Here is a 143552-nt window from a genome sequence, read left to right on the forward strand (position 1 = left end):
CTCGAAAAATCGAGCGAGCAACACCGATTTGTCACTCGATCGCCGATCCTCGATCGTCGATCCTCCGACGATCCCGCGGCGCACCGCGTTCGCCAGAGAGAAATCCGATTACAACGGAAGAACGCGGCGTAACAATAAGAATAAGTGCGCGCGACGATTATAGTAACAGTGTCCCGGTGGAACGTGATCAGCGACAGACCAAGCAGGAAAATATTTCGACCGACCCGCGGTTTTCCGTGTTGTTCTTGAAGTTTTCAAGGACCGTGATTGTTTCTGCAATTGTTGCTGCAATTCGGCGCGACGAGGCACGATCGTCCGCTTTCACAACTCGCGGAGCGGAGGACGTCGCGTGGCCGAGCACACGTCGCAACGTGGGACGATCGGGAACCGATTCGGAAATTCCGCTGACCAACAGCAACGACCATCCGCTATCGATCATTCTGCTGACCCGACGGAATCAGAAAGTTCGTCGAGTAACAATAAATAATCGCGTGATTCGCGTAGAACGCCGATAGGAAACCTTATCGCGTACTCGGTAAGCGATTTTATAATTTTTCGCTGGCTAGTTTAGAGAGAGAGTGTGTGTGTGTGTTCGGAGCAGATCGGTAACGGAGCGAGTGGACTGGAAAAATGATTGTTCTTTGTCCGCGTCGATCGCTGTTAGCTGAATATCAATGAAATTGCTTCAATCTTTTTGTCGTTCTTGATTGGATACGCTCATTTTGCACCGGTAAATACGCCAAGTCCACTAATTTTATTACGCTCGAACTTGTCCGAGTTGATCGCGAATTGAATGAAAATTTCTCTTTTGATCATCTTGACCATTCGCACTCGGCGCTATTTTCAATCCAAAACGAAATTTTTCTTCAGTCGTACAATACTTTGATCCGATCTCTACATATAATATCTAAATGTTTAGTAATCTATTGAATACAAATTTTGTAATGCAATCAATATTTCGTAATATATTTTGTAATTTCTTTGAAATAAAGCCACAACAATTTCTAGTGGTGCTTCAGAGTCACCACTCGGCCGCAAAGGGTTAAAATTCTCTCAACGTCCTCTCGCCTTTGTGTTAGACCAATTCTCGGTGAAAATGCATAAAAGTCTTTATTTCTCTCTGTTGTGGTAAACAACGCGTTCGTGAACAGTCGATAATTCCGATAACGATCCGGTCCCGCTAAAACGGCGCGCAATTAGCGCAGCGTGAAAACAAATAGACTAATTTCCGAAAGGCCTGAGCGTGCACGATACTCGGGCCGATAACGGAGCACGTTGCAGCCTGTTATCGGCGTTTCGCCGGAATTCCGTTCTCCGTATATGGCTGGAATTCGTTTTTGTTGGCAGAGCGGAGCCGAGCGGAGCCGAGCCGAGGGAAATCGGCGGACGATGCGCCGCTATAGCCTAGTCTTGCGGTTCGCCTAACGTCCGTTCGGATCCTCGATCCCGCAAACGACGATGATCGACTTTTCCGCCGCGAGATCTTGACGGTAACAGCAGCAACCAGAAGGAGAATGAGCCTGTTGCCGATCGCGAACAGAAGCTTCCTCCACGGGGACCGGAAGACCTTCCTCCCGACGGAGAAGATCGTCTACGCGACTCTCGACAGTTTGGCACTGAAAAGAGCCAGGCTGCCTCTGCAACTGCTTCCGGTCGATCCGAGCGATCCATCGAACGCCGATCTCGATGTCTCCGGAAAATCGTCCCCCGAGGGAAACGACGATCGAAAGGTTTGCGCGACACACAGTTGTTCTCTTCAGGTTTTACACTCGAATTCATCTCTAACGGCCCCTGCTTCTTCCTCCGCGAGAACAGCTCCTCGCCACGCCGTGACCAGCATACTAATTCTCTCGAAGGTCGTCGCGGGTTCAGGTCCTCCGATGTCCTACCTACGTGCTCCATGCTCGTCCTTTCTCGCGGGAATCCTCTCGGATCGATACCGTTACCCCGTCCAAGAGGAAAGATTCTAGAGCAATTGTTTCTCGGGAAAGTGCTCTGCGTGCCTCGCAAGTAGCCCTCTGACACAAATGCGGCTGTAAGCCAGCCGATTGGCTCGTTCCTCAGGAACTTTCGGTTCTAGCTGAATTATTAGTTAACCTGTGTGACGTCAAAGCCTAATCATTGGATCCGAGCGAGGACCCCTCTTGCTTCTGTCTCAAAGGACTTCTTGCGAGACTGGGACGGTACAGTGATTTCTCTATATATGTCGCCGAGGCCTGGATGATAAGCGTCGCGGAATTATCCCCACTACCGCGGGGTATGAAGAGTCGCGAAGCTCGAGAAGCCTCGGAAGCTGAGGAGTGACATAGGCTCTCGAAAATATTCGAACACCCTTTATAACTTTTTCTAAATTGGACCAAACGACCAGACTATTCTTGAAACAATTAGAAGAATTGGTTTGCCGAGTGACGTGTAAAGAAGACTTTTTGAAAAAATGCTCAGACCCAGGATCATCAACGAATCTTCTCGTAGAATTGATCACATCCCGTGATCCATGTCTCCATCTTGATCCGACCGACGCGGACTGGCAGACGAACGTTGGTCGTTCTGTTTGTTAAAAATCGGTCATTACTGCAGCATTTGCAGAAACATCAGGAATGCCGAGGAACGTCAACGTGTTCCCTTTCTCTTTGCGAAACCGCTACCGCAGCGGTGCCCGCTTAAATGGTCTCCTTCTCCAGCCGGCTAGCCCTGTGAATGGGCTTGGGAGATGGAATGACGATCATTGATCGCGTGCTTCTACCAGCTGAACGAGTAATCGCGCACACCTAAACCCCGCCTATGGCATCTCCGTGTGCGACTGCCATTTCTTCGGGAGACGTATCCGAGAACATATCAAACTGAAACCTACTTGCCGAAGACGGCACGTCACCGTTCCGCGTACTGATCGCACGATAATTTGGATCGAGGCGTCGACAACGGTCAACAACGCTCGCTCATCCGTTGACAAAGATTTCGTCAATCCTTAATCACACATCGAACGATCCTCACGAGCGCGTTTCCTCGACGGTCTCCGTACGCTTTCTTCTCGTTCTTCATTTTCCGAATAAACTGGAATCTGGATGGACCTATTGTTTCGTAGGTGGTCGTTTCCACTAGCAATTAATCCTTCGACGACTTAGCCTTGAGGTAAAAATAATATCAATCAAATCTTTGAACGCTCCTCGCGAGCGCGTTTCCTCGACGGTCTCCGTACGCTTTCTTCTCGTTCTTCATTTTCCGAATAAACTGGAATCTGGATGGACCTATTGTTTCGTAGTTGGTCGTTTCCACTAGCAATTAATCCTTCGACGACTTAGCCTTGAGGTAAAAATAATATCAATCAAATCTTTGAACGCTCCTCGCGAGCGCGTTTCCTCGACGGTCTCCGTACGCTTTCTTCTCGTTCTTCATTTTCCAAATAAACTGGAATCTGGATGGACCTATTGTTTCGTAGTTGGTCGTTTCCACTAGCAATTAATCCTTCGACGACTTAGCCTTGAGGTAAAAATAATATCAATCAAATCTTTGAACGCTCCTCGCGAGCGCGTTTCCTCGACGGTCCCCGTGCGCTTTCTTCGCGTCCTCCATTTTCCAAATAAACTGGAACCTCGATGGACCTATTCTTTCGTAGGTGGTCGTTTCCACTAGCAATTAATCCTTCGACGACTTATCCTTGAGATAAAAATAATATCAATCAAATCTTCGGCAAGCTTATTGTTAAAGAGATTCCACATGACAGAAGCCTATTATTTGTTACTTAATTTATCATCTGCATAAACCGAATGGTAGACACGTTCCTGATAATGTTTCTCGTTGACATTGAACCATGTATCCGTCACGTCGAAGGATTAACGGCTTTCTCGACTCGGTTAGCAAACCGAGCAACACCAAACGATTGCGACGCACCTTCCTTCCAGGCAGAGGAGACGAATCCTCCAAGTCCAAGGTCGACGCCATCGTCCGAGCCGGACCCGTCGACGGAAAAGCGACAGAGGGTCAGCGTGGCAAGGACAGACTTTATCGTCGGACAGATTGCGGAACGGAAGATCGGCTGTCATCGACGGCCCGATAACGATATCGATGATAAGAGCAGGACAAACTTCCCGGAAACCGAGCAGACCGGCCAGTGCGACGACGCGGAGCTGTCCGGCGAGGAGGATCGGACGAGATCGAACTCGAACGACTATGAGAGGATCGAGTTGCCGTGTCCCGTCGAGGAGACGCTTCGGGGTTCGGAGAACAGGGCCGACAGGACACTGTACACGAGCGTGATCGTGAAATCGGCTGGTGCGTGCAACGCCGAGGAGCCGACGAGCCCCGCGGAAGCGTCGAGAGACCGCGAGAGCGGAGTCGAGGACGAAACCGACACCGAGAAGACGAAGAAGAAGAAGAAGAAACGGTTCGCGAGGAATGTGCTTCACCTGGTGCCGGACTACCTGGCCAAGGGATCCAAGAGGGCCAAGAGGAAGAAGATCGCAGGTCTCAGCTTGTCGCTGAGCTCCCTGAAGCAGCCCAGCCTGGACCCGAGGGTCGGCAACAATCTGAACTCCAGGCTCAGGTCCAGGAGCCTCTCCAGGGAGGAGCTCAGGTTCCTCAAGATCTCCTCGCCGACGAACTTCGTGCACGTAGCGTCCGCGACCAGTCCCAGTCTTGTCCGCAACGAGAACCACAAGGACGAGTTCGGCTCGGAACCGGTGACGGTGATCACGCACGAGGAAAAGTGTGCCACGGTGCCTCTGCTCGTGCCCTCCTCGAGGAACCACCACGAAAACCACGTCGACAGGATGAACTCGGCTCCTGACGCATCGAAACGCGGTAAGGACGAACCGCCGTAAGTTCCCGTTATAAGTCAGCGAAAGCCTCGCGTTTAAAAGTCACTGGAACTACAACGGTACTGCTTCTCGTGTACGGACACTATTCTTTGCTCTCTTGCCGCCAGCGCCCGTAGAAAAGGGTAGCGAAACATTTTAGTTTTTAATCATATTTTATGGATCTTTTATCGATCTCGACATTTTCCTGACCGCAAACGCGACACTAATTCGATCAACTTCGAGACTGTATCGACCTCGATTGTCCGAACGGACAATACAGGACTTACTGGGTCCAATGCTGCGTATATGGCGGCAAAAATCAAATTAATTAATAATATAAATATTTAACTTGATAATATAAATATTTTCCTTTGTATACTTGATATGAAAATAGCTTGGATCTGGTGGGAAGTAAGCTTGAAATAATTCCGGACTGTTAAGGGTTAAATCGTTGCTCTGGATCATCCCCTCTGAGGGAAGATCATCGTAAATTGCTGTCAGGGGTGATGCAAAAGAAAGTCTCCGAGAGTTCAAAGAATAGAATCCACAAATGTGTTATCGGTCGCTGAGCTTGTTCATGCTCGAACGTAAACGGCGCCCTAACTTGGGAAAGTCTCGCGAAGAACGCTCGTCGAACGTACGATCGGAGGCAACAGGTTTTAACGCGTCGCGACGATTTTCTCCGACGCGAAACAGCAGGTGGTGACGCGGACGAAGGCGTGGACTTGAGGCACGAGTTTTTGCTGGAGCTGCGAGCACGATCGGCGGAGATATTGGAGCGCAGCCAGCTGGTGAAAACCGGAGGGAATCGGCCACCCGAAGGGAAAACAAACGAGACGGTGACGGAGGCACGCGTCAACCACAGTTTTCTCTGGAGCACTCGCGCCAAGAACCTTTTAAAGGAGAGGGACCATGAGCGCGAGGACGAGGCCGAGGATCGACCGTACGACGACGTGGGACCGCTCGATCCGATCGATCAGGTGTGACGCATGCTCTTTGTCCGTTTTCGACGCGTGCTCGATCGCCCTGCGCTGGTCGACCGATTCGCGATTCTAGACGAGCCTAATTTCTTCTTGCTTCTACTCGCTTAGGATCGCTAGACTACCGATTTTTATCCAGCGCGCGCTAGATTGAACCTTCCTCTTTCGAACGAGCCCTTTGCCAGCGAAAAATATTCTCATATAAGGATGAAAAGTTCGGGCACGTGAAACCATTTTTCGTCTATTTTTGTCGGTAACGTGGGCACTCTACCTTATCGCGAATCTACGGAGTCTTGGCTCTTAATTTTTGGCCTACTTCTATCGCTTATATTACCAAATCTCTGCATAATCTTGTCAGCTGATAACCAGCGCGCGCTAAATTGAACCTTCCTCTTTCGAACGAGCCCTTTACCAACGACAAAATGTTCTTGTATAAGGACGAAAAGTTCGGGCACGTAAAACCACTTTTCGCCCAATTTTGTCGGTAACGTGGGCACTCTACCTTATCGCGAATCTACGGAGTCTTAGCTTTTAATTTTTGGCCTACTTCTATCGCTTATATTACCAAATCTCTGCATAATCTCGTCAGCTGATGACTAGCGCGCGCTAGATTGAACCTTCCTCTTTCGAACGAGCCCTTTGCCAGCGAAAAATATTCTCGTATAAGGACGAAAAGTTCGGGCACGTGAAACCATTTTTCGCCCAATTTTGTCGATAACGTGGGCACTCTACCTTATCGCGAATCTACGGAGGTTACATTTTTTGAGATTTCAAGGCGTTCGAAGTTCTTTTTAACGGAACGATATATTTTTATTCTCGCTACATGATAGCCGAGGCCAAGACGAATCGAACGACCTGTAATGTCATGACCTTCGCGTGACCTTGAGTACGAAAAATTCATAAAAGTAGAACACTTGATGTAAAGAGTGAAATAACGGTGACATGGTCCCCCTAGGGTTTCAAGAAATGTTCTTGCACCTCGACCAACGACTGTAAACACGCTTACAATGAATTGTAAACACTGATACAAATTCTCCTTTCGGTGACACTAATTGGTACGTTTAAGAAATTTATCGGGATTTATTCGATTGTGTAGATTCATACATAAAATCTGCAGTCCAATGATCACTTTTACTCGCTCTTGCGAGCAAGCGAGAAGAAACGAGCTCGAGAAAGTCAGTTATATTTTATCCGAAGAAACAGAAAATTAATTTTGCACGCGTCATTATGAAGCATCACAACATCTATTACTCAACAATTCGTCCGCCGATACCTGTAACGCCGTGTACAATAAATTCAGACAGTTCGATCGATCGATTCGAGGCTACGCGGGCATCTCTGTGCGCTTCGGCGTTGTGTAAACTTATCTATCGATTTGCCCGATACGAGACGCAGACAGATCCGACTCCGTCGTTCTCTTTATCTTCAATTTCCAAGGAAGAAGAAATATTTACGATCAGCTCGCTCCGAGCCGAGCGTGATCTCTTGAGGTAGCAGGCTCGATCCCCGCGATTTAGGCCATGCGTTCGAGTGGGAATGTCGTGCGCGAGTCGAGGGACGAGTGAATCATTCTCTGTCATGCTCTATCCCAATTCTAATTCGCTGGTTCTTTCTGTCCGGTTATGATCGACGGATCAGGAAAATGAAGAGGAGGAGGAGGAGGAGCAGCAGGAGGAGGAGGAGGAGACCTACGACGACGTGGTTTCGGCATGGGGGAACTTGAAGGACCAAACGATCTCGGCGGACGTCGACGACGGCATCTACGACGACGTGATCTGCCCGAGAAATGTCACCAGTCCTGAAATAGAATCGGAGAAGAAGAACGAGGAGTTGACGAGCCGGGGGAACGACGACGATCATTACCTCTCGATCGCGAACGAATACTCCAGCGTGGAAGAGGAGGACCCCGACGAGATGCTGGATTACGAGCAGGGTGTATACGATGACGTCGGCCTGCCAACGGAGGAGCGGGTCAACAGCTTGTACGCTGGCTCCACGACGGGCTCGATTCTCGGCAAGGAATCCGAGTGGGAGGACCTGGAAGAGCCGACGACCTCGCCTCTTCGTCACGCGAACAGAGACAATGCCTGGCGGTATGTACATGTACCACTCTTGGCTCGATCTTGCGAGACAAGTTTCTCAGATCAGTGGATCAGCTTTGAAAAGAAAAACATCTACAAATCCATCTCTCCAGTTAATTAAGAGAACTCGGAAATCCGAATTTTTACAGGAGAAGCGCGGAGACCGGGCAGATCATCTCGAACAAGAAGAAGGCCGGACACAGGTGGTCGAGGAAGATCAGGCGCTCCAAGGTGTCCCGGAAGAGCGGCAAGACGTGCCCGGTCCGTGACACCATGGCCTACGGTCAGTGGCAAACACTCTAGTCTACTGTACACTGATTTCTCTGTATATGTCGTCAACGCCTGGATGATAAACGTCGCGGAGAGCTCGGGAGGCCTCGGACGCCGCGAAGTCTAAACATAACACGGCCAGCGACATATATCGTCGAGGAGATACTATTCTTTGATCCACGCTGAACGTCGTACCCCACCAGTATTATGTTTATACCTGACGGGGTATACCCCGCGGTGGGGATAGTTCTGCGACTTTTATCAGCGAGGTGTTTGCGGCATATATCGAGAAAAGATTGTGATTGAGAGCAGGGATTAAACGTTGATAGACGGTAGATCTTGATGCACCGTTGCGAACGGAATTGCAATCTTGATAAAACTCAAGTCGAACCGTTTTCTTTCCGGGGGAGCCGAGCTTCGATCCGGGTTCCAGCCGAGTTTCTCGGCTCTTCCTCGAGAAAGAAATTGATATTTCCATCACGGCGAACCATTCTTTTTCCGCCGTGAGAGAATCCGCGGAACAAAAACCGAGCTCGCGTTTTCTCACCGTTCTGGAACGGACGCTTTCGAAGACCGTACGACAAACGCTGCGCACCTTCAGCTATTACAACAGTCTGCGAGTCGTGGAAAATCGTGATCGAATCGTCATTCTTTACCGCCGAGATCTCTGCGCACGTAATCCTCCGATATTAGCCAATCGATCTTCCGAGCTAGAAGAGCGTAATCGGATTACGTCGAGTCGAGGCTCGCCGAAAAGACTGAAAAGAAGGACGGCCGCGCAGGGGAATTCCAGCGGATGCCGTTTACCTTTAAGAATTCGCGGATCGTAAGGAGGTCGAGCGCATGATGACGTGCATGCGTCTCCTAACCGAATGCTTCGATATCCGCGCGAGACCTGGTTGCGAAACGAAACGCACTCGAGAGACCTCGAGCCGTTGGAGAAGCCGGAAAATCGATATGATCGTATCGTAACCGTTATCGACGAGAGATGTTCATTTCGATCGCTCATCACGGTTGTCAATCAGAGAAATTTATTTCGATCGCTCATAACAGTTATCGAATTTCTCTTCACTTGTTCATAATAATTATTGACGAGAAAATTCATTTCAGTTGCTTATTTATTTAATTACTGAACTGTCGACTCTTTTTCAAGCCAGTGAAATTCGTTGAGAAGGTTTCGTACAGAAAGACGAATCGACAATAAGAACAGCAGAAAATCTGAAAAACATTTTTCAACATTTTTTCAACTGGGAAAATCGGAAATATAGACTCCCGTATTTATCAAAACCAGCGCGCATAATTCACGCTGTGCCCGCAACTCAGGTTAGCGTTCACCTTTTCTGCTCTAAAATTAACGTTAGATGATTTGCGGTGGAATTTGTCAGGAGAAAATTTGGAAAAACTCATGTTTGTCACATTGAATTTAGATTGTAGCAAATAATTTTATGAATCAAAAATTTATTAAATAGATGATTGTCTACCGTTTGAAAGTTGTACTATTTAATAATAACTATTAGAAATTTTCTTCATCAATAACTGTCATGAGCGATCGAAATTAACTTCTCTCATTGATAACTGTTATGAGCGATCGAAATGAATTTCTCTCATTGATAACTGTCATGAGCGATCGAAATAAATTTCTCTCATTGCTAACATTTACCAACAAGAAAACTTTTCGGTTACTTATAACCCCTGTTTGTAACAAATACGATTTCGGTCGATGAAATACTTGTTACGCCTCTCTTTCTTTTTTGTTGTAACAGTTATGGTCCCCGATTTGAAGCGCTCCAGGAGAAATTTCCGAGACCGAAGGTTTCAGAAACAGATCGAAGGTTCGGGTCGCTCTCTCTTTCTTAAAATCGTTAATCGTTTCGTAACGATACGACGACGCGGCGCGTGTCGCGAGCGATCGACCGCGAAAAGTAGGCGGATCGGACTCGAACGAAACCGATCGAGTGTCAAGGTTGCGCGCCTACTCTCGCAAGATCGCGAGCTTGCGTCAGGCGAAAAAGAAACGTGCGCTTTGTTCTTTTCGAGATCGTCGCAGCGGAACAGCTATACAGCGATTCGTCGCGCCGTGCATCGCATACTCGCGTCGAGTAAAAGTGTGCACCGCTCCGCTCCGCACCGCTCCGCGTGTTCCGCGTGTTTCTCTTTCGCGACGAGCGCGAGTTCTTCCTGGAATTTCCCAGTCTGTCGCAACGGTCAGCCGAGCTTCGCGAATTTCCTGAATTTCGCGAAGGACGACGCAGAGATGCATCGTTGCATCGAAACTCGACGGTCTTCAATTGAGGCGACCTCCTCGAGCCGTTACCAATTAACTTCTTGCCTTGCAATTACGCGGCACATTCGTTCTTCGTCGCTCATTCGATCAGAATAACTTCGTTCAAGTTGCGCCGAACGAGTTGCGATTTTTTGCAAGTGTTGGTTTACTGCTAGACGGTCTGTGACAAAAATTAAGGATAAATTGCATTCAGAATCGCTAAGAGCTGCGTCGAACGAGTTGCGATTTTTTTAGACGGTCTGTGACAAAAATTAAGTATAAATTGCATTCAGAATCACTAAGAGCTGCGCCGAACGAGTTGTGATTTTTTTAGACGGTCTGTGACAAAAATTGAGGATAAATTGCATTCAGAATCGCGAAGAGCTGCGCCGAACCAGTTGCGATTTTTTGCAAGTGTTGGTTTACTGCTAGACGGTCTGTGACAAAAATTAAGGATAAATTGCATTCAGAATCGCTAAGAGCTGCGCCGAACGAGTTGCGATTTTTTGCAAGTATTGGTTTACTAATAAACCATCTGTGACACAAATGAAGGATAAATTGCATTCAGAATCGCGAAGAGGATAGTCCTTCGGGGTCGTGTGCTACAATTTTCAAGGACACCAGGAAACGTTGCCCCGAGTGAAGTCGCTCTTTCATACTTCTTGAATGGAAGCAAGAGTTTGAGCACCTTCGAAAGGAAAAAGCAGTGGGTCATTTTGCGCAAAGCGATTTGCAAACGAACAGCCGTTGCGCGTTCACGAGGAGTATTTTTTCCGTGGGAAAATTGAGATCGGTCGGGCAGCTCGGAGGAGCCAGCAGATTTCCGGCTGACCATCGGAGCCGAGGCTGAAACACATCGGATCGGCAATCGGCTGGCAGAGGAACTTTCGATAGAAATGAGGTAGAGCGATGAAATTTTTTTAAAATTAAAGCTGAAACTTTGTAGAATATGGGAAAAATAGGCAGATTATTCCAATCATTTCAACGAAAAAATGACTTCTTTAGTTTTCGTCACAAAAGTCTATTTTTTGCAAAATCCTGAGGTCGTAGACAAATTTTGAGACCAGATTGGAAATCAGCGTGAAAAAATCTATGGGAAATGACGTACAGCATGTTAAAAAAAAAATTTTCCCGCGCGTGGTATTGGAAAAACAACAATTTTCTTGAAATTGTGCGCGTTTAACGAATTTTCTCAAGGTTAAAAAGCGTTCGTACCACAATCTCTCTATTTTTCCCATATTCTACAAAGTTGCAGCTTTCATTTCCAAAAAATTTCATCGCTCCACCTCGTTCCTATCGAAAGTTCCTTGATTTTGAATCCGATTTTGTCGAAATTGCCCACTGTGCGGCGTCTCGGGAACCGGACTCGAAGAGTTCTGGTCGAGGTGAAAGCGCGTGTTGCGCTTTGCGCTCGCTCGGTGTGTCAGTCACGGCCGAGCCGTTGCTCGGGTTGTACGGGCGTGCAGGATCGCGAGGACGAGAACAGGATCGAGATCGGTGGAACGGGCGAAAGAGAGGAGAAGAGGAGAGAAACGGGGAGTGTATAGTGTTCGTTGCTGGTCCGTCTCGCGGCGTTTTACAATCGGATCGGGACGGGAAAACGGTGCCGCGTCGGGACTCGCTCGCGACGAGTCGAAATGTCGTGGAAATGAGACAGACCTTGAAAACATTCCGACGACCGAATACGCAAGGTAAGTGGAGAAAACCAGTCTCTGTTCTCCTCGTCAGCCAGCTCTCCGCATCGTTCCTCCAGACCGTGGTCGCCGGAGCGAACGGGGAACGCGAAACTTTCCGTCTCGGGATCGTTCGAACGATCGCGGAAACCGTCGACGTAATCGAACGACGCGATTTCTCGAGCCGAAACGATACGAAACGAAACGAAACGAATGGGACGGCTCGTGGCTCGGGACGATTTCGCTTTCTTCGTTCGCTGACCGCCATGGATGGGCCTCCTCCTCCGCTTCGACCTCCCACCTCCTGAAAAAAAGATTCAGCCTTCGTCGGCTCGTCGAGCGACGCCCACGATCCTCTCCTCTCAGGCCTCTGACCGTGAACGATCGTTTCAAGTGTCCGTGAGCCTCGGCGGCGGATCGGTGTTGCTCGTTGGTCGCACCAAGATCGAGGAATGGACCGGCGAAGGATCCAACGATCGAACCCGGACGCAGCCGCAGCCGCAGCCGCAGCTCGCCTCCGCCAGGACCCAAGGCCTCGTACAGATGAGAGTGATCGACCTGGACGAGGACGTCGACACGCAGGAAGCCTCCTGCTACGTTTACGAAGGTTCCTCCCACGGAAAAATGCGAATCGCTTCTTTGCCCAGACTCCGTCCTGGCGAGCCCTGTAGATCTCTTCAAGATCGTCCCACGAACAACTGTTTTTCGTCCTGCCCTACCGTTGTTTCAGTGTTCAAGGTTCCATAAAACTCCAAAATCATGAAAATATACAATTTCGTTTGATATACATGGATGACCTTGAAATCTTGAAAACCGTGACCTCGATTTGTCTGCGAATTCTCGATATTTGTCAGCAACACGGGTCTTGCCAGCGTCATATTTAGCGTTATGTTTACACTCCTCGGCGTCCAAGGCCTCTCGAGCTTCGTGACTCCTCCTTCCCCCGCGGTAATGAACATAATTCCGCGACGTTTATCATCCAGCCCCCGGCGACGTATACAGAGAACTCACTGTAATCGCCTCGTCGGAAGAAAGAATTTCCTTCTTTGAATTCTTTCCCGTCGTCGAAGATGAAGCCGGTGCCACGTCGTTCACCTTGCGTATACCTACGGGTCCGAATAAAATAACAAAGAACACGGTTGCACGATCATTGCCCCCTGCCCCAACTTTGTCCTTGTCCGCTCGTCCACTGACGATCAAACAATTTGCAGACAACGCGTCCGACGACAGCACCTACGAGAGCCTGCGCTCCTTCCAGCCGGACGACTTCAGTTCGGACTCGGAACCGGAACCGGAAACGATCGAGACGAGGCCGGTGGAGAGGGGAACGGAGGTTAAAGTCCAGGAAGAAGCGTTGTTGACGCCGCCGACCAGGCCGAATCCTCCTCCGCCTCGCGAGGCCAGCTTGACGCAGACCCTCGGCAGAAGGATCAAGATGCTGCGGAGGACCTGGAGCATCACCAAGGGCAGCCTCGGACGGATGCGCAGGAGGACCTCGGCCGGGGACGAAAACGTAGCGCCAGCCTCGAGCCCGAATCCTGCCGAGGATCCCTCGAAGGAGTCCTGCAACGATCAGCAGTCCGGCTTGGACCCTGCGCGATACTTCGGCCTGGCGAGGCACTTCAAGAAGAGCGTCACCGGATTTTCGACGTTCTACTTGAACGGCGCCGTGTCGCCCGCGAACGGTAGCAACGGGCCGACGATCGGACCCGAAGAGGACCGCCTTGGACAAGAGCCGGTGTACAGTAACACCGTCGGTCAGCCAGGTGATTCCCTTAGCGGACGAGGATTTTTGAAAATGGTACTCCTCACCGGTCGGGGACCTTCCTCGAATCGTCTACCAGCTGCTGGAGCACGTTTAGGGTCGATGCATACCTCAGGCCGGCGGACAAAATGGACTGAATGCTAGATACAAAACCAGGATTGCAATATTTTGTCCGTCGGCTGGCCTACGAAGTCTGCATCGACCCTTATTCGTAAGGACCTAAGTCGTTTCACATAAAATAGAGCAACATTGGTGCTGCTCGATATGTCTTTTATGAGACAATAATCAAATTGTATACCTTGTATCTTTCGCACCGTTCGAAACAATCACCTATGCGTATATCGGCTTGTGAGGAGTAATAATTTGTCTGTCGTACTTGTCTTGAACTTTTTCTACCTGAACAGGCAACGCAATTTCCTTGATTGTCTGTTGCGCGAATGATATATAATTTTCCGTTCGGTCTATCATCCGGAGAAGATGTAGAAGGACACTCTCGCGGCTGTAGAGAATTACTTCTCGATCGGTGACGAGCCTCTTTCTCAGAGAAAGGAATATTGGGGAGAAACATTTCTGGACCACAGTTTCAATTCCAGATCCCTACAGCATCCTCGCCGATCAGGAACCTCTGTATCAATTCTACGCGGCGGCGGCAGCCAGGGCAGCGTTCGATTCCAACTCCGATTACTATGACGAGGTAACATTTAGATGATTTTCCTCTCTTCGAAGAGATTCGAGGCTCCTTGTTCTTTTAATAGAAGATTGAGATAAAAATGTTTGTGGGTCGTAGGTGGTGGGCACGGTGCCACAGTCAGCCACGGACCTGGTGAGGCCAGGACACAGGACGTTATGGCACCAGACGCCGCAGGTTACCGGCAGCGGTCTTCTACGTGAGTGATTCTGAAACGAAGGATGACCGATCCTAACGGGTTCCGCCCGTCTTGAACAGAAAATTCACGTTGCGTATTTTCAGAACGCTTGTCCACGGAGGAGAAGAAGATCCAGGAGGTGAAGTTCGAGATTCTGACCTCGGAAGCCTCGTACCTGAACTCGCTTCGCGTTCTAGAGAACGAGTTCATGAACGAAGCTTCGTTCAACGAATCGCTGGCGCCCGACGAGAAGGAGAAGCTGTTTGGGAGTATTCCAGGCGTGCAGCTCGCGTCCGAACGATTCCTCGCCGAGCTGGAAGCCGTGTGGAGGCAGGATCCGATGCTGCACGAGCTGCCGGACGTGCTGCTCAAGTACGCCGACAAGTGTTTGGACAGCTACGTGGCCTACTGCTCGAACCAAGTCAGCATAGACCACACTCTCAAGCAGTTGAGGTAAATCAAGCGAGAGCTCCCTACGAAACTTGCAAGGGTTCACCAGGGCTGAAACTGACGCTTCAATGTCGCAATGAGCGATTCAGATGTGGTCAATTTCGTTTCCTGAAAGTCCAATCTTGGACTGTATGGTCTCCGAAATGCATATTTCTACGTTACCGTGGAGTAATTTGTAATATTCGGTGGCATACTGCCTGACAGCGACAGTGGCGCTCGTAGCGAAAAATGTCGGAACCGCGAGGAGCAGTTTCAGACGCCTCGAAACAGGCAGTATGCCGCCGAATATTACAAATTACTCCATGATGACGTGCAAATAGGCATTTTCGAGACCATACAGTCCTAGATTGGACTTTTAGGAAACGAAATTGACCACTTCTGGATTGCTCATTGCAATATTGAAGCGTCAGTTTCAGCCCCCGTGTGTGGTTACACAGAGTCATCTTCATTGTTAAAATGTTTCCTTTATGAAATATTCGAGCAATTTAGTAGCAGTTTAGTCATGGATTCCTTGATCCATGGTGTGTCAAAAATTAGTTTAACTAAAAGGTATAGTGGCTTGGGTGAGCAAAGAGCAATTGTCCGACGTCGACACTTGTTGCAGGACACGGAAGGGTCAGAGATTCGTTGAGACCGTATCCCAAATAGAAGCGCGGCCCGCTTGCCACAGCCTATCGCTGCACTCCTTCCTGATGCTGCCGATGCAACGGATCACCAGGTGAGACTGATCGAAATCGATGCGGCTCGTTGATCACGCTGAATCGTCTGTTTGTTTACCAACGATACTTTGCCCAGGCTTCCGTTGCTGGCAGACGCTGTCCTTTCGAAGCTGCCGATCGAGCACCCTGACAGGCCTCGCTGGGAGACGGTGCTCTCGAGCCTCAGCTTCGTCGTCGCCGAGTGCAACGAAGGTGCTCGCGCCGCGGCGAAGGAGGTAGAAATGGAGAGCTTGGCCAGGTAACGTTGAGGGCAGGCGCTTGAGACAAGATGGTACAATAACCGATAACAGTTTTCGAAGAGTGCGGTGGTTGAAAAGCCTCGATAAGGTAAACGTGTAGAGTGAAGATAAACGAAAGGTTTCCTCGTCGACAGGAGACTGGAATACTCGTCGAAAGTGAAGCCGATTCCCTTGAACGGGAAGCACCTGGTGAAGAGCGGAGCGGTGGTGCAGTTGCTGACGAAGGCCGACGCGGAGTACAAGCTCACGTTCGGGAAGAAGTTCAACAAGACGCCGCTGTACCTTCTGCTGCTCACCGATTACCTTCTAGTCGCAAAATATAAATCCAGGTATGCGATGAAACCGGAGCTTCGACCGTTTCTATGTGTCTCGACGAGTGTTGAACATCTCCGACTGTTTTTGTTGCAGTACTACTCAGGAGGAGACGTACACCGTGATAGACATCTGCAAGAGGAGCCTGATCGCTCTGGAATCGGCTCCAGAGGATTCTCCGTTCGGAGGACGCAACGCGATGTTGCTCACTCTTTTGGAGAACCATTCCGGTCGTCAGGCAGAATACATTTTAACCTGCGATAGCGACACGGAGAGACAGAGGTGGCTGGAGGCCGTGTCGCCTTCGAAACGAGGTCTGGTCGGCGAAACCTTGTACGAGGTCTGGGACTGTCCCCAGGTTGTCGCCTTGTACAGCTACTCCCCGAATCAACCGGACGAACTGTCGTTGCACCCAGGTGATTTAGAAATTCGAATGTCCACGATGTACGCTTGCACGTGGGAAAGGTGGTTCTCGAATCGGTGTTTTCACTTTGCAGGAGATGTGATAAACGTACTCAGAAAAATGCCGGACGGCTGGTTCCACGGTGAGAAATTGTTGGACGGCGAACAGGGCTGGTTTCCTGGCAATTACACGAAGGAAGTCGCCTCCGAGCATGTTCGAGCGAGGAATCTGAAGCAACGGCACCGACTCCTCGCGCTGAACGGCAGCGCGTTGCAACGGAAAGCGAAACAACAGTCTACCTTCTACTGACCGAATGAAATGTAATTAAATTATGAACGATGATAGAATATACTTTTAATAAAATCAATTATACGTTAATAGCGTCAAACATTGCAAAGTCTGCACAGGCTACGCGCAGAAAAATCATTTCTACGCTACCCTCCGCTGAGAGCACTACTCGAAGTAACAGCTCGCAAGTTTTGATTTTCCGGTGAGTTGTCGTGATCGTTTATTAATCGCGTTCGATCAGTCGTAAAGTATGTTCATCCAGCTTTTATTTGAGCCCCCGAAATTTAAAAAATATCCACGGAAAAACATTAAAATTATTTTTTTAACCGAGAGCATATGATGTTTGCCGTTATTACCGTAAGGTGCAATGCAAATTCCGGCAACAATTATCTGCTGTCTGTAAACGTCCGTACAGCGCCAAAACATGCAGCGGCGAAACGCTCAAACTGTTAGCCAAATGTTACCGACAGAGCTGCGCGACAACAGTGGCGCCATCCGTGGCGAAATATTGAAGTTCGATTAGGTGTCCGTACAGCGCCAAAACATGCAGCGGCGAAACGCTCAAACTGTTAGCCAAATGTTACCGACATTAGTTCCAATGCGTACCGCTAGATGGCGATATTACCATTATACCAGCCGTCGGTAACGTTTGGCTAGAAGTTTCAGTGTTTGGCCGCTACATGTTTTGGCGCTGTACGGACGTTTGAACGGACCAAATGATTTTTGCCGGAATTTGTATTGTCTCTTATGGAAATAGTGGCAAGCATTATATGATCCTTGTTAAACAAATAATTTTAATGCTTTTCCGTGGATATTTTTTAACTATAGGGGGATCAAATTAAATCTGAAGGAATGCTCTTTATGATAGGTGCAATAAAGTTTAAAAATAATCATGGTATCATGTCGAAAATCGACCCGATTTTCAGACGATTCTTGCAATAAATTTCAAAATGTATTCCCGTAAGAATTTTTTAACATTTGCGAGCTTAAAACGGAGACCATTAAGAATAGCTTCGATAAAGGAGGGGAAGAACATAAATTATATAATCTCATAAGATTGCGTTGCAAAATTTCCCATATATTTGATCTCTCTGATGTATCAAAGTAAATCCAGCAAAACAATTTCAGTTTGTTTCATTTACAGATGAGACAATATTAAGTAACTGGAGAAACGATAACGCTTGGTGTACCGAATGGAGTCGGATCGGTGTTTTCCTCTTCGAAAAACTGAAAGAAAACACAGTCGATTATCGCAGCCCGCATTAATGCACTATGTAAATCGAATTTCTGCGTCTGCGCTCGCGATCTGCAATATGTTCCTTTCCAGTTAAACCCCGGGTATCGTTCAAGTCGATCATCCGTCGAGAGCCGAGGGCCAGCTTTCGATATTCTCATTAGCATCGCCAGCTATCAGTAGACACTTGTGCAACGCGGGATTATAACGCCTCTCTTCCTGCTGGACCGATCGCAGCCGAACAATTAAAAAATCGATGGCAAATTCGCGCGGCTTCTGACTTCTAAATTAAGTTCAACTGGTCTATTGAGTTTACAATCGGTTAAGAGATCGTTGCGCAGAGATCCAACAAAATGTGGACGTTGTTCCGCCTCGTCCTTCTGTAAGTAATAATCACTATCCATTCTAAACGGCAGTTCTTAAATCGTATTCGTTAAATTACAAAAATTTCTTTTAAAAATCATCGTTCCACCCGCATTTCAAGCCATGACTCGGTCTCTGCGAAGATAAGGCCAGTGTTTGCGCGAAATTCAGAATCAGTCGGGTAAATAATAGTTAGAGGCAGTCTCCGAACGCACAGGAAAAACAGTGATTTCTTTTCGTCCGCCTCACGGTCATTTCGCACCTATCGCGATTGTTTTCCCCGACGAGCACGAGATCTTCGGTAAAACAACAAAAATGAACTAAGCAAAATTGAGCGACGACGATTAGATAAGCAATAGAATTAGTTACTATTTGCTTAGGCTGTAAGACAATGCCGCGCAAGGAACTGCAAATGCTTCCGTGTTTGCGGAGGAATTAAGTTCCGAAAGATTAGATAGTATCCCGGTAATATTTCGGTGCCCCGATTCGAGACCGAAGATGCCAACTGAGAATAGAAATGACCAAAATGGCCAAGTTCTCCGGGTGCCGAGAGAAAGAAACGGGTTCTTGTTAACCGCGGTCTGCCGAACAGGACGACAATTTGGTTGGCAAACTCGAGCGTTTCTGCGAACGAAGAACATTGCAATTTGCGTCACCAGCGACCAAACGTAACCAGCGAGAAGTGCGAGTTCAAGGAACACGATGGACTGCTCGTTTGCTTTCACAGTCTCGACGACAGATGGAAATCCGGGTGATTATCGCGAGTTCACGTTGGCGAGTACAAATACGCAACAACAACCCCGTTCTATACTGAAATATCGATCCCTATTAGGAGCGAGAACGTGAAGACTTTGATCCTCTGCCACTGGTCCCTGGAGACATTCGACCCAGCGGTTGCATTGCACGGATTCTCTTCCTTGAGGAAATTGATCATCACGAATGGCAGCCTGGTTACTCTGTCTTCGGCGTTTCCGGCTGAGATTCGACATATAGAGGTAGGTTGATCCCCGTCGCTGCATCCTCGATACCTTCCACCCTCGGTGTTTTGCAGACCATCAAAGTCACTGGGACCAGGTTGGAAAAGTTGCCGGATCGTGCGTTCTCCGATCTGGAGAACCTGAAGCGGCTGGACCTGAGAAACAACAGCATCCAGGACGCCAACGTTACAGGACTCGGGCTTCCTTCGTTGCGTGAAGTTTATCTTTCAGGTAACGCAAGAAGAATTTGTCGCCAGAGTAAATCAAAAGATCACTAAAACGCCTAATCATCCGATCAAGGGAATCCTCTAAACTGCGCCGAGAGCACCAAGTGGATACTGGACGAGGGCGAGGACTCCCCCGGACGGAAAATCGCCGACAAGAAGAACCTTCGATGCGCCGCGCCCTTCGAGGGCAGACCGCTTTTTGAAGTCGTCGAAATAATCAAAGTCAGCGCCGCGTGTCATGCGATTGCTCGTTTATTCTTTCGGCTTGGCTTGCGAACGCTGCGTACCTAGGGGATTTGCTGTTTCAGACGCTTACAGAGGAGTGCAAGAAGACGGTGTGCGAGTGCGAGCTGGCGTACGTTGTCGGCGGAGGCAAGAAACACTTTCAGACGCAGCTGATGGCTTTCGTTTCGGTGAACTGCAGCGACCGTGGCTTGACAGAGATTCCCGACTTCCTGCCGGCGAACACGACCACCCTTCGTTTGACTGGAAACAAGGTTCGAGTTGAACAGACTCTCAACGAAAAAGAAAGTACGGTTAAATAAATTTTCCCGCAGATACATAATCTGAGGCCGCTCACGAGCAATCCTGCGTACAGAGGCGTGATAGATCTCTACCTGGACGACAATCGGATTGAGAGCATCGTTCAGTTGGAGGGTTCGAGCTGGCTGGATCGTTTCCGGTTGCTCAGTCTTCGCGGGAACGGACTCTCCGATGTTAGTGATTTTTCTGTCTCTCGTTTTACTGAAACGGAACGGCCGATTAGAAGAACTTTCTCTAGAAGTAGCTATACTCTAACGCGGTCTAAGACGCAACCCAGATCCAACGTAGATCTCTGTTTGTATCTGATTGCGACGTTACACGCATTAGTCTGCTGAACCGGGGGATTTACAGTGATTAACATGGTAATTAAAGCTGAAGAGGTGATCAGTCGTTGTTGCTACTGTTTCAGCTGCCTGCGTACGCTCTGGCAAACGTGTTGCAACAGAACAGGAACGCCGTGGGCCTGTATCTTGGGAACAATCCGTGGCGTTGCGATTGTCTTTTTACGCCCGGTTTTCAGGTAACGTTCGGAACGGTTTACTAGCTGTTCTACTCGACGGACGATGTGTATAAGGACATTGGTTTCAGGATCTTTTGATCAAGTACACGAACCTCGTGAAGGATGTCGACGACGTTAAGTGTTCGTCGACGGACGAAGACGAGAATCATGGTAAAATTGTAAGCAACTCGGTTATCGCTAACATGTGCGAGTCAAATAAACTTGAACGTTCTGTTTTATCGAAGATACGGGACTTGACGCGCACGGAGATCTGTATGCCACCGGATGTGGATCCTCTGTTACATCCCCTGGACGTTCTAAATATTATACTGGCGTTCCTGATACTCCTCATCATTGGCAAGGTGCTTTACGACTACTGGTCCTTCAGGACGACTGGAAAACTACCTTGGATCGTCACGAAGATACCGTAGAAAGACAATCGCGAACACCGGGGAACGTTGTTGTTTGGTTGCTTGAATAATTCTAACAGTTCTAATTTCTATCTGGAATTATTTAAGCCATCCTCTAGATTGTAAAGATTGTTACCTTCAGCGTGGATCTCTGGTCCTGACAGTAGCGGCGGTATAGATCGTTGGCTGCCTCCTTCTTCGCAGCGCATTCCCTCACACCTCGACCTGCGTCGAAAGACCGGAATAAGAACTTTGACAATTTTTTAATAACAATCGACAGATACCTTCGCCGGTGTAACCCAACGCGGAACAGGTCGCGATGTAAGTAATACCGTCGACAGAGTTTTCCACTTTTACCACGGAGTACGCCGGCACTTGGTGTCCCTGCTCAAGGCAGAGCCGGTAGAGTCTTCTGTGTGCCGCCGTTCTTGGGCTCTCCGCACCAAGATTCATGATCTCCAACATTCTAAGCGATCGATAGCTCCATTAACGAAGAGATCCTCGTTTCACGAGTTGCGGAACCTACTCGGAATTGGAGAAGTATGCGGGCAACGGTTTCTCGTCGTCCATCTGCCAGTTCGCGATCAGTTGCAGTAGTTTCACGGCTAGATTGTTTTTAGCAGACTCCTCGTTGTCACCTTGGGCAGATGCTGTTACCGTAAAACGTGGGTTAGTAGTTAGGAAGGCTTAACAAATTTCAAGCCGCGAATCATTTAGAAAGTAATTTTAATTCTTTCTACCTTGGAATCCACGGAGGCTACCGCGTACGACAAAGACTTTCGACTTGCGACGATTCGATCCACCGTCGTCGTACACGACCGTAGTGTTGCAGCGTTTCGCGTAATCCTCTAGGAGAGATAACGGAGTCCTTCTACCCGCTTTTTTCGGCGAACTTTCGTCGCCACTGCCCTAGAATCAATTTGAAATAATTGCGAAGAACATATGCGCGGAATTCGGTGTTTGAGGGCAGTTTACCTTAAACGAGTTAACCGCATTGTCATCGTTAATTTCGATCTGCTCTTGGTTTCGAATAGATTGTTCTGAATCGACGTGGGTCGTCGAATCGTGAAGGTGCATGGGCTTTCCTTGTTGATGAAGGATAACGCAAGCCTTCTCGTGCTCTAAACATATTTCGAAACAGTTGACAATCAAATAGGACGATTTCAATAAAAATTGATATAACATTCGAACCTATTCTGTTCTCCCTATGCTCCTTGCTCTTGGAACGCGTTCTGTTCTCGCCAACGTTGTCTTTGCACACGCGAATCTCCGCTGAAGATTTCAATAATGTAAGCTAAACGAATCTTAATCTTGAGAAGCTGAACGGTGACCCTAAAGTTTAAACGATAACATACTTAACGCATTATCATTATTCCCAATCGATGTCCTCATGGTGTTGCTCACTACTCGCTTCCATTCTTCTAAGCTGCGCGCCTCTTTCGCCCTCTGCTCGGCGTCTACGAGAGGACAGTTTTAAACTCGTTACAAAGGCTAAGGTAAACGTCCCAGTGGCTGACCATGTCCCGACATCCGGATATTAATACAACTCGGTATACAATTTGCTTTGAATTTTGCACCAAAAAAATTTCTCTCCAAATTCCTATCCATATGTTTCCGCATTAGGGTCGGTATTTGAGTGCAAAGTCTGCAGCCAACATTCCATGCCAAATTGAAGCCAAACCTTGGCTTCGTTCAGCTCCGTTATAGAGGGCAGATCGGTCGCACTAAGGGAGAACCTAACCTTGATCTGAAAGTAAATATCGAGCCAAATCGGAGTATAATACCAGAGAGGAAATGAAAGTGCTCCCGCCCGGGATTTTAGTGTCCCCGGTATAATGCTGCTCCGTAGTCTAATTTTTAGCCTGGACCAGAACATGCATCATCTTTTTAGCCTGGACCAGAACCTGCATCATTAGCAGCGGATTTCAAATAATTCCAAAATGGATGCTACTTCTATGTTAAAAGAGGGTCTTCTATGCAGGCTCTGATCCAGCCTAAAAGATGATACAAGTTCTAATACAGGCTAAAAAGATGATGCAGGTTCTGGTCCAGGCTAAAAAGTTGATGCAGGTTCTGTTCCAGGCTAAAAAGATGATGCAGAAAAGTGTGGACACTAAAACCCCGAGCGTGAGCACTCTCATGTGTCCTCTCTGATAATACATTTATACACATATTCTGTTTGTTATAAAAAACGGCGCTTTATCTTTCACGGCACTTTGTGGTGTTCACGCACCACTTTTGCGACCAAGGTTACGTCCGTTCTTAGTGCGACGGACCTGCCCTCTATAACGAGGGCTGAACGAAGCCAAGGTTTGGCTCCAATTTCGCATGGAATTTTGCCTGCCAAGCTTGCACTCAATTTGCGATCCATCTGTCTCCGAATTTGACTTAATTTCTTAAGCCTTTACTAAGAAGTCTCGCTAACTTATTAATCGTCCGGATACAGGGACGTTTACCTTACACGCTTGAATTATCAAATAGGAGTACACGAACGTGTGTTGCCCTTAGAGACGGCAGACTTTTCTGCAGCCAAACGTTTCCCCTCCGAAGGATGTTGCACCGCGAACGAATCGCTCGACTGGACCTCGACTTCCCTGCTTCTCGAATCCGAATTCCCACTTTGATGATTCGAATCCGAATTCCCGCTTTGATGATTCGAATCGATGTCTGCGTCGTAAACCTCCGAGTACTGTACACCGACGACCATTTTGCTACCGCTCTCTGCATTCTTCAATGAATAGTCTGTTTGATTACACTGTACAACAAATTTTCATTCTCTTCCTCTTTAAATACCCTTTACGTCTAGATAATACTTACGTCGTTGTCGACGGACAATGATTCCCTCGCCGACAATAATCCGCTCGAATCCTCCGAATCAAGAGTGTGAAAGGACGCGGAAGTTTCTAATACAGTAACGAGGATTCGGTGCAACAGAGCTACTTCTTTACCTAGTTGTTCGATTAGTGGATGAAGCCTACCAGTCTCGTGTTGGCACGGTGCTCGCAGTTGTTGAAGAAGGTCCTCGGCTCGATCGACCAACGCCTCCATGTCGCACAAGAGAGGCGCAGCGTTCGGAAACCTCTCGAGGATCATGTTCCAGATCAACTCGGCGTCCTCGGTACCTTGCAACGACTTCGGAAGAGCATGCTTCTGACACGCGGAATCCCGATGTCGCGACATTCATCAAACACGCGGCTAATGAGAAGGTTGTTTCAAAAAAAATCGCAAAAAGCAAGCTAAACGCTTGGGAGTAGAACAAGAAACGAAGCGGTTTCAAGCCGTTTCGCATTGGCTTGCAAAATTCTTGCGTTTCAACTATTTTCATCCATGTCGACGGTTTCACATACCAGACTGTACAATCAAATTCGATAGCAACCAAACCGTTTTGCATTAGACTCGAAAGCAACGCAACGTTGTTTTAATTCGACGCCTCAGAATGAAACTACTGTAAGCCAAGAAGTTCAAAATTGTCCGCAGCAACCATTGGCAATCAAGCGCAACTATTGACGCGATTCGATGAATTTCTAATTAAATATGATACGGAAGGGTAAACGTAAGCTCTATAAAGAACAGTAGACATAGGCTTGGCATGAATTTTTATTTGATAATAAGACCTCTTACCACTAAATTTATTACACGCGTAGAGTCCGTTTAAGGTACGTATGAAGACATCTTAGTTCTCTAAATGCGAGATGTGTGGTTTCGAATGAAGATGTGTAGAATTAAAATTAAGTGAAACCATATTGGTGGTAACCAAACTGGTTCGGTTAAGTAAACACGATGTACAATTTATTATTCTTAAGCCAATCATTAAATTATATACGTACATATTATGTTACTTGTCAAGTACGTCTCATTTCAATTATTGTTACATTTTATTTTTTTCGATCCACGGTTCTTCGTGTCAGAAATTTTGTTTATCGACAAGATGACGTTACCCGAGTCTCATGTATTTTAGCTACATGAACGACACACGTCACAGGTAATAAGATTTATTACTGTCAACCGTGTTACAAGAAGAATGGACGTCGTAAAACAAGGCATGAAATTGGCTTCTTGGATGTATTTGTAATGTAGAAAAAATAAAAGGAAACTAAAGAGATGAAACTGTTTCGAGTTTCTCTTCCGTAAATTCCTCCCCACTTCCCCCCGCTCCGGTCGCTCTTCCATCCTTGTCCTTTTGTCGTTCCCCATTCTCACTTTCTCTCTCTCTCTCTCTCTGGTCGTTTGTTGTTTTCCATTAATCAACTTTCTGCTTGTTACTTTCTGGCGATTTGTCTCCGTTCATCGGCGAACGTGAACGGCTGCGGCTTTTGCTATGTTTGCTGCCGGATCGGGATCTTGATCTGTCGCCCCTGGATCGTTCGCGACTAGATCTGTCTCTGGAAAACGGAACAACGATTTTAGAACCGACTGACACTACAGATTTGCTTGCACTTGCGCTAATTATATCGATTTCAACTCACTTCGAGGGAGACTTGGCTTTGGATTTGGACTGCGACCTGGACTTTGACCTCTCGGCCTTGGACCTAGAACGAGATCTGGATTTGGACTTTGACTTAGATTTCGACTTTGAGCGGTCTCTTGATCTGTAAAATTATAGTTCAAATGAAGAAGGAGACAGAAAAATTATACGACGTAAGCATAAACAATGAGAATTCGTTCGCAACTTTTTCTCCCGGTCGTGAGGATGCGGTGTGATTGTATTCGAACGAATAACAACAACAAAAAAACAAAAAGAACAGAAAAAATACGATGATCGCAAGAGAGAGAAACAAAATGGAAAAATAAACGTGAGAGAACAGAGAGACGTTTGTTTTTTTCTTCTTCTCAAAAACGAGCCCAAACACAAGGCCAAACGGTATAACATGGGACGTGAGACAACGTGTGACATGTGTGAATACGGTCGAATCGTTGATAAAATTGCGCAAGAAACAAAGCAAATAAATAAAATGCCAAAACAACACAGTCGTAATGAAACAATAAATCGATAATGAACTCGATTCTGAAATAGTATTATGGAGCAGGATACTCACTTGGATTTGGAACGGGAGCGGCTACGCTCGGGGGATTTGGATTTGGACTTTGATTTGGATTTCGAATGTGCCCTGGATTTCGAGCGACTGCTGCGACGGCTACGGCTACGAGAGCTGCGGCGACTCCTAATACAAAGAAAAACATTCCTTTAATGAAGCCGTTAATCCATTGTAATCACGGTTGTAAATAGATCACGGATCTTTATGCAACGTCAACAATTATTTCTGCATCGAGCGTTTCATTTCATTTTTAAATGAGTGAACAATTTGTTGCTCGAGTATCGAACTTGCTATTGCTAATTGAAATTGCTCTGAATTCTTCTGACGATGCTCATTTTAGGAATGCATAAAATCCGCAGTCTATTTAGAAGCGACACAGGTTCATTGAATCGAATGATTTTTGCCAGGAGCAGTGAATAGCAACTACGCAATCTAATTTCTCTTAATGCGATTCTGAAATTATACCATGCATGAAAAAAAAAAGCGAAATAATAAAAATGCAGATCGCGAGTCTGTATTTTGAAATGATATTTTGCACGGTCAATAAGAAACGCAAAAAATGATCTGAAACTGTCTTTTCCGACAGTACCTCCGGGATCGAGAACGACGAGTATACCTTGAGCGAGAGCGGGATCGGCGGCGTGATCGTGACCGTGATCGAGATCGTGATCTCGAGCTTGAGGATCTTGAGCGACGACCACGTCTTTTGTCTTCGATTAGTCTGATCCTGCGTCCGTTCAGTTCTGTGTCGTCCAATTTGTCGATGGCGTTCTTCAGGTCCGAGTACGTTGCGAATTCTACAACTCTGTAACAAGACGAAATGATTCGGGAGATGAGTGATTTTGATCTTGTCGCGATCTACGTTGAAATCTACGTCGAATCGATCAAAGGAGACTCACCCTTCGTTTCTGCGCTGCTTGTGTGCATCTGCGTATGTCACTTCCCCAGCCTGTCTCATATAATCCTTCAAATCCTGAGCACCACACAAGAAAACGAATTAGTAGATCGCAATGACATACGAAAGATCGCTTAACGATTAAAACATTATGATATACGATTAATATTCACGTTATGAATTAATACTAAGTTGTGTTCCTATTACTACTAAGATTAAACGCATAGGTTAAAAGGCAATTTATATGTATTTTTCCTGTGCACTCTTTTTTTTTTTTTTAGATCCACTGTACTTGTCCTACGTAATAGCTCCTTTCCTACTTGCAGACACGTATGCTCGAGAGACTGACTCTATTATCCTTACTGAAAAAAAGGAAAGCAATGTCCTGTCCCTGTTCCGAATCTTCAGTGTTGATTATTAGGTTGGAAATATGTGCTCGAATTTAGTATCTGCGATTGGCGCAACCTTTCTTTTTATGCAATTCAATCATTGAAACAAGTTTTGTGGTTCAGTCAATAGCTACACCTCCACCCTGCAGAAAAACCATGATGGAATCTATGAATTTTCCGTAACAGAGAATAAAATCGTTATGCGTCGGGCCAGCAACAATCATTTTCACGCGCACATATCTCAACAAACATTTCTGCAGAGTAGCTCACAATTACATCACTGCAATAGAGAGAGAGAGAGAGAGAGAGAGAGAGATCGCAAAACGTTGACAATCAACGTAACAAACATCTTGGTGAAAAGAAAAAATAAATAGTCTTCTGAATGAATCTCGTTCTATTTAAGCATACAAAAATAAACAAAGCTCTTACGGTTCGATCGGCAAACTACAAAGAAGACCGTTCAAAAGATGGAACTTGCATAGGGCATAGAGAATAGACAAAAGTAGTTGCTCGTTTCAAATCGACAATGAAGAATGACGTGTGATGCGAGATTCGAAAAAAAGGCTGCCCCCGTCTGGAAACTCTTTGTTATGAAAAGAATATGTAGTTTCAAGGCAGACAGAGACACACACGAGTAGATATGCTCTAGCCGAGAAAAATAAGAATTCTCTGGAATGATCGAACCAATGGCCGATAAACAAAAAAACAATGTTACAGAAATTTCGTAATCGTTGTCCTCGCTTCTCGCGACAAGTTGATCTAGGCTGGAAGAATGATTTTCTCCCCGACGTTGTCGCACAGTGCATAGGTTCAGAGAGTTGGCTCCTCTTGATGTCTTGTCCTTCTTCTAGTTTCCTCTAAGAACGTCGTGTGGTCGTGTACGTCTTCCCACGAATCTTTAGTAGTATCCATCTCTGTCTCTCACTGTGTGTGTGTGTGTGTGCGTGCGTGGTGTTTTGCGGTGTATCCTTTCGTTCATCGGCGGAACTTGTACTTGTGGGAACCAGGTACGGCTTTATGGTCGTGGACTCTGTTGCGAGGTGCGCGCGCGCGTCTTGTTATTCTCTCTATTTTCTCTTTCTTATTTTCTCTCTCGTTGTTCGATCTTCACGTCTCTTCGAGGTCTCCTCTGATCCGTGACACCCGGATGATGATATTCGTTCGGTGTCACACAAATCGTATCCAGATGATGAGCAAACTTGCTTATGAGCACACAGCTTGAACGATCCAACTGGAAAAACGCGTTACCGGGAGGGGGGTATACCGATAACTTCTCCTCCCTTGGTACTCTCTCACTGGACACCAAAAAACAATAGAAACAGAACATGACACGATGGAATTGCCTTGCATAAAGAAAAGTTGTTCTCTTTGACTTTGTTCCTACGTTTCTCCTGTTTCGAACACATGCGACGCGCTCGTGCTACCACGACTATTCGAAATTCACGCGTTTTTAGTCAATTCCTTATGTGTGGTAGAACTCTCCATTCATCTGAACTCAAATTCTGGAAAGATTGAAAAGTGAGACATAAATAAACTACTTGAAAGCACAGCAGGAAGCAAATTAAATTAATTTCCGATGTTGTACAATGTCATACTTTGTTCGATCTTTATAAAAGATTAATTTACCAGACTTTACTACTAAATCACTGTTTTCAGAAGTCATTCCCAAATTGATACTCATAATTCTCCTACTGTATGAACTGCTTGTGTGCCCCGACGAGTTCATATGAATGGAGCTTTACTGTACGCAAACACACACGATGAAGCAAACAAACGTGGATGCCTAATTTCGAGCACAATTATTATAACACTATTGTATTACTATACTGTGAAACTGGTCCCCCTCTGGTACTGGATTTACTCGTGTGTGCACGGTCTCCTCAAGCTCGTCGAATGATCTCAATAAATCTACATATATAAAGAACACCTGACCACTATGGTGCACAGTTATGTAACATATGTATATATAAGTATATATTTCAAGGAATGTAGAGAATACAGAGCGGGTCGTCGGAAGAACGCAACGCTCGAACGTTCCCGCTGGAATTCTGGATGAGAAAACGTCTCGAGGCAAAAGTTGTACTGCCCGACCCGGGCGAGCATGACAATGAATTTCTCGTGTGACTTTATTTCGAAGGTTATTCGAAGATATTTCGTCCTTGGAAATAAGGTCGCACGAAAAATTGGTTTACATCAACGCATGGCGCTGGCATCGAGCAGCACAACTTCCGCTTTGCACGTTTTCCTCCGCGTTCCATTGAAACGGTGACACGGTGTTCGTTCCGAGGGCGATTCGAAGATCTACTCCGAGAGTGAACAAATTTGATCACCGAAGGGTTCCATCTCTTCGGAGCAATGTATTCGTGAGATTTTTCTAGTTGAAACGAGGCCAAACTCGATGGAACTTTAATCATTAGACTACGGATGTTATGAGAAAAAGAAACAGATCAAATGTGAAACGGTAAGATCGTTTAAAAAATTTTAAAATACTGTCTCGCGCCGTTTTCAATTCTACAAAATTATTCGGACGAGAAATAAACGTCTGGCTCTCTCAGCTTGCAATTGATTTCTATTTTGTTGAGTCGTAATTACTCTTTAACATATTAGCGGCCAGGGTCACGTATGTGTGACAATCACGATTACGTATGCCACGCGGAGATCATCAAATGAATTCTGTCGCGCGTCGATTAATTCTAACGCCTAGCATGATAGTGACTTTGCTGTGACAATATCTTTTGTTCATATTTCACAAGAGGATAGATTATACTAATTTCAATCAGAAAAACGTCACGAATATAAGAAGCTATCTAGCTTTAAGCTGTGCCGGCAGTCTCAGCTGTATACATGGTAATCATCTTCAGGTTTGTTCACTCTCCTCGCGAACACCGTGGTCGAGCGTCCGGTATCTCCGCGACTCGGCCCTGTACAGCAACGATAAATGAGAACAAGGTTATCACAAATGTGTAAGTGTGTGTATGTGTATATATATATAATATATATGAAGATATACATAAATATATATATATACGTATATATATGTATAGAATAGATATAATGTATATATCTAAAAGAGTACACTCGGTTAAGGTGACGCATTTACCTTGGGCCCAGGCACCACCTTGCTTACGGACAGAGAGAAAGGCCAGACACAACGGCGCTTGGTCGGGTCGAACGGATCTGTGTGGCGTAGTCGCGGATGGTTCGGGTTTCGGCCCGTGTATGCCCTCATGGGTGGCCGCTGCCTGACTTACTAGATGGCTAAGTTGGTGGCGGTACCAGTAGCAGTAACAGTCGGTAGTGTAGTAGTAACAAATGTGATAGTACAGAGTTAGATGGGGATAGAGATGGGTGTACCTTTTTTTCTTTTCTTTTCTTTTTGGAACAGAAGGACAGTTGATAGGTGTGGTGACGATGATGATGTTGATGACCGTATTTTGGTAGGAGAAAGATTGATATACTCTGCTTTGGATGGTCATGAATCGTTGTGATTATCGGCCATGACAGAAGTCTTGCTTGAGGAGCGATGACTCGGTTGGATGTGGATGATGGGGAAAAAGGTATGTGTACGTTGAAGATGATAGGATATACCAAGGTTTGGCAGGGCGGGGGGGTCAGAGGCGAAGAGTCGATGACCGGTGGTGAACATAGAGTATAATCCATAGACAGGTCATAGTCATTGATGATTCGTAGAAGGCAGACGATTTTCTCTCCAAGACCGATCACCGATGAAAGGATCGCAGATACGTAAGAACCCTATTCGGTGTCACTGGGATTGTCTCACTGGGACTGTTTCGCCACGTATCACTGCGCAAGTAGTAGTAGGCGGTAGGTGGTAGGTGTACCCAGTGTGCCACGCGGCTATCTCTCTCACCCGGGACACCTCAGAAACCAACCTGGTGCCACTTGACCTCAAGGCGGGCCCATCGCGTGCATCGTCATCTTTATCATCGCACATCATCAGTCTATTGGCCCTACCGGTCGCCCCTCCTCGGCGAAGAGGACATGGCTCTTCGGAAAGAACATCAATTTTATTGTTTTTCCTCACACTGTTGGCCGAACGTAAATGAAATAATAAAATTGAGAAAAGGAACACACGTCGAGGAATCGAGATTATAATCGACCGAGCGAGAATATATATTTTGTATATATATTTATATAATTCCGTATATACTTTTTTTCAGTTTAAAAGAGACAACCAATATTGTATATATGTATAGAGAGAAATAGAGAGAAAGAGAGAGAGAGAGAGAGATAGGGAGAGAGAGAGCATCAAAAAAATACGATTATAGACGATTTATAAGTAGAATTACTTAGACGATTAATGTATATTGATCAAGTAAGACTTGGTCCACCGTTTTTTGTTGCAGAGCTAGTTTCTGCCTTTAATTTGTCCTTGGCATGGATATTTGTGTTACGTGTTTTTATATATATATACATATATATATATATGGGACATACATATATTTAGATAGATTGATATATTTATAATCTGTTATGTTCTGATCAAGGATTTCGAAAGATGCAGTGCGTCCTGGTATTTCCCACATAGTTTTTCCCATGCATTCCCGCGGATCGACCAATCGTCAATAATCTTTCTCAACTGTTTGCGCGTGTACGTTGTCTGTCTTCATCTCCTTCGTTGTTCCGTGTCTCTTCCGTTCTCGCACCTCTTCCTCCAAATCAGCTGCGCGCTCTTTCTAATCCAAGTATCATCGGGAGAGTTCTCTTCGAGGCTAAGAGTCACACTTTCCTTTCGAAAATCTCATGCCCTTGGCGTTGCTCTTGTGCTTTTTCATCGTTTCCTCGATTCGTCCCTGTATGTTCTCTTTCTATCACCTGTGCACCTTTCTCGTCTCTATTTTTTCTCAACTCTTTCTGCCCCGCCGTTTTTCTCAGATTCTCATCGGATTCGTCACGTATACACATACTTATTATTTTTTGGAGGGTCTTATTCGGACGGTCGCGTGTCCAAGATTGAAAAATTTCGAATATGCCACAGACTTACTTGATCAAAATCTACATCTTTCATTTCTTTTTCTTTTTTCTTTTTTTGGTCATTAGCATTCGGAATAGAAGATAAGAGTTTGGATGAGTGAACGAACTTAAAATGACGAAAGAAAAATCGAATAAAAAACAGTACGGTACTAAAATGCCGCGGTGGTAAGTTTGGTTCGACTCGGGGATACGTAAAAGTGGCGGAAGAATAGAAAAAAAAAATCACCAGCGAGAGGAAGCATCGTACACATGTATACATAAATGTATATACGTGTACACGTGTGGATTCTTTTTCGTGTTTTCTTATTCGCAACAACAACGTTTCGGTATCTTTTCTTTTTGCATTGGAACCTCGAGTAGCAATCAAACTCACGAAAAATAGCAATCGTCAGTCGGTAATGGTAAAACGACGAAAGCAAGGGTACAGATATTGCTTACCTGCCAGCTGACACGACTGGATAGATTTTCCACGGTAAGGCGGTACTCGGTGCGTGTGGGTGGTCCGTATCTAAAAAAGGGAAACATGGGTATTATATTGTTTGAACGTATCGGTTAGAGCAGGTTTGTCTTGGACCTGACTTTTATAATATGAAATATTTTATGGAAAAACTCTACTGTAAAAAGTTGCAAGAACGCAAGTGAACTAAAAAATCTCAGAAATATTGAATGATATTATGTTTATATAGAAAATTGAATAAGTAAATATATATATATATAAATTGATAAAGTTGATCAACAAAAATTAAGTAGACGTATCGTTAGAGCGTAACATTGGATGTATGTACCTGGGCAATGATTGCTTGTAGCTAGATGCAGTCCTCGTGTTTCTGTTCACACTATCTCTGCAAAAAGGGATGTCATGTGAACAGAAATAACGGTTCGTTGGTTAAACCTTCAGCAAATAACTACAGATCTGCACTCATTGCTCAGGCACACAATCAATCACCTGTTCCAATCGAATCAAATCTACTCAAAATGCAGCAATAGCGTACCTGTCGTGCCGCATATCGTCTCGGCTGTAACAAACACAATACCACACATCTATTAGTCGCCAATTACATTCGTTCGTCACCTCTCTCAACTACCAGTAACTCTATTCACAACATAATGTCTGCGGGAGGGTTATAACGTTATTCTTTTCTCTTTTTTTTCACTAGTCGTTATGCTAATAATCTCGGTACGAAAAACGAAAATAATACCACGGTCAGAGAGACAGATATACACGTATCCTACACGTTTTAACCCGCAGCGAGCGATGCTCCGAATCACGTATGTTTCCGTCGTTCAAAAAAAAAAAAAAAGTTAGATAACAAACATACTCGCGACGTACTCGGGAGAGCAGTCAAATCCAAGACAACCAATTCGAGAGAACTAATTCGAGAAATTAAAAAAAAAACGATTGGCGTCGTGCGCGTGACCGACGGACTTTGTCCGTTTCGTTTGCTAAAAAGGCAAAGCTACGTATTCACGCGTTCTCTAATCTAGAGCTAATCATTTATCCAAGGTTGCGTTTCTTCCCTGTAGGGGCGATATGCAAAATCTTCTCACTAGACTGTGACAACGTACAATTGAAAAATATAACTGAAAACAATGAACGGAACAGAAGATTGATATGTGTGCCAGAGATATGTTATTCTTTTCGTCAGCAAAGAAAAGAACATAAACGGTTGATGATTGCATTTCTTCCTTCAAGTTGCATTAATATTTTGCATATCTCAAGTTGATTGCCATCAGGGGAGGAGGGGATAATGATCGCTCTGATAAAATAAAAAAAAGGATAGCGTGTCTTACGCAGATCGCCTCGAGTCCCCATAACCACCACGGGAGTCACCATAGCGCCACTGGTCACTACCCCTAGGTGTCCCCCGGGCCCTCTCTACAGTAATTCTGTAACAAGACACATTGGATATGCTTACTTGTCTCTCCAGGAGCGTGAGCGTCCGTAGCCACGGTCGCCTCGCCTCCCTGAAACACCCCGTGCTATCTCCACCGCCACTCTGAAACACACCCAACAAAACCCCGCCTAAGTCCTCGACTAATTCTTACTCTAAAGGTGCTTCCTTCCTTCCATCCATCCTTTTTTTCTTTTCCATTCCTCTCTGCTTCCTCTCGAAATCCGTTATTCTATTCATCATGATCATCATCATCGTCAGCATGATCATCATATATATAGATCTCATCATCTTATCATCAGTCCAGCAACTGAGGCGCTGTCCCCTCTCGCTCGCTCGCTCGCTCTCTTTCTTTCACGCTCGTCTTCGTTATACATCCCCATTTTTATAATTTTGCTAGAGAAGTTGCTGTCTTCGGTTTGTTTTTTTTTTTTAACGCGTGTAATTCACCAATCTAAGAACCTTTTCTCATTGCGCACGTGTTTCCTTGTAATCAGGGCTTGAAAACTGTTATAATAGCAATCTTGGTTCTTGAAACGGTCCCGAACAACCTTCGTTCCTAGTAACTGTTATAAAGAGCCAAATTTTCGAGAACTGTTATCTGTTTTTTTTTTCGGTTATGGTTCCGATTTCGATTCCCATGTTGGTCCCACAATGTAGTTGTCCTTTCGGTTCTATATCGGTTCCAGAATGAATTCTTAATCCACTAATTAACGCAAACTGCAGATTACTGTGTACGTGTAAAATCATTATAGAAGAACAAACATATATATTATTGTATATACACATGTTATCGGTTTTCTATTCAAGCATCGAAATAAATAAAGCGGGGCGGCTACATATTGGTCACATTCACACGCACTATATTATTCAGGATAAAAACATTGATAGATTGGAAGTATCGATTTCTTGTTTTCGCATTTACGATGTCTGACTTTCATTGACGAGTAGAACCGTTTTGGAACCGATATACGAACCAAAATAGGAGCCGTAACTGAAACAGATAGTGGTTTGAAATTTTGGTACTACAGAACAGTTGTTCGGAATGAATGTTCCTCGTAACTGTTTGAAACAGAACCTTTATATAACAGTTTTGTACAGTAATTTTTCGAGAACTGTTTCAAGCCCTGCTCATAATTGACTGGAGATCCCCTCTAACATGATTAACGGATAAATAATGATCGCCAGAGAATTATGGGAAACATTGATGTCTTTCTTTCTTTTTTTTTTTTTGGAAAAATTTGTATTGAACGCATTTTTTTTTTAAGAAGCAATATACATTACTTTTAAAATGTTGAGGCATTCTTGTTTTTTTTTTTGTAGAAGTATCGATATATTTATATATGTGTAGTAATATATAGTCATTATTTACGATCGGGGAATTGATGGAAGTAGTTCAAAATGGCGGCCAAGTCACATCGGCTATTTAAGTAAGATGCACTTTTATTCCAAAACAAATCCAATCGATAATTTGGAGGACAGACGCCGTTCATTGAATGCGTTAACAAACTTAAAGGCAATAGAAACGAAAAGAAAGTGTTTGTACATATTTGGCAATTCAAAATTATACAGAAGCAACAGCAGATAATATTACTGGTACAAGATAAAATGTTCGAACGGAATTAGAATGAAATATCTTTGAACGTGTTCCGGCTTCATTTATATTACTCGAAGGAAATAATAGCGAAAATAAGAATCTGAATTGGCAGATATCGTTCACTATGTTACACCAGTGACTTTTATTCACACAATTGACTATCTGTAACTTTATGCATAGGCAAAATGTAAACTGTTTTTTTTTTACGTTTGTTTCATCTGCTTTCTTTGTACTTGATAAAATCTCTATGATGCCTTTAATTACGAATATACAAACATATCTGTGGAACGTTTAGAACGAAAGCACTTCACTTAATATTTTAATAAAGGGAATTGATAAAATATATTGTCAATGCTATTGCTTCTCATGAACAAGTCTACTTATTTGTGCAACATTAACAAATACAAGCAACTTTCAAAATTTGTAAAGAGATAGTCTGAATTTGCTATGCGATCATACTTAGTTTCTATAAATTACGAATGCTAATGTTGCACTTTCAATATTCGAAAATTTGTTTCTCTTAAATATCCTAGAAGAAGGCACAATTATGAACTACAAGCTTTGAATGGTACTTCTTCGTCTGGTACCAATAATATTATTAAAAGAATTTAAAAGTGGATTAATGATCCACAAATTAGATATGTATTGAAAAGATATACTAATCATGCAAAACATGCTACCTACACCATTCTCCTAACATATGCTTTTCTTTATCTGTATATAAATATATATATATTTATTTATATATATATATTTATAAATAAACGTACGTATCAATAAAATAGTACGCATTACCTTTCTCCTAACAGCTCCTTTCCATTGAGCTCATAGACAGCGTCATCTGCATCCCTATAGTCATCGAACTCCTGCGAACAGAACAATTATATTATAAATCAAATTACAACAGAAGGACAATTTTCAGATATTACATGCAGCAGAATCTTATATTAACCGTATGATGCAATTGTTTACTAACAGTTACAGAACATACCTAGCTTAAGATGTTACACGACAGAGTATTGAAAAAAAAGTAAATCGATTAATAATTTCAACAATTCTGACTCTATACAATGATAGAAGATATTAGTCAGATAAAATTCCATTGCATTAGTTTCATTTTGAATAAACATTGAAAATATATTTGTACATGATACTGTTTGTTTTTACCCCAGAAGTACTAAATAATCGAGTGTCGGTTACTCGTAACGCAATCCTCTTTTGATTAAGTATAACTTACAAACATTTCGTAGATTATTCGATGAAAACCAGCACACATCTCCGTTATGCAGCCATAGTACCAATGTGTTCAGGGCTCAAGGTAGGTCAGATCAACTCCCGAGTTATTTTCAAAGTGAAACACTTTACACTCTACACGCTTTGGTCCGCAATTAAGTTTTATACAAACATTCTTTTTTTTTCTTTTCTTTCAATAACTTAGTTAATTTTCTTTTGAGAAATTCAAGATTGAAAACATGAGAGAATGCTACAGGCAACAGATTTGAAACAATACGGGACCAAACAGAGTGTAGCAAAGTGTTAGGGGCGCATGTAGAATTTTGTACAGTACTTACAACAAAGCCGTAACCATTCTTGATGAGGACATCACGGAATCGACCGTAGCCTCTGAAAAATCTCTCAAGGTCTCTTTCCCTGGTGCCGTATGGAAGCCCACCGACATAGACCCTTGTCCCTACCATACTGTAAAAAAACAATTGAACCACATTAGACTTACCACAAAGGCAAATCCATTCTTCATAGCGACCTCCTTGATTCTACCATATTTCCGGAAGAACTTCTCAAGGTCGCGCTCTCTCACCCGGTATGTTAATCCACCAACGAATACTCGGGTGCTCATTCTTAAAGGAAAATATAAAAACACCATACATAACAGGCTTCCTTAAGAACCTGCCATTTTTTTTAGTCACATGACAACATAAGAACCGTTACGTTAAATTTTTTTCTGGTCATTCTGGCTGAGAATTGCAATGCAGTTTGTGAGACTGACATTAGCGATATCGTTTCATTTTTTGTTTTTCTCTCCGGAAGAGACTTTCATTGAGAAAACAAACATCAAAAAGTCTAGGTTCTGATATTAAAAGATAGCTCTTTTCTAGTTATTATAGTTGATATTATGTATAAATCGATCGAAACAAAGTCACAAGTGCAATAAAGAGGTGCCCTTAAGAAAAGAAACTACAAGGCCGTCGCTAAATCGAGTGTTACACGTTTCTTTGTCATACAACCTTTGTTAATCATCCCATACAACACATTTAAATAGCAGGACCTTAACAAACAATACAGGAATGATACCACAAGCGTGAATTTAACTTTATTGCAATGATCTTTAATGACAAGGAAAGGGCTAGTGACATGCTGCTTATTGTAACAACGATAAAAATGTAGAATGTGTAAATTAAATTATGCATTTTAGGACTATTAAGTGTTAATAAACGCATACGCAATAAAAAGAGTAGAAGCATTATAGAACTCTATAAAGAAATATTCTCTAAATATTATATTTAAGAAACGATAAACTCGCTTTTGTAAAGATGTAAATGAAAATTCGATCGATTTGCAGAAGAAAAATTTTGTTACACTTCGTTTCTTTTTTTTTCCCCGTTGGAAGCGTAACAAAAACCATACTTTTATTCGAAATATTTCGATTTAATATTAAGCACGTCTCATGCACTTGTAACAAAAAGAATGTTGTTTATATACATTTTCAAATAAAAAAATGTGTATCAACATTCAGTGCATTAACCAGGCATGAATCGCTATAGTATATACTTTCAATTGATTACGTGTTCATGCTTACTCAGCCAAAAACGTGTTCAGTCAAAACGGTGAATGTTGAACATCATCCGTATTCGGTACTCCAATAAAAATTTCACAAAAATACGATTTAAACGTATGCAAATCAAATTTCGTTTGAAAATTTCAACTTTCCCGCCTTTTCGTGTCCCGTTGTTACTCCATTAACTGCGCATCAGAATGTGTCATCCTCCATTTTATTCGAATTGTACCGAATTCGTTTGATGCAACCAGCAAAAATAATAAAGTAAGCAAACTCAAAAACAATTCTCGCGTGAATGAAGTTCTAAATCTCGATATTTTTTTTTTAAATATGTAATGGCAACATAGATCTTAAAGTGTATACAATTCGTTACCCATTCATGGTTGTTTAACCTGTTAGCCCTTGCTCGCAGAAGTACACTTAAAAATGAATAAAAGTTTTATTTACACTACTACATATTTTTGGTAAATAAATATGAACGACGAATCACGAAGCTTTCGTCGGTTAACAGGTTAAAGTCCACGACAAACAATGTACCGTTATAGATCGATTACTTTCGTCTTATTTATGTGCTCTTTCAACAGTTAAATACCGACGGTACTTTGTTTTTCAACAAACTCTTATGAATCGTAATCGACGAACAATATTTACATTTGGGAAACGAGAGAAAAAAAAACACTATCTAAAAAGTACAGTATGTTCCACGCGAACGAGAACGCGTACTCTTTTTATCGGGGACTCGTTTCATAAAATGGCGGTCGTCTGATCGCTCGGAGCAATCTTCCACCAGTTATGCGAGGGGACACGTAAACAAAAAATATGGAAGATAAGAACGCGACATCCGAGAATAAGCAAAGTTACTCCGATCTAGCGAAAAATTAACCGTGTATAAATCTACAACATTTTTACCGCCATTTAAAAAGAACGCTAGACGATTAACGACACGCTTGTTGCGTAAACAGTAACGAATAATATCAAAACGAAATATTTCAAGTCATAGATTAATCGCGAGAGGAGTTGAAAAAACTATCTATTGCGTCGTATTTCTTCTGTTTGGTTATAAGAGGGTTTTATGAACGAGCAGCCATGTGACGCAGAATACCGAAAGTTAATGCCACGTCATTACGATACGCTATAGAACTTTTGCGACAAATACGTTTCATTGAAACTATATGGGAGAGAATCGAATAGAACACTGGATTAATGAACAATCCCGTTAACGCGTTACAACAAGGGAAGCTAACAGTCGTCGCGGATCGTCGTAAACGTTCTTTATTCGTAAAACTAGATATTCACAAAGAATTCACTATTCTGCTAATGGACGCGGTATTTGGGACTGAAGAACATGTTTATAAGCTTACCTGAATACACGTAAAACAACGTTGTCTTGTCCACTAAAACTTTATGCTGTTGAACGACACGATACCACTGAAATTACTAGAAGAAGTAATGATCGGCGTCTGAAGCAAGATGGCTCGCCGCAGTAACGGAAACAAAACGGGGTTCACAACACTGAAAATAAAGCGGTCGCCGCTTGGAGTCTCGACGGCAGACGCCCAAAGCTGAACATTTCCAATAATTTCACGAGAAATAAAGCGATTGTACTTAAATAAATAAAACCGGACATTACGAAACACGTATTGTTTTTATTAAACACGTAATCTGTTTACCAATAAACCATAACTGGTCCTTTTCTCGCCGTTATCCCTTCCTTCCGAATAGTAATATTGCGATTAAATTACTTATTAAGAATGTTTCAAGTAGTAAACCTTACGAATGTTTATTCCTCGATTAATTCAACGTTCTTGTAATTTTCTCGAAATTGTTAAGAACTTTTATCGTACCAACAGGCAGTTGCAAAATGCTTGCAGAATACAATTTGGGTTCAAGAGAAATTTACGCAGTAGCATTTAGCGGGAAATTTAATTGAGACGAAATATCGTTCGATGTTATTACTATTTTCCGTATTGTCGTTATAATCAATTTCATTATGAAGAAGCTCAAACGATATTCTCTGCGAACATGATCCAAATAAATAAGTCTCCAAGTGATTTGGTATTGTATGTATGGAATCTATTTCAATATAAATTGTTGGAACGAAGATTCGTAATCTGCAATACCGAATGTCGATGCCGGAATGACGTTGTAACAAACACAACAGCCAAATCCTAAAACGATTGGTTAAAGAAAATTCGAGCAATTTTGTACATCGTTTTGAGAAAAGTTGTTTTGCGAAAAACGCTTTTAAAGTCAACATATGCATGCAGGTGTACGCATATGCTTCCGGTTTTATCTTTCGAGAACCGTTTTGTATCGAAAGCTTGGCCTTTTTTCGTTTCATTTTCACGATTTAAAATCAGCGATTTTGCCGAGGAAAAAATGGTCAAATTTTTGGGAAATTTATTGTATTCCAACCCCTTGATAATAAAATTTGTTGGTCGGCAATAAACGTTGATAAAGCCATCGTTGGCTGTAGGTTGGCTAGGCTGGCGCCACCTATTGAAAACAAAAATGGTGGCCAACAATATGCCCTATCCCTGCCCTGGTTTTATGGCACGCCAAATGTCTGCGTTCTCTAGGCTTCTTTCTACTATGTATTTCCCTTCGTCCGATACACCCAATTTCGATGTGAGCAAAGGGAATTGTTTTCTCGCAATCGACCCTATCTTACGTGCTAAATAAGTGGGGCTACTTCTAACCAAACCGAAGGTGATCCAAAACTATCGAATATTTCGCGAAAAATTATAACCGCACAAGCTCGATTCGCCGTGTCATTCACCTTATATAATGTAATTGGTTACGCACGATTCTATTTGGCGGTTACACGCCTCTAACATGTATCGCCCGTTACAGGAAACACGAAAAAACAATCTATCACCGTGGCAATGCAGAAAGGAGGAAAATCCTGTATGTTTTACTAATTCCGAACGCAAGATAGACGTTTTCATTTCGCCGACACGCTATGTACCAATTATGTAAAAAATTTCCTGTCGTCCGTGTCACACGCATTATCGGAGTCATTTAACATATTTAATGAAATGTCAAAATAATCACAGAATCGAATTAGGTTTGTATGCATATGTATATATATATATATATATATACATCTATGTATATATATATTGTAGACACAGTATTTGTTACCTTGACAACTGGCCCCTCACTGTTATTTTTTTTTCGAATGCCCTCTTTTGCTTTTATCGGTTGACCGAGCTTGTATTTTTCAGTAGATTTTACTTATGCATTAGAAATTATTTCATGCGATGTAGTTTAAGGAGTATGACAACGGTTGCATTCGACACTGATGACTCTTGCGAGCGACCATCCTATATAGCACTTTTTCTTATTGTCGTAGGTTGTGGAATTTTTTAGAGATTGGTAATGACAGATAGAGCACGCACAATGAGGTTGGAAGCAGAAATGGCTGCTCCTTTGCATCTGCAAAGATTGGAGCGCAGCCTTAATGTACAGCCCTTCTTGAGACAAATCAATGAGTTGTTCCAAGATCCAGCTAGGTAGCTCTTTTATCAATAATAAAATTGAACTCTGCGGATTTGAATGTAGAGGAATGCTTATCGTTTTCATGAATGTTTCCAGCGAGGACGAGAAGTCTGTATCGTCAGAGTCCTCTGAAGGATCAGACAATTACCTTGATAACGTGTTGATCCGCAAAGAAGGTGTGCAAACCGTACCAGTATTTTGAAATTAAGTATCTCGGTTTACGCAGAGGAACTAATGATCATTAATTTTACAGAGGAGAGAATTAATAAATTAAGGCTGTACAATATGTCAAGTGTGGGAGAGGAACGTAGGTGGTTGCAAGATATTCTTTTGAGCGATTCATCGGATAGTTCAGCATCAGGATCTGACACAGATAGTCCCATCACGGAAGAAGATTTTCAAGAAATGTTAAAGTTCCATATACTTAGAAAAAAGTATCAGGGTCGCTTTTATCAGAAACCAGAGGTAAAATTGAGTCTGTATATAACACCATTGAAATACATAGAACAGGCGATAATGTGAAACGTTTGTTTCCAGAATATACAGTACCAGTACTACAGTGCCGGCCTACTGTCGAACTATGACCGATTTTTGGAACACCAAAAGTTAATAGTCGGTAATAAAAAGAAAAAAGAAAAGAAGCCCGAGAAGAAGGTCATGAAAATCAAGAAGGAGAAGGTCCCCCGACACAGACCATCCAATGATTATCCTGTAGGCGTATAAATAAGATGTTTCAGTACCGTTCGCGGTTCAATTAATTAGTCGTGTTTGATTTTCAGGATGGGGAATATCCAGAGGACGAATGGGATCGTACGATGCCCAGAGAAGAAGAATTAGATGAAGCCGAGTTAGAAGCAATAATGCGCCACCAGCCACGACAACGCGGCAGAAAGAAGCATAATACCAAAAGCCCAGAGGTAATGGCGATGAGGAGGAGGAAGATCTGGGTGATGATGTCTAAGAAAGAATTGGGAAAAGTACAAAGAGCGAAAACCAATAATCATAAGGAAATGTTAATTAGTTGTAAGAAAGTAGCGCAACACTGCATGAAATACTGGCGACAAAAGGCTATGCAAGTAAGTATAAATACTTTTAGACTTTTAAGTCGGTGAGATTAGCACTAACATGATATTTACACTTTCCAGTCGCAGAAGAACATGAAGGAGACCATATGGAGAGCGAAGCGTCTCACGAGGGAGATGCAGTCGTATTGGAAACGTTACGATCGCGTCGAACGCGAGACCAGGAGACGATTAGAAAAGGAGGCCGAGGAACAAAGAAAAATGGACGTCGAGCTGATCGAGGCGAAACGACAGCAAAGGAAACTGAATTTTCTTATCACACAGACCGAACTGTATGCTCACTTCATGTCCCGTAAATTGGGGAAAGCCTCGCCGGAGGAACAGTTGAGAATTTTAAATCAATTGGACGAAGAGAAAAATCCGAGACTTGTTGGAATCGACGATTACGATAGGTAACATCTCTGTACAAAGTCGATTCTACCCTGGTATTATTTCGTTCATATTTTAGCGAAGTCATGAAACAGAAAGCAAAGAGGAATGCCACCGAAGCATTTGACAATGAAAAAGCTAGAGCGAAACAGTTTGATACCGCGGCAGCGTCCCAAGAATTACGACTCAGTGACACTCCTGAAACATTGGAGCACCCGCAGCCTGCGATTTTCAAGGGAAATCTGAAGGGTTATCAATTGAAAGGGATGAATTGGTTAGCGAATTTATATGATCAGGTCAGTTCATACGGTTTATTATATGTAACGAATTATTAATAAATTAAATGAACTTATGCTGAAATATATTTTTGGTACCTCCTCAGGGAATCAGCGGGATATTGGCGGACGAGATGGGATTGGGAAAAACTGTACAGTCCATAGCATTTTTATGCCATGTCGCTGAAAGATACTGTAAGTTATTTAGAGGGAGCATTTTTGTGTAAATCGTACCGGGAGCTTATTGACTTTTTGGCGTTTTCATATTGATTCGCAGCTGTGTGGGGACCGTTTTTGATTATATCTCCGGCCTCAACGTTGCACAATTGGCAGCAAGAAATGGCGCGATTCGTGCCAATGTTTAAAGTGGTACCGTATTGGGGCAATCCCCAGGAACGCAAGATACTGAGACAATTCTGGGACACTAAAGATTTGCATACGAAAGAGGCCTCGTTTCACGTAGTGATCACTAGCTATCAATTAGTCATAACCGATTACAAATACTTCAACAGAATAAAATGGCAGTACATGATCCTGGACGAAGCGCAGGCTATAAAAAGCACAAGTAGTATGAGATGGAAATTGTTGCTCGGGTTCAGTTGTCGCAATAGATTGTTGCTTAGCGGCACGCCGATTCAAAACAGCATGGCCGAGTTGTGGGCGTTGCTGCATTTCATAATGCCGACATTGTTCGATTCCCACGACGAGTTCAACGAATGGTTCTCGAAGGACATCGAGAGTCATGCTGAAAACAAAACCGGCATCGACGAGAAGCATTTGTCGCGGTTGCACATGATTTTGAAACCGTTCATGCTGCGGAGGATAAAGAAGGACGTGGAGAACGAGTTGTCCGACAAGATAGAAGTGATGGTGTATTGTCCCCTTACAACGAGACAAAAATTACTATACTCAGCATTGAAAAAGAAGATTAGGATAGAAGATTTGTTACACTACACGGTGGGCGGCGGCGACACCGCGACCAACGACAAAAATTTCACATCAAATCTTATGAATCTAGTCATGCAATTCCGAAAGGTAGGTCTCACCCTACAGTACATTTAATGATCGACGTGATCAACGCGAGCAGCATCCTATTTACCTCCTACAAATCTCTTTCAGGTTTGCAATCATCCAGAACTGTTCGAGCGCAGAGATGCTAGATCTCCATTCTTTATGCACACCGAATTCTTCGAAATGCCAGCATTATTGTATATAGAGGGGCTGCTGCATCTCTCGTTGCCATCCAAAGATCACTTGTTGTATAATAAGCTGTTTATATTTGCTACCGAACATTTGCATCGAACCCTTCACGATGGCAGCGAAAGTTCTCAAAATCCCTTCTCGTTTAGTCGATTCATTAATTTGTCCCCGATGGAAATGAACAAAGTGTTTATCATTGGTATTTTATTCAGGTATGCGACACATGTGTTTCCTATTGTACGGTACATTACACCGGATGTAAATTACATCTTGATCTCCGATTTACCGTGATCCTGTAGATTATGCCTCGCGACATTAACGGAGAGGAGGATGAAAATCGCGCGTTTCTGGGAAGACTGGAATGTCGACGAGAGGATAGAAGTACCTAGGAACCAGATGTTCCTCTTGCCAAGGAAGACCGACGCCTCGTCGCAAGCATTGCAGGATTTAATTTTCACTAGGAGGATCATCGAGGGAGATCCTGTATATACGCATAGTACACACGTGATTCATTCAATGCCTGAAACCGTTGCTCATCGAATCCTACGTAGCAGCAAGAAGTCTGCCAATCAATCCATGAAGGTTCATAGTTTTCTATCAATCCTTTTCGCTATAAAGATACGAGCGTGCCAGATGTACACGCGCGTTTCGTTTTCTTCCACAGAGAATACTTCCGTCTACCAAAGTAGAACTGGAAGAATCGAAGGTGACCTTGCTCCCGGAGCATCTTCACCTCCCAAGACCACCGATAATGAGACTTTGCCAACAGACTACCATTCCATCCTTTATCTGCGATACTTATCCTAAGGTTGGTCGACTATTATACAGCGATGGCGACTATATAGTTACACTGACGCATTGACCGATTGATTCCAGGTTCAAGCTAGTCCTCGGAAATTGTATGTTAGTAATAGTGGCGCAGCGTGCGCGTGGAGGCGGCACGAGGAATGCGGTGGGAAATTTGGTCAGCAGCTTCTGTGGCTCGGTTGCGAGCGAGCTCTCTCCCTCTCGCAAGGGGTCAACAGTTTTCGCATAATGCAGACAACGCCGACCTTCTCCGTTGAACCTCAAGGCGGACTATCCGCGTGCACGCCGATCAATGGCTGGTCGACCATCATAGTACCAGGCTAGTGCTCTCTTAAAGGAGTATATTTAAGGGATTCTGGTTTCTCATCTCCACAATTCAATAGAATTGCAACAGTGCGATAGAACAGTTGATCGATGGACTTGAGAGAATGCTCTGTTATCGCACGAATTAATATTTTTTTACCGTGTTAAAGACCGAAAATTATACAGGAACAGTACAGTTCATTGTTTCGTATTGTTACAGATAAGCAAACGTTGGTGACGGATGCCGGGAAACTTTCAGTATTGGACAGTCTTCTGCGACGTCTCAAGGAACAAGGTCACCGAGTTCTCATTTACTCGCAGATGACCAAGATGATAGACTTGCTAGAGGTATGCGAAATCGATTAACCAGGAACCAGCCGATCCCCCGACCGGTTTAAACAATCGTGTGCTTGTTGCAGGAGTATATGTATCACAGGAAACATACTTTCATGAGATTGGACGGTTCCTCGAAGATCTCCGATCGTCGAGATATGGTGGCAGATTTCCAGAAACGGTAATGCCTCTGTTGTTTGCGGTTCTAGACGAAAGTCTTGAAGGAATTTCACGGTGCGGTCTCGTCTACCACGAATCTGAACAATCTAATATATCGGCCGATCTAAACGAGCGCTGTCTATCCGTTTAATGAGAATAGATCGCTAATAACCCGAATAAATTTGATTCTCAACGTTGCTCGAAGTATGCACCGGCTTCGCCTCGGGACGCACGAGTATAGCGCTCCACAGCCTCTTAGCATGTCGTTCGTCGGCTCACTCGCGCATAAATAACACGCGAATTAATTGGGGAAGCGTCCCCGCCTCGTAGACAGCTGCGCTTTGGCTACCCTCCTCGAAAATGCGATTCTAATCGCGATAAAGTAATCTCAAAGGCAACCCTTATTCTTCCAATAATTCGTCGACAATATTAAACACGAGTTTCGTTGCATTTCTCCTCTAATTTTACTCCAAGCAAAAATGGTGCGACTGGGATAGGTTGATAATTAATCATTTAGGAAAGCAATTGGTACCGACATTTTTTGTTTTTCACATTCTGCACAAAGAGACGAAGAGAAGGCAATGTTCAAAAGCCCATCGAGCCCAGAAAGAAAGAAAGAACCGAACCGAGTAAAAACCATTGAAATGCTACGGGAATTAGGGTAGGGGGTGGTGGAGGGTGGCTAGCCAAATGGCGAAACTCGTGGCTCGGCTCGCAGTGGGTGTTGGAAATCCTCCAAGTGCGGCCACGGAGAATTTCGAATTAATTTCCATAGGAAACGCACACAGGGCTGTTCAATCTGCAGGTATTGTTTCATGTTTCAGGGCGGACATATTCGTCTTTTTGCTGAGCACACGAGCCGGGGGCCTGGGAATAAACCTCACCGCCGCAGACACGGTCAGTAATCTTATCCTGACTTTATCAACCGTACCTTGTACGTATTCGGCCAGGACTTCGCCAGCCAGGTTGTCAGGCTTGTCTGCTTCTGATATTCAGGGCAATCGTAATTCGTCGGTGGGGTGGGGGGCGACGTCGGGGAGCAAAAGGATAGCGTGTGGGGAGATCACGATCCTGTCTGGCCAGGAGACAACGTTTAATCACGGAAATGTCGTTCGACGTTCGGTCCCGGTGTCATCGATTTAACAAGTCTGGAACTTTGCCTGTAATCGAACCCTTATACATTCTTTCCGCCATTCGTGCCTAACATGTTTCTTTATGTCGACCCTTGGATTTCAGTCGCCCGGCTGCTGGCGACTCGTTCAACGCCAGAACCACCGGTGGACTCGAAACGATTCACTTGCTCTTTGGAAAATCATGGAACGAATCCATTCACTCGTACTCGTGTTATAAAAATGAGTTTATGCTATTTAAAATAGTAGAAAGATTAACAAAATTCACATTGACCTTATTGGGACCTTCAAAGAAAGAAGGAAATTTTAATATGGCTGCTGTTTCTTGCAATTGGTACAAATAATTTTTATTCTGCATGAAGATCCGCAGTCTAGTTATAATATTACGTCGGTACAAAAGTTCCTCGATTCCTTGTTGTATTTCTGTACTTAATTTTGTACTGACTTAACAGAAACGAATTAAAGTTTCTTTTTGGACCCCTGCGATTTTTATGGTCATTAAAGAGTCTTCAGACATATGTATAAATGAGCATCTTTACGACCATAAAAGGCGTCCGCTATCCAAGGGTTGAATAGGCTATCGATTGGCAAAGGGTTCGGCTATCGAAACCCGTTGGTAGCGGCGAGGGTGCGGGTGAACCAGGTGGAGGAATTAATGGCGGAATCGATATGCGATTTTTTGGCCAGGGTCGTTCGCCCTGCATTGCCGAAACTGCATTCTGTTGTGCACTAGACTGCACCGGGGGTGGGCTGCAGGTATGCGTCGCCGGATGCATTTGCATATGCCCTGGTTCGAATATCGAGTGGAACTCTCCCTATTTAGAACGTCACGCAATAGACTCCGAATTTGGGTCTTAGGTCGCACGGATCCGTGACGGCCGATATCGTTACAAAGACGCTGTCCAGTTACCTGAAAATAATTAGTCGATGATCTTGTTCGGCAGGTGATCTTTTACGACAGCGACTGGAACCCCACCGTGGATCAGCAGGCGATGGATCGCGCCCACAGGCTGGGTCAAACGAAACAGGTTACGGTGTATCGATTGATCTGCAAGGGCACCATCGAGGAGAGAATACTGCAACGTGCTCGGGAGAAGAGCGAGGTTCGCGGCGAACTAATAACACTGTCGTAATCAATGCACGATTCTCGCTTTCCTCCGTCAGTCTCGATTTTTCAGAAATTCAACTTTCAACGAAAGATTAAATTTTCAACTTCTTGTTCTATGAGATGTATCTCCCAAAGTGAAATTTCTGAAAAGCCGAAGGTAGAAGATTTCCTGTAAGAATCGCGCAGTGGTTATCCGAACGCGAAAGAATGTACTGCAATTATAGCGATTGCGCTAGCTAATATCGATCCCTTTCCAGATCCAACGCATGGTAATAAGCGGCGGAAATTTCAAGCCGGACACGCTGAAGCCGAAAGAGGTCGTATCTCTGCTGCTGGACGACGAGGAAATCGAAGCGAAATGTGAGAGATTTTCTGGAGCGTGTTTGGTCGGGATTCGGGATGATTTCGTGGGAACTAGGAAATGCGATGATTCGCCGATTTTTACGCCGTCTGAAAACAATAACCCGCCGCCGGTGGCCGTTGAAAGAAAGTTTGAAATGCAAATACGCCGGGTCTCGGAGTTTTGCTCGGCGAAGCGCGATTTCGGTTGCACTCTCGTACGCTGAAACGCGTTCGGTGAAAGAGCGGCGAGGAAACGGGGGCAGAAGGGGGTAGCAGCGCGTTGTCTGTCTTCTGTGTGTGTGTGTGTTGATGCAATTACATTATGCTCGTTAGGTTATGCTAATGCTCTAATAACGAATAATAATAAGAAGAGAAGCAACGAACGTCCCCGTGTACAAGCCCGCGTTCGTGTATTTCAGACAGCCAACGGAGCGAGGAAAGAAAGCAGCACTCGGAGGATGTTCGGCTCGAGTCGAGCCTACACCACAAGGAGAGGGACCGGAAACGGAAGTTAACCGCGCTTCCGGTCAAGGTGAGCCTGGCGCCCTTAAAGCCGCTATCGGTCCCGATTCTTTCCTTCTCTGTCTCCCTCTCTCCCTCGCTTTTCCCTCTTCCCTTCTCTGAACTACTCGTCGAGGCGCCTCACTCTTGTCCTCCTCTGCTTTGCTTTCGGACCTGATTTATACAGGTCAGTTCACGGTGCTCACCTTCCATCGACCAGAGAAAAAACAATCGTACATCAATATCCAAGGTGTCGTTTTAAAAAGGAAGCCTCGATCTTTAAATCTATGATTGTTTTCATGGAAAACAATTGTTCCAAGTTCTCGCATACGTAGAAAACGAACCACTGGGTACGAAACCACAGGCTTCTAGCTTTCAAACGAGTCCAAATTTATTGTCGTACGATCATTTTCTTTTTTCACGAAATCGCCACGATTTAAATATAGGCAATTTTCGAGAATCGAAATATACAGGGTGTCCCACATAAATGGGAACACCTAAATAGCTTTCGTATTTACAGTCCTATCAGAAAACTTCAGAGGACCAAGTGACACTATTGCAGGGGGGTAATATAATGGTGAAGAAAAAAATTGTTTATGTCGTGTTTTTTAATGAAATTTCAAGGTCACCGATGTTTTTTTAAATGGAATAGTATATTTTTTTTACGATAGCATTCTGATAGGAAGAAGTTTTCTGATAGGACTGTAAATACGAAAGATATTTAGGTGTTCCCATTTATGTAGGACACCCTGTATAAAATTTAGAGATATTTAAAGCGATTTAAGGGGGCCGGCAGACATTTGGCCTTGACTGTCACGTTATGTTACGCTATGCCTTTTTTCTAGACATTTTACGTCTTAAATAAGTAGGTAATCAATTAAAAATGCATACCACCGTGTTTGTACATGTCTTTGCTACGTCTGTATGGAGCGTTTTTTTCGATACGAACACTAAATCTCTCGAAATTAAGAGAATCTTTCAGCGGCAGCCATCTTGTGACGTCATACTTGCTTCAGAATTCGAATTTTCTGCCGAATATTACAAATTACTCCACGATGAGGTAGAAATTCGCAATTTGGGCTCCATACAGACGTAGATTGGACTTTTAGGAAACACAATTGACCACTTCTGAACTGCTGATTGCAATATTGACGCGGCAGTTTGTCTAGATTTTGACCCTTGCATACGTATATGGATTTCAAACCATGCCGGCCCCCTTAAGGAGATTTAAAGCGAGACCGGATAAGAGAGAATCTGCTGTGAAAGCGAGGAATTATTGGTTGCAGACCGACGCGAAGAAGCCTTGTCTATCAGACGCTAACGGCGACAGGCTCGGAGACACCGTGCAATCGAATTCGAACGACGGTAACCAGACGAGTGGCGGCCAGGCGCACTTCGTCAACAATAATCAACAGATGCTGGAAACGCCGGACGACTATAGCGTGCCCACCAGCCCGGCCAAGTCCGAGGTGCGTAGCTTGCTGTTTGATCATTGTAATTGATCCGGGGATCGAGTCATTCATCTATCGAATCTATGTTCAGGACGAGACGAGCAACGACGGCCTGGTCGTCGACGTGGACGGACCTGTCGGAGGTAGTTCCAGCGATTCCAGGCCATTGCGGGTCAGCCAGTTCGGAGAGCCGGTCAAGGTGAACCGTTTGGACCACCACGTCTCGTTCAGCAGCGGGTCCGGTGTCCGGATGAGGCCTACGATTCGGGGGACTAGTAAACGAGGCAGGCCCAGAGGTTCTCGCAGAGGAGGACCGGTCGGTGGCAAAGGCAGAGGACTTCTTCTGCTTCATCCACCGTCGAAGACCGTCGGGAATGATCCTCAGTCGCCGGCGTCCATGTCGCCCACCGGTGGCAACGCGACCAGCGACCAAATCCTTCAGCATGGTGAGTACCTGGACCCTAGGTCCTTGTAGAAGAAATGCTCTGACCAGGTTCGCTTTGTGCAGACGCATAAAATCGACTAATTGAATACCCTTTCAAAGGGAATAATGAAAACATCTGTTGCAAAATAACGGGAGCCACTTAGGAATGTTCAAAATTCTCTCAATCTTTCTACTGTTTTAATAATTGCTCGTGTGTTTGTCCTAAATCCGCAGTCTAGGAATAATTTCCTTCAAATTGGACCGGCCAATTCGAGCTCTCTCCCGAAGCTCGGACCAGTTTCACGTAACAAACGTAACATTTGGCGTAACAAATGTTTTTCAAGGGAATTTTTCCACGTGAACCATAGTTCTCCGAGTCACTCTTTTCCCGCAAGGACGTTCAGGCGTGTCCCCGCGCGGTAGAGGCTGTCGTGCGCGATCAAACCGCGCTCCATCGATGAATATTTCAATTCCGTTGTCACGACACTCGTCGAACAGATTCGATCTTGTCACGGCAGAGTCGGATAAATACGTAACAGTCTCGATTTCTATCGTCCCGTGGTATATCGGCGCCGACATAAATATTTAACAGGCTTTGCCGCCGTATCGCGGGCGGGATATCGGGGACCGATTAATCAGGCTTCGTCGGCCGGGGTCGAAAGAGAGGAATTCGTTTTTGCACGCAGCCTGCATCTGCTGGGGATTCGAAAATTCTCAATCGCGAAACGGTTCCACGGAAGTTAGGGTGGAGGGGGCTAAGGGAGGATTACTCGGAAATTTTCTCGGTGGGGGTAGGGGCTCGAGGTGAAAATGACTTTTCGTGACGCACCCTCGGAATCGATGCACCGCGTTAATCCCCGCTGACTCTTTCACAGAGCTCCGGGGGCCCCCCGTCCGACGTTCTGCCCCCATTGCAACGTGTGGCCCCGTTCTCAAGGGGATCCCCCAGCGCAAAGAGAAAGTACCCCTGGGTACGTGGATCCGGGTTTCGAAATTCCCTCGCGGGTACGCGCGAGAGCAAGTGCATCTGCGGGGAACAGTTGGCGACGCTCCTAAGGAGCCTAAGCGGCAAGGGTGCGCGACCGAGATCCACCCCCCTAAGTGACTCACTGTACCGAATAGCTCGCGGTCTTCGTACCCTGAACGAGTGCGCGTCTTCTGGGACGACGCGCACTCGTTACATTCTCTTTTTATGATCGATGGGAATTAATTAGGGAACGATGCTACCCCCGGCCATAGGCTCCGGTAAACCGATTAGGATAACGCAATTTTGTTTTTTTAACGATGGAAGCTTCCCTTTCATGTTCAAGTAGAATTGAGTTGAAAGTGAAGCGGGCAGAAGATAACAGTTTCATTGATCTGTTAGCTGCAGTGTACTGCTGTAATTGCTTCCCTCTGTATTCTATAATTTAATAACGTTGACTGGCACCCTTATGTGGCTGAGGGAATTATTTGTCCAGGTTCGAAAATGAATTTTTACGTTAGTATTAGGGGGACCCATGGGTAATCGATTATTTTGAAATCTAAAACAAACTTTGTAGCAAATTCAGGTGTTTATTTCTTCATTTATTATACAGGGTGGGGCATTTTAAACAGGTCACTTGAGTAACTCGCTTGTTTTCGAAGATAGGAGAAAATGCATTAGACCAAACTTACTTGGTATCGGGGGGCTCATAATCTGGTATCACCAATTTATCTGTAGGTGGAGGCGTCAAGGAGATATGAAGGTCAACTCTGTTTTTTTCTCTAAATGGAACAGTATATTTTTTTACTTACATTCTGATAGAGTGTTTCAAGGCGAATACAATGACCTACTATATGAAGGTCATTCAAGGTCACCCAAAGTCAACTTCAATAGAAAACTGACTATCTCAAAGCACACTTCGAATACTTGGATACTTCGATACTGCTGCGACAAGTGTTCAAAATGGCGACCTTGAAGACATAGTCTAAATAAACATCGCAAATTCTCTTCGTTGTCACCGTCGCATCAAATCCCGCATGAAAATGAAAAAGTGTGCAACGACGAATACGATCCTCGGAAGGTACGGACGCCGCTATTTTATTACAGGGTTGTAAAAAGAAATGATACTTTTTAAAATATTTTGAACGCAGGCTGCATTACCGGAAACTGTTTCCTCTTCGACGATCGGTGCAGAACTGAAGGCAAAACAAATTCTTTGCATATAATTGATTAGTTACGGGTATCCGTAATGGTTTCGATTCGTTCGACTCGTTCTTGCCCGTTGACGCGATCCTGCAGGGGTGTCGTTCTTGCACGGGCGTTCCAACGCGTTGCATAACGCATTGTGTCGCGCGCGTTAAATGGCGCGTACGTGTGACGAGGGTACGGGGGCACGAGGGGCGAAGGGGAGGGAATGTCGCATTAAAACGAGGAGAAGAAGGAGGACCGACGAAAGCGAGTAGGTGGCCCTCACGCAACGACACGTGGACCGGGAGTTTACGCGGGCAACGCGCGGCTCGCGCGTACGATCTTCGTGCTACATATACGGAAAGGAGAGAAAAGGGGGTCGTTCTTCTTCCCTACCCCCTTCTCTCCTCCCCTTTCTCTCCTTCTCTCAGTCTCTTTCTTTCTCTCTCTCTCTCTCTCTCTCTCTCTCTCTCTCTCTCTCTCTCTCTCTTTCTCTTCCTCTTTCTCCCGGTTGTCGTCGACTGGAAGGCGAGCGGACAATAGCAGGTGCGGAGCGAAGGCGACAGCTGCGATCGATGATGCTCTTCTTAGGTTTTTGGAACTCGCTCGCCCCCCCCCTACCCTCCCCCTTCCCCTTCTCCGGCTCCTGGCCACGCACTCACTATTCGGCTATCGCTTCCTTACTTGGTTCGCTAGGCGTTTTCTCCCTTGATCACTGATCGATCGCCTCATCATCTTCCGGATCGACCGTCCCGATTTTGCAAATCCCTCGGCGTTTTAACCCTTTGCTCTCGGATGTCCCCTCTAAGGGGACATTATGAGTTCAGAGTCGATGGTTCCGAGTGCAAAGGGTTAATAATAATTGCTATTATCGCGTAGTCTCTTCGGAACTCTTGGTTCGCTGCTTAATTGCTCGAGAATTTCTCGTCTTTCGGATCGACCGTCCCGATTTTGCAAATCCCCCGCCGTTTTAATAATAATTGCTATTATCGCGTAGTCTCCTCGGAACTCTTCGTTCGCTGCTTAATTGCTCGAGAATTTCTCGTCTTTCGGATCGACCGTCCCGATTTTGCAAATCCCTCGGCGTTTTAACCCTTTGCTCTCGGATGTCCCCTCTAAGGGGACATTATGAGTTCAGAATCGATGGTTCCGAATGCAAAAGGTCAATAATAATTGCTAATATCGCGTAGTCTCCTCGGAACTCTTGGTTCGCTGCTTAATTGCTCGAGAATTTCTCGTCTTTCGGATCGACCGTCCCGATTTTGCAAATCCCCCGCCGTTTTGATAATAATTGCTATTATCGCGTAGTCTCCTCGGAACTCTTGGTTCGCTGCTGAATTGCTCGAGAATTTCTCGTCTTCCGGATCGACGATATTTTGCGAACCACCGATTCAGACTTCGGGAATTCTACCGTCGAATTCTCTCGATCCGTGGAACCCTCGCCGGAACGTGTAGAAAGCATAATTTCCAGAGCTCGGAGCGTGCGCCTCCGTCTCTGCCCTCGCGCGTCTCCATCGGGAATTCATTAATTCGCGTTCGTTGCATCGAGAGGCGCAGGAGTCACGCTGCGCACGAACGGCGCGATGCATTTCGCAAACAGGAGCGGGACATGTGGCGGATACACTCGTGAAAGGCAGTATTATGACGCCTCTCTTCTCTCGCGTTCGCATTTCTCGAGCGACTCGGCGCACGCCGGATTCCCTTCTGCGCCGATCGAGACGAAGTTCAGAAACGTGATCGAGCACACCCGACGTATGCGCAGAAGACGATTGTTCTGTCGGATGTCGACCTTTCGGAATCCCGGAGACACCCCGCAGCCCGGCAATTAACCCTTTGCGCTCGAGCGGTGACTCTGAAGCACCGCCAGAAATTGTTGTGGCATTAATTCAGACGAATTAAAAAAAATATTACAAAATATTTGTTACATTACAAAATTTGTATCTAATAGATTACTAACAAATATTAGGTCATCCCATAAGTTCGTGTCGTTTACTCTTGTACCATTTAAATTCTCAAAATAAAATATTTAATCACTCTTTCATTCCGCAACCTCTTCTGACCTTTTTGCCAAAGACACCATACCGTCACTATAAAATTTCTGCGGTTTTTCATTAAAATATTTTTCAACGGTGAACAATATAAACATATTCACGGCACGAATGTATGGGACGACCTAATATTATACGTGGAAATCGGATCAGTTTCGTATGAATAAAATGAAAATATTGTAAGACGGAAGAAAAATTTAGTTTTAGATTGAAACTAGCGCCGAGTGCAAAGGGTTAACACGTTGAACGCCGCGGAGGTGACCGGAAACCGCCGCTATAAAATTTCGAGGAGTAGATCCTCGCGTAACATGGTGTCCATCTTAATTTAATTAAATTTGATCCCGAGCGTAATAACGCCGAGTTTCCGACCCGTGTTATGTTTACACTTGGCGTCCGAGGCCTCTCGGGATATAGCCCGCGGTAGTGGGGATAATTTCGCGACGTTTATCATCCAAGTCTTGGCGACATATATAGAGAAATCACTGTAGATTGTAGTTTAAGGAATGAAAGCATTAACTGCCGAGTTGTCAAATAAGGGATCGAGAGCTGGGATCGCGAATATCGGCATAATTCCCGCTCCCGTGGGAGGTATGGGTTCGAGGGGGTTGGTTTCCGTGCCGTGCCTCATCGTACCGCACCGTGTCACCCCCGCGACATTTTCGTGTCGCGAAACGGAAAGTAATTTCATGCGGTTCGAGTGCTGCCAGACGACGTTCGCCGATTCTTTTCTCCGGAATCGCGAGATTGGATCGCCCTTTCCCCTCGTAAATCGCGAAGCGGAGACCCGGACCATTATGCCATTTCTGCTCGCGGAACAATTTTCCGGCAAGTCACGTCGGACCTCGCCAACGATCCCGCAGTTTCCAAATCGTGACCGAAACCTCGAAAATGAATTTTTCTACTCCGGTAAATATTATTTTGGACTCTCGAATAGCGTGCCTACGGAAAATTTGAGATGCGTAGGTTTTATTTGGAAATACTGTGGACCGTTGCGAATAAGTTATAAACGGGCTGCGGATGTTTATGCGAATAGACCTGCTTCGGGGGTGGTTTTACCGAGAATAGAAACAGAGATTTTGTTTACTCCGTTGACACGTTCGCCGTCGCCGTTCGCGACCGAAGTATAATAGTCTCCGTCGACGGACCGTTTACGTCTAACGCGACGTGGTCCCTTAACCCTTTTAGCGTCGACCGGTCCCGTACCGTTGCTCTGCACTAAAAGGGTTAATTCCGGGGCGAGCACGGTCACCTCGGGACACCTAACTAGGCTTTGAAACTCTGGAACAATCCTCCTTTGCCGCGCGAAACGAAGTAGACTTCCTCTTCGACGAATCGGGTCGTTAATCACTAGATTGCGGATCTTTATGCATTTATGGAAATTTTCAGAAAATTTTATAATACGTAATTCGAGAGAATTTGGTGCGATTTTGATTAGTTTTGGACCTACAAGAGCTATTCGTATTAAAAATAGGATTTTATTTCATTCTACTTTTTTAAAATTCGTCTACAAAAATTGGAAACTGCGTGAACATCCGCAGTCTAATGATCACCTTGCTATACTTGATTTTTAGTATTGCTTTATGAGGTTTATTCATGTTTTTGCATCTGTTTCTACCAATTTTATCTCGACGCGGCCCCGCTGTCGATAACCAGATGTCGACTCAATCGATGGCTAATTGAATCGTTTAATATTGAAAACTGCCCCCCCCCCTCCCCGCGTTTGTCTTCGAATTAACTCGAATTAGTTCCAGCACTCGTCCTTTCATCCAACCATTTTTGCGAACAAGCATACTTTTCCGGTGTCCTCTCGAGATCGACCGAATTAATCGGGACAGCCAAATTTAGGGCTGCCATCAGTAAAATCGCTAATTAAGAACGGAGGGCGTTAAAACCCGGACGATTCTGTCTGGAACGTGGATCCTTGGCTACCCCGCTGAAACCATAATTATAGGTGGCGCAAAGAGTTTATTTCATATTTAACACTAGGTTCACGGAGCACTAAAAATGACTATTTCACATTACTTTACAAAAATAACATGATCGTATCTATGAAAATTTGTGGCCATCTTTTCAATAATATACAGGGTAATCCGTTTTTAAACGGCCAAACGTCAACCAGCTATAGAGGACCCCAAATGAAACAACTTTCACCCCTAACACTTTTTTTCATGATGTGCCATCGAACGGAATAGGTGAAAATCAGAAGGGGCTATGTCAGGTGAATACGGCGGGTGGGGTAGAACTTCCCATTGAAGCGTTTCCAGGTAGGTTTTCACTGGTTTTGCAACACGAGGCCGAGCGTTGTCAAGTAGCAAAATCACTTCGTCGTGTCTCTGCTCGTATAGCGGCCGTTTTTCTTTTAAGGCTCGACTTAAACGCATCGATTGAAGTCGATAGCGCTCCCCCGTGATAGTCTCATTCGGTTTAAGCAGCTCATAATAAATTACACCCTGCTGATCCCACCAAATACAGAGAAGAAGCTTCGAACCATGGATATTTGGTTTTGCAGACTATGTTGATGCATGGCCGGGCTTACCCCACGATTTTCTACGCTTTGGATTATCGTAGTGTATCCACTTTTCATCGCCAGTCACGATGCGGTGCAAAAAACATTTTCTTTTCTGCCGTTGAAGCACTATAGTTCACACGTGAGAAAACGCCGTTCGACGTCTCTCGGCTTCAATTCATACGGTACCCAATGTTCTTGCTTCTGGATCATTCCTAAAACTTTTAAACGTTCTGAAACAGTTGACTCATCTACTTGTAATGTTTTTCCAAGTTCTGCTAGCGTCTGGCATCGGTCTTGATCGAGTAATTCCTCCAACTTTTCGTCTTCAAATTTTTTCGGTGCGCCAGAACGTTCTTTATCCTCAAGTTCAAAATCATTATTTTTGAAGCGTCGAAACCAGTCTCTGCATGTCGTATCCGACAAAGCATTGTCACCATAAGTCTCAACAAGAATTCTATGTGCTTCAGCTGCAGATTTCTTTTGAATAAAGTAGTGCGATAAAATTCCCCGCAAATACACTTTATTTGGCACAAAAGTAGACATTTTCAGAACTAAGAAAAAATTGCTTCGTTTACACTAAAGTGAACTACCATACACTGAAATATAAGGTTAGATACACTACTACCTTGCATGTGTGTTACCATTCGAAATTCCACGAACGGGGTACTGCTACTGCCATTTTTTGAAGAAACAGCGAGAACTTATTCAAGGTCCTGATATATTAAAAAATATAAGTTGTGCTAAAGACCGGTCGTTCGACCGGTCGCGGTAGGAATACGTATACGTGAAGTGTCGGTAGGAATAGTGTTAAGCCGACTGAGTCTTTCTCTGATGGCACCTCGTCCGTCGCGGGAAGACGCGGGGACTCGGAGGTGAAACCGGGCAGGGACCCGGTTCGAAAATATTTTCGCAGATGGTGGGTCGTTCGCGGGTTCCCGCGGGAATCGGCCGGGAATCACGCGTGGGCGAGATCCTCTCCGGGAGATAGAGACGCTCGCGCGACGGGTCCGCACAAAGGGACGAGGGTCCGCAGAAAGTTTCGAGGTACATAGCTGGAAGGGGCGAATGGAACGCGAGGATCCGCGGAATGCCGACCGTCCGGCTGGCAATATCCTTGCCCCGTCCTATCTTCCCGCATTATCCTGCCGTATCTCAGCCGAGGGAGCAGGGCCGCCGAACTCTCTTCGAGCCCGTCCTTCGCCCCCCAGCGTCTCGTCCTTCGACGTGTTCCACGACGCTCTACCGCCGCCGCCTGAGAAAATTATTGCCATTCTAAAGCGGGGACAATGAAATAGTTTTCGAACCCGGGTCCCTCTCTCGGCCGCCGACAAATCCTTCCCCCGCCTTCCTCGCCGATGCGAACAACGAATCGCCTTGATTTGTCGCCGTAATAACCGGAGACGGAAGATCGAGGGCCTGCTCGCATCCTTCGGACACCTAACGCTTTATTGGCCGATTTGCGGTGCTTAATCAATCTTTGAACCGTGGCATTAAGGATTCTTACCGGCTCCGAGCGTTACCATTTATCGCTAATCCCTTGTTCCGAGCGTTGTCTCTTCCGTTTCCGGTTTCGTTCGCGCACGTGGAATCGACTTTCCGGCCGATACCTCGAAGTCCTTGGTTCGTTCGAACAGCGCCTAAATCCTCTAGACCGAGGAAAGTAACTTTTATATTATATTAGGGGAACCCGTAAGTAATCTCCATCATTATCAAGGACAGTTTGCCAGCTTACCTGCAAATTTTCAATCCCCCTCTTATAGAAGTCCAGGGTTCGTCAAGCAAAATATGACTCGAGGTGTCTCCTTGCATCTTCCACGGAATGTTTTATTTTTTAAATAATGCTCCAGAGATCTGAAAGATGAGCAGTTTAAAAGTGGTCACTTGTGTTCCCTAAAAGTCCAATCTACGTCTGTATGGAGCCCAAATTGCGAATTTCTAGCTCACGGTGGAGTAATTTGTAATATTCGGCAGAAAACTCGGTTTCTGAAGCAAGTGTGACGTCACAAGATGGCTGTCGCAGAGAGATTCTGTTAACACTAGATTTACGGAGCAGTGAAAGTGGCCAGTTTGGATTATTTTTTAAGAATACCAAGAATATATTCAGCCAGATTTTTAGCAGGCTTTTACTATAATATATGTTCCAAGGAATAAATGTGTTAAATACATTTCCTATAAATGCATTTTTACAATCACAATAATTGTAAATTAAAGAACATAAAACCCGCCATTTTGACGGGTCCCGTAAATCTAGTGTTAATTTCGAGAGATTTAGTGTTCTTACTTATTTGAGACGTAAAATGTGTAGAAAAAAAAGGTACAGCCTAACATAGCGTGACTGTCAAGGTCAAATGCCTGCCGGGGCCCCCTTAATATTTTTATCTTTTTCTTTCGTACTTCATTGTGTTTTACAATACGGTCTTTCAAACTATGCGTCGGGATGATTGCTTGAAACAGTTAATCAATCACCGCGATGCTAATTCATTTTAACCCTTTGCACTCGAGTGGTGAGTTTGAAGCGCCACTAAAAATTGTTGTGGCATTATTTCGAAGAAATTACAAAAAAATATTACCCAATATTCGTTGCATTACAAAATTTGTATTTGACAGATCACTAAACATTTAAATATTATACGTGGAAATCGGATCGGTCTCGTATGAATAAAATGAAAATATTCTAAGACGGAAGAAAAATTTAGTTTTGGAATTAAAACGGCGCCGAGTGCAAAGGGTTAATCGTCCTTCGGAGATGCACAAGTGCTTGCCGGGGATTCTCGTTAGGGGCTACGCGCAGGGATGATGGGGGACGGTGAGAGGAATCGTTATCGAAACAAATGAGCCGTCCACTGCACAAATCGATTGACTCCACTTTTTGAACAATCTTAAATTTAAGTGTCAAAGCACTTGGTATAATCATAACTCTTTATATTTATAATAACTTTCCTGAATAATAAAGATTAACACCATTACACGACAAAATTTTTTTGGCCATTGAATAATATATAATTTATTTCAGAGGCCATTTTGATCAACTCCGTACTCTAATGTAAATCTATTGCAATAATGCAACTCAAATGCACTAGCAAGCGCTGAATGATAACGGTACGTTTTTTAGTGCCTTCTTATCAGAATTAAAGTGAAATAAATTAGTCAGTGACAATCTAATTGCCGCAGGATCAAGTACTTGTAAAGTCAAATTAATTATTATCAAGAATAAAGTTTAATTGGGTATGTTTTAACTTCTACTGTATACTTTTCAACATCACTCCCAGATCGTATTTGGGATTAAATTATTGTAAACAATTATTTCAATTTGCCGGTGGTTTTAAAGAAATAAATATTATACCGTTATAATCAAGATGAGAGTGAGACTAATAACAATGTGGATGTGGAAAACAGTGAATCATCTGATGGTTCTTCAATACGATTCATCAACAGAAAGTCTGGCTCAAGAAAACGTTTATAGTTTTCTTCGGATTCTTCTGATTGAAATAGTAAAAATATTGCAACGAACACATTGATTGGGCGGAAAAGAAGTTGTAATCCTGATAATTGGGCCGGAAATTTACAAAAGCATAAAAAAAAAACAAAAGGTTTGGCATACAGGAACAGAGGAGTTTAGGTTAGTTTAGTTAATTTAGTTTAGGACTTTTATCGGCTACGTATTTGGGATATATGAGCCGTTCATTGCACAAATCGATTAACTCCACCGGTCACATAAAAATTGTAACATTACCAACGACTATTTCTTGTCTGTTCTTTCTTATTAATTTTATATACCGTTAGATAAAAGCTACATCTGTATTTATGCATTCTACAATATTTATTTGAATTTATATTATAAACGGAATTTTAAAAAACAATCTACATTATTTCATCGCATTTCTCAACTTTTTGTTTTATGGAGTTAATCGATTTGTGTAATGAACGGCTCAAATGTTGGTTGGTCCTGTTCAGCAAAAGAGAGAGAGAGGGGGGAGGGGCAGAAAGAAAGAGAGAATGAGCGGGTTAACGATCTCCGAAATCGCTGATCGCGGTCTCGGCGTTCCAGCAACCCTTCCACCGTACAAGTGGGGTCCGTAGTTCACCGGGTGGTTGGCGACGGTGCCGAAGACGAAGACGAAGACGAAGACGAAGGCAGAGGTAGAGACCCAGAGGCAGCGGCGTGGCGTTCGGTTCCTTATCTGTAATTGCTCCCCAGTCTCCGACTAGTCTCGAGAAATGTCGGCGAACGGGACAACGACGAGCAATCTCGCGGAGGGTCCTTTTTATTCCCCCGCAGTCTCTCATCCGCGCCTCGGGAATCTCCGGCGGCGGAATCCTCCTCGGACGAGCGTCCTCTTTCCTCTCGACGGTCGCGGGTCCTCTCCTTCCGTGTCCCCCTTATAAATCTGCCGGGGCCGGGGATCGCGCGTAGAATTTCGAAAGCGCATAACGACGTGCTCCCCAGAGGAGCGAAGCTTTTCCCACCCTCTGTTCCGCGAGTGGGGCGCCGCTCCCGAGAGGTTCCTTCGCGAGACCGTGGCTGAAGAGTGGCTCCTGAAAGGTTCGAGAACGTGCCAAGGAATGTCGACGACTCGGAACGACGAGCCACCAGAGGGGGAGTGAAAGAAAGAAAGAAAGAGAGAGGGAGAGAGGAAAAGAAAAGAAACTGAACGAGAGAGGAAGGAAGGAAGGAAGGAAGCGTGGAACGAGAAAAGTGTCTGGTTAGAAGGAGACGGGTAACCTCCTCTCGTACATCCTTGCTCGGCTACTGACCTTCGACCCTGTCACTCCCTCTCCACCCCCTCCGTCCGCGATTTTTCTCCCTCGCTATCTCATTAAATTCTTCTTCCCCCCTCCCCCTCTCGCTCGTCCTCCAGGTTCGGCCGGCTCCTGCGCTTACGATCAGTCGAATAGATGCCGTGGCACGATCCTCGGGAGTTTGTCTTGCTCGTTCCCCGCCGCGTCGCGGTGTACCGGTGAATAACCGATTAACTGGTCAGACCACTCCACGTGAAACGGAGGGTCCTCCACCGTACCCTGCATCTGCCATTATAATCGTGAAAAGCTGCCTGCCCGGAGCACGTACTTACTTACGGGCCCGCGGGCCCGGTTTCCCGCGAAGTTTTTGTTACTCGAGGTGGTGCCGGGAGGGCCCCTTCCAATCGCGTTACTCGAGTCACCCGGTTTCGTGACATCAGAATATCGGGATTGGGCAACTTCGTTCCTGCCATGATTTCATATATTCGTAACGGTACCGAAGCGTTGAAACGCTTTCGGTAATCTGGTCTCTCTAATTGCTCGCCGATTGTCGGGCCCGACGATCGGCGAGCAATTAGAGTGGCTGAATCGATACTCTCCTTGCGAGGTGAATAAACGAAACTCGTGTTACGCTGCAGGAGGTCAAGGATCGTCCGGTCCAGCGGAGGGCGACGGGCCCAGCACGGTGGGTCCGTTGGGCCCGGTCGGGACCTTGGGTTCTGTTTCTGGCAGAGGAGGGCCGCCGACCATTCGCCGAGGACCCGGCCGACCTCGGCTCAGACCCACCGGCCCAGGACACCAAGGATACCGTACCCCGGGTCATCATCACGGCAGAAAGGTCCAACGGCCGCTCCCGGTGCCGCTCAGGTCCCAGCAGACGATCGCCACCGTGAACCAGCAAAAGTCACCGGGTCAGCGTTCCTCGGGGTCCGGGCCCTCGATGCCCGCCGCGACGATCAACGCCGGCTCCTCGTTCCCTTCGTCGGCCAACGAGTCCAGACCGTTCGGGTTCTACACGCAACAGCAGCCGCCGCGAGGCTCCTCCTAGCTTCCGGAGGAGGAATTCCTCCGGGTGATTCTCGAGGGAGACTCTTGAACCTGGTCGCGACGCAGGATGATCGTTCGGGACTTGTCGTTCTACTCTCCGAGTCTTGAATAGCACGCCGATCATCAGCCGTACCCGAAGACCCTCTTCCTTGGACAGTTCTCGCGGAGGAACGACCTTCAGGGTTCTCACGAAGAGGAGACCACCAACCCCCGGGCGGAAACCTCTTCGCGGATTCTGTGTTCGTTGATGATGGCATCGATGACACCGAGGTCCCCAGCCGGAATCCTGACGAGGATCTCTTGTCCCAGAGTATTTTCGAGCGGGTGTCGTCGAGCAGAGGACGGCGAATTGATGATTTTAATCGCTTCAAACGATTTCGGGAACGCGTCAGACACTGTAAACTATTGTATAAAGAGCGGATCTTGTCGATATTTATGGCCCGGTCCCGAGGGATTCCAATCGTTTAGGCAATCTGTACAGAGACGAAAGTGAAATGAATTGTCGCCGCCTCGTTAGGTACTTAAATCGCTGCTCGAGCAGAAAAAAAAAAAGGATTCCGGCGGAGGATCGCGAGAATTGTGACGTCGAGAACTATGCGGAAAGCGTCGAACACCGTCGAGAACGGCTTTTAGTTGGAATTCACCGGTGAAATCTTTAGTCCGAACGACGTACCGACGACGACGACGGGTGATCTACGATCGAGCGACGATGAGACAACTTTGACGATGTAGAGTTTTATCGTTCACTTTCTTCTTCTTCATGTTTCTCTCTCTCTCTCTCTCTCTCTCTCTCTCTATCTCTTGTTCTCTCTCTGTCTGTCTGTCTGTTTCTACCGCACGCTCGACGTATCGCGACACGTCAACGATCCGTAGCATTGTTTCGCAGCCAGGCTCGATTAGACCATATTTTTTATGTGAGTTATGAAGAAAACGTCAAGCCGACTCGATTTGTAAGAGAATGGTATTTATATTAGCAATAAACGATTCGAATGTCCACCGAGAAACTGTGATTCTTCATTGATCGACCCTGACCCCGTTCCTTCTTCTAGATTGTATAATTAGTAGAGAGAGAGAGAGAGGAGCCACTTGTTAATAAGGAAGTCTTTCAAAGTGCTAAAAATGACGACGGTCTCCTATAATTTGTCCACAGTAATAAACACCTATTAATCTGAACAGCATTTAAAAAATATTCTAAATCCTCCATTGTTTTTACGGCTTCGTATTTCGCCGCGCTTATTTTTGTCATAAATGCATAAAATCCTTCAGGTTTAATTACGATAATTAGTCCCCGCGTGCGTGATTCACGACCGTCCCTCTGCACCTGCTGTGCGAATTTATGGTCGCGCGAAGGGCGCTGCTAACACGACGTATCTTTTTACGATTCATTGCCGACGAGTACGCTTTTTCCAGGAATATTTCGACGAGTCTCATCGGACAAATGTAGTTTATAATCGGAGAAAAGTCGAAGAGGCGCCACGAAGATGCTGGTAGGTCTTAAATTGCTATGCGATGATCAACCAGGAGTATTTACAACGTTTTTACAAACGGAGAGAAAGAGAGAGCGTGTACACGAGCAATTCGAATTCAAAATTTGAACTTTTTCGCGGTTCGTTCGAATCGTCACGTGACCAGGAAGCCAACATGGCTGCGAGTACAAGGGAGGCTGAGCGAATTAGAATTGTTTATTTTGTCACATGACAGCCTCCGAACTAAAATATCCAAGTAGATTATACTTAGTACAGTAGTATTAATAGGCAGAAGGGTGCATTAACATTTAAAGACAGTGGCCGAAGGCATTGACAGGAAATTTGAATCGATGTATTTCGAAACTCGTTTCCCGCGTCGCGTCACGTGACCGGTAAATCGGCATAGCTGCGCGCGCAGCGGCCACTGCGCTTTAAATTCAGCAGAGTCGCGTGAATGTTTTGAGAATTTCCCGAAGAAATTTTAAACAATCGGGTGTTTGCGTAAAGTTGAAAGTTCCAGAAAACATTTAGCAGTCGGGGAACAAGTAGAACCGGTTAGCGTGGGATCCGTCGAGCTGTGTATCAATAAGTATTCAGCGAGACCATCATCGAGTCATCGAACATCTGCAAATCGTTAGATCATCCTGGGTATTCTTCCGATCCAGGTCAAGGTAAGTCTCGGGATCAAATAATTCTTTTTTACGAAACATGCAGTGATGCACTTAACCTATACATGACAGAGTACAGGTTAGAGCGCTTTTCAGCAAATTTGTTGACCATATATTTTACCGAATAATAATCCCCGTATCACTATTTTTAGAACCTGCTGGGAATAGGAGTTTACAATTAACAGTTCCGTACTTATAAAATATAGGATACAATTGTTTATTAGAATTACGGTAGGTTGCTAACCTAGAAAGCATCATCACGTGATTAGTCCTACTCAGGCAGGTTGCCTGACAAGGCCCAACAAATTCTCAACTGTTGATTACCCTGCGATAATTCTTTCAGATGTGCTTTGTGTCATTAATTTTGGATGTGCGAACACTTTTGAAAAAAAAAAAAGAATTGGGTTCGGCGACCGGAAAAGAAACTTCGTGACGAACCCGGCAATTTCGGTTGAGAAGAACTGACATTTTCGTGTCTCGCCGGCGCGGACCGTTTAACGACCGATCAGCTTTCATACGGCAATTTAATTAGACCCCAGGGTAGAGGACGAAGCGGAGCGGCGCGGAGCCGAGAGGAGCGTAACAGAGCGGATCGGCGACGAGAAGGAACATTTTTCCCGGCGACAACGTTCCTGCCTGTTTATTTTCTACCTTGCATTCTCGGCATCGCCGCGCGCGGGCATTACAAGTGTCCGGTTGCAGGTTTTTGCGACGATACGCCGAAGTGAACGGGCTAAACGAAGTAAATGGATGAACGGTGAATAATGGATGAAGCGGAGTTAGCGGGGACACGGCGATGCCCGCTTCTTGCCGGCACGTCGACGCGCCTTATTATCGGGAACGACAACGATCGCCCGTGTACCAGACATCCCGCGGCTAATTGTTAACTAGACCGAGGATGTTCATGCAAATTCGAACGCCGCTCCGGAAGATAGCTGGACAAATCTATTCTGTTACTTCTTGCCGCGGCACATTCTACTCTGAAGACTCACTACTACCACTCTTCCCAACGTAGCACACGTTTATTAACACTTCGAGTGCCGCCACTCCTACAAACGGGAGTCGAATTTATTTGTTTCTAGATTTATCAATTCATTTTTGCGTCAATGTTTCCAGTGTAGCGGAGATTAGGATCTGCTCGATGCAAGAAGGTTGGTCGCGTAATCTCATTTCAATTTTTAATTCATTCAATACATTACTTTCTATTTTAGGGAAGTTTCGAGGCTCTTAGGCTGGCACACAAACTGTCCAAACGTTCAAAATTGTCTCTTTGACGACAGCAGGATTGTATATCTGATTCCTGAAGTCTCAAACATACAATTCAATGTATGTGCACAGCAAAAGATCAGTACATACTTTTCTAGACGCTAATGTTGACAGCAGCAAAATTGAATCTGACGTCGGCTTGACGAACATGATTGAAATATATGTTTCACGTATCGCGTACATGGTTACTAAAGACCATGTTCGCGTGCTATAGCCTAGACGCTCGCGTCTTCAGTAGAAGATGTCGAGAGAAGGTCAGACGGTCCACTATTTCGCTAGCGATGCCACCCACCCAGCGAGAAACGGGATAATTAACTCGAGAATAATTAAGAGAGAAAGAGAGACACTGTCGATGTCACTGATTTATGGAGACTCGGGGCTAGGTCCATCGAAATTGTTCTGCAATGTCCGTCCGGTGTTGGGCAGCTTTCTACGGACTGTCAGCGCGCGCGCGCGCATCGTGAAAACGAGCACGCGACGGTAGTAAAGCCTGTAATTCATTTGGAACAGTTATTACTGAATTATCAGTTCCGTTTGCGGTTGCCGTGGCCCCCTTAAATCATGCTCTTAACTCACGAACGCCGATAATAAAGTGAAACGACGCACAACGATCCGAATGATTCCCCGGGGCTCCGTGAATCAGAGTGCAATTCTACGATACGGGGCAGAGTGGGCGAACTTTTACGCGGAGGCCTAACGCGTATTCGCTTAGAGTCATAGTTTATAGACTGCGGATCTTTAGGCAGAATAAAAATCGCAACCGAGCAGAAATCTCTCTTCTTCTTCGGTAACTTCAAAAAGCTGGAAACAATACATAGACACTTTTAAATTCTTGCAATCTCTGTACTCTTCCGAATTGCAGCATGTTTAGTTAGCATTTTTGCACCCTTGTGCCAATAACCAGGCACCGGGGTAATCAATTTCAATTTCTGGTTAACGTCTATTGCGATAATCAAGGATCAGCGAGCAAGATCAGTGTCGAGTTTCCACGACACACGACGCTAGAAGGTTTCATGGATCGTTCCCATCGTAAATTCGATTTCGCAATGGTGCACCTATTTACCTAATTCCCGGGCGACGTCACCGCGAAGGAATCCCTTCACCCACGTCACTCGGAAAAACGCCGGCCCGGAATGCCCCGAAGAGCATCGAGTTTCCATCGCGATCAGAGGAGAAGGAATTCCACGGAATCAAGATTCCAGTGCGACGCGACGAAGGACAACACGCAGCACGCCTGAAACTTCGAAACCCTGAAACCCGAGGGCGGTGATCATCGACGGGAACAAGCAGCTGCTGGCGTTCTGGCGGTAGCCGCGTCATCATCCGCGTGATTGCCTTCGACAAAAGCCGATCATTCTACGGCTCGATCGAAAGACAGAGTCACCGATTCGTTACCCGATCTCCACGCCGGTGCATTTGCTCCGGGACACGGCTATTACCCTTCCCGTAGTATCTCTTCTCTTTCATTTTACGATCTTCTATAAGATAGAATTCAATGATATTGCCACGCGTACCGCAAACGTTGTGATCGTAACAATAACAGTGTAATATCAGGAAGCAGAAATGTTTTACATCCTCACCTTCGAGGTCTGTCTTCTTCGAATCGAGTCATTTTAAATTGAAATACTTTCCCGTCGTTCTCGTTAGGATTGTATCAACTTTCTCGAATGTCGCTCGTTATTATTTAATGATGCATAGAATCTCAACGGTAACGGTTGATATAATGAACGATGAGAAACATGATATTCGACTTGCTGTGCGCGGTATCAGCGGCAGCAAGGAGAAATGCTCGTTTCGCGGACCCTTAACTTTGAGGGCTGTCTACGGCCGGTTGAAGTGGACGATGGTCGATGAGTTTCATCAAAGTTGCGTAACTTGTTCCCTTGATTGAATCGTCTATTATTTTCCAGGTCTGGGAGCCGGGCGAATTACGTTCAAAGGTAAAGGTGTCCGGCATGTTTCCGAGAACATTATCTAGCCCGGAGTAAGAGCAAGAGTGAGAGTGAGAAGAAGAGTAAGTCAAAAATGGGAGCTGGTAGAAACAGGAGTAAGACCAAGGAGTAAGAGCAAGAGTAAGAGTGAGAAGAAGAGTAAGCCAAAAACGAGGGCTAGCAGAAACAGAAGTAAGAGCAAGGAGTAAGAGCAAGAGTAAGAGTGAGAAGAAGAGTAAGCCATAAACGAGAGCTAGTTGAAACAGAAGTAAAACCAAGGAGTAAGGGCAAGAGTAAGAGTGAGAAGAAGAGTAAGCCAAAAACGAGAGCTAGTAGAAACAGAAGTAAGACCAAGGAGTAAGAGCAAAAGTATGAGTGAGGATAAGAGAAAGAGTAAGCCAAAAACGAGAGTTAGTAGAAACAGAAGTAAGACCAAGGAGTAAGAGCAAGAGTAAGAGTGAGGATAAGAGGAAGAGTAAGCCAAAAACGAGAGCTAATAGAAACAGAAGTAAGACCAAGGAGTAAGAGCAAGGGTAAGAGTGAGAATAGGAAGAAGAGTAAGAGTGAGGATAAGAGGAAGAGTAAGCCAAAAACGAGAGCTAATAGAAACAGAAGTAAGACCAAGGAGTAAGAGCAAGGGTAAGAGTGAGAATAGGAAGAAGAGTAAGCCAAAAACGAGAGCTAGTAGAAACAGAAGTAAGACCAAGGAGTAAGAGCTAGGGTAAGAGTGAGAATAGGAAGAAGAGTAAGCCAAAAACGAGAGCTAGCAGAAACAGAAGTAAGACCAAGGAGTAAGAGCAAGAGTAAGAGTGAGGATAAGAGGAAGAGTAAGCCAAAAACGAGAGCTAATAGAAACAGAAGTAAGACCAAGGAGTAAGACCAAGGAGTAAGAGCAAGGGTAAGAGTGAGAATAGGAAGAAGAGTAAGCCAAAAACGAGAGCTAGTAGAAACAGAAGTAAGACCAAGGAGTAAGAGCAAGGGTAAGAGTGAGAATAGGAAGAGGAGTAAGCCAAAAACGAGGGCTAGCAGAAACAGAAGTAAGACCAAGGAGTAAGAGCAAGGGTAAGAGTGAGAATAGGAAGAGGAGTAAGCCAAAAACGAGGGCTAGCAGAAACAGAAGTAAGACCAAGGAGTAAGAGCAAGGGTAAGAGTGAGAATCAGAAGAGGAGTAGAGCTAGTAGAAACAGAGGTGGCCGTCTGCGCGGAGCGTCGTCCACGCCCTTCGGAGCGTTTCGCGAGAAACTAAAAGCTGCCGAGTGGAACTAATCGTAGCAGCTGGAGAAATAAATTGTTCCGTCGATGCGAGGCGAGGGAACAACCACGGTAGGCGAGTTTAGAGGCTCTCTCTACTCGAATTCGCTCGCCTCTCTTTGTCCACACCGGTGTGTTCGAAATATCTGACGCGGCTCCCGATAAACAAAGACGGGAGCTGCTTGATTTCGAAACGGGGCGACCACGCTCCGAAACAGAAAAAGAGAAAGAGGAGAGGAGACGAGAGAGACGGACACCGAGCGAAAACAGACTAATTAGAATATCGAGCAGATGTCGGTGTCCAGTGTTCGACGCGGACCGACATGTAAATCGGCTCGGTATTCCGAGAAATTTTTGAATTCCGCGGCCGTTCGTACCAGCATCTTCGACCATCGACTCCGTCCGCGAGCGCCGGCTAATGGCAAATTAAGTGCCCGCATGCTGTTCCGTTCCGCGAAGGTCGAACGCGACAATCGATCGCGGATTCTTTTCACGGCCGCCGGACGTGTCGAAAACGGCAGAACGACTTCATTCAGCGACCTCGCCCCCGTGCCGTCGAACTCGCGCTATCGCTCTTCGAAAACAAAGCTTTTCTTCATTTTTATTAAGCACTTTACATCTCAAATGAGATTCCTTTCTGCCAACGATAAGATCAAGCACAACATTTTGATCACACACGCACATTGGCTTGGCCTTAAACCAAGCGATATTTGTAGCTCACAATTTCTTAAGAAATTAAACGTAGAAGAACAAGCTTTAATGTTACATCGTTGTAAATCGACCAAGGTACACTGCTGTATGATTGTTCCCACACGCTTTGGGACTATAATGATCAGCTCTACATCGATGAATGGTTACAATGAACTCTCTTGGGAGACGTCTACGTTTAAACCATGGTTTGGACCTATCAGTACAATAATGCTTGAAAAGGATTGCACTTTTACGAGAAATGATCGTCCGCACGAGGGTTAATTCGTAAGCGATCGAGTTCGAAGCCTTTGAAGATTGCACATCGAGGAGAACGTTTCCCGATCGAGATCCACGGAGCCTCGCAGCTCCGGGACGTCGCTCGATCCGTGATCGATGGAAATTGTGAGAAAGAGTGGAAATCGGATGAAAAGGCGAAGAGAGGGTTCATGATGGAAGAGGAAAGGGCCGGCTCGACGAAGAGCTAACCTGATCAATTTTATGTCCCTCGGATCAACCGATTGTCCGCCGGTGGCACGGGAAAGAGAGAACCGGAGAGGACCGAGACCTTGCGATGCACCTGCTCTCAGGTGTACGTCCGCACCTTCCATCCGCGCGTGCAATGCATCTCCTCGTCTTTCTCCCTCTGTCCCGCTCCTCCCCGGCTTTGGCAGTCTCTTTTTTTTCTCTCTCCTTTATTCCCCCTTTCCTTCTCTCTCTCTCTTTCTCTCTTCCTTCTGCCTTTTTCCTCTTTCGGCGAGAGAGCCAATCTTACTCGGTACCTCGCGGATAAACGCGCGAGCAGGTAATCCTTCGCTGGAGGATGTCACGATCGCGACGTCTCAGGGCCAGCAGCAGGATCCCGTCTTTAACACCTCAGCCCTCGGACCACCAACGGGACCCGTTTGTCCCATCAACTTGTAAATAACGACTCGTCGGTCCTCGTGTGGCCAACAGAGTAGGCACATCCGTTTCCATTTTTGCCAGACAACTGGGAAAACTAAGTACAGCGATTTCTCGATTAATGTCACCGAGGCCTGGATGATAAACGTCGCGTATCCCCAACTACCGCGGGGCATGAGGGGTCACGAAGCTAGAGAGGCCTCGGACGCCCGGAAGTGTAAACATAACACGGCTCGGGTATGCTCATGGACGATACGCTAGTGAGACATATATCGAGAATTCACTGTGAAGCGAATCTTTCTCTCTGCACAGAAATATTAGGTAGAGGTCAGTTCAGTTGAGAGGATAAAAGTAATCAACTCGAGAATCGTAAAATCCACCTTGCAATTGACAATTTTTATTTTGCAGAGAGATCCGGTGGAACGTCCCTTTTTGTGAAGGGACGCTAAAAATCACGGATTGCGAATGTGATCGAGAGGACATTGGAAACCGAAAGGTTTTCTAGGAGAAGAGAGCATGGTTGCTCGATTCCCTGTATTTTTGATCAGCAATCTGTGCTTAATGGAAGCGCAACTGGTTCGCAAGGGTGGCGGGCAAGTTTGTTGTTTGCGGTTGTTAAAGTGTAGTTGTAGGTAGGTAAATAAATTGCGGTCGCAAGATTGGCTGGCGTGGACACACGCGACCGAATCGAGTTTATCAGCAGTGTTATTTTCGGAGTCGCGCTGGCTTTTAGAGGCTGCCAGGTGCGCGTTGCGCCGTCCCGGTAATTTCGCGCGTTTATCGGCGTCTCGTTTCCCTAGCAGGCTTTTGTTTATCTTTCGTCTGGCCACGGCTCGCTCCATTTACTCGCTCCAACGTTTCCCTTTACACTCGTTATTATCGGCACCCTTACTCGAGCATTTGTTTCGCAATTACCTCGAGCCTACCGTCGTCCACTCGTTCTACGAAACACGAAACATCTAGGACCTCTTCTTCTTTCGATTTCAGTGTTAATTCTCTCTTTATTTTAATCGTTCGTTCACTAACGAACACCAAAAATTCCTACAAAATTACAGAAGCTATTAGAATCGAAACTGGGAAGTTAAAATGTATCGTGTGTGAGCCTAATTTTGTTCGCCAGGCACCGTGCAATATGGAGTCTGTGCATTTAATTGAAACGCACAAAGGTGAACAAAGATTTCTCGAATCGAAAGAAACGCACAGTGGTTCAGAATCATAAAATAGGCGGACAAAAGTCATACCTCTTTCAACTATGCAGTATTTGTTATAAAGAAGGCAGTTCTGGTGGTTTTTCAATTCGTAGAATCTGATATTATTGTTTTGCTAGTTTCGAGGGAGCATCGACGCTTGAACGTTTATAATTCGATTGTTCTAAATTTTTACATGATCAAGGACCGCCATCTTTTGAACAGGATTCGGACGAGTATTAATTCATCGGTAGACCAAATATTAAATCATCCGATGTCGTCCAATTTCTCGAATTTTGTACCGTCTACTTTACGATTCCGAACCACCGTGCGTCGCGTCGAATAAAGATTGAGCCGGGGGATCGAGAAGAGCCGGATCGAGATCGATTTCCAAGGCGGTCGTCGTGGAATCGTATCGAATCGGTTCCGGAAATTCCGGTGTTATTTCGGGCGATGCGTTCTTGGTAAAAAGGAGGAACGTTACCTCGAGCGTGTACGGGCACACCTGTCGGTCGAGGTTGTCGCAGCGCGTTCCCGACGATCGTGCATCGATTACGCCTCCGAGAGTTAATTAACCAATCAAAAGTCACGCCGGAATTTCAAAGAATACCGTCACGTGCTGTACGAGTAATTGCGAGTCCGTTTTCAACGGGCGATCCATCATCTCGACGGACGATCGACGTTTCCCGCGATCGGGAACGGATTCTTTCCCGGGAACGTGGAAAATCGATTTCCCTCGAACCGCTCTCGATCGTAGAACCTAACGAAATCGGACATTTCGTTCTAGACAACGTTCCCAATTACGCCCGTAGATTCCGTCATTAATTTTTCTCGTTATAGAGCGCAGACGGTTCCGCGGTTTTCGAGTGCAAAGTTCGTGGGAACTAGACACGGCCACGAAAAAGGCACCGCTTAATCGTCTCGGCTTTGAATACCGCGCGAGTTATTAAAAGCCGTTCATACATATTAATGAACCGGTTTCTATTCGTCACGGTGTTAATTTACAAGATCGTTACATTGTCCCGAGCGCTTTCTACCGTTTGACACAGATTTTTCTCACGCGCCGTCTTTCTCGGACTTCGAACGCGATTGTTAACCCCGCTCGCAAACTCGCGACGCTCCTCCACGCGCCAATACACGTGTCGCACGCGAAATATTCAATAAATTAACTCGATAACATTGTATAAAAGACACGAAAAGTTGAGGCGCGTGAAACGATTTTTCTCGTAATTTTGTCGGTAACGTAGTCACTCTACCTTATCGTGAATTACGGAGCTTCGACTTGCACGCCATTGAACGGTTCGGTTAATTGATTCGCCAGTGCCAGGAATTAATTTGCAGGTCTAACAAGGTTTTGTTGCAAACGGGAGAGGAGTCGGCTTGTGCTTAATTGTTCAAACGATCGTGCAGACGTTCGCACGATCGTCTAAGCGTGGTTACGGCGACCGAATGTTGTTCTCTGTCGAAAAAAGAAAAAAAGGAAAACGATCACCAGAGATATGTGATTGCAGAAACATCCGTAGTGCATTACCGATGCGTCCCGTAGATTGTAACCCTCCAGATAAGGGGATCTCGAGCTCCCCAAAAAAAAAAAAAAAGAAGAATAAGGATAATAATATAGTAGAGCTCGCGTCGGGTCGCGCGTCGTTTCAACGAATACGAGCGTTGGAACCTGGCGTGACGAGCCTGCGGAATAGGAGTCGCGTTCGGTTGGTCGACGTTAATTAAACCTGACGAAACTCGGCGTAATTTTCATATCATTACGGCTAGCCGGGCCAGTGAGTAAGGGATTCAGCGATCTAGCCGAACGTTCTGGTTAACAAAAAAAAAAAAAAAAAAAAAAAATAAAAAGCCCGTGTTTCCGTGGACAGGGCAGGAAGCGATCCACTAGAATCAACAGGTGAGCCTGGGCCGTCGAGCAGCCAGGAATAACCGACTGAAATTCAGCCAATTAACGAGCCAGCGATCGGGGCGGCCGATTAACTTTTGGGCCAGTGGAACTTTGGCGGACTAGTCGCGTTCGATTGCCCTGGATAATCGTGGAATTAGGCCAGCCGTCCGCGTCGACCAACGAACAACCGAAAACTTGCTCCAAATACACGAGGTGTCGTCAAAAAGGAATTAAAACAGATCAAAGATGGCTTCCTTGGTCGTTTGTCTGTACCTTTGCGCGCCAATTTGCCAATTTTCATCGATCCCGTGGCTCTGCTATTCCACAATGTACCCAATCGTGAGAAACCGGAATCAGTTCGAAAAGAGTCTACTAATCGCCAAATTTCACTTCCACTTTCTTCGTAGCAATAGTTCTGCAGTCCACCAAATAGTTGTTGAAAATCATTTTCTTCTACTGACCTTTGAACGTCCCCGTGGCAGACCTTCGCAATGCAATCAAAAATGTCACGGCCACCCTTTGCTTTCTCGAAATAATCTAGATCGTATTTTCAACCCTTCGGCCGCCATATTGTCAACAACTGGAACGTCCCTTTCACGAGGACGTGAAAGTGGCAATTACTGTGCATAAAGGGTCTCGTTCGGTAATTATTCACAAGAAATGAAGTTTAACAATAAAATTAATGAATTATGCTGAAAAATCGTGATATACACGTGCAGCGAGATATATTTGATTGGGCTACTTTTCTGCTCGAACTCGGGTTCCGATTTATAGTTACTTCCGGTCGGCGTAAAAAATCGATTACGATCATTACGACCCTGGTCGCCAACACCCTCTAGCTCGGCGGCGGTTCCGCTTAATTACAAGCTCGTTAAATATTTATAGCACCGCGGATTACGAGCAAGGTTAATTACGGCAGCCAATTAATTAGATGGCGTGCGATGGCTGTTTAATGAAACGAGGCTAGCTGACATTGTCGCCAGCGACTGGTGCCGATCGAGAAACCTGTTTCGCAATCAGATTTGACCGGCACTCGAAACCTGTAAAACCACCGCGGTACTTAACAATGGCTACCAGTTTTGCCGTGGTTTTAGCGATTCCGTCCGACCGTGCGGCGTATGGAAATATCAACGAAGGCTTCTAAACGCGAACGATACGACTTCCTTCCTCGAATCGGCGATCGTCATTGCCGCCGTCGTCGGACGAGGAGGTGTACCGTTTCGCTCGGCTAATTTCGTGGTCGGTTTCGCACGCCTAAATACGCCATTCCGAAAAATTCAGGGATACGGCCACTCTGGAGTACGAAAAGTTCTAATTTTCCGAATTTTTCCCGGGAATGCAATGGAAGAAACGAAGAATCCATCTACAGGTTTATATTGTACAGACTTGGAAGCGTGGACAATCATTTTTTCACAATAATTATAGCGTTAAATAAATGCGGTACTCATTTTAGTTCGAATTTCAGACAAATTTCAAATGATTAACCCTTTGCACCCGGTGCTATTTTAATTCTAGAACTATTAGGTCGTCCCATAAGTTCGTGCCGTTTACTCGTGTACCATTTAAATTCTGAACATAAAATATGTAATCACCCTTTCATTCCACAACCTCTTCTGACCTTTTTCGCAAAGACATCGTCGCTATAAAATTTCTGCGGGCTTTCGTTAAAATACTTTCCAATGGTGAATAATATAAGCATATCCACGGCACGAACTTATGGGACGACCTCGTTTTATGCATACGAAATTGATCCGATTTCCACGTATAATATTTGAATGGTTAGTGATCTACAAATTTTGTGATGCAACAAATATTTTGTAATATTTCTTTTAATTCGTCTGAATTGATGCCACAACTATTTCTAGCTGCCACTCGAGTGCGAAGGGTTAAAAGCAGCTTCGAAGACCTTGTGAAAAAGTGAATTCACCCTTCAAAGTGGGCACAGGGTGTTGCAAGATTTTTTGGTAATTGTGGCCGATGTTTACTTAATTTTCCGGAGTGGTATGAAAGCCGAGGAATTCGATTGCGTACGGAGCGTGCCATAATTGATGGCGACAACGTTCTGGAACCGGCCCCGGCACCTGACGCGATACGCCGAGCAACCCCCATCCCCCGTATCCTCCCCTAATTATAATTAGATCCGCCGACCAGTGTGCGCCCTGAATCCTAATGCGCCGGGTCGCCCGCGGCGCACTACAATTCCCAAAAATTCTGTTGCAAGTGGCAACTGACTTCGACGGTTAGGGACAGCACACCTTATGCTCCCTCGTGGGGTTCGATCCCGCGGGACTATCATTCTATCAATGTTTATCCTACCAAGTTCATCGAGCTCGAACTTCCTCCCTTTGCTGGCCGCCATGTTCCTAGTCTAACGAACTCGAACCTGAACCGTTTAACACGGTTACCGGAAGGTTCTGATTGGCCGAACAGTACTAATAACAAGCAGGAATAATTGCTTCGGACAACCACAATTTTGCAACTAAAATAATTCTCTGATATTCTTTTCTTTATTACGAAAAAGTGAAGTCATGTCACCATTTTTTAGGCATTTCCGATAGTGCAATGAAAAAATGTTTTAGACAAAAGTGTGTCTGTACTTGGCGAGCTACATGTTCGCATATTCTTAAATCTAAAAAAATGCTTTTTACGTAAGAAAGAAAAGGTCACCTAGACTTTTTTAAATGGCGCCACATGGTTTGGACATCGTGGGATTGTTGCTGACGTCGAGACGAATTCAACGGTATATTATACTACGACCTTGAAACGACCTGAAACTCGAAAATTTTGTGCAAACGTAACTTTAATGAAAAATTATCTCTTACAAGACAAAGCAAGTTACATTAGATGATCGAACTGTGATCGTATAGCGCTGCGAGCATACTGGCATCGGTTTGCCGATCAAAATCAGACGAAAGATGACGCAATCATGTTTACTGGTTTAATTTAGAAATCGTATGCGTGTCGCGAGTATGGCAAAGCGGATTAAGTTGGCATGCGAGATGGAACGAGGAGCTGGAAGCGATCGTTTCGCCGGTTTCGAGTGTGTCTATAAACGGCAAGCCGCGGAATAATTGATCGACTGGACGAATTAGGGTGCTCGGCAGACCGTTAATTAATTATTCCGTCTGCCGGTGTGGCTCTGGTGTCGATTAGAACGCACGAGAAATGGAAACTTTGTTCGGACAGAGCGCGTGGCGGGGATCGTTCGCATGTTCGCTGCGAAACAGGATAACAGAGGGCAACCGAAAAAACGTCGCGGTGAGATGATCAAGATCGTGGCACGGAACGAGGAAGAAGGGAGAGAAGACCTAGAGAAAGGGAGGGGTCGCCGAGGGGTCGCCGACGAAGAAAGGAGACAGCAGATCGTCGCCAATTATAATTAATCTTTCGGTAATTACAGGCCCTCCGGTATCGCGTGAGATTACTGATACGACAGATGCGAGATTTTAACGCGGCCAATTAATGTCGAAGCGGCGGAAAGCGTATCGTTCGATATACGTATATATCCGTGGTCGCCGATATGATCGAGCGATCGAACCGAATCGAAAGTATATACCTGCGAATAAGAAAGGGGGTGGGGGGGACTGTCTGGTCGGGAGGAACGATGGAATAATAATTTCGTTGTCGAGCTGTTGCCCGCCGCGAAATTGTTACGCGGTCGCGTGATCCGTGCGATCCGGACCGTGCAATTAGGGGACAATTCTTTCTTTCTTTTGCTCGATAATTACGGACAATAAAGATTACCGAGGATTACACGCCACGGTCGCGCGTCCCCGAATCTCCCTGATCCGAGCGACAACGATCCTCTCTATCACTCTATCTACATTAGAATTGCAAATCGCTTACAAATTCACGAAAATCGACCCCTTCGGCTATACTTTTCGTGGCCAGGTCTTGTTAGGATCGTTGCCTCTCCGCAGGCGCGCTAGCCCCGGGACTGACGCGACATCGTATCACTATAATACACCGAACGTCCAACGCCATTTTCTTCCCCTTTCCCCTTTTTCAACGAAACCAGCTTTCATCTAACACGTTCACTGCGGCGTCACCTGTACGACGGAATTATTTGTGCACGTTCAAATTTGATTAGGATCTGCAAAACCGAAGAAGGTTGAAAGAGCATTTAGTACAATCTTTCATTTCATTAAATAAGTCGCTTTGATTTTATAGAATTTCCAAGATTCTGAGCAGGGACCAAAAATGACAGTTATTCTAAAATCTTCTAGAATAAAAATCATTGATAAAAAGCTGATTATTATCGAAATTTAAGGTAATCTACAGAAGATATAAGGAAAAAGAAAAAATATCGATTTTTATACTTTTTGGTTTCAAATAACAGTTACAGTGAATTCTCGATACGAGTCAGTTGCGCCGTTCTGGTGACTGACTCTTAGACGAAACCTGAGGTTGTCGCCCAGCATTTCAAATACACAGTTCACGCTGGAAACCTAAGAGTCACATGCGTCTATAAGTCATAAAAGCCTATGACTGCTAAGCGATAGTGACAAGACGACTGAGAAAATGTCTTCCTCCGATAGAATGTTGAAAGAGAGACGGCTCTTCAGCTTCGGCTCCTCACCGCGGTGGTGTCAGTAATTCCACTGACTCCAAATTGTAAGGTTGACACTGACTCGTAACGAGAATTCACTGTACTAGCGTCGAAAAAATTGGATCCTTCTCGATAACTGTTATCGACGAAGAAAAACTGTTTCGCTCGTAACAGTGATCGATGATCGAATTTCTTTTCACTTGTTCGCAATAATTATTGATGAAAAAATTCATTTCAGTTGCTCATTTAATTACCGAATTGTCTACTCTTCCTCGGACGGAGCAAGCCTGTGAAATTTATTGAGAAGGTCCATAAGAACAGCACAAAATCTGAAAAAAAGTTTCAAAATTTTTTCAACTGGTAAAATCAGAAATATAGACTCCCGTATTTATCAAAACTGGCGCGCATAATTCACGCTGTGCCCGCAACTCAGGTTAGCGTTGGTCGAACTTTTTCTGCTCTAAAATTAACGTTAGATGATTCGCGGTGTAATTTGTCAGGAGAAAATTTGGAAAACTCATGTTTGTCACATTGAATTTTGATTGTAGCAATCAATATTACGAATAAAAAATTTATTAACCCTTTGCACTTCAAGCTATTTTAACTCCAAAAAGGAACATTTCTTCCGACCTAGAATATTTCCCTTCTATATATTCTTTTTTCATGTTATACAGACGAAAATGGTGCGATTTACACGTACAGTATTGAAATGTTTAGTAATTTATTAAATACAACCAAATTTAACAATGGGAAACATATTTTGAATAATGCAGCAATTTTTAGTGGTGCTTTACAGTCACCATTCGAGTGCTAAGGGTTAAATAATTGATCGTCTACCATATGAAAGTTGTACTATTTAATAATAACTATCACAAATTTCCTCCGTCGACAACTGTTATGAGCGATCGAAACGAACTTCTCCCATTGATAACTGTGTATGGAAAATAGTGTTGTCCAGCTAGCGAGCTCGCTTCGACCATGGCGCGATGGCGTCATTTCGTCATTTGTCCCCCATAGCAAGACAACGGGCCCCACCGGGCCGAGAGCTTTGTCTCGGGTCCGTGCTCGCGTTAAACCTGTTCTTCAGCGTTCTGCCTCGGGTAACTGTATTCCGCCGCGAGGAAAAAAAGATTTACGTTCAACTCGCACCGCTCTTGATCATATTCCCGACCTGTTCGGACAATGTCCTCCGACCAATTCGGAGATTCTTTCGCTTTCGAAAAAAGTGTCCCGGAGCGTTCGAGCCCGTTCGCGACAAATCGACGTATCGCCATTTTCGTCGAACCGGGTCGAGCATTTCGATTACACCCGACGTCGCTCTGCCGGTCGCGAAACCAGTCCACGAAACTTTCGTCGCTTTCCTCTTCGAGTCCGGTGCCCGATAACGAGAATCAAACGCTAATTAATCGAGCGCGATTAATCGCTCCACTGCAGGGTTCTCCAAGCGAATTTCCTCCTCCCGAGCTCTCCTGGCCCCCGGCGGATTCGTTATTCCCTTTCCTCGAGGAAACCACCGAGTTTTCGCGTTCATCGACTCGTTGATTAACTCTCCTGCCTGAAACAACGCAATCCGCGAGAAACCTCTTACCGCGTGCAAAACAAAACACCGGTACCGGAGCATCGACAAATTCACGGAAATCATAGTAAATTCTGCTCGTCCAGGACCGCCAACTCTTTTCAACCGCTCAGTTAAGCTCTGTCCTCTGACCTCTGTCTCGTCCGAACTCTGACGATTTCGCTTTGATAGGGCTTATACAGTTCTTCTGTCGGTTTTCTGTGTTTCATTTTACAAAAATATTGATATGTGCACTTTGGTGATTCTAGGACGATACTGTTCCCGCCGAGGGATTGGACATGAAGTCGAGAAGAGTGATCAAGCGTAGCCGAGGAGGGAAGTAATTGGAACGGAGTTTGACGAGAGACCGATGAATTCGAGATGGGAAATATTCGGCGGTTGTAGTCTAAGGACCTTTGAGGCTGGTAACCGGCATCGGCATCGGCTTCGGCATCGGCTTTGGCGTCGGTGGCAGCGAGGAAAGGCACCGAGCGTGCTTCCTGCCGCTTGACCGGAAGTCGCGAGTCAGAGGCTCGGCTCTACGTAGGCGTTACGCTTCCTTACGCGTATCTACACCGTCTCGCTACCCAGTTTTCTCCTGCGGAGCGGGCTCCGCGGGCCCTTCGACGCTCCTCCTCGCTCTGGCTCGCTCCGAATGCCTCGCTCTGACTCGCTCCGGCTCGCTCCGACTCGCTACGACTCGCTCGAGGAACCTTCCTCCAAGGTCACCCTACGACGACTCTACCCGTCGCGTCGCATCCTTTCCTCCGACTATTTCGACTCTTCCCTTCGCTTCTATCCCGCTCACTTTCTCGTTATTGCCGTCGCATATTTATACTATTCGCGCAGACGCGGTTCCGTGTCGGTACAACGACACGTTAATAATATTTCTCGCGTTTCGTTACCGGTACGCGTGCGCGTTGATACGACGCGATACGTATAAACGCTCTTACATTTAAAAGCGTTAACACGTTCACCGCCATCGTCAAAAATATGTGGCGAGCACGGTCTCGCAATTTACTCGAAGAAAGCCAAATTAATTGTACGCACTCTGCTGTTTCAAGTTATAGTACACGGCATAATACACAGACAATATTTAATAACTAAATATTAGGAACATGAATGCATACACGGGCTCCGTTGAGGACCCCACTTACCTAATTCCTTGCTAACTTTGATCACAGCAACAATTTATTTCTGTGAACTTTCTGTAAAACTGTAAAATGTCTGCAAACTAAAAATGGCGCGGCTAAGAATGTTAACGCAAAATCCAACACTGGGGTCCTTTGCGGACCCCACTCATGCGTTTAAGGGTTGAGGGTTAATCTTCTTTCCGATCGTTTTATAAACTATTCGTTCCGCCAGTCTCTGCGATCTCGAAGCATTGACGAGTGACTCGTAGTTTATAATTACACCGTGGACCCTTCTGCGAAGAGAACCGTGGAACGAGATCGTTGATTCCTCGGAGGATTGATGAGGACAAGATTGCAGGGCGCAGACGAAACTCGAGTGGAAATCAATTGCGGATTAATTAGCTCGTCGGTGGAATAATAGTCGGTATAACGGCTCGCGAGGTACGTCCCTGAAATTGAAGAACTTTCTCCGCTTTTCAACGGAGACAAAGGAGCCGCGCGAGTTGGCTCCGGTTGATGCGATTCTCGAGGGATCGATCATCGGAATAAAGTTCGGGTTCGAGAGAAGGAAACGCGTTCTATCGAGTTGTATCGATCGGGGATATCGACGGGCTGAAAGGAAGGGAAACTTTCTCTACAACTTTTGACAACCGGGGAAATTTGACCGAGAAAGGGAACAGGCGGAAACGGATAATGTGATAAGGAAAAGAGTAATTCCTCGCCGGTGGGTGGGTACGGCTTCGCGGCTCCGAATCGAATTATCTTTCGGTCCGTGCACACTCGGCAGGAAACCTAATTTCAGTCTTCCTGTCATGGGAATGTGCGCACCCTGTACCACGACTTTTACAAGAACGCGGATCGGCCGGACGGACACCGGTTCCCCGTTCGATCGGGATCGTCCTGCTGGAATTCCCCAGAAGAACTCTTTTCGTTTACGGAAATACAAAAAATAAAAAGATGATCTTCCATTTAGCTGACTAGAAGCTACGTTCCCGCCGGCATGTACCACCAGTGGTGCATAGAGGGCTGTCCCATGGGACGGCTTGTACCACTGGTGGTACATACACAATTATCCCATCGGCCGGTATGTACCACCAGTGGTACATATGAAGCAATCAATTTTGTGTGTCTTTTTCCTTAATAAAAAGAAAAAAAAAATTGCAAATGGACTGAATCAAAACAATTCTTTTAACATACAAATATATATAGCCGTCAGATACCGGGAACTACAAATAAGACCGCCGGCGGGAACGTGTTTAATGGAGAAAATTGAATTAAATGTAGAATTAATGGGTGTACCCATAAGTAATCGATTATTTGCAAAGAATTTGTTTTGCCTTTAGTTCCGTACCGATCGTTCAAGAGGACTGTGCTCAAAATATTCTAAAAAGTATCATTTTCTTTTACAACCCTGCAATAAAATGGCGGCGTCCGTACCTTCCGAGGATCGTATTCGTCATTGCATACTTTTTCATTTTCATGCAGGATTTCATGCAACGGTGACAACAAAGAAAATTTGCGATGTTTATGACGAACCCTGGATTTCTGTAAGAGGGGGATTGAAAATTTGCAGGTAAGATGCCAAACAGTCCTTGATAATGATGCAGATTATTAAAACCCTGAATTTACCACAAAGTTTGTTTCAGATTCCAAAATAATCGATTACTTATGGCCCCCCCCCCCCAATAAGAACAGTGGCCATCGCATGCTCCGAGGGCTGTACCGTTATAAATTCGATCTGTTAATTTCTCTTTACGTGTGCATAAAACCCGCGACAACGCATAGATTTAGGCGCGTTCTGTCCAAAGCGTTCGTCGCGAGCATGACTCGATATTATAAGACAACGAGTCACCGCGACGGATTCCCGGCCGTGAATCGTTAATTTCCGTAACGAACTGCGCGCAAGGATGACCGGCCGCTCTCGGCACGACCGGTGCACGCTCTACTCTCCACTCCTCTCCGCTCCTCGCGCAGAGCGCAGCCACAGTGCAGCGCGTACGCCGCCAGGAAGCACGAGCGCGAGCAACAGGAGGCAGAAGAGGAGGAAGAAGGACGCGACGATAAAATGATTCGAGTCGTTGCCCGAAAACGGCCGGTCGAAGAGCAGAGTACACCGGGACGGGAACGATTCGCCGAAGTGGATTTTGCCGCGCATGCAGCCTGGCTCCCGGGGAAAGTCATTAAACCGGGTCATTAAGCTGATTGCTATCTCGTTGATTCGCGGAATTAATCGTTCGAATTCGTGCGTCCTCCGCTCGGCCACAATAAACTTGATCGCTTTATCGTGACGTCGCGCGTTCGATCCTTCCGGCGCGACGCGATCCAGACACGCTTCCACGTCGATCTTCTCCGTTTATCTTCCTTCCCCCAACGCCATTAGATGCAGCCCTTTCCGGTCCGAAGCTTCAAGCTTCCCGCCTTAACTACGGTCAACATTCTTGTTTATTTAAGCATACATTATCATGAAATTCGTACAAAGTTTACGGAAATTCAATCTTCTCCTTTCTATAGAACGGCTTGTAAGACGTTTGTCCACGTGTTTTGTGCTTGGTAGGTTTACTGTGAACACGTTGACAGTCTCGCAGCTTGCTGAAACAAATTGAAAGTTTGATTTGCGACAGGGTGCATTCGGCGCATTTCGTTTGTCAAAGAAGGTGAACAGGATCTGCAGAAGGGCCCCGATACTCGGGTTGCAAAACCTGTGTGCCCACCACCAGTGGGCAGGTAAAGCAGGCTCGCAGTGGGTCGGTCGGTGTATAGTGTACCTGCTCTTGTGCTCCTGTGCTCTCGGGTCCGTGCTCTCTCGAAAAATCGCGAGGAAAAGCAAGCAAAGGAGGACAGAGAGCAGCGGAGGTGCAGCAGCTGGCTTCACCGCAACATCTGGCGGTATCCGATACTTATTCGGCAGTGCCACGCGCCACTTCCACTTCTCCGCCTCTCTCTCTCTCTCTCTCTCTCTCTCTCTCTCTCTTCTCCTCTTTTCTTCTCGCTTCCTCTTCCTATTTCCGCGCTTTTCCGCCCCTTCGTCAATTCCCGTACCCCGGAGCCGAGGAGGACACAACACTCTCTCTCTCTCTCTCTCTCTCTCTCTCTCTCTCTCGTACTCGCCTTTCTCTCCTTTTCCCTTCTTTTCACTTCGTTCCACATCCTCCTCCGGCCTCTTCGCTTCCGGTAAGATCGAACAATTCCTCCGGAACATCCGCGTTCGGCTCTCATTCTTCTTTTCTCCTCGGCATTGTGCGCTGCGGCGCCGGTGCATCGCACTCGTTTCCGTAAATTCGATTAACCTCTCACGTGCGCCTTCCCAGATGGGAGCACTACTTTCGTCGTTTCTTCTTCCACGCCCCACTTCAGCATTCCTCGTTTCTTTCCGCAGTCGCTTTGTATAGTTTCGAGTTGATGAATCGAGGAATCTCGAAGATTCACCGCAACTTTCCGGCCGAATTTTAACCCTCCGAGGCGCCTCTCGAGTACAGCGAACTCTCGCTATAAGTCAGTTCTAGGGCCTGGAGTCGGTTGGGCCGTTCTGATGACTGACTCTTAGACGAAACCTGAGGTTGTCGCCCAGCATTTCAAATACACAGTTCACGCTGGAAACCTAAGAGTCATATGCGCCTATGAGTCATAAAAGCCTGTGACTACTAAGCGATAGTGACAAGACGACTGAGAAAATGTCTTCCTTCGATACAATGTTGAGAGAGACGGCTCTTCAGCTTCGGCTCCTCACCGCGGTGGTGTCAGTAGTTCCACTGACTCCAAATTGTAAGGTTGACACTGACTCGTAACGAGAATTCACTTTTTTAGCGTCCAAAAAATTGGATCCTCCTCGATAACTGTTGTCGATGAAGAAAAACTGTTTCGCTCGTAACAGTGATCGATGATCGAATTTCTTTTCACTTGTTCACAATAATTATTGATGGGAACATTCATTTCAGTTGCTCATTTAATTACCGAATTGTCTACTCTTCCTCGGACGGAGCAAGCCTGTGAAATTCGTTGAGAAGGTTTCGTACAACAAGACGAATCGACAATAAGAACAGCACAAAATCTGAAAAAAAATTCTCAACATTTTTTCAACTGGTAAAATTTTTTGTATAGTTTCGAGTTGATGAATCGAGGAATCTCGAAGATTCGCCGCAACTTTCCGGCCGAATTTTAACCCTCCGAGGCGCCTCTCGAGTACAGCGAACTCTCGCTATAAGTCAGTTCTAGGGCCTGAGGAAACGCAAATGTCACTATCCGTCTCTATGTCATGAACCTGTGACATACTAACGGATAGTGACAAGTAGAACTAGTAGAAACGAAAACTGCGAAGCTCGATGTATCCCCGCGGTGGTGTGGGTACATCCAATGACTTTTAACCGCGAAGCTTGCACTGACTTATAGCGGGAATTCGCTGTACAAGCCGAAACAATGTCTGTGTCGCTAAATGTCGTCGCGGTTGAATGTCCAAGCAGCCGGTTTCCGATCGAATAATCGCGACGAGCGTAATTACGTCGCGTGCGGTATCACCGAGACCCGTTACGAACGTTTCACGATCGTTGACATCGGCCGACGGGAAATGAGAGAACGTTAAACTATGGAAACTATTTCCAAGCCAGCCGGAAGTTCTGGTGAAACTGGCGAGCCTTCCTCTTGCCCTCGAAGCGGAAAAGTCAAACTGAAACGAGACGACGCATCGCTGCCGGTAAATCACCGCTGAAAACTTTTTAATAGGCTTCCAATTAGACGACTGGACGATTATTAACGAGACCGTCCTGCGAACGATAACTTCGCGGCGCCACAGTTCTTCCGGTGCTGGCAGCAAATAATTCAATAATGATTCTGCAAAATGAAACGGTGGCATTATTTTTCGTTGCACTTTACGATGAGAAAGGTTAACGCAAAAGATTCAACAACTGTCCGAGCGACGTGGCAGGGTTAAAACTTGTGTAAATGGCCTTTTTCTTTGAAAAATTGAATGCGTGGATTGAGTTAAAATTTGAGGTATCATTCATTAAGGTTATAATGTCAAGAAAAATATTTTTTATAAATTTTAATCGTCCATATCAATGGGGATCTCTGATCGCTTTCCAACTATTTTTGTCATATTCCTGAGGAAATATCGATTTAAATAGAATGCTGAAAAATTTCATTTTACGCAAGGTTGCCCCCTTAAATCGAGGATTTTATACTGCTCCGCTGTATAGTATGTGCGAGTTGGTCGAGAGTGCGTTTTGAAAACCGAGCGGGCCCGAAGGGGGCCCCATTCACTTGCAAGTGACGCGGCAGCGTGTCAAGAGGCCGGAAGCAAGGGGATGCACCGATTTCCGGTGGCAACATTGCTCCCGCACCACCTCGAACACCTGACCGATCTCTTTTCTGCTCGGTGAAACCAGAAATCAGAGCCGAGCAATGCTTTCTCTCTTTGAAACTTCGGGAACCCTCGAAAAACGCCTGTTTCTCGAAAAAAGAAATCCGCGACGCGTCAACTACGCGCCTGGAACGGGCAATTAATCGCCATCATTAATTTACCACGGATCTCTTCTCTCAGCCTCGAAAGTTCCGTGAAATCAAAGCCTTGCTATATCAGCTGTCAGAATGTATAATGACCAGACTGCGGATTTTATGGATTCATTACAAAAATGTGTAGGTGTATTTTAAAACAGTAAAAACATTAGAAAAATTTTTAAATTCTGATACATTATTTTCAACCTATTAAACATATTAAGAAAGAAAATAAATTTTTATTTCACTCCTGTCTGTTGCAATTCAGACAGAACATGTTTATTTTGCATAAAGATCCGCAGTCTAATCATGACAATGGGGCTTAAGCGCGAAGAGGGCTGCGAAAAAATATAATTACATCCTCTGCCGGGAAAAAACGAAATTAGTTTCCGAACAACCCAGCATTTTCTTGGTCCTAATCACACGTGCTACATTTTGTGCGTTAACGCGAAAATTCATCTGCTATTCTCAAACTGTTGAAACACACACTATAGCAAGGACTATCGAGGTATGTATTTGGTTGGAACGAAAGTTCCTAGCGTTTTGAAATTGAAATTCTTTGAATTTGAAATTTGAAAGATTTGTTCAATAACATATTTTCCATTCTGTTCTAGTCCTCTTTCCCTTTTTTGAGGCAACTTATCGCGTTATTGAATGAACCTATGAATAAATATTTTATCTTTGCATTTTAATTTAAGAACGCCATGAACTTTCGTTCGAATCCAAATTCGGATCGATTCTATCAGGAGGGAAATCTTGCAACCGGAGCTGATTCGGTGAAAAGATCGTCTTGCGGGACCTGTGATCAATTTCGGAGCGGTTTTTTCGAATAATGAGACGAAGAAAGTAGGGGAGCCGAGTATGGTCGAGAACCGAAACGGAGATGGGAAGGAAGTGGTAGCGGAGGGGGTCGAAAGCGAATATCCTTCCTGCCATGCCGGGGCAGCAAACAGGCAGCAAACAGGCAGCTGCTCGGATTTGAGCACGTGCTACCACCGAGTCGCAGGATGAGCTGCTTCTTACAATTAGATAGAGCCGAGGTTCCTGCCTGGATACACTGCCGTTCAAAAACTATATCGCTGTCCCATTCACGCGACCACCTGAACGCACGCTGCTCGCCGAAACTCCAATTTCCCCAAAAACATTATTATCTCATTCACCGATTCCGCTCGAAACCATTTTAACTCGAAAATCATACATTTCTACCTACTTAAATAATTTTTCTTTATGCATGCGAGACTGATGCGAACAATATTTAATAACATTGCTTTATTCAGTGTTACAGCCTCGAATTGGGCTCGGTTTACAATATCCTATAAGTACAACAAGATAAAACTTATGCGAACAATATTTTGATATTACATTTCTACCTGCCCTAGATAATTTTTCTTTCATTTTATGCATACGAGACTGATGCGAACAATAGTTAATAACATTGCTTTATTCAGCGTTACAACCAAGAAGGTTCGGTTTACAATATCCTATAATTACAACAAAATAAAACTTATGCGAACAATATTTTGATATTACATTTCTGCCTGCCCTAGATAATTTTTCTTTCATTTTATGCATACCAGACTGATGCGAACAATATTTAATAACATTGCTTCATTCAGTCTTACAGCCAAGAACTGGGCTCGGTTTACAATATTCTATAATTACAACAAAATAAAACTTGTGCGAACAATATTTTGATATTACATTTCTGCCTGCCCTAGATAATTTTTCTTTCATTTTATGCATACGAGACTGATGCGAACAATATTTAATAACATTACTTTATTCAGCGTTACAACCAAGAAGGCTCGGTTTACAATATCCTATAATTACAACAAAATAGAACTTATGCGAACAATATTTTGATATATTAAAAAGTAATAGTAATAGTTAGTTACTTTTAATAGTAACTTTTAGTGGCGCCACTCGAGTCCTAAGGGTTAGTGAAGAAAATAAATTTTGACAAGACTCAAAAATCAATTCAAAATCATTTAAAAAATAGTGGACGAAATTATGCATAATAAAAATTGTTTGATTTCAAGAAACAGATAGAAATTCCTTTAATGAGTTCAGTAGGCTAAAATTAAGACATTCTTAACACTAAACCTACCACGGTCAAAATGGCCGGTATTCTGTTTCACAATTCTCGAAATTATAAGAACGTTTCCATAGGAAATTACTGAATTCGCTTCTTTATTTAAGCGCATATTATAATGAAAATCCCAGAAAGTTTAAGTAAATACAATCTTCTCCCTCCTATAAGAAGTTTCAATTGAAATGTTTTGTGCTTGGTAGGTTTGGTGTTCAATTCTCTTTGAATCCTTCCATTGTTTTAAATTTCACTCCTGCAGTCTAGTATTTCTCGATGAAAACGCTTGAGAGCATAATTACAGAGAGCAAAGATTACAAGAGCATAATTCACATCCAATTCTCGCATTATTTCGTACATGAGACAATTAGGAAAATTGGAGAACCTTCCTTGTCCACTCTAAACTCTCCTGCAGTGTTATAGTAATCCCATTCCGTTATATTAGGTTGGCAAGAAAGTAATTTCGGTTTTCACTAATAGATAGCTTTATGTTTTCTTTGATTGACTTCTGTTAACGTTGCATTTGTTTTCTTTCTGACATTTCATAACTGCATCTTTTAGGTCACTTTTGAAGCAAATTACACGTAATTTTGATTAAAATTGTTAGTTCTGTGTCAATTTGAACATGGAGCGCAAAAAAGAACATTATAGGCACATATTGCTTTTTTATTTCCGTAGAGGTAAAAAAGCTGCCGAGGCTTACAAAGATATATGTGAAGTTTATGGTGTGGATTGCTTAACAGAACGCACGTGCCAGACTTGGTTTAAAAAATTCAGTTCTGGAAATTTCTCACTTGAAGACGACCAACGTTCTTGTCGACCATCTGAAGTTGACGATGACCAAATGAGAGCCATTATTGAATCGGATCGTCGTATAACTGTCCGAGAGATTGCAGACAGGTTATATGTCTCGCATACAACTATAGAATATCGTTTAAAAAGTCTCGGAATCGTTAAGAAGCTCGATATTTGGGTTCCACGCGAATTGAAAGAAATTCACTTAACGCAACGCATCAACATATGCGATATGCATCTCAAACGAAATGAAATCGACCCTTTTCCGAAGCGAATCGTCACTGGTGATGAGAAATGGGTTGTTTGCGATAACACAACTCGAAAACGATCATGGTCCAAGCGCGATGAATCAGCCCAAACCACGCCGAAAGCTGAATTGCACCAAAAGAAGATCGTGTTGTCAGTTTGGTGGGATTACAAAGGTATTGTGTATTTTGAGCTTCTCCCAAGGAACCAAACCATCAATTCAGATGTTTATTGTCGACAACTAACCAAACTGGACATAGCAATCAAAGAAAAACGGCCAGAATTGGCAAATCGCAAAGGAATCGTGTTCCACCATGATAACGCTAGGCCACACACATCTTTGGTAACGCGTGAAAAGTTATTGGAGCTTGGTTGGGGAGTGATGTCACATCCACCATATAGCCCTGACATTGCACCATCAGATTATCATTTATTCCGAAGTTTACAAAACTCTTTGAATGGTAAAACTTTCGCTAATGATGATGGTCTGAAATCGCACTTGGCTCAGTTTTTCACCGAAAAGGATCAGAAGTTTTACGAGCGCGGAATTACGAAGCCACCGGAAAGATGGCAAAAGATCGTAGAACAAGATGGAAAATATTTTATTGATTAAAGTTCATTGCTTCGATGAAAAAATTGGATTTTATTTCACCTAAAAATACCGAAATTACTTTCTCGCCAACCTAATAGATTTGCCTTTCTCGGTGCTTCCAGCGATGCGCACCATCCATAGCAACTTGTTTATACTCATATTCACATGAGTATCCTGCAGAGAACGCTCGGCAGGCAAGATCCGGCATATCGAAATGGTGGCTCTCGTATGCAAAAATTTCATAAATTCTGCCGGGTGGGTGCGGAATGCAGGCCGAAGTAAAAGGTTCAGGGGCGACAAACGAGCGACAGATATTCTTTCCGCGCGACGATAAGAGGGTTATCTCTCGATCGACCGGTTTTTTTTTTCGAGAAAGAACGGCGTTCCCGGCCGACTGTGGAACATTCGCGAGGACAGGGAGACAACGTTATCTGCGCCGGGAGCATCGGTGGACTCGTTATCTGCGCGGTTCCCGCAGCTGCGAGTCGAAATCTACGCCGATATCGGTGGCCAAACAGAGCTCGAGAGGTGGAGGAGGCTGCGCTCGCTAAATAGTTTCATAAGCGCAGCCCGAGTGCAGCTGTCACGCAGCGGCCATTTTCTCGAATGTCTACGGGTGGTTCCTGTCGCGTTCCGTCGCATCTCGTTGCGCAGCGGCGTGCATCCCGATCAAATATGCATCCCGGCCTCTAGACCAAGTTTTCACCGGTTAACGACGCGTAAACAGGCCCCGCCGCGCACCGCGTATTACACCTGTCGGCTGGCCCACCTTTGCCCGAAATTACTCGAATTCTGGGCCCTGCGACAAGAGACATTCTGCCAGAGGAGACCAACCACCAGCTGGCCGATCCGATACTCGAGAACGTTTCGACATACTCCACCGAGCAGATCGATCCTCCTCGATCACCGATTTTCCCGAAAATCTCTTCGCCCAGACCCTAAAATTCCCGTAGATGTCGCAGTGTCTTAGATACGCATTGATAATATCTCCGATAAATGTTAACACGTTTGTTTTAGGTGTACATCGAAAACGCGCTTTTGTTTAGTCACCGGGCCAATCACGAGCGACTATTAGGATTCGTGAGTTTAACAGGCACCTTCCTCCGTGTTTCGCACCTAATATTGTCCTGCGTTCTTTCGCAGGATCCATTCTCTTGCGATTTTATTAATCCAGAGCGTAACAATGGGATAGTAAATTTATTTCTGTTCAAAATTGTATTCCTTCGGAGATTACTCTTTCCGAGCAACCGGATGGTATGCGATTACTATCGCTTCGAACGATGCGAACAACTAGACGCCTAAACGGAGTCCCACTACAGCGTATCAAGGAACATCTCTATCGCAACGAATGCTAGAAATAGTTATCTGGATATAATTATAATGCTAGATATAATTTATCTTCCGGCGAAGATATTATTTCCGAATGTGGGCCAGTTGGTTGGACGATAGAAATCGGCAATAGGGGAGAGGGTTGATCACGGGGTTTAGGCGGTGTATAGTGGTCGAAAGAAGCGGCGTTCCCGAGGGATCGTCGGAGGATCTCGATCGGGGAAGCACGAAGAAGCCATTAGCGTTTTTCGAAACGGCGAGTCGGATCGAATCGGTTTCGAGCGAATTCGAGCCGAGCCGAGTCGACTAGAATATCGCTCGCGATATTTATTGGCCGGTCCTCCGGTACCTGATAATCACGCGACACCTGTTACGACACAACACTTACTTAATTGGAGGCTACGAACAGCTGCCCACACGACGAACCAATCACGGCGGTTCCCCTGAAATTCTTCTTTGCCCGCGACATCCCTGACGAGCACCTGTTCCCCAAGCCGGCCAGAGAGCCGGGCCGAGCGGAGCAGAGCGGAGCGGAGCAGAAGATCCTTGACCAGGATTTCGCACGAAACGAAAGTCCACGCGACGCCGTGATTGCAGGACTCTGATTTGTTCGTGCGGACGCGTGGCCCGTGATTTCGCCCGGCCGCGGTGACGCAACCAATTAATCGAACTCTGCCGATCGAATATCGACCGGCGGCCCCTGCTTTCAACTCGGTTACGTGAATCGGCCCAGAAAACCCCTTCTTCGAGCACCGATGACACCGAGCTGTCATCGATCCCCGTTTCACACGAATCAAATTGCAAACGCGACATTTATTCCCGGGCCGGTTGCAACTCTCATTTTCCCTGAAAATGATCGCGGTGAAAGTCGAAGATTCCCGATCTTTTCGCATAAGCCCCTACGTAGATTCAACCATCTAACCCGCACCGAGATCGACCAGTTTGAGATCTCTGATAAAAATACAGAGATATTTGCCGATTTCTTAGACAAATTGGATCTTATGTATTTATGACAAGAATGAGTAGAATACTGCTGTATTCTTTGAAATTCTATAAGATAATTAACCCTTTGCACTCGAGTGGTGATTCTCAAGCACCGCTAGAAATTATTGTGGCATTATTTCAAAAAAGAAATTACTAAAAATATTACAAAATATTCGTTACATTACAACATTTCTATTTAACCCACTCGAATGGTGACTGTGAGGCACCACTAAAAATTGCTGTATCGTTATTCGAAATATTTTTGACATTATTAAATTCGTTTGCATTCAATCAATTACTAAACATTTCAGTATTGTACGGGTAAATTGCACCATTCTCATGTGTATAACATGAAAAAAGAATATATAGAAGGGAAATATTTTAGGTCTGAAGAAATGTTTCGTTTTCGAGTTAAAATAGCTTCGGGTGCAAAGGGTTAATAGATCACTAAACATTTAAATATTATACGTGGAAATCGGATCAGTTTCGTATGAGTAAAATGAAAATATTCTAAGTCGGAAGAAAAATTTAGTTTCAGCATGAAAACAGCGCCGAGTGCATTGCGTCTGGCAATCGGTACAATGTTTTTCTTTTGCGTAAAAATCCGCAGTCTAATAATGACGTTCGGAACGTTCTGCGAACCGTCGTCGCACACCCCGTATATCTCGATCAGCCTAATTATTTCCTCGTGACCGTCGAGCCTTGCGGAACGAGCGTGTTTTGCTCGTTTTTTCGTGTTCCTTCTGCCCGGCGCGGCGTCTTGTGCGACGAGGCTCCCGTTCGAAATCAAAGACTATCGATCTCTCTTCCGGCGGACTAGCCAATTTAATACCGAGTCGAGGGTGCGTTATTAGCAACGAGCGATCTAATGGAATCAATTAATGAATTCCCGACGCGCCTAAAACAACCCGAACGCAGCTCGGACGGGACCATGATCGTCGATCGGTGCGGTGCGTCGCACGCCGGGAGCACCTGCGGATTTCTGTTAAATTAATAAGCCTGCGAACGGTGCCGGTACGGGATCAGATCGGGCACTTTGATTCCCTGAAGATTTAATTACGAACGGACAGATGAAAAATTAGCCGTGCTATTAGGGGAGGCTTAATCGTTCCGTGGATCGGTCGGCCCACTCCCGATAGAGCCACGGAAATTCGTGAAGACTTTTCTATTTTGTTGTGTTAATCCGGTACCTTAATTTAATAATAATTGCAACTTGCGCTGAAAAGCTGACGGAACTGTAGATCTCTTCAGAGCACAGAATCCTCGAATATCTTCAATTTTTGAGAATAATCCTGTGCGATCGGCCCACGCCCGATAGAGCCACGAAAATTCGTGAAGATTTTTCCATTTTGTTGTGTTAATCGGGTACCTTAATTTAATAATAATTGCAACTTGCGCTGAAAAGCTGACGGAACTGTAGATCTCTTCAGAGCACAGAATCCTCGAATATCTTCAATTTTCGAGAATAATCCTGTGCCCTCGGCCCTATCTTAATTTTAAACCAAATTTTTCTTCAGACTTGTTTTGCACATTTGCAAATTTTTCTTTTGACTGTTTTGCACAAAATGCATACAAGTTTTCGGATCGGGTTCTGCGGGAGCGTACTGTAGCTTTTATTTAAACAAAAATTCGGACCGCGTTTTTAAAGCCGCGTAGATCGGTCTGTTTCTCACCGATTGATCGTTCCAGCGTTAACGGGATCGATCGTCGATCATCGAGGCCCGGGGATTTAACGTCGCGTGCGCGAAAGGGGGTCGCGGGGGCCGGTGTAAAATTGCAAAATCAAGGATCACCTTGAGAAGGGAATTAACAGCTCGAAAAGGAAAACTACTGGCTCGCGAGGGGAGACACGCATGCATGCACGAACGTACCCCTTTTCCTGGGGCCCCGTGTACGCAGTATGTGCCCCCATGTGTGCCCCGTGCCCCGTGCTATTCAATCGTTGGCCGGTCGGTGCGTCACACCTTCAACCTTTCGCCCGACGGTTTTCCGTGAACTCTATAGCACGTGCTCGCATAAACATCGCCCGTGCCCTAAACGGTTCCACTTCTTGAACCCCTTCGGCTGGAATATTTTCATTTCCCCCCCGCACGCATCCGCAATTCTTCGCGGAAACGCGAGAATTAATGCGGAGACGCGTTTCACTGGAAACCACTTTGTTGGGAATAACATCAACGCCAACCTTCCATCGGACGCGCCTAAAATGAAACAACTAGCTACAACGATAAACATGCTTTTCATTCGAGTCTCTCGTGCGTTTTGAAGCGTCAGCTCTACCGGGATTGCCATGTCACATGTGGGCGACGGAATTATTTGTCCAGGTTTTAAAATGAATTTTTACGTTAATATATTCACTGTGCCAAATTTGATCAGGATCTGTAAAATCAAAGAAAGTTGGAGGACTACTGAATATCGTACATTCAATTTTGTTCAATTTCGATTTCATTAACACTAGGTTTACGGAGCACTACAAGTGAGTATTGTACATTACTTTATAGAAATAAGAAGAATGTATCTGTTCAAGTTTTTAGCCATTTTTAAAATAATATATACCCAAAGAAATAAATTTGTTGAGTAACTCCACGTAGATGGATCTTCACAATCTCAATAACCCTAAATTAAGAATATTAGAATATTAGTGTTGAATAACTTGCTTTGATTTTATGGAATTGTTGAGGTTTCCAGTGTGGCAGTGAAAGTGTTAATTAAATTAACTCGATAACGTTGTATAACCAGACTCCAAACCTCTAGTCACAATAAACATTTTCTTGCAAGTTCTCCATGTCTCCTGGACGATACATGACGCTGGCAAGACCCGCGTTGTTGACATATATCGAGAGTCCATTGTAATGCTCACCGAGGTAAGAATTACACAATTTTGGAAATCAAGACTCGCCCGGTGTTCGCATCGTGACATACTAAAACGTGCATGTATACTGCAATATACTAGAATACAGTACAATCATACTAAAATATAATATAATATAATGTGTTTTAAATCTCCAATTCGAGCCTATCTTTCCATTTCGTCGAACGAGACGCAGTTCTAACGGCGACGCGACGATCGGTTCACGTTCGATTCTCGGATTGCATCGAGACAGGAACTGGTAATCGATAGCGGATTTAAAAATAGTCGGAACGTTTAAGATCTCCAATTTCCCGGTGTAACGAGCACCGCGTAGCGTCGGTTTAATGTTTGACGGAAGATCGTTTTCGCCATTCAGAGAGAGCACCCCGGTCATTCAGCGTCGCGTCGCGTGTAAATCGGCCCGCGAAACGACCGAGACTGTAAAATTATACGCGCACAGGATGGGATCGATCGATCTTAATTCGAGGGACCCGCGGACGAATCGAGTGACACCGGCGATAACGATCCTCCACGCCGGTGTCGGAATTACCTCGAGTTTTCGATTACGGCCGATCGATATACACCGGCGAGCTGTGGTTTTCTGGCGCATCGTCGCCGTCGAGATCCCTCGATCGCTCGATCGGGGAACGCCTTCCTCGCTTCTTCGTGCACATTAGCGATTTTAATCGCGACTTTTTACAGCTCGGAAACCATCCTTTTCGGTGCTAAACCCGAGACAGTTTGTCCGACATTTCACACCGTTTCTGCTCTCTTTGAAATATCCGTGGGGCCAGGTGAAAGATTTTTTGGAGATGATGATAATGTCTTTTTTCTTTGACCCAGTGGATATCTTCACTTGCCAAGATTCCCGCACGTTTCCGAACGATACGCGCAAGATATTGTTCCCGTTGAATCGTCGAAGGTTCTTATTCACGAGGGAGACTCACCTGGCCGTCCTCGAGTCTCAAGAATCGACGACAGGGCACGGTCGATTCTCGTCCATTCAGAGATCGTCTAGCGTTGTCCCGCGGATGCTGTCGCTCGCGACAGAAGGTTCCCAGTTGGCTGATCCCGAGAACAGCCCGGGTCCCGTAATTACATTCGAATATGGATCCGACAGAAGGTGGAGCGAACGCGTAGCGGATGCAAACGCGGCGGAGCAGGTAGGAAGGACTTTTCCTTGCGTGGAACGTGCGTCGCCGGCCGAACAGTGCACAGATGGCGGCGAGCCTTTTTTTCGATTCCGGGGCCCGACCGGGAAAATCTTTTGAACCGGAGAGGAAAGCCGAGACGTGATCCGGCTTAACATCGCCGTGGAACATGGCGGCCAGGGGGGGAAACGAGTATCGGTAGTCGATCGGCTGTGGCACGTGCCCCGGTCTCACAAAGAAAACCGCGGGACAACCAGCATCCGCAAGCGTGCAGCCATCTGTTGCTTCGCTCTGCTTCGCTCTGCTCCGCTCGGCCCATTTTGGACCGAGTCTTTTCCGGTATTTTTCTCGGCGAGTTTCTTGGTCCACGGTTCGGGTGCCTTCTGAACGGAATAATCGATCTGTGCAAAAAAATATGCATTTCTATTTAAAGAAACGATGCAGTTGTTAATTGCACATGAACTGCTGCATCTAACAAAAATTTAAAGGCCTACAGATGTAGTACTCTTCGAACCATTTATCTTTCTCCCTTATCATTTTTTCGTAAACGCAATAATAACGGAGCTATGACTTGAAACGATTGCGTGGACCACCCTGTATATCATACAAAGATGGCGTTGGAGAGGCTGAGCTCTATCTGCCCAATACAAAAAGCGGTCCTCACATATTATTGTTAATCTAAATTACTTACATATTATAAATGTAAATACGTGTGCGATATATTCCTTTCGCCTTATTTTATCCATTATATAATCAATATTCAACACTAATAAACCGCGGATCTACCTAAACATATATAGAATATATAGAGATATAACAAATGCTCTGAACTAAGAAATAATGCTTGTACTCCAATTTTCGTCTTCCTTCTCTAGAGGTACGTTTAGATTGATCTGTCTATTTCTATTAAAAATACTTCCATTGCCCCCAAAATGGAATCGTCTTTCTTTCTTAATATACTAATAACTTCCTCTTCTAGCTCTATATCCTTTTTAGCAAAGGTTCTCATTAACATTCCTCTCTTCCCTGTGTAAATAGGACAACTCCATATGATATGATCTATATCTTCATTATCGTGGCCACATTCACATGTTGTATAATTTATATCATTTTTCCTAGCTAGGGAACTGGCCAAGTTGTAATGATTGGCTCTGATCCTGCTCAGCGTGTTAATGGATCGTCTTCCTATATTCTTTATGGATTCAACTTCCAGGCATAGAGACGATTGCACAATCGGAAAAGTTGGTGGTCGATCTGAAAACAAAACAGAAGCTGTTTATTGCCGTGGATATCGGAGAATGCCTCGAGGTGGCATTCGGCGTCGGCCACGCCAGTGTCCGCTGCAACAGCTGTTGCGCGCCTGCGGTTTGACACTTCGAATCGCACGTGCCTCGCTTGTCTCTTCCTTCGTCTTCCCCATTGTCCTGTTCGCCGATTCATAAGCGCGGCCACGGAAAACCGGAACTGGTCGCGTGACTTTCACACTCTCGCTTCCGATTTCTCAGATCGGCGCAGGGTACCAGGATGCTTATTGTCCGACCAAGACAATGTCCAGTCTGACGACTTTTCCTCTTTTACTGCTTACTTTTGTCGCTCGCTTCCGATACACTGCACCCGTGTTCCGTTAATGTTCCATTCATTCGCTTCGTTATGTGCGCACGGTCACCTGTGCGCGCCGGAATGCGTGTGCGAGGCCATCGCTGCTTGATCAGTGCTACGTGGAGCAACAAGAAAACCGAAAACGCATCACTGACTGGAACAACGGCTAGATTGTAACACAGGAAGCGACATTGAGGTGTCCTTGACCTCGAACAGACTCGCCTTTTACGGAGAGACAGCTGCTCGCGGCCGGTTGTTCCGTTTAACAACAATTTCTTTTGTTTCGAGCGCCGGCGAGATGCACCGGCTTCAGCATCCGTGAAGTCGAACGGGCAGCCGCCCCCCCCCCGTCTGCCGCCATTTTGTTCCGGTCCGGTCGCCCCGTTGACTTTTGATTTTCTCGAAAACAGAAAAGCAGAAGCGCACGCGTCTCTTGCGATTCTGTGCGTGAACGCGACGCAACGCGGTTGCTCTCGAGTTTCCGCGTCAGGTTGCCGCCAGGTTGTCACCTCTCCTCTCCTCTGCCCGCCAGCGAGCGCCAAGAATCATTGGGCCCAGTGTTTACGCGCCACGAATCATCGGACCTCGTGTTTGCGCGCACACGCGGCAAACATTGCTCGCATGCCGGCAGAGCATGGTCTGTCCATCGAGCTGTCTCTTTCATCCCCCAGTGCTATCAAATCCGAACGCTGTCACTCGATAGTCCAGATGTTCGGTTTCTTTGGGCCTGTTGCATTCCAGAAAAAACAACTCTGCCAACGGGGCCCCGCTGCTCAATTACTAGAAAATTACTACCATAAAAATCCCATGAAATCTGAATAAATTCAGCCACGTTGTTATTCGAGAGGAATGTACATCAGTCTCGTTCGGTAGTTCTAGCGTTAAGCTGTACAGTTGACTTATACAAAGACCGATATTGTTTCTTTACCAAGCTAATGTCTTGGTCGGGTCATACTGCAGATGTCGATTAGGCTCCCTCGAGAGCACAACGGTGCACGTCGCGGTACTGTGACGTGGGTCTTTTGTCCGAGTTGTTTTCAAAGGTTCCTCCAGGTCCTGAAGACAACGTTGAAACGGACTCGTGCCGGTGTACAAACTGTTTCGAGATTGCGCGGTGTGAGATTGCCATGGTGTTTGGTTTTCGAGCAAACAGCGACGGTCGCGTGCCCTTATCGCCGGTTCGGCAGACTGCGAGTGCTATCTGGGGCTCGAGAGAGGGGGGGGGGGGGAATCGGCGAGATATCTGGCCAGACCCAGTCTCAGGCCCAGGCTGAGGCAGAAGCAGAGGCAGAGGCAAATACAGTCCGTATCAGTGCAGCCGCGTGGTGGCGCGTGCACGGGCCTGGGACGATGGCGGTGAGGTCGAAGGGGAAGACGAAGAAGGGGCAGATGGTAGCGTCTTCTTCGCTGCCAAGTGGCAGCGGGCACGCGCCAACCGGGTCCCGAACATCTGCCGCTACTTCCCGGGAGTACAAGAGAACCACCGACTCGGGCAGGCAACAGGCCATCTTCTAACAGGCAGTCGCTCGGTCCCGGGTTTCTTCGTTTTCGAACCTTTCTTCACGGCAACCACCTATTTCACGACCACGTGTCCCTGCCCCTCTCTCCGCCTTTTTCTCTACGCCAGATTTTTTCCTTCATTTTCCTAATCTTCGGGGGCGACCACCCTCCTCCTCCGTTTCCTTTTCCGATCACCAACAGATGCTGCGCGATCTCCAAAGAACACCGAGAATAGATCGATGCCAGCCTTCTGCTTCTGCTCCAGCTCAACAGGCTGCAGAGACTTAGCGACGATCGATCCGGCCGCTGATTTTCTCGATCTCCAGGGAACGCGGGCCCCGCTGAACGTTTCGCGCCATTTTCTACCACGTGCTGCTATGCCGCGGCCGGCATTTCGCTACTTGGCGCCACGCCGTAGTCCGGGGCCTGTTTCCTGCGAGAGAACATTTTTATTAGCTCTATTGCAATCTTATTGCTTCAGTAATGTCTGTTCTTATAGTCGGATACCTTTCTTCAATGTTCTGAGTCATGTTTATTTGTTATATTCTGTGTTTGTATTGGAATTCTTCCTTTTTATAATCTTCACCAGTCGAAAATAATGCTACAATTTGGTTATTGTCTTCTCAATTTTGGTATTTTCCTGTCCCTCCCAAGAGCCAGTTAGGAATTCTTTTAAGAGGTGGATACTCTTCTGCATTTTACTAATTACAGGTACTCCTTTGTGCCATACATGCCACAAAATCTACAGTCTAGGTATAATGTATTACAGCCTGGTTTAATTCATCCAATTGTGAAGATCTCGTTTAACAATATTCCATTATGTTTTCCTTGAATATGTATGAGAACCATTACACGTTTGTTGGATCACCATCGTCCTGTAATGTTATACCTTTCATTTTATTTTCTAATAAAGCCAACGACAAATTAATTTTACTCGTGGGCTCGCATTTGAATTGTTGTTGCAGTTGGGTCACATGACGAGTCAAGGAAAATGGCCGAGTAGCCGGCGCGTAGTGTCCAACTTCGATTAAGCGAAATGTATCGAGAGAATAAAAATAGCCAGACATTACCGGTATCGAAGGCAGTCAAATTAACCGTACGTTCGTGCGAGGATAAATGTCCCAGCGGATACGTGTGTAGCACGTTCGTGTGTGTTCAACAAGTGCCCGATTGACGTTTGCTGCGAGAAAAACGGCGGACATAATGAACGTCCGTGAGCTGCCGAAACTTCTTTGCTTTTCGATCGAATGTTACCTCTTGTGATCACGTGACATTTTTGCCGCTGATGCTGAAAGAACAGTCGATAGTACAGAGATAGTATGATTCTGACAGAATAGTCGATAGTATAGACATCACGTTTTCTTTTAGCTTTCATTATCATTTCGATAGACCAGAGTAAAGAGTTGTCACCACCGTCTGTCACTTTGGCAGCGGAAAACGTCACGCGGTGACATGCTACGTGTTTATAAAGTATACTTCGCGTTCAGTTTCGAAAAGTGGCAAGCCTCGGGCCTGATTGTTTACGAATTTCGTTGTTGCTTTTGAACAGTAAGCGTTGGATACAATTGAAATAACCACGGCAACAACTAGCGATAATAAGAAGTATTGGCGACGATATTTTTGGTTATATAGATCGCGCCGTCCGATCTGCGCATGAGCACACCGCGCGTCGCGCGCTGTCGGCCATGTTGCCTGTCTACCTCGCGTTTAGTTTCGAAAAGTGGCTAACCTTAGATCCAATTACCCGCGGTTTTCGTTGCTGTCAGTTGGCAATGGAATGTCAATTGTTCTTCAAACGAAATCCACAACAACTAGCGGTAACAGTGAATCATAGTAAGGACGAGATTTCGGGAATATTTTCTTGCGCCAAGACGAACGGTGCCGTCTAATCTGCGCAGAAGCAGACCCGCGCAACTCGCGGTAGTCGTCGCGCGGCAAATTTCAAAATGACCGACACGCAGCGGACGGTAAACAAACAACAATAAATAATTATCGAACGATAAAGAAGAGACATCGTCAGAGACAGAATTGTGTTTCCATTCCTATTATGCGAATGTTTACATTCAGAAGTACGCGTTCAATCGACTTCCTCCGCTTTTCATTTCGAAACTAGGGAATTACCTATCGAACAATCGAGACAACGGCGCGGCCGGTTTCGCAACTTCCATTTCGCACAAAGGGGACAATTGAAAGGACCGCCGAGCGCGGCGCGACGGATAAAAGTGTCGCGAAATAATGGCGACGCTCGGACATTAAAGTTCCGGTGTCCCGGCAAAATAAATAAATACACCGGCGATTGAAACGACTCGGTTTCGAGGACGCCGGCCCGGCTCGGCACGGCAGCAGATGCTCGACGTTCTTCATTTCGCGTGTGATCCTTCTTAAAGGCAGCCACGCACATATTTCTTTTCTCCGGTCGATTTTCCTTTCTTCCCGTTTTCCTCCTTCGCAGATGCATCTTTCCCATTATTCGATGGTCTCGTGCCGGCCGTCACCTCTCCTTCTCGCCCCTCCTCCCCCCCCCCCTTTCGGCCCCCCGGGCCACTGTTCCGGCAACTTTCAATTTTTCGATCGTCGCAGATGCCACGTGCTCGTGCCACCTCCCCTCCCTTCCCCTCTCTCTGTCCCGTTCACCCCCCACCACTCAGGTTCCCAGGTTTCTCTTCCTCCACGATGCTCCTTTGTATATCTGGCAAGAAGGAAATCCGTCGCGATCTTAAGCTCGTCATGCGCGACGTGACCCCATTGTGCCCGTTGGCCCCGGGCGGTTCACAATGATCCACGCCGGAGACTCGAATGGCAACCCGGGGGCCATCTTGAATCCCCCCCCCCCCCCCGCCTGAGGCTCTTCGAACCGTGAACTCCGCGAAACTACACATTCTAGCTTTTTCCGGGTCTCGTTATGTCATACATAAGGCGAGACGCACGCGTCGCGGTTTCACGAGCGTGGCACGTGCCCCGGTTCGCCAGATTGCTCCCCAAAATGGCCCCCGAGGGAGGGGCCCGAGAATTACCGTCGAGAAATCTGTTTCACCTCTTTCGATATATTATTCGTCGATGTAATTACTACTAGACTGCGGATTTTATGCATTTGTGACAGAAATGAGTAGGTGTAATTCGAAACAGTAAAAAGAGTTCAACAATGTCGCTATATAAAAATGATTATTGAGCAAAATAAATTTTCACTTAGCTCCTATAGATTGCGATCGACGTATAAAAATTTTGTTTTGCATAAAGGTCCGCAGTCTGGTAATTACATTTGTTATGAAGGAGTGGGGGGACGCGGTTCTTGCAAATCTAATAACAATGCTAATGCTTTTGATGGACCGAGAGCAGTGCCCCACGGGGCAATCCGTGCTCACACTCGGCCGCATTGAAATAAAGTTACTAATTATTCTGGTCTCTCTATGCAGAGTAGGCGTGGCCGCCCCGAGTGGGCGTGGCACGTGCCCCGGTTCGCCAGATTGCTTCCCAAAATGGCCCCCGAGGGAGGGGTCCAAGAATTACCGTCGAGAAATCTCTTTCGATATGAATTCGTCGTTGCTTGATTTAATTACTAGACTGCGAATTGTATGCATTTGTGACAAAAATGAGTAGGTGTAATTCGAAACAGTAAAAAGAGTTCAACAATGTCGCTATATAAAAATGATTATTGAGCAAAATAAATTTTCACTTAGCTCCTATAGATTGCGATCGACGTATAAAAATTTTGTTTTGCATAAAGGTCCGCAGTCTGGTAATTACATTTGTTATGAAGGAGTGGGGGGACGCGGTTCTTGCAAATCTAATAACAATGCTAATGCTTTTGATGGACCGAGAGCAGTGCCCCACGGGGCAATCCGTGCTCACACTCGACCGCATTCAAATAAAGTTGTAGAGACGGATACTATTTATTCTCTCTATGCAGAGTAGGCGTGGCCGGCCCGAGTGGGCGTGGCCCCGTCGCTCCCGAGTTCAAAGGAGCGTCAGCAGTGCCTCGTAGCTTAACATCTTGACTGCCGAACTAGAAACCTCAAAAATTCCATGAAATCAAAGTAAGTTATTTAATGAAATAAAAATTGAAAATAATTAAATGTGTGATACTGAGTAGTACTCCAACTTTCTTGCATTTTACAGATCCTAATCGGTAAAAATTCATTTTAAAACCTGGACAAATAATTCCGTCACCCACATATGGGTGACATGGCAGTCAACGTGTTAATCTGTGTCTACAACAGGATACTCTGCTGAATAAAATTAAGTTAACCGATAAATTAACGGAGATCCTGTACCAACATCGGAACAACATTAAGCTGCGCCATTTTTAGGAATATCCGTAGACGCAAACGCTCAGTCTTCGCGATATTTAGACGAGAATCATGATATTTTGCATCAAGTTTCAGTCTTTGAGAGAAAAGTGATCTCTCTGTCGTAGCCGGAGGAATGGTTTCGCATACAGTCTTATGCCATTGGCTCCGGATTCGAATGGGTTGCCTGAAGGTTTTCGTTCGCGTCCGGAACCCTTACGAGAGGGACGCCTCGAAGCGAATAGGGTCTTCTTCAGGATCGTGCCAGATGCAACGCGGAAGGTAACCAAGGAGGAACACGGATTTCCGATCGAGGTTCCTCCCTTAATGTGGCCTCCCTATCCTGCCCCGATTGCCTCGGAAGATTTGATTACCGTTATAAAATCGGGCTACCGCAAATCAAGCCGCTACGGCGAATCTGCCCTCCAAGGGACTCGTTGCCCTTGTGTGCGTCTGCGAAACATGCGGACAATCATCCTTCGCAAGTGGTTCCATTATTGCGCCACATCCTCGACCTTTCGGGATCGAGACTTTCGATATCGAGGCAATTCAATTATCGTCCCGGCCCTCGAGACTCCCTTCGTTCCCTCTTCCCTCCCTTTTCGAATATTTTCTTTTTGCTCGGGAGGGGAGGAACGACTGCGATTTCTGTCGTTATTATCGCACGGCCTGCAGATTTGTTTATGATAAAAATGGGTGGCTGTAATTTGAAAAGATATGGGGATTAAAAAATCTGGAACCGGCCATTTTGACCGGTGGTGATAGGGGCAGTGCTAAAAAGGGTTAAGCAATAGTTGCGTGTAGTTCTTGCCATGTCTGTTATCCGTGTTCATCAAGTCACCTGAGTCACCTTGAGTCATCTGAAATTGATGTTGTCGAATATTGCAGTTGCCACGGTGATCAGAATCGATGGAGCCAAGGGATCGAAGGAGACCAGGATCCTGGGCAGAGCCAAGGTCCGAATCCTCGAGGAAACGGTAGGAAAAGGGTTCGGGAGATCGAAGGGCCGCTAATCTGGAGACGGTGAAAGCTGCCGCGAATCTCTCTCCTCGTCCCGCGCCTTTCTCCGATGCACAGGCTGCACGATGCACTCTGCGATGGCTGCATCTGGCGCACCGGCAGTCCAAACACGCTTTTGTCGTTTGTATACCTATCCCACCGAGCCTATTCCCGGTGAACATTCTCTCTGTACCTGCCGTTTCAACTAGAGCCGGCTGCTGGGATCTATAGGTTACTGGATCTCGTCTTTGCGATCCGTGCCCTTTGAATCCCAGGCTGCGAGACCCGGAGTCCCCGCAAAGAATAACCGTGACTCGGACGATTGTGTCTCGAAACAGAACGAGAATCGACTCTCGCCAACTTTTGTCCTCCTCCGAAGCGGCATTCCGCTTCTCAAAGGGTCATTTATGTTATTTTATTTCTTCCCGAAGTCGGCTGCAGATGTTACTTAATAACACTTTTGTTATTCAGCCGCTCGATGCGGGGAACACTCGAAGGAGTTCGCTGTGTCCGATTCAATTTGGAACGGAGGTCTCGTCGACCGATGAAAATGAATCCGTAACTGCGGAGCCTGAAGAACGAGCCACGGACTCCCTAATTTTGAATTTTCACTCGTGCCTTTCGAGGGATGAAATATACACTTTTATTAAACCCCTCTTTGTCGCGATTAATGAAAAGAATTTTAATTTTATCGTTTTCTGAAAAAGATCTGTGTTCCCGAATATTTTATTGATGATATTTTGTCAATGTTTTGGAATCGTTCAGCTGTTCACTGGATTTTTACTTTCTCTGTCCTTTTGACGAACTTTATGGCCTGGTCGAATCTCATACTCGATTGAACAACTTGGCAAGAGAAGTTCAAGCTGCATGTTCCGAAGACCGGTTGTAACATTACTCGGAGATCGAGGAGGCGTCATAATTATGAGTTCGGTTTCTGGAAAGTGAGACTCGGAAGTGGACACGAAGTAGCATGCAGCAAGGTGACAGTCTTCGCGATAAGGTTGCTGGTCGTCGCAAAGAAACGACGTCGAGACGTCGTTGAATCGTGACATCGCGGCATCGAGAGAAGCAGAAGTGGCGGGCGGAAGTTCTGCCGGTTGCGAGAAATGTTCTCGATTCGTTAGATGGGAACCTGTCGCGTTAACGAGGCCAATAACGGTGCAGGCAGGTGGCACGTGCCCAGCGCTACTGTCCCTGCCCATCATACTTGTTTTCTTGGTTTCGGCGGCGCGTACATCTTGAATGAAACCGATCGCCGATCGCCGGATCATCCGCGCTGGACCCCATGAGAAAGCGGGCCGCGACCGGTCCGATAAACGAGCCTAATTAACAGGCGTTTCGTGAGCGGATTCATCTTACGCTTGCTCTCGAAAGACAGTCCGACATTTTCTTACGCAAAGTCAACATTGCTGCAGCCGGGAATTGAATAAAACTGCTTCTTCCTTTCTAGCAATTTTAACCCTTTGCACTCGGCGCTATTTACATTCTAAAACTAAATTTTTCTTCCGTCTTGGAATATTTTCATTTTATTCTTTACGAAACTGATCCGATTTCCACATATAATATTGAAATGTTTTGTAATCTATTGAATACAAATTTTGTAATGTAACAAATATTTTGTAGTATTTTTTGTAATTTCTTTGAAATAATGCCACAACAATTTCTGGTGGTGCTTCAGAGTCACCACTCGAGTGCAAAGGGTTAACAAGTCGAGAACAGTATACCAACGCCATTCTTCTGATATCTCTACACAAAAATGCACAAAATCCCTAGTCCACTTATGACGTCTCTTCAGCAGGAACTATAACTGTTATGAACAAGAAGAAAAAGGCATAACAAGTGTTTCGACTAAAATCGTATTGGCTACAAATAAGGATTATAAGTAGATTTTATTTATGACAAAAGTGAGTAGGTGTAATTCAAAACAGTAAAAAGAATAGAAGAGTTTAACACTGTCGATGTACCATTTTTCACATATAAAAATTATTAACGAGCAAAATGAATTTTCACTCAGCTCCTATAGATTGCAATTGACGTATAAAAGTTTTGCACAAAGATCCGCAGTCGAATTATATGCAACCGAAAATTCGTTCTCATGTTGCTAAATGTTATCGTTGAGAGACATTCATTTCTATCACTCATAACAGTTATCGATAAGAGAAATTCATTTCGATCGCTCACAACAGTTATCGACGACCAAATTTCTTTTCCCTTGTCCATAACAATCATTGATCGAATTCAGTAGCGGCCTATCGAAATTGAAATGTACGGTATTTTTTATACCTTTGCTGTTTCTCTCTCGGATTTCACCGGGACCGGATTACGAGAGCGTTTGTTCTCTAATGATCCGATTTTCGTAGCTCACGTGTCATTCTTTTTTTTTTAGCGATCGCATCGTCTTTTTTCCTGCGAAGTATACACCGCCACGTATTTTCCTCTCCGGCGCAGCGTTTCCTCTTCAGGGCATGGACGAAGGAAACCCTCGTCAGGGACACCCGGCAGCTGTTTACCCTCGGCCCGCGGAAGTGATCCTCGTCTATCGGCTTCTCTCCGCTCGAGGAAAAAACGGAAGGGAGACACCGGTGAACACCGAGAGAGAGAGAGAGAGAGAAAAAAAGGAATTGATTCGCACACGGTGCATAGGAGTGCACGCCGAGCGGAGAAAATCGGAGCGACACACGCTTCCTCGGCCCTTTAAACCGATTAACGAATCGCTAAATCAGTCCTCGTGATCCGTTCCTCGCGGTCGACTTTCTACCCTCTTGGAATTATTTCTGGTAACCGGAAGGAGTTTGACGTTTCGCCGCTCGTAACAATGTTCACGGTCATTGTGAGCGGCTCGGAGGAATCTTAAGGACTGAAAAAGGCCCCAAAGACAATTTTTTCACCGTTTCATTATTCCTCTTTGGTCGTGGCAAAATTGTCAGTCCTTCTCGAGCCCTCAGGCGCGATGGAGGTCTCTCGGAGCTCCGAGGGATCCAGAGGGACTCATCGGGAATCTTACGCAAGTCCTTCAGGACTCTTCGGGGTCCTCGGGGAGCTTGGGAGATCCGCGAGGACTCCTAGGGATCCATATGATCCTTACGGACTTTTGAGAGATCCATGCTGACTTCTAGAGATCCACGGTGTCCTTGGGAATCTCTGGGAGATTCCTGAAAGTCGCAAGGACGCGTGGAACTTGGCATCTTACGATCTTTTGGAGTACTTAACGATCCTAGATTCGCAGAGATACTCGAAACGACTAAGGGTGTGCTCCAAGTGGAATCTATTAGGTTGGCAAGAAAGTAATTTCGGTTTTCACTAATAGATGGCTTTATGTATTGTTTGATTGACTTCTGTCAACGTTGCATTTGTTTTCTTTCTGACATTTCATAACTGCATCTTTTAGGTTACTTTTGAAGCAAATTACACGTAATTTTGATTAAAATTGTTAGTTCTGTGTCAATTTGAACATGGAGTGCAAAAACGAACATTATAGGCACATATTGCTTTTTTATTTCCGTAGAGGTAAAAAAGCTGCCGAGGCTCACAAAGATAAATATGAAGTTTATGGTGTGGATTGCTTAACAGAACGCACGTGCCAGAATTGGTTTAAAAAATTCCGTTCTGGAAATTTATCACTTGAAGACGACCAACGTTCTGGTCGACCATCTGAAGTTGACGATGACCAAATGAGAGCCATTATTGAATCGGATCGTCATATAACTGTCCGAGAGATTGCAGACACGTTAAATGTCTCGCATACAACTATAGAATATCGTTTAAAAAGTCTCGGAATCGTTAAGAAGCTCGATATTTCGGTTCCACGCGAATTGAAAGAAATTCGCTTAACGCAACGCAACAACATATGCGATACGCATCTCAAACGAAATGAAATCGACCCTTTTCTGAAGCGAATCGTCACTGGTGATGAGAAATGGGTTGTTTGCAATAACACAACTCGAAAACGATCATGGTCCAAGCGTGATGAATCAGCCCAAACCACGACGAAAGCTGAATTGCACCAAAAGAAGATCATGTTGTCAGTTTGGTGGGATTACAAAGGTATTGTGTATTTTGAGCTTCTCCCAAGGAACCAAACCATCAATTCAGATGTTTATTGTCGACAACTAACCAAACTGGACATAGCAATCAAAGAAAAACGGCCAGAATTGGCAAATCGCAAAGGAATCGTGTTCCACCATGATAACGCTAGGCCACACACATATTTGGTAACGCGTGAAAAGTTATTGGAGCTTGGTTGGGAAGTGATGTCACATCCACCATATAGCCCTGACATTGCACCATCAGATTATCATTTGTTCCGAAGTTTACAAAACTCTTTGAATGGTAAAACTTTCGCTAATGATGATGGTCTGAAATCGCACTTGGATCAGTTTTTCACCGAAAAGGATCAGAAGTTTTATGAGCGCGGAATTATGAAGCTACCGGAAAGATGGCAAAAGATCATAGAACAAGATGGCAAATATTTTATTGATTAAAGTTCATTGCTTCGATAAAAATACCGAAATTACTTTCTTGCCAACCTGATGATAGGATACTACATACACCTGTTCCTATTTCCTGCTGGCAGCAAATGCTAAAATTCGAAGGGGATCTATCCTCGGGGAGAAATTGAGTCGGTTTCCTCGATCGAGCGGTTACCAGGAAGCCGGGGAAAAGAAAAAGAGTTTTGCGAGCGGCGCCAGTCGACAAGAACGAGGAGACGTGACACCGAGGCTGGCGAGATCATTCGACTCGGCTCGTAATTATTTGTCAGAGAGTACACCGTTGAATTGGGGGTAGCAGCTGTCCACCGGTTGATCGTTGTATCGGTGTGGCTCGCGCAGTCCATCAGAGAGCAAGAAGCGACCGCGTGTCGCCGTACCGTTGCCGATCATTAAGACACCGTCGATTTATGCGCTAATAGCGGCGACCTTTCCCAAGTTTCACCCGTCGATTATTATTTAAATTTACAATGTTGCCGGCGCGCCGGCAGATGACTCGGTGTAATTGTCGGGGGCCTACCTTTCGAAAGCTGATTGATTGTGACGCGTGTCCGCGTTTAACGTTCGCGACATAACGATTCAATACATTAGAGGTAATGAGTGACGTCGCCCGAAAGATGATTGGTCTTAATGCTGCTCGCATTAAACCGTCTCCCGGGCAATTTTCCCCCGTCAGCCGAGTACACACACCTACCATGATACCTTCAAACACGGCCGACAGGTCTGAGAACTGTGTCGAACTTTTTTTTAGTCCCGTGAACGCGCCGAGGTAAACATTTACGAGATCGTTAAATAATTTGCGGCGTCCGTCCCCGAAATACGTCGTCCAGTTTCAGATCGACATTTCTTTCTACGTATCCCGATCCGAAGGCGCCACTAAAAATTGCTGTATCATTATTCAAAATATTTTTCACGTTATTAAATTTGTTTGTATTTAGTAAATTACTAAATATTTCAGTAGCACCATTTTCGTATGTATAGTATGAAAAAATATATACAGAAGGGAAATATGGCTTCGGAAATATAGCTATAAAATGGCTTCGAGTACAAAGGGTTAAATCTAACATGAATATTTGCTTTCAGATCGTTTTGTAAAACAGCGTGTTCATGGAATCGTCGATTGCTATAGTTTTTGGGATCGATGGAAAGAAGGCTGCTTCTTTGTTGGACGGGCCGATCCAATTGGCTGTTTCGGGAGACATGAACGCGCGGTTAAGAGGTGTCGTTGATTGGCACAATTAGCGCCTCGTCAAGCGACTCCGGGCAACAATCCTCGAATACCAACGACGCGGTGCTCGTTTGCAAGAAACGGTGTTTCAAAAGAAAAAGATGCTATCGGTCTTCCTTGAAATATTTTCCACGCTTTTGAACGATACCCGACGGAAATTGTCCTAATAATTTTTCATAATCACCACCATCTTGACAACCTTTTCTTTATTTAGCGTGCCTAGGAACCTCCTGCAGAAGGAATTTCATTAAACTTTTTTGTTTCGTGGAAATTTCGTTTCATTTGAATTTCTCCGTGTGGCCCGATAGAAATCTTCGTATGAATTTCGAGAATGATCTAAAGGCTGCAATAGCGACGTAGAGAAATCGATCGAGGCAGAAGATAGAAGGATCCGACGAAAATCTACGAGCGGACGATCAACTTTCCTCGGCTCGAAGTGAAAGGCTCGCGTTATTCGGTAATAAACGGGGCGCCATAAAAATCGTGCTCCACGCAGTCCTGCCCGCTTTTTCGAAACAACACATACCCATAACTATTTCCATAATTGCTATTAACGGTGCGATAACATTCGTTCGAAAACTGTTCGTCAAATCGATTCTTCTTTTGTAAAGAATGATTGGTCTAATTTGACAATTTTTTGGACGAATATTCGAGCCCCGACTTTCTCTGGTTGCATAAAAATTCTTTCACGACTTTTCAGCCTAAATTCGAGTCATTCTCTCGCGTTCCTCCTTGGATCCAGTTAGGGGATGCTTCTCCAACATCCTGAAGACTCAGCCGATCCTTCTGTTGTCCAAATCAAGAATCATTGGTCTACTTTGACAATTTTTTGGACGAATATTCGAGCCTCGACTTTCTCTGGTTGCATTAAAATTCTTTCACGACTTTTCAGCCTAAATTCGAGTCATTCTCTCGCGTTCCTCCTTGGGTCCAGTTAGGGGATGCTTCTCCAACATCCTGAAGACTCAGCCGATCCTTCTGTTGTCCAAATCAAGAATTATTGGCCTACTTTAACAATTTTTTGGATGAATATTCGAGCTTCGACTTTCTCTGGTTGCATTAAAATTCTTTCACGACTTTTCAGCCTAAATTCGAGTCATTCTCTCGCGTTCCTCCTTGGATCCAGTTAGGGGATGCTTCTCCAACATCCTGAAGACTCAGCCGATCCTTCTGTTGTCCAAATCAAGAATCATTGGTCTACTTTGACAATTTTTTGGACGAATATTCGAGCCTCGACTTTCTCTGGTTGCATTAAAATTCTTTCACGACTTTTCAGCCTAAATTCGAGTCATTCTCTCGCGTTCCTCCTTGGGTCCAGTTAGGGGATGCTTCTCCAACATCCTGAAGACTCAGCCGATCCTTCTGTTGTCCAAATCAAGAATTATTGGCCTACTTTAACAATTTTTTGGATGAATATTCGAGCTTCGACTTTCTCTGGTTGCATTAAAATTCTTTCACGACTTTTCAGCCTAAATTCGAGTCATTCTCTCGCGTTCCTCCTTGGATCCAGTTAGGGGATGCTTCTCCAACATCCTGAAGACTCAGCCGATCCTTCTGTTGTCCAAATCAAGAATGATTGGCCTACTTTGACAATTTTTTGGATGAATATTCGAGCTTCGACTTTCTCTGGTTGCATTAAAATTCTTTCACGACTTTTCAGCCTAAATTCGAGTCATTCTCTCGCGTTCCTCCTTGGATCCAGTTAGGGGATGCTTCTCCAACATCCGGGAGAGTCAGCCGATCCTTCTGTTACCCGAATCAGAAATGTTTGGCTCGCTTTGAAAATTTTTTGGACGAATATTCGAGCTTCGACTTTCTCTGGTTGCATTAAAATTCTTTCACGACTTTTCAGCCTAAATTCGAGTCACTCTCTCGCGTTCCTCCTTGGATCCAGTTAGGGGATGCTTCTCCAACATCCGGGAGAGTCAGCTGATCCTTCTGTTACCCGAATCAGAAATGTTTGGCTCGCTTTGAAAATTTTTTGGACGAATATTCGAGCCCCAACCGTTCCGGATCCGTTCGGAACGACTTTCTCATCGGCTTTGTAACTTTTCAACCTAAACTCGCACGATTCTCTTACATCTCGGATCACCTTAGGGGATGTTCCTCGACGTCCCGAGGAGTCGAGGAAGATCGATAGTCCCCGGCAGGCGATTAATTACGCGAAAGAAGGGCCGAACGCGGTCCGTTGACGAATCCCAGCCATTGTGTCGCGTAGGTTCATTGTTCGCGCGCATAAACACCCCTAACAGGCAAAGCAGAGTTCTTTTGAGTCCGCGATCGAGGCTCCCTTTTGCGCAAACGATCCGACGGAATCTCGCAACGCGTTGCAACGGTCCGAACAACGATGGAAAACCGACTGGGTCAACGGAGCCCCGGGAGAGGAGTCCAGGTATGGGCAGGTGTCGATGACTTTGTACGACTTCCAGAAGGAGAGAGCCGACCACGGGAAAATCTCGATAGCGTCTCGTTGCGAGATCTACGGAAAACGGCGTAGCATAATTTCCAGTTTCCAGAGGATCGTTAACGTTGCCAGGTTTTAGGGAGCGAGCTTTAGATAGCGGAGGACTTTTTCGGAAATTACAGAGATTATAGAAGCGGTGGAAATTGGGCAGGAATAATAGGAAAGGCTGCTTTGCCTCGGCAGATGGCCAACGTCCAGATAGGCGAACTTGCTTCTGACCGTACCACTCGATAATTATATCGATAGTTGTCTTGTTTACTCGATATTAACTCTTTATTGTCTGGTACTATCCCATTACTCGCGGCTCCGCAAATTTTTGAAAATTTACGAGCTCCACGGTTTCCCTTCGGAAACTCTATAAAACGAAAGTATTCGCTTTCATGACAATCATTCGCTTTATTGATTACAATTTTACGTTTTATTCATTACAATCGTTTTCATGTAACAATTGTAACAATCTTTCCTAACCTTTGGTACACCGAATGGATATTAACGCAGAGATCTCTTTTGAGTTCGTTGACAGTGATCACCAGCGACTGTTTCATAAAATTAATTATTATAGATTATACCCTGCTTCATTATCTAGCAGGGACCAAAAGTAACAGTTATTCTAATATTTTCTACGATAAATATCATTAACGAAAAGTTGAGTTTGAAGTTGAAAAGTTGAAGTTGAGGTTGTTTATTATCCACATTTAAGATAATCTCGAAATTAACTTCTCTGATTGATAACTGTTATTAGCGATCGAAATAAACGCTCATTGGTAACTGTTATAAGTAGACTGCGGATGTTTATGCAATTCTCAATTTCTGCAGACAAATTTCCAGAAAATGGAATGAAATGAAACCCTATTTTTCATGGTAACAGCTTCCGCAAATCGAAAACGAATAAAAATCGTACTAGATTCTATCGAGTTTTATATTATAGCATTTTTTGAACATTTTTATAAGCCATAAATGTGTAAAGATCCGCAGTAGAAATGAATTTCTCTCATTTCGCAGAGAATCAAGACAAAATATAGCTCAATTTGTAGCTGGAGCTATTTTCAATGGCATAAAACTGCTCGGATTCCACGGCACGCGCATCGTCAATTTTTGGTCTACTTCGAACGCTTATGTTACCAAATATCCGCATAATCTCGGCTGCTCCTGACCTTCGCACACTAGATTGAACCTTCCTCTTTCGAGCGAGCCCTTTACCAGCGACAAAATATTCTCATATAAGGACGAAAAGTTGGGACAGGTGAAACAATTTTTCCCCTATTTTCGTCGGTAACGTGGTCACTCTACCTTATCGCAAATCTACGGAGTCTTGGCTCTTAATTTTTGGCCTACTTCTAACGCTCATATCACCAAATATTCGCATAATCTCGGCAGCTGCTGACCAGCGCGCACTAAATTCAACCTTCCTCTTTCGAACGAGCCCTTTACCAGCGACAAAATATTCTCATATAAGGACGAAAACTTGAAGCTGGTGAAACCATTTTTTGACGGTAATGTAGTCACTCTACCTTATCGCGAATCTACGAAGACCGGCGTTAAATAAATTCGCAAAGAGGGGGAGAGAGCTCCCCGGGGATTTTTCGTATTTGGTTAGCGACTTTGGGAGAAGGTCGGATGTCCCTGGATTCCGAGGGCGAATCGATTCGAAACAGCATCGTTCCTTACGGTTGGTCTGTTTAGGGAACGACCGTTGCGCTCGCTGTCAGCGGCGATGACGAAGAAGAAGATCAGGGGAAGACAAGAGGGCCCAGGGCCCTGGGCCCCGTGATTCAAAAGATCCTCGGTGCTTTTCGGGGTGTCTCGCAGCTGTTCCTCGCCCTCTACCTCCCAAACCGTCGCGTCGCGACGCAACGCTCCACCTTCTTTGCGTCTTCTCTCTTATCCGCGAACGCTGCGCAACCAGCGCACGGATCACTCTCGTTCAGCACGTTCCACGGACCTACAGTGTGAGAACGTGTTTTTGAAAAAGTTCCACGGTCCATGTTTGGACTAGAACCTATTAAAAAGGTTCCGTAACTCGTTCGATCCCTGATTTTATCGTCGCAGTCTTAAATTAGGAAGCTTCGAGCCTGACGTCCAGGGCACTGCACACGTGGCAGTCGATGCGCGTTAATATTATTCTATGGCATCGAAGGAAAAAATCAGTTGAAACAATTTAAAACCAGCAGGAACATTGACCCCTTGACAAACAATTAAAATGCAAGTCGACGCGTCCGTAGGATACCATTTATAATTTAATTTGGCTCAATTGTGGACACAGTTCGAAGACAGTTCTTGACGCCTCGGAGACGTCAAAGTCATTGTATGTCGAGGGGTTAACAGAAATTCGGAATATCTGCAATTATGTCCAGATTGTTAAAAAAGGAAAAGAAAGGACTTCGTAGTTACCGTTTCAACAATGTCAAGGTCGTGGATATAGTGCAGTATCCGTTATGGTCGAAACTGTAGAGAATTCAGCGGAGTATCATGATCGAAGGAAGAAACGATACGCAGTTTGCAAGCCCGCGGGACATCCGAGCCTGGCGCCGTGGCTCGACGCGATACATTGTACGTAAAAGGCGTAATTGTGATAATAACTTGGCCGGATAATTACAAGGAGGCTCGTGTATGTGGAGTGCGCGTGTGCGCGTGCTGGCGCGAGAGCGCGAGTATCGACAGAAGGATTTATTCAAAGCAGCCGAGGGGTGGATACGCGGAAGATAAAGGGACTGGGAGGGAGCGAGGAGGAGTTGAAGGCCTTCTGTCGGGCCCAGAAGGTCCTGCGGCCCGATGCGGAGAAATCCTCGGAGCCAGCAAAAGGAGTCAGTCGTGTAGCGGCGTGAAACGAAAGAAACGAGCCGACCCGAGCGGACCGGGCCGGACCGGACCGGCTGGCAAACCCTTCGACTCGATCGAAGCCAGCAATCTGTCGTCTTTTACGCCCTCCTCGATCCTTCGGGAGTCCTTCCCGAATCCTTTGCCAAATCCTCGACGTTCCAGCCATTTCTTCCTTTATTGCTCTCTCAGCCCCACCGAGTCCCTCTTTTTATTCCCAGACCCCTCGAGCTCGCTTGCGTAATCTCGCAACGAGGGAACAGATCGCAGATACGGCAGAAATCCTCGCGTTCGCCGAAATTCTCCCGAAAAAGGGTGAACAAAAAAAAAAGAAACATCGGGAAAAACGTATCCCGATGCCGGGGGATGCTGCATATATCCTTCGCCTGTTTAATTTTTAAAAATTAAAAGAAAATTCCTAGCAATTTTTCGAATTGCCTCTCGAATCCACACGCGTCGAACTTATCGAACTTTTAATTTCGAAAGAGAAAGTTCGATCTCCTTTGCGGGGAGAACAGACAAATCAAAATAGTTGTCCTCTAGAAAATTCCTTCGAGTGCATTGTCCTTTTAGTTTTTATTCTGTTCGAAGTTACTTGGCCGGTTTAATTTCTATTTGGTCAGGGAGAGGATACATCGTGGCCTCTGCGGAGAAATCGTTGGACATCGACCGCCATTTTCGGGCCCGGGGAAGAATATACGTTGATCAGGTGTGCGCATTCCTCACGGCCGGGGAATCTGCATAGTTCGGTGGACGCAATCACAATGGGCCACATACCTGTATCCGACTGCGAATAATGGCTAGGTGGCGGTTCACCCTCTTTCCCCTCTCCTCCCTCGCCAACCCTCCCCTTTCTTTTCTTCCTCTCGCAACCGTCAATGTCCCATTAACGCCGGGAGAGAAAACTGCGAACGATGAACGAGAGGAACAAACCGAGCCGAAAGCGAACCGGTCGCCGGCATCCGTTGTAAACAGGAAAACGGCAAGTTTTCACCCTCCCGGGGCGGGGGTCGACCTTCCTCGTAACGATCCTGCGACCATAATCCGGCCCCCGGACGACGGGGAGCCGCGAATGTCTCTTTCAATTTCATTTGCACGCTTGCGAATGCAAGTGCGGTGTTTTAACACTCCATGTGCACACTTATTTTTCGCACCTTCGAACCGGGGACTGTAACTGTTATAACAAAAGGAGAAAAAGGCATGGAATAACAAGTATTTCATCGACTAAAATCGTAGTGGTTACAAGTAAGGATTGTACAGTCAGTCCCATGAGTATATTCGTACGCTCTTAAAAATCGCATAACTTTGTCAATGTTGGAGTATAGTTTTATTTCTCTTTATTTGATTCCCCTAGAGGTTACAAATCCTTACGTCACCTCCTCCTTCCATCGCCGCTTTTCTATTTTCACACCTAACTTAACACTAACTTAAATGTAAACTTAACCTAAACATAATCCTATATATATAGAGAGAGAGAGAGAGAGAGAGAGAGTATATTTATAAACAATATTGGACTATACTATTTGAATTTTTTCGAGAAGCTAGAACAATTGGTGACATGAGAAATATGTTTGATTAAAATTGCAATTGGTCGAAATTACAAAGACAGTACTGAAAGTTGTATTTTGCAACTTTTGTATGCGGGCTTATATTAAAAATTTAAAAAGTACGTTTTGTAGATCTGTATCAATTATACATATTCTGAATATTTCATCTAAATCGGTCAACGTTGCAATGAGTTACAAACATTTAACTATGAAAACTTAAGGGCGAAAGTCGCAGAATTTTGACCTTAGGGAATTTCGCCCTTATGCGATCATTTTGGAACCACTTCCATTATGTGGAAGTCCACAGAAAAAAGTTGCAAAGTACACCTTTTAGCATTTTCTCTGCACTTTCGACCAATTGCAATTTTTGTAAACAATTTTCTGTCACTTTATATAGTGGTCCAATTGTTCTAACTTCTCAAACAAAATTCAAGTAGTATAGTCCAATATTGACAAAGTCATCCCCTGTTGGTTGTCGTTGAGAGAAATTTTCATTTCGATCACTTATAACTAGCCTGCGGATCTTTATGCGTTTATGGCTTATAAGGAAGACAAATTTGACGGATTAAATTCATGAAAATTAGGGTACTTTCCCCTCGAAGGGATTCGGGGGAAGACAGAATTCTCTACCCGGATTTATTCGTGAACGTTTGCGTTAATATATTCGGTGTAGCAAATTTTCACAAGCTAACAAACTTTTACCGACAAAAATTGATTTCGCAAAGGATGCTACTGACCGTATACAACTCGCATGGCTATGGACCTGTAAAAACCGAGTGTACAAAATGATCGATGAACAATCTCCAGCTGAAATCATTTATCGCTGAATCGATCGTCCAACTTCCGTTCGATCCCCCAGAATCTCCGAGAATCGACTACCGCAGTTGCAGCGTATAAAACGTTAAAATTCGTTGTTTAACGCACGTTTCGGACACCTTGCGAGGGTGGAACAGGTAGGGTTCATCCCCTGGAAGGAACTCGGCTCGCAGAGATATTTCCGGAGATTATTTCCGGTGGGGATGTTACGGGTAAAAAGAGGAGAGACCTGCGCTTGGTCCAGATATAGGGGCTCGGTAGGATCCGCGAGCGATGGCACATGCATCGAAAGAGAGGGCCTCTCTCTCCTCGGAGCATCTGTTGCATCGTGCATCGACACCACCACCACCACCACCACCACCATCACCGGTCGCAACCACCAGAAGGCACCATCACTACCACCGACCCTGACGACCACCAGGTGCTACCCACCTTCCGTGTCTCCCCATCGTCGTCTTCGAAAAAACCTTCTTCGTGTCTCCCCCCCCCCACTCAGCCCTTCTCCCCTGTGCTCTCCTCTCCTCTCCCCCTCCTGGTCGCCTTTATTCCCCGAGATTTCCACCATCTGCGCCGTCGTCTCCTCGGTGCGCTGCACCCCTCGCGCGCTGTCTCCCTTCGGCACGAACGCCGACAGGGTTCCCCAGTTCCCTGTTCGCCGTTCCCTATTCCCTGTTCTCTGTTCCCTGTTCCCTGTTCCCCCGGCATGGACATCTTCGAAGACTTCTGGCGACCACCTTCTGCCGAGCACGAGGCTAATTGTAAGCCGTCGCTTTTTGCACGAGGACCCTGCAACACGCCGAGTTCAATCTTCGCGCAATTACTCTCTCGAAATCCGAACCCGTTGCAATCTTCCACGGGAAAAAATGATTTTCGATCGGCCCCGGGAACGGTAGTCCACCTGGCTCCGGACCTTCTTCACCCGCGGACCTTGCTCCAAACGAATCTGAACTCTTGGGACTCTTCGGTGCCATCTTCTTGCTAACGAGCTGCAAAAATGATTTTCTGATTGGTCCAGCTCGCTCGGCGAAACAATCCGGTGCGTTGGAAGGACTATGTTGATATTTTAGCTGGTCAAGAAAGAAGAACAAATTCTATTTCGATTGGTTCAATTCTATTTCAAATTGGTTTTCTAAATCCCCGGTCGTCGTTTTCGTGAACCGTTCCATGTCCAAAGTGGGACGAGTCCGGTTCGGGCGATTAGGTGTCTGAAAGAGGGGCGTATGTTGCGTCTTACGAAGACGTAAAAACAATTGAGCGTTCGCTAGTCAATCATTCTAGTGTTCGCAGGGCTGCTAGAAGGGTTAATTGACGTCCGCGAGAGTTCGAAGGGGATTGTGTGTGTGTGTGTGTGTGTGTGTGTGTGTGTGTGTGGCAATACGATGAGCTTCGCCGGGATTACGGTTCGGCCGATGAATGGCAATGGTGACTGATTAGGTTCGTCACTCTGACCCGGGTCCAGCTTCCAATCGGAGGAACGTGTTCCCTGTGGAAGAACCCGCCCCTCATGACTTTCATGAGGACCCACCCCAGCAATTTGTGCTCACGGCTCGTCCGTCCCTGAATCAATGGACGGATCGAGTAGATCACGGCTTCTGTAGCGAATTTGCTTCGGCTTCACCGCCTCGGAGATATTAGGGAGTAGCGAGGATAATTCGACGTTTATCATCCGGGCCTTGGCGACGTATATAGAGAAATCACTGTAGCGTCTTGCGCTTGATTGGAGTATTTATAGGTGAAGTTCCGCGAGGTTGCAGCGAATCCTTCCTACGGAAAAAATATCGAAAGTCCGCTTCGTCTCGAATGGTCGCCGAGTAGCATCGTCGAGCTAAAAAATAGAATGGAGGGTTCCTCTGATCCCTTTCCGGTGAGTATCGACCAACCGAAGGGCGAGGAGGAAGAACGGCAGACGATGAACTTGGAGAAAGAAAGAAAAATGATCGAGAAGAAAAGAGTAGGAGAGAGGAAAAAGAAAAGGACGAAGACGAGGGTAGTAGTACGGGGATCTAGCGCGCGATGCCAGAACCCGGTAGGGTTGAACAACCCTCCTGTATCTTCTTTATTAAGCTCCGGAGACTTATTCTCGGTGCCAGACGGCGTGCTGCAGCAGGGGAGGAGGTCCTGGCAACCCTTTCCCCAGGAAGACGGTCGTTCCCGCCTGGTTTACGACCTTTCCACTTTCGTTTTCCTGCCGTGCACCCGCTCCCGGCAACGCGGGAACCATTCCAAGGAATCGCGAGTCGATCCGAGCCCTGGAGTTTCCTGCTAAATGGATTGGAATCGATGCTGATCCTAGCTGAAATCCACCGAGAGCCAACGCCTAAAAGCTTTTCAACCGAAGCGCCATTGTTCACGTTTTATTCGTTGATCACCGATAATTAGATCGAGCAGACTTTTCTAATCTTTCATAGTCTTCGACTATACTTACAGTAGGCCTCTCGAGCCTCGTGGCCCCTCATGGAGTATACTCCGCGGTGGTGGGGATAATTCCGCGACGTTTATCACCGAGGCCCTGGCGACATATTAGAGAATACAGAGAAATAAATAAATATACAGAGAATATATAGAGAAATAATATTCATATATAGATAAATATATTTCTGTCCGATTAGAATACTATCCAACTATTTCGGTAAGGATACTTTCTTTAATTCAAGCTAGCCGCGCTTTATTAGCTCGGCGCGCCCTCTGATCGATATATATCGATGCTCAACGAGGGAGATCAAAAATATATAGACAGAGGACGCAAGAGAGCGCATGTGCAAAGATTAGACTGATAAACAGTTAGCGATAAATAAAATGATAGACCTAGGAGTAATTGAGGAGAATAGACTTTAATTGTCGTTTCTCTTTCTTTTAGGTAATTAATAAACCATTTTGTATATTTGTAAATACTGTATATGCATCGTATGTAAATTATAACCTCTTTCCTTTGGAGCAACACATTTTGGTTATTTTCCTGGAAAGTCCTAAATATTATCCTTTGTCTTATATATATAAATATAATATAAATATATAGAGAATGTACATATAAATATGATAAATATGATAATATAAATGTATAGAGAATATATAGAGAAATAATATTAATATATAGAGACATTCTCGTATTTCTCATATTCTTTGTCCTAGGGACTCTCAAGACCCCAGCTGTGCATTTATTCCCATTTCAGAATCTTAAAAGAACTATAAATATTAAGTTGCAAACTATCCAACTATTTCAGTAAATTGATCCTGAATTTTTAGCAAGATCCCCGTGCGATATTTTTTGGTCTAAGGAAACAGTAACTTCAGGGTTAGGGTTAGGATATTCGCTACTTTTCTCTGACGGAACAGTCATCGATTGAAATTAATCGCCAGGAACACTAGGCATAGTTGAAAGGGTGAAGGTCAGGTTTCGCCGGCGGAAGTGATTCGGGATGTTTAATTAGCCTGTTTGCAGCTTGGTTTCTTCTCATGGTTGATGTTTCTCAGACTTTCCCGGGCTCGGAAGGCACCTTGTCACCTCTGACACCATCACCTGCGCACCAACCATCCGGTCAGGGATCGAACAGCGGAAGGACAGCCCTAACAGATCTATTTACAGAGGAAATTCCCACCGGGAATCGTTCGGGCAACGTGATCTCGAATTTTCTCGAATGGGCAACGACTTTTCTTCTCATTATTGTTAACCCGGTGCAAAAGGGTTCTTTGCTTTCGCCGGCTCTCGGATCACTGAACAGTCTGCGGCCGCCATAGCTCTCTACATCCTCTTTGCAATACTTCCAGTAGTTCGTTCCTCGACCCCTTGACGCACCAATTAAAAATTTGGGAGCGGGCGTTTTTCCACCGATTTTTTATTCCCTATTTTCTTAAAATACAATGGTACGCTAAGAGGTTAATCATCGTTCATCGTATACTTGTGGGATGAACAAATGTTTCGTATTTATGAAGTCAGTATGAGCTACAGCTTGTTCAACGAAACATACTAAATATGCAAGCTGTTGAATTCACATTGGTTAAACCACGTCACGGACGATTCGATCGTGATTTTTACGAAAAGTTAATTACCTAGGGTGAAACAGTTGTAAAGAAGGGAGTCAGGTTGCAGCGGTAAGTATGACGGCGCGATCGCAGCATCCCCTCGAATTGAAATTCGAATTCTCGCGCGAACAGATTTCGGATTCGAGTGCTCGAATATCTGGAAACGGTAACATGATCGGCGATGATGCGGGCAAGGCGTTTCATGTACACAACGATACGATATAAACGCCGCTAAGTGGCACGTGTGCGAAGCCCCGGCGTAATTACAGTCGTCGAATCGTCCGAGACGGTCCATCGGTAATTATGATCGCCATTAAAATCGTGCGCGCCCGGGCTCTAGCGTTTTTACCGGACGATAACATAATCACCTCGCAGTTAAGTAGATGTGTAATTACGCGCACCGCTTGCTTGCGCGAACGCCAACTCCGCCTCGGGAGCAATCACGTTGCGTGATACCTGTGGGCTGTGGAAACAGAGAGGTTGACAGCTACTCGGGGAATCCGATGCCATTCGGACCTTTTTGCCGAAAACTTGAGCCACATAAAACCTATTTTTGTCGGCAACGTGGGCACTCTACCTTATCACGAATCTACGGAGTCTTGGCTCTGAATTTTTGGCCTACTTCTATCGCTTATATTACCAAATATCTGCATAATCTCGTCAGCTGATGACCAGCGTGAGCTAGATTGAACCTTTCCCTCACGAATGAGCGTTTTTCCAGCGACAAAATATTCTCATACAAGGACGAAAAGTTGAGGCACGCAAAACCATTTTTCCCCTATTTTTGTCGGTAACGTGGGCACTCTACCTTATCGCAAATCTACGGAGTCGTCTATTTGAACATTGATTTTTCTCGAATCGACTTCACCGTTCCATAATCCAATACATTCGATGTATATAATACATTCGAGCGAAAAAGGTTCGAGGCTAATTTTCCGAAATGCCACGGGAAAACAGTTTGTTCCGAGATAAAATTCGAAGCCTGGGACGAACGTTGCTTCGACGAGAAGATAATCAACCCCGAGCGGATACGCGGCGCACGCATGATCCGCGAGCCTCCCTTGTTACGTCTGCGTATAGTCGAGCTGAAAAGCTTCTGCTTTCACAGCTGCCGCCGCTCCTCTCTCGTCCCATTCGAAAGTTGTTTATACTTTCGCACAGAGCGCGCCGGCATTATCGAGAGGAGTCACGAGAGGATGAGAACGCGAGCTCGCCTCGCCTCGCCTCGCCTCGCCTCGCCTCGCCTCGCCTCGCCCAACGCGAATACGAATGCGAGGAAACTCGGCTGCTTTCGTAATAGTAGCTGTGCATCGGTTTGCGCAGGTGATGCAACCCGCAAACATTCCGCCGGCGAGCTTTGCAGAAAACGACCAGATCGTTCGGTGTCGAAAGGGGATGGCGTTTGTGATACGCACTCGCGAGTTCTAGGCAATTTTTACAATTCTCTTTCAGTTCACCGCTTGAAATGCTCTTGCGAAACGACAGTGTCTCGAAAATTCCACGAACTGTCCCGATCGAGCGGCTACGAGCTGTCCTGAGAGACACTGGTTCCGTCGGGAGCCAAGAAGCCACGCCTACTCGCAGCAAACCACGCCTATTCTGCACAGAAAGAGCCAGATTGCTGCTCTTCGGTCTCTCTTTTATCGTTTGCTATAAAGTACTCCTCGGGAGCAACTAGGAGCACCGATCGCTCTGTGGAGCACTGTACAGAGTCGCTCAAAGTATGGAGCAACGAGGACACGCCCACTCGGATCAAGATACAATCATTCTGATATATATATAGAGAGAGCGCAATGTCCAATTTTTGCAGACAAATTTTAAGAAAATGGGATGAAATAAAATTTCCTATTTTTCATAGGAACAGCCTCTGTAGATCCAAAGCAAATAAACATCTTACAAAATTCCATTGTATATATTATAGCGTTTTTTGAACATTTTCATGAGCCATAAATGCATAAAGATCCGCAGTCTAGTGATGAGTGATAACTCTGAAATCGAGAGCAACGGTGCCACGCCCACCGGGTCAGGCCACGCCCATTCTGTACACAGAGAGATCAAGATAGACATTGCCCCGGCAATCCGCGTTTCCTAAGGCGAAGTATGCTTGTTGGCAATCCCCGTTAGAAAAATCGAATATTTCAGCCTATCTGCAGTATCGGCGCACACCGGTGCTCACTGTTCCCATTATCATGGGCATTCGCATACCTCCAGTTCACCCTTTATCGTCGCTATTTTCGCTGAACGCCGGACTTCACAACCGATGTTAACATCTGCGCGATTACTATACACGCGGAACTTTGTGCAAACGTAGCCGCATTCTTTCGGATAAGTGTCCAAATCAAATTCGAGGGGCAGAATGCGCAACGGTATTCTTGCGAATTTATTTCTCGAGTACCATGAACGTCGCATTCATGGCTGTTTGCACGAAAGTTCTAGCATATTCTAGAACCGGATCTAGAAATTTTCTAAACATCTTCATTGACAATTAACGGCAACGAATGCAAAATAGAACGACGCCGTACCGGGTTCGTTGAAATTCTCGTGGACGGTGAAAATGATCAAAATGGCGCTTGAAGTCGATTCTCCGAGGTGAGAAAAATGATTTCGCCAATGATGTTGCCAAGATTGAAGGAAACGCTGGAAGTCGAAGGGTGTTGGATGAAAAATGCTTCTAAATGAATTTTGGGCGAGTCTTCGAGTGATTCGCCACGTCTAATCGGCATCGTGGAAACGAAAGTTCGGGTTCTAACGGGGCAAGGCAGCGCTTGCTATAGAAAGCACCGGCATTCCGCCGCGCCGGCTGCCCGGAGCAATCGATTTCTCGATGCTCGCCACGGAGGCATTTCGCGCTTCGCGATTAATTAGCCACGAGGAGTTTCGCCCGAGCAGCTCTTCGACACCCGTGTTCCACCCACCTCTGTCTTCGAATTCGATTCTCGCCTGCAATTCGGCAAATCCCGAGCGCGCCGATTTCGTCTCACGGTTGTCCGCTTCCGGTTTCCGCCTTCGAAATGTCCCCAACACCTTGTTCTCCATTTAGTCGACAGCTTCGGCCTCTTCAGCTACTTCGCTATTCGTCATTGCATACTTTTTCATTTTCATGCGGGATTTAATGCAACGGTAGCAACAAAGAAAATTTGCGACGTTTACGGAGATGTATCGAAGGTCAACGAGTGTCAACGTTGGTCCAGAAGGTTTGCTGCTGGTGATTATCATCTCTCCGTAATGACACCCTAAAATCTCTAGTGGAACCTGATCCAGAATTAAGTATACAAGAATTATCGAGAAGCCTTGGGCCCGCATGGTCAACTATACAAAGGCACCTACACGAAATGGGAAAGGCATACAGGCAAGGAATATGGGTACCGCATCAATGATCCGAGACCAACAAGGATATTCGTCGATCAATTTGCGCTTCGTTGCTATCCAGATTTCGTAGAGATCCATTTCTCAGCAGAATCGTTACCGGAGATGAAAAATGGATTCTTTGTGATAACATAAAGCGTTCCAAGCAACGGCTTTCTGCAAATCAAACCGCGATATCAACCCCCTTTCTTTTTTACAGGTATTTGTCTATATTTGAAACTTTAGTTGCTACAATTTGTTCAAAATTCAATAGTCGAAAAACTATCACCCATATGTTACTTAAAATTACTCTTAATATAATCGCTTCTACACTTATTAATTCTATTATATTCTAAATCTAATTCGAAATTCGCGTTATTTCAAAAAATCCTAGGAAAAATTGGTCTTAAAATTAATTAAATGTTACGCAGAAAAATAGCTCTTAGAGCGCAGAAAACGCCTAAGTCGCCGAAACGCTCGCTATATACACTATCAAACTACATATGTTCACAAATCGCTGGAAATCCACCTAAAATCGTTAAATAATCGCGTTCGCGGGAATAAAAATTGTCGGGGACGAACGCCAGAAAACTTAAAAACTCGAACAAAAATTGCTTCCTATTTGCGCAAAAATCGCTAAAAAATCAACGTAAAATGGTTCTGAAGTCGCTTTTGCGGGAATAAAATTGTCGAAAAAACGCCAGAAAAATGAAAGTTTCGAACAAAAATCGCTTCTAATCTACAAAAATCGCTTAAAATCGCGTTTTTATGGATTTCCTCAAGAGGGGAGTGGGGGTTTTCTTATAGTTAACCCCTAATTTTTCTTTTTGAACGCGATATCAACCCCTAAAGCTAGCTTATCACTTGGAAAGGTGTTACTGTGCATTTGGTGGGACTGTTGTGGCATAATTCGCTTTGAGTTGTTGAAACCAGGAGAAACAGTTACTGCTGAGTTGTATCGTCAGCAATTACAACGGCTGTGTTCAGAACTATTGAAAAAGGGGGCATCTTTGGTCCAGAGAAAAGGTGTAATACTGCAAATTGACAATGCCCGGCCCCGTACAGCGAAACTCGCTCAGGAAAAAATCAAAGAATTGCAATGGGAAGTTTGACCGCACCCCCCGTACTCACCGGATATTGCTCCCTCTGATCTTTTCAGATCTCCGGAGCATTATTTAAGAAATAAAACATTCCGTGGAAGATGCAAGGAGACACCTCGAGTCATATTTTGCTTGACGAACCCTGGATTTCTATAAGAGGGGGATTGAAAATTTGCAGGAAAGATGGCAAACCGTGCTTGATAATGATGGAGATTATCAACCCTTTGCACTCGAAGCTATTTTAACTCCGAAACGAAACATTTCTTCCGACGTAGAATATTGCCCTTCTATATATATATTCTTCATACTAGCAATATAAGGTCTTTTGTATATACAATTCTCTCTCTCTGTCTCTCTACATAGCTCTACATAGTTCATAAGCATAGTTAAGTTATGTATAAGCTAGGTTAAGTCATAAATATAAGGTCTATTGTAAATAAACTCTCTCTTTTCTCGCTATATAGTATTAGGACCTTGAATAAGTTCTCGCTGTTTCTTCAAAAATGACAGTAGCAGTACCCCGTTCGTGGAATTTCGAATGGTAACACACATGCAAGGCAGTAGTGTATCTAACCTTAAATTTCAGTGTATGGTAGTTCACTTTAGTGTAAACAAAGTAATTTTTTCTTAGTTCTGAAAATGTCTACTTTTGTGCCAAATAAAGTGTATTTGCGGGGAATTTTATTGCACTACTTTATTCAAAAGAAATCTGCAGCTGAAGCACATAGAATCCTTGTTGAGACTTATGGTGACAATGCTTTGTCGGATACGACATGCAGAGACTGGTTTCGACGCTTCAAAAATAATGATTTTGAACTTGAGGATAAAGAACGTTTTGGCGCACCGAAAAAATTTGAAGACGAAAAGTTGGAGGAATTACTCGATCAAGACCGATGTCAGACGCTAGCAGAACTTGGAAAAACATTACAAGTAGATGAGTCAACTGTTTCAGAACGTTTAAAAGTTTTAGGAATGATCCAGAAGCAAGGACATTGGGCAAAAGCTTTTATTTTGTAAAAGAAACAGCGAGAACTTATTCAAGGTCCTAATATATAAGTCTAGTTTAAGCTAAGTATAAGTATAAGTTGGGTTAAGTTAGATTAAGATAGATAAGGTCTGAGTTAGGGTAAGCGAAGATGGAAAGACGACGATAGAAGGAGGTGCTGTAAGGGAAAAGGAATTGTAACCCTAAGGGGAGGCAAAATAAATGTATATATATGTATATATATTCTTCATGTTATACATACGAAAATGGTGCAATGTACTCGTACAACACTGAAGCGTTTAGTAATCTACTAAATACAAACAAATCTAATAATGTAAAAAATATTTTGAATAACGATACAGCAATTTTTAGTGGCGCCCTACAGTCGCCATTCGAGTGCTAAGGGTTAAAACCTCGAATTTACCACAAAGTTTGTTTTAGATTTCAAAATAATTCCTTACGTATGTGTCTCCCTAATAGTTACCAAAATCTGTACTCTCCGATTTTCGCAACGAGGTCTCCCCCGATGCTCGACTTCCGGTAAGAGGCCGGCGACAACGCACCCTTTGCCTGTCCCGAGACGAATTACGTTCGCCGTGGCGGCGTAATTAATTCCTTTCGAGGTTTCTCTGTGGAAACGGAGAAAAACGCGGTCGGGAATCGATTGCAAATTGAACAATAGAGTATAGCTGCGCGTCGGTTCTACCCAGGAGTCGCTCGGCGTCATATGCTTCACTTCTCTCTCTTCATGCTCCAATTCGCCGATGCGTTCGTTCGTTCCGCGAACAACGGAGCCCGCTGGAATTTAATAGTCCGCTGGCTCCGACGAATCGCGGCGTTATTAGATACATACAGCCGCAACCGCCGCGCCGGTGGAAAATATTCGAAACGTGAAATTCGGCCGAGCAAGTGATGGTGGGTGCGGGGGGGGGGGGAGGAAAGAAACGCGACGCCGCCGCCGCGCAGCAACGAAAGGGAAACAATGTTGCGAGACGCCTCCGGCATTTACATAATCCTCCCGCCGCGATCGGTTTAATTGGATCAGGCTTAATAACGTCGAACCTCCCCCTTGTTACACGCTTTCGCGTCGCCGTTTCGTTTTTACTTGATTTCTACTCTCCTGCTTGGCCGGCGATCACTTCGTGCCAGCTCCTCCTCACCGTTCTCGTTTCATTGTCCTTCGAACGTCTCCCCGAGTTATCGTTTTCATCGGAATTCCTCGATCGAGCCCCGTCCCAAGGCTCGTTCGCCCGTTATTCCACTCATCGGTGATCGATGCGAGTGCATCGGGTCACGTAACACCCGGCGTTTTGCATTTCACCGTCGATTAACCGGTTCGATCGGCTCGAGGGAAGAAACCGACGCCGGTTACGAATTTCCAAAGAAATCGAACGGGCCACGGTTGATTTGCCCTAATCTAATTACGATAACCCAGTAGCACCGTTTCTAATTAGCGCCGCTTTCGCGATAGGGATCTCGCGCGTTACACTTTCGCTCGAACCGTCGAACCGTCGCTTGGATCCAACCGATTCCCTCGCGAAGTTAAACTCGTGTTACCGAGCTGTGTGCGCCTCTTGCGACAGACAATGGGAAAATTCGTGTTATTGGCTTTCCAGCAAATTTTTTGAATTTGCTGTGTTGCAGAGCAATCGGTCGATCGACCGTCGCGCTTTCAACTTTAATGGTTCTCCGTATCTTCTACCGATATCTTTAAGCGGCATTCTGATTCGGACGATTGCCCCGTGGGGCAGTCCTGAGAAATCCTTTAGAGCAGACGACGCGGACCACGATGGCCCTTTGGAGCAGTTCGATGGCTCTACGAGCTGAGAGACACCGGCTCCGTCGGGAGCAACGAAACCACGCCCACTCGAACAGGCCACGCCTACTCTGCTCCGCGGAAGATCGAAACGGCAAGGGATAAGTTTTTGGTTGGTGTGTTTCTTCGGGGTCGTTTGCCCCGGTGCTCCCAGGAGCGCTCCAGAGGGCAAAGAGGGCGGCCGTCTCGCAGGCCTCGATACGTATGCGAATTCAAGGTGCGTCAGCTGTACGCGGCGCGCAGCGCACAGCTTCTAATAGAGACCGCGCTCGCGCTCGCGCGAAGGGGATCGCAGAGAGAAAGGGGGAGAAAAAAAAAAGGGAGAAAAAATCGAAAGAAAGGAAAGGTGCAGGCTGCGAATCGCGGGTCCAGGCTGCGCACCGGCTCGGCTCCGCTCGGCTCGGCTCGGCTCGGGCTGGCCGAGGCGCCCAGAAACGTCCCACGGTTTTCGAGGTTCACCGGGGTTAAAAGGAATTACATTATCGTGAAGCGTTTGGGCGTGGGAGCACCGGGGCTCGAGGATCCGGCTGATGCACCCGTTGCACCCGTTGCACCCGCTTCTCGCTCTCGCTGCACCGGTTGCACCCGCGACCTACCTTCTGCGCTTCCTCCTCCAGCCAGGCTGGTGCTCTTTAACGCCGGTGCCTCCTTTATCTTTTCCATCCACCCCCGTGGACCCGGACCACTACCCCGAGCCACCTCGAGGAACCCCTTTTGTGCGACACCGGTGCACCCTCGATCACAGGTGGGGGAGGACTCCTTTTGTGCCCCTCCCCCGTGGAAATAAAAGACAAGACAAAACTGCAAGTCGCGAGAGGGCTGCGCTCTTTTTGTTCGCACGGGGATTCAACCCCCTCGCAGAAGGGTTGGCCATTTCATTTCCAACGAAACCGATCCTCCTCCTCGCTTCCCCTCACTTCATCCTTCGAGATGCTATTTTCTTTCCACCGTGCGCGCCATATTTCCGCGAATGATCCTAAGTCCACGGGTAGCTCTTCTAATTAGAGCAGCAGTGCATTCGAACTAATACACGTCCACGTGGCCTTTAGAAATCTGGAATAATTTTTGTTCACAAACCAGAGTGTTTGTCGTTGTTCGAAATGTATTTTTCTGTTAACACATCGCTCAATAAGTCTCCGGTCTAACTAAGAAAAACAAATTTTTTTTTTAGAAATTCCACTTTATTCATCAACTTACTCTCCTTCAAGAGCGATACATTCATTCCGACGCTCCTCTAACTTTTCGATGCACTCTGTGTAAAACGATTTGTCTTTGCTCTCAAAATAAGCCTCAGTTTCGGCAATCGCTTCTTCGTTCGAGCCAAATTTCTTTCAGGCGTGTAGCGGTGGAGCCACGTTTCATCCATTGTCGCACACCGACGCAAGAAATCCTTTTTATTTCGCTCGAACAGCTCCAAAAAGCGCTCCGAATCGTCGACGCGTTGTTGTTTCTGGTCCGGCGTGTGCAAACGCGGCACCCACTTCGAAAGCAACTTGCGCGTGCCCAAATGATCATGTAAAATCGTGAAGACACTACCTTCTGATATCTTCAAGGTGTCAGCTATCTCACGCGACTTCGTTTTACGGTCTTTTAAAACTATTTTGTGGACATTTTTTATGTTTTCCGGAACAACTGCCGATTTTCGGCGACCAGAGCGTTCCGCATCATCGGTGCTTGTACGACCGCGTTTAAATTCAGCATACCAGTCGATAATAGTTGATTTCCCTGGTGCAGAGTCCCCGTAATGCTTATCAAACCACTGTTTGGCTCGAACAGTATTTTTCCCCATCAAACACCAGTGTTTAATCAACACACGAAATTCCTTTCTATCCATTGTATTGAAAATTAGAAAACAGGGGGCCACTAAAACGACTGTAACCTCTAAACTAACGGTCAGAACGCCATGAAATTTTGACACGTACTGTTTCAAGGTTAGTACCACCCGGAAATCACGTGGGTCTGTCAACAATGTTGCCATATATGTGTCAGACCGGGGACTTATCGAGTGATGTGTTAAGTCCGTGCTTACAGCTGTGACTAACAAGCTTGCGAGGTCACCTGTGGACTTTCTGAATTAAGAAGGTCGCTTCTGAAAAGAATCATCGAATACAATTGGTCACGGTATGATCCGATATCTGGAGGATCGACCACCGATGCAAAAATCTTCGAAATCGCGTTTCGGAAGCAACCGGAAGTCGGGACGAAAATCGAGCCGAGTGGTCTCACCTGCCCTCACCTTCGTGGAAGCTAAAAATCGGCGGGCATATCGAGGGACCCTCTCGTTTCCAGGTTCCACTGTTCCTCGATCAGCTTCCAGAGGGAGACAGACAACGAGCTGGACCACTGGCACTCGCTGGCAGGTAGCTGGTCCGCGCGCGCGCGCGCGCGCGTGTGTGTGTGTGTGTGTGTGTCCGTGCGCGATCGTGTGCGCCCGTGCATGCGTGCGTGTGCAGCAGGTGAACAGTAGGTCAACTCTGCTCGCGTGTACATTTATATGCGTGCGTACGTGATCCCTGAAACGGCACAGTTCTTTGTCTCGATCGAGGGACCATTCGATCCTGCTGCCCTCCCTCTACCCCCGTTAAATTGGCGGAGGCTAATTCGAAAATGTTAGCCCTCTTTTTTTTTCCTGGGGAACCAGGAGGGAACCAAGGTCGCCCGATTTCCTTCGCAACCCTCGAGCAATCGGCGAAGACTCTTCGGCAGATCGATGGTGTATTCGATTCATTGTCCACTGACAGTTTATTCGTCTACGTACAAAATTGATCTCACACATTTAACACCTCGACACGGAGTATTAACCCTTTGCACTCGAGTGGTGACCATGAAGCACCACTAGAAATTGTTGTGGCATTATTTCAAAGAAATTACGAGAAACTTTACAAAATATTTGTTACATTACAAAATTTGTATTTAATAGATTAGTAAACATTTAAATATGTAATAATCTGAGGATAAGTCTAAGTCACGTTTAGGGCTCGGTAGTTCCAGTGTTAACACTAGGTTTACGCAGCACTAAAACTGACCATTTTACATTTCCTTATCAAAATAACACGAATATCTGTAGCCATTTTTTAAAATAATATACACCTAGAGAAATCAATTTGTTAAACAATCCCTCATGGATCCATGTTTGCAATCTCACTATTCGTGAATTAGAAATATTAGAATCCGTCATTTTGACGGGTCCCGTAAATCTAGTGTTAAATGAGGAGTCCGGAGTAGATTTTCACGACAAAGAATCGTCGGACGAAAAAATTTGATTCTTTTTTCCGACTAGATTTTCCCCGGTAGAATCGCGATGTACCCGCTCGTACCGGTTCTGAGCGACTCTGTACAAGCTGGGATCGAAAGCTGCATCGCGGTATGGGTTGCTCGGACGCATAAGGATCGTCGCGCGAATGATTCCCGTTCCCGTAGCCGTGCAGCCGCGCGGTATGAACGATCACTCACACAGAGCCGGGAGTCAGGTAGTAAGGTGGGTAGGTGGTTGGTAGGTAGGTAGGTTGGTAGGTAGGTAGGTAGGTGCATACGCGTAGCGTGGGAAGGTCCGGCAGCTGAGAGCTGAAGGGGCCCCAAAAAGCGGCTGCAGCTTCTTCTTCTTGCCGGTTGCTGCCGCTGCCCTCTGCCTCTGCCTCTGCCTCTGCCTCTGCCTTCGTTGTCCGTGGGACCTGCCACCGCTTCTTCTGGGATATACGACCCCTCTGCCACGCACATCTATTCAGACCGGGCCCCGGGACCCGCGACTTTTCCGCTTTCCTTCTGCTCGCTACCACCTACCCCGCGGCCAAACTTAACCCTTTGCGCTCGAAGCTATTTTAACCCTTTGCGGACGATAGGCGACAGTCGGTGTATACGTTGGATTTTGTTATCTCCAACCGATAGGGTTGCACTATTGGTTCTTGGAAAGGTTCCGTAAGGGGGCCGGCGTGGTTTGAAATCCGTATGCAACGGTCAAATTACCGCTTTAATATTGCAATTAGCAGTTTAGAAGTGGTCAATTGTGTTTCCTAAAAGTCCAATCTACGTCTGTATGGAGCCCAAATTGCGAATTTCTACCTCATCGCGGAGTAATTTGTAATATTCAGTGTGCTTCAGAAGCAAGTATGACGTCACAAGATGGCCGCCGCTGAGAGATTCTCTTAATTTCGAGAGATTTAGCGTTCGTATCGAAAAAAAGGCTCCGTACAGACGTAGCAAAGACATGTACGAACACGGTGGTACGCATTTTTAATTGACTACTTGCTTATTTAAGACGTAAAATGTCTAGAAAAAAAAAAGGCACAGCGTGACATAGCGTGACAGTCAAGGCCAAATGCCTGCCGGCCCCCTTAACTGTTAGCGGACCTTTAAACGATGTGTGAAATGACACATCATAACGGAGACACGATAATCGAAGATTCTTCTAAGAGTGTAGCTGTGACAATGGTTCCGACATCAGTTCAGACTTCTTTTCTCTCTGAAAAGCATCAGAAGAATTTGTTTAACGTGATTTCGTGTGAACGACCTCCAACCCTGACGAAGTTCGCCTAAACGGAAAACTTCATGTAATTCTTATTGGAACAAAGAAGGATTGCAAAGTTTGTTCTACCCGAAACAAACCAGGTGAAAGACATGAGACGACGTATTATTGTGATACATGTCCAGATAAGCCAAGAATGCATCTTGGTCAATGGTTCATAAAGTGTCACACAAAGCGAAACTACGGACCATAATTTTTGTAAAGATATAGTTTTAAAGATGTAAGATGTAGATAAACAATCGAAATATAACGTTTCTATAAGATAATTTATACGTAAGATCATTTTATTGTATCATGTACGTCACTCGACACGATTGTCGAGTCCCACTCGACATTATTTCATGTCCAAATAAATAGATGTTGCGCGCACGGTTTATTGTTATTATTATCATTATTAAGCGGGAGAAAACTTACGTGACTTACATCAACCTGCTCAGAGTTTGAAAACTGTACAACTGTCACCCTCTAAATATTTACGACGAGTGAAAGGCGCGAAATAAATAAGGACTTTGATAGTAGTGATAGTGATGACTGTATGCGAGGAGCAGATTTTGAGTGCAATACATTCGAGGAAGAGGATAATACGAATGATCTTGCTAGAGGTATCTCAGCATTTCCGTTTCAGTATAATAGTACAGTGATTTCTCCATATATGTCGCGAAGGCTTGGATGATAAATGTCGCGGAATGATCCCCACGATACGCTGGCAAGACCAGTGTTGTTGACATATATCGAGAGTTCACTGTACTTTGACAGTAGTGATAGTGATGACTATATGCGAGGAGCAGATTTTGAGTGCAATACATTCGAGGAAGAGGATAATACGAATGATCTTGCTAGAGGTATCTCAGCATTTCCGTTTCAGTATAATAGTACAGTGATTTCTCCATATATGTCGCGAAGGCTTGGATGATAAATGTCGCGGAATGATCCCCACGATACGCTGGCAAGACCAGTGTTGTTGACATATATCGAGAGTTCACTGTACTTTGACAGTAGTGATAGTGATGACTATATGCGAGGAGTAGATTTTAAGTGCAATACATTCGAGGAAGAGGATAATACGAATGATCTTGCTAGAGGTATCTCAGCATTTCCGTTTCAGTATAATAGTACAGTGATTTCTCCATATATGTCGCGAAGGCTTGGATGATAAATGTCGCGGAATGATCCCCACTGCCAGGACCCGTGTTGTTGACATATATCGAGAGTTCACTGTACTTTGACAGTAGTGATAGTGATGACTATATGCGAGGAGTAGATTTTGAGTGCAATACATTCGAGGAAGAGGATAATACGAATGATCTTGCTAGAGGTATCTCAGCATTTCCGTTTCAGTATAATAGTACAGTGATTTCTCCATATATGTCGCGAAGGCTTGGATGATAAATGTCGCGGAATGATCCCCACGATACGCTGGCAAGACCAGTGTTGTTGACATATATCGAGAGTTCACTGTACTTTGACAGTAGTGATAGTGATGACTATATGCGAGAAGTAGATTTTGAGTGCAATACATTCGAGGAAGAGGATAATACGAATGATCTTGCTAGAGGTATCTCAGCATTTCCGTTTCAGTATAATAGTACAGTGATTTCTCCATATATGTCGCGAAGGCTTGGATGATAAATGTCGCGGAATGATCCCCACTGCCAGGACCCGTGTTGTTGACATATATCGAGAGTTCACTGTACTTCGTTTAGTTTCCGATACGCGTCTGTGCCGTTGCGATACCATACATACAAACACTTATATTCGCGGCCGAACACATTCCGCGTCTGTGTGGACAGTATCGACCTTTATCTTGGGATTACTGGCTTGCCAGCCGCGTATGGTAATGACAGACAAGATGATAATACCGATTCGGCCGTCATCGTGGATTTGTGACTGTAACGGCGCCAATTTCTTCTACAATCGAGAAATGAAAGTTTACTGCGATCGAGCAACTTCTGCATTGTTGCCAAGGTGGTCGAGTTCGATTCGAATCTTTATGCGGCGTCTTCGGAACAGGGGCAGGCTACTTCACAGCTGCCGTAATTTCATATCGTCGTAACAATATGGTCGTATACAGGTTGTCCTCCTGACATTGCCTGCGAACGATTTGATTGCTCGATTAGGGGAAGCTAGAGCAGAGTTTCATTCGGAAGCTTTCCGGTTCTGATCGCGTCCCGCGCCAGATGAATCTTCGATTTCCGGTCAACACACGTTTACAACTTGCTTCGCTCATGACAACATTTGTAATACGAAAGTGTCCGACATACTTGGATCGGAAATAAAGAAAGTAAAATGACTACCGAGTGAAGTTTGAACGCACAACGCCCTGCACAACAGCATTCGTCGCGTCTTTATTCCTTCCGAAAGGTGAAAGTTGCGCGGGGTGGCCCCCGTTTATGGGGTCGTCGACTGGAACGATCATTTAGGGCCGTCGCCTATAGAAATATCGAGCCTAATGGCTGCTTGATAGGGAGATTTATATTTCTCCGGCAACGAAGCGTTCTCGAAGACCGGCGCAACCGAAGCTGGGATCAAAATGGCACCGACGCCATTCGAGCCAAAATCCGTAAGTACAAGCAGTTTCCTGAATCGATGAAAATCGGGGGTCTCCTGAAAGACAGGAAACCGGGGACCATAACTGTTATAACTAGATTGCAAATCTTTATGCAAGATAAAAATTTTCTATCTGAATTGCAACAAACTGGAGTGAAATAGTAATTCATTTTCTTTCTTAATATGATTAATAGGTTGAAAATAATGTGACAGTATTTTAAAATTTTTCTAATGTTTTTACTGTTTTTACTGTTTCTACCCATTTTTGTCATAAATGCATAAAATCCGCAATCTAGTTATGACCAAAAAGAAAAAAGTCATGGAACGCTGAGTATTTCATCGACTAAAACGGTTACAAATATAGATTATGAGTAAGCGAAAATTTCTTCAAAATTCATTTCGAAAATTCGTTTCGATCGCTTATACGTGTTATCAACGAGAGAAATTTATTTCGATCGCTAATAACAGTTACCGAGGAGGGTCCAATTTTTTGGACACTAACAACTGTCGTTTGTAACCAAAAAGTGTAAAAATCGTTCTTTGTTAATCCTTTTGTTCCCCGAATTATTTTCTTTATACATTGTGCAGATAATCTTTTCATCGTAAAATTCAACGTTTCGTCAATGATTTCCATCGTGGAAAATGTTAATAACAGAATAACAGTTATTTTCGGTGCCTGGAGAAAACGATTGTCTCGGTGTCTCAATTTCCGAGGGAACAATCGTCGAGGAATTCAGTGCAGCGACTAAAAAATAAATCGTCGGAGGTCGTGCAGGTACGCGAGCATGGAGGGTTGAAGTTTCATGAATGAAATTGATGGGATTGCGCCGCGTGTATTTACCCTCGCAGCGAGCGCGCGGAGACCGAGTACACACGATTATGCGATTATAGAGCAGCGCGCGCGCGCGCGAGCACCGAGAGAGTGTTTGCGATTCACGCGGCTCCCCGTTCGACCGGTATAGAAATCGTTTAACGGTGTGCGCTCGTTTGATCTTGTGTTTGCTTGCGCGTGTGTGTACGGTTGTGTGTATGGTCGCTCTCCCCACGTGGGACAGAGGCGGAATAAAGAGGCACTACGTGCCGGATTAGTTCCTCCCGGATTTAATCTGAACGTTTCAGAGCAGGAACTCGAACAATTAATAATGAGACCTTCACCGAATGCCCCGTCCTTTCAATTCTTCGGGACAGGATGTCGTCGCGGTGGTCGTTGTTCTTGTCGGGCAGCGACGTCTCGCATCCGCGATCGGGAATCACCGTGGAAACTTTCATTCCCATGTTTGCGCCGCGGCCATACCCCGCGACACGTTCCTTCGGAAATAAAACAGGGAAAAGAGACACGGTGCCCTTCGGATTTTGTACAATGGGACCCCGGCGACAGAGAGCTTTTCTCTCCTCGAGTCTTTGCGGACGAGTACTCTTCAACACGTCGAATGCCACGTCACCCATATGTGGGTGACGGAATTATTTCTGCAGGTTTTAAAATGAATTCTTACGTTGATATATTCGTTGTACTAAACTCGATTAGGATCTGTAACATGGAAGAAAGTTCGAGGATTACTCGGTATCATGCATTTAATTTTTTTTGCAATTTTTATTTCATTAAATAACTTGATTTGATTTTATGGAATTTTTAGGGTTTCTAGTTCGGCGTTCAAAGTGTTAACACTAGGTTTACGGGACCCGTCAATTTTAATTTAAAATTATTATGATTCTAAGGATGCATACATGGGAAATTATCTAGCAAATGTATTTCTTTGAGTATATATTATTTTAAAAGTATTGCCAAAAATGTGGGTAGCACCTTCTTGTTATTTTTATAAAGCAATGCAAAATGGTCACTTTTAGTGCTCCGTAAACATAGTGTTAATCTAAAGACGCTCGGAGACGTTTTCCTCAAGCAGCTAAACCCTTCGTCTTCTTCTTCTTCTTCGATCTTTGATTACAACGAGAATTCAATTATTCGTTCGGAACTTGAAGAATTCAATTAAGACTGTCTACAAAGTTTCGATAAAATTCAGCAAGCACAAAATTCAGAATTCTTTCCGATCCATGGATTATTCTTCCGATCCTCTCGTGTTTCGTAAGCTGACTTGGTACAGTCTCGATATATGTCAACAGTGTATCGTCCAGGAGACATAACCTAGGCGTGTTATGTTTACTTGCCTCCCGAGCTTCGTGACCTCTCAATGGCTATACCCCGTAGTGGGGATAATTCCGCGACGTTTATCATCCAAGCCTTCGCGACATATACAGAGGAATCACTGTACTCTAGAATCTAGAGTTCAGATTTACACTACTCGATCTGTTATTCGAATAGTGTTCGTTTCTTTTAACCCTTAGTACTCGAGTGGTGACTCTGAAGCACCGCTAGAAATTGTTGCGGCAATATTTCAAGGAAATTACAAAAAATATTACAAAATATTTGTTACATTACAAAATTTGTATTCAATAGATTACTACTCATTTAAATATCATATGTGGAAATCGAATCAGTTTCGTATGAATAAAATGAAAATATTCTAAGACGGAAGAAAATTTTAGTTTTAGAATGAAAATAGCGCCGAGTGCAAAGGGTTAACACGTTAACTGCCACGTCAGTCACATATGGCTGACAGTGATTTTTGACTAGGTTTAGACATTTTTATTGTGACATATCCAGATAAACCGAATTTTATTAAGATCTTTAGAATTCAAAAGGGTTACAACATCGTCCCCTATAATAAATAAAAAATTTCTAGTTTCGCTTTCATTAATTAAATTACTCTGATTTTGTAAGAATCTCTGGAAACGATACGTGGCAGTTAACCTGTTAAGACTGACTATAAAGTTTCGATAAAATCGATTCAGCAAGCACAAAATTGAGGATTGTTTCCGATCTATGGATTATTCTTCCTCTCGTGTTTCGTAAGCAGACTTGCTATAGTGAATTCTCGATATATGTCAGCAGCACTGGTCTTGCCAGCGTCGTGTATCCTCCAGGAGACATACTCGAGTTATGTTTACACTCCTCGGCGTTCGAGGTCTTCCGAAGTTCGTGAGGTATAGCCTGCGGTAGTGGGGATAATTCCGCGACGTTTATCGTCCAAGCCTTCGCGACATATACAGAGAAATCACTGTACTCTAGAATCTAGAGTTCAGACTTACACTACCGTTATTCGAATAGCAATCAGTAAAGTGAACGAAAGTACACAATAAACGTAATAAATTCCTGAGGACACGGAAGAGCGTGAACTCACTGTATCCACGCAGAAAACAATACAGGTTTCCACTTTTCGACGGAGGATTTACAGAAACTTTATTTCTTATTACAGATTCACAGAAACTCGAAGGGAGATCGCCGAAAAAGGAGAGTCGACTGTTTATTTCGATTCCTGGTTCATAGAACCGCGAAGAACGGGAGAGGCGAAGGGCAAACATGGCGGGGGAAGGAAGATTTGTAGAATCCAGGAGGAAGAGTGCGGTGGGAATGGTCTCTCGAACGAAACGAGAGGAAGAAGGAGGGATGTAGTGGGCGGAAGTGACCCGTACAGGGAGGCTGCAACCACCTTGGCTTCCGCTATATTGAGGGTCCGATACACACAACCACCTTGTGTTTTTCATCCGTCTCCCCCGTCGCTCCTCGCCCTCTTTCTCTCGTCACACGTGTTACGTATAGGGGAGAGGGAGAGAGGGGGAGAGGGGAGAGGGGGAGAGAGAGTGTATTCCACTTAGTTCTGCGAAGAGAGGCCTAAAATAAGTGGTCCTCTCGTCCTCCGTGTTCCCGTTCCCGTTTCCTTCCTTGTTTTCTTTCCCGCACACGCCCGGACCCCCCTTCGCTCCCTCTTACTCCCTCTTTGGCCCACGGGCACACTCCTCTCGCCCACCAATCCCTTCGTTCCTTCCGCCTTCCGTCGCCGATATTCTCTTTTCCTTCCGTCCCTCTTTCTCCTTCCCCTTCTTCTTCCGTCTTCGTCCCCTAGCTGGCTGCCCTGTCGACCATAACAAACCGAGGGCACAGGTCGAAAATTCCTCCCCTCTCGATCCGACGAGCCCTCCTCCGATCATCCCTAAAAATTGAACCCTCAGCAGTCAAAACCTTCGTCACGCGAAAGAAAGAATCCCTCCGACAAATTTCTGGCGAGCAGCATTAGGACTTGGAGCGAACCACCGGCCGTCGCAAATGACTTTTGGAGGCTTCTGTGGCCACCTAATTTCAGTGGATAGGTCAAATATGAAACCGCGAAGACTGTAGAGCAACCGAGCGATTTCAATTCTTTTAAAAAGTGGAAATGCACTCTCGCTCGACTTCTGTCAAAAACCAGCCCCTCACGATCCCTGTTTAAAAAAGGGCCCGACCACCAAGAGCAGCAGTCCCGAAGGAGTTCGGGCCAGATATCGGCCTCGGTCCTGGAGATCGCAGCAGATTGTGCCATAAGGATGCTGCGGCTCGTTCCGTCGAGATAAAGATTGGAGGAGGGTGCGGGAGGGCTGGGGAGGGGCGGGGGCAGGGGGGCAGGTCCGTCGACAGCCGGCGTTTTCGCGCGCCAGAAGGCCAGAAGGCGCTTGCTGGCCCTTGGCTTCGGCCACGGTGGGAAAAAGGGACTATGGGATCACGAGAGACCCGGGCCAGGAAAGAGAGGAACCGTCCGCGTCCGCGGGAACCGAGCAGACGAACGAGACGAAGACGAAGACGAAGACGAAGACGAAGACGAAGACGAAGACGAGGAACGAGAAGCAAAACGAAGACGGTCGAAGGTCGGGGGGAGAGGGGCAGGCTATCGAGAGGCGATGAGAGAGTGGCCGGTCAATCGGCAGCTTCGGCCCGGCCAGATGCAGGATTCGCAGACGGAACCGAACGGAAGGAAGCGCTTTTTATTCTGTTTCTGGCTTTTTGCGGACCATCGGAACCGAGACAGAACGAAGAAAGAGAGAGAGAGAGAGAAGGAGAGTGAGCAGTGGGGGAAGGTCGTTCCTGTGGGTACGAGCGAGCTGAGAATGCTGAGAACGAGGGAGGACGCTTCCTGTCCCGCATTCGAATTCAGAGCTCCGCGTGTAA

General features: G+C 45.2%; 5 protein-coding genes across 22 annotated transcripts; 3 read left to right on the forward strand and 2 right to left on the reverse strand.

Moving 5' to 3' along the window:
• Positions 1-287: 287 nt before the first annotated feature.
• On the forward strand, positions 288-17312 carry Exn (Ephexin). 3 transcript variants are annotated; one of them, XM_076792733.1, is made up of 16 exons: positions 288-535; positions 1348-1730; positions 3900-4797; positions 5490-5773; positions 7412-7866; positions 8004-8137; positions 13272-13826; positions 14419-14519; positions 14613-14712; positions 14796-15144; positions 15746-15859; positions 15937-16098; positions 16234-16428; positions 16508-16827; positions 16909-17134; positions 17196-17312. In XM_076792733.1, exons 2-15 carry the CDS (start codon positions 1515-1517, stop codon positions 17121-17123), a joined length of 4098 nt encoding a protein of 1365 aa, XP_076648848.1. In that variant the 5' UTR covers positions 288-535; positions 1348-1514; the 3' UTR covers positions 17124-17134; positions 17196-17312. The 3 variants fall into 3 exon arrangements, with proteins under 3 accessions (XP_076648848.1, XP_076648847.1, XP_076648849.1); XM_076792732.1 differs by lacking the exon at positions 17196-17312 and having other exon boundaries at positions 16909-17192; XM_076792734.1 differs by lacking the exon at positions 17196-17312 and having other exon boundaries at positions 5493-5773; positions 16909-17192.
• A 941-nt stretch (positions 17313-18253) lies between these two features.
• On the forward strand, positions 18254-22550 carry Swi2 (Protein singed wings 2). 2 transcript variants are annotated; one of them, XM_076792736.1, is made up of 10 exons: positions 18254-18718; positions 19292-19450; positions 19532-19694; positions 19751-19907; positions 19977-20125; positions 20212-20400; positions 20461-20619; positions 20856-20966; positions 21035-21124; positions 21191-22550. In XM_076792736.1, the coding sequence occupies exons 1-10, from the start codon at positions 18690-18692 to the stop codon at positions 21374-21376; spliced, it is 1392 nt and encodes a 463-aa protein (XP_076648851.1). In that variant the 5' UTR covers positions 18254-18689; the 3' UTR covers positions 21377-22550. The 2 variants fall into 2 exon arrangements, with proteins under 2 accessions (XP_076648851.1, XP_076648852.1); XM_076792737.1 differs by having other exon boundaries at positions 19535-19694.
• On the reverse strand, positions 21471-24535 carry LOC143356724 (uncharacterized). The gene is made up of 10 exons (XM_076792635.1): positions 24334-24535; positions 24173-24258; positions 23849-24110; positions 22711-22812; positions 22547-22627; positions 22331-22476; positions 22096-22264; positions 21882-22005; positions 21640-21821; positions 21471-21580 (listed from the first exon to the last, which is right to left on the reverse strand). The coding sequence occupies exons 1-10, from the start codon at positions 24533-24535 to the stop codon at positions 21471-21473; spliced, it is 1464 nt and encodes a 487-aa protein (XP_076648750.1).
• Positions 24536-25055: 520 nt separating this feature from the next.
• On the reverse strand, positions 25056-40473 carry B52 (serine and arginine rich splicing factor B52). Of its 13 annotated transcripts, none has more exons than XM_076791704.1 (12): positions 40315-40473; positions 37731-37857; positions 36955-37025; positions 34462-34557; positions 33663-33686; positions 33456-33512; positions 33109-33178; positions 27291-27364; positions 27008-27196; positions 26392-26517; positions 25822-25884; positions 25056-25737 (listed from the first exon to the last, which is right to left on the reverse strand). In XM_076791704.1, the coding sequence occupies exons 2-12, from the start codon at positions 37854-37856 to the stop codon at positions 25596-25598; spliced, it is 1038 nt and encodes a 345-aa protein (XP_076647819.1). In that variant the 5' UTR covers position 37857; positions 40315-40473; the 3' UTR covers positions 25056-25595. The 13 variants fall into 13 exon arrangements, with proteins under 13 accessions (XP_076647819.1, XP_076647811.1, XP_076647813.1 ...); XM_076791696.1 differs by having other exon boundaries at positions 25822-25944; XM_076791698.1 differs by lacking the exon at positions 34462-34557 and adding an exon at positions 34587-34667 and having other exon boundaries at positions 25822-25944.
• Positions 40474-41468: 995 nt separating this feature from the next.
• Positions 41469-65432, forward strand: Ino80 (chromatin-remodeling ATPase INO80). Of its 3 annotated transcripts, none has more exons than XM_076791691.1 (24): positions 41469-41662; positions 41807-42020; positions 42309-42468; positions 42551-42630; positions 42708-42919; positions 42992-43165; positions 43234-43530; positions 43600-43928; positions 43985-44201; positions 44288-44375; positions 44458-45215; positions 45300-45592; positions 45680-45962; positions 46045-46188; positions 46257-46506; positions 46711-46838; positions 46910-47004; positions 47807-47879; positions 49057-49215; positions 49478-49580; positions 49982-50094; positions 51350-51532; positions 51606-51960; positions 64026-65432. In XM_076791691.1, the coding sequence occupies exons 3-24, from the start codon at positions 42335-42337 to the stop codon at positions 64433-64435; spliced, it is 4878 nt and encodes a 1625-aa protein (XP_076647806.1). In that variant the 5' UTR covers positions 41469-41662; positions 41807-42020; positions 42309-42334; the 3' UTR covers positions 64436-65432. The 3 variants fall into 3 exon arrangements, with proteins under 3 accessions (XP_076647806.1, XP_076647808.1, XP_076647809.1); XM_076791693.1 differs by having other exon boundaries at positions 41807-41860; XM_076791694.1 differs by lacking the exon at positions 41807-42020.
• Positions 65433-143552: the final 78120 nt, after the last annotated feature.

This window comes from Halictus rubicundus, chromosome 8 (genome assembly GCF_050948215.1).
Source record: "Halictus rubicundus isolate RS-2024b chromosome 8, iyHalRubi1_principal, whole genome shotgun sequence".
Classification (NCBI taxonomy): Eukaryota; Metazoa; Arthropoda; class Insecta; order Hymenoptera; family Halictidae; genus Halictus; species Halictus rubicundus.

Bases quoted from the DNA above. Each gene is read 5' to 3' on its own strand.
- Exn (XM_076792733.1), top strand. From the start codon at position 1,515: ATGAGCCTGTTGCCGATCGCGAACAGAAGCTTCCTCCACGGGGACCGG. The intron at 14,713-14,795 runs GTGAGTGATTCT...GCGTATTTTCAG, and splicing joins TACCGGCAGCGGTCTTCTAC to AACGCTTGTCCACGGAGGAG. The intron at 15,145-15,745 runs GTAAATCAAGCG...CACTTGTTGCAG, and splicing joins CACACTCTCAAGCAGTTGAG to GACACGGAAGGGTCAGAGAT.
- Swi2 (XM_076792736.1), top strand. From the start codon at position 18,690: ATGTGGACGTTGTTCCGCCTCGTCCTTCT. The intron at 20,126-20,211 runs GTCAGCGCCGCG...TTGCTGTTTCAG, and splicing joins AAGTCGTCGAAATAATCAAA to ACGCTTACAGAGGAGTGCAA. The intron at 21,125-21,190 runs GTAAGCAACTCG...GTTTTATCGAAG, and splicing joins ACGAGAATCATGGTAAAATT to ATACGGGACTTGACGCGCAC.
- B52 (XM_076791696.1), bottom strand. From the start codon at position 37,856: ATGGTAGGGACAAGGGTCTATGTCGGTGGGCTTCCATACGGCACCAGG. The intron at 34,558-36,954 runs GTAATGCGTACT...GTCTTGTTACAG, and splicing joins AAGGAGCTGTTAGGAGAAAG to AATTACTGTAGAGAGGGCCC. The intron at 26,518-27,007 runs GTATACTCGTCG...TCTTTGTATTAG, and splicing joins CGATCCCGCTCTCGCTCAAG to GAGTCGCCGCAGCTCTCGTA.
- Ino80 (XM_076791691.1), top strand. From the start codon at position 42,335: ATGACAGATAGAGCACGCACAATGAGGTTGGAAGCAGAAATGGCTGCT. The intron at 46,189-46,256 runs GTTGGTCGACTA...GATTGATTCCAG, and splicing joins TCTGCGATACTTATCCTAAG to GTTCAAGCTAGTCCTCGGAA. The intron at 46,507-46,710 runs GCTAGTGCTCTC...GTATTGTTACAG, and splicing joins GTCGACCATCATAGTACCAG to ATAAGCAAACGTTGGTGACG.
- LOC143356724 (XM_076792635.1), bottom strand. From the start codon at position 24,535: ATGTCGCGACATCGGGATTCCGCGTGTCAGAAGCATGCTCTTCCGAAG. The intron at 22,477-22,546 runs GTTCGAATGTTA...AAATATGTTTAG, and splicing joins GCATAGGGAGAACAGAATAG to AGCACGAGAAGGCTTGCGTT. The intron at 21,581-21,639 runs GTATCTGTCGAT...CTTTCGACGCAG, and splicing joins GTTGGGTTACACCGGCGAAG to GTCGAGGTGTGAGGGAATGC.